This window comes from Stenella coeruleoalba (assembly GCF_951394435.1).
Source record: "Stenella coeruleoalba genome assembly, chromosome: 10".
In the NCBI taxonomy this organism is placed as follows: domain Eukaryota; kingdom Metazoa; phylum Chordata; class Mammalia; order Artiodactyla; family Delphinidae; genus Stenella; species Stenella coeruleoalba.
The window spans coordinates 21,567,633-21,707,398 of record NC_137156.1 but is presented as its reverse complement, the minus strand read 5'-3'; the positions used below and the strand labels follow the sequence as shown (position 1 = coordinate 21,707,398).

Sequence of the window (139,766 nt, the reverse complement as noted above, 5' to 3'; positions counted from 1 at the left end):
CAAGGGGAAAAATGAATTTAAGGTCAACCCTTGAGTAACAGAGTGCCTAGAAAGTAGCATTAAGTGTTTATGCAAAAAACTCAACTTGTGTAAGAGTTAGACATTAACGTAACTTATAAATATATGCAGTAGGTGAAGAAATGTTTTAACTTAAAATTATTTCAAAGATTCCAGATTTATTGTGTTGTCATTGCTTTACAAATAAGAATGGTATTTTCTTTCCCATCTGACTCCTATTGTATATGCAAATCACCACAATAATGTGAATAGCTATTTACATATTTTATGTGACAATGAAATACTAAAATTGTTCAAAATATGGAATTATACATTTGCTGGAGGGTTTAGGATTTTAACCTAGTAGATAAGGCACTATTTCCTGATTCTGAAAAAGGATTTCCTTCCAGCTATGTTTTTATACATTGATACATGGAATATATAACTATTTCTGCATTTTTAGATGTCCTCATATTCATGTTTGTATTTTTATATAGATAGTAAAATAGAATTTGTTTATAATTATCTGTTGATTGTTCTTCATAGGTAAGTTATTTTTAAACAAAAAACATCAAAAGCACGTAATCACTTCACGTCTTTGAGATAAAGTTAAGGCTATAGGAGAGTTTTCCAAGACTATCTACTGAGTGGAGTAGAGAAAAACAAAAAGGCACAATAACTGGATTAATGAAATTTCCTTCCTTGTACCCAGTATTACGGTGATATATAATAGGTTAATTCAACATACATGGGAACTTATGGTTCTTACATATAGAAATTGTTCCATTGCTAATTTCCCCAGAGACTTCTGCAGTAAATACTATGAAGTGTGTATTAAAAATAATGCATAAAGCAGGTCTAACCATTAATAAGTCCTCTCATGCAATGGCATATCCAAAGACCTTTAGTCCCTATTGCTGTGCTATTGGACTTGCCAAACAAACCAAACTTAAAATCTTATTAAATTGAAATGAAATTGTAATCCCAAAGTAACAATCTATTTTTCCCCCTTTTCTTTCCTTCCTCCCCACACCTAACCTGAAATGCCCTGCCTTTTTTTTCCTAATAGTCTTCCATCTGAAAGGACAGCATTATACCTTTAATTTTAACATTCACTATTTTTCTCACAGTCTTACATGGAAATATCTTGTTATATCCTGCTCTATCCCCAATACCTAAAATAGAGGCGTGGCACATAGCATGCACTCAGTAAATACCTGTTGGATTAATGAATAAGAAGAAAAAGGTAAAAAGTCCTTGGCAGCACAGAACTTAGCCTCACAGAATTGAGGTGGTTTGGAACATAGTGAATGGGACCTACCCTGAGAGTGAGAAGATCTTGATCATTGTCCAATTAATAGGAATGTAATGTGATCCACCTATGTGGATGTAAGTTTTCTAGTAGCCACATTAAAAATGTAAAAAGATAGGTGAAATTAATTCTTAATGTATTTTATTTAAACCAGTATATCCAAAATATTATTTTAAAATAATATCTTATTAATGAAATATTTTACATTCCTTTTTCATACTAAGCCTTTGTAATCCAGTGTGTTTATACTTACTACACATCTCAATTCAGTTATTAAATTTTCATTGGAAGTACTTGATCTGTATTGAGATTACATAAAATTTTGAATGGAAAAAATAGATTCCTATACCCGAAATACTCCGAACATACTTAAAGGTTTTCCAATAACTGAATTGAGTATCAGTTTTTAAATTTAAATTAAAGTGAAAAAATTTAGTTCCTCAGTTGCGTAGCCACATTTCAAGTGCTCGATAGCCACATGTACCTAGTGGCTAATGTATTGGACAGTGCAGATCAAGGATAAAGTGTCTATTTGTGGTTGGGTCAAGGGGCAAAGGAGAGGGTAGCAGCAGAAGTACGGTATAGAGAGAAGAAGGTCTAGAAAATCATTTTGTGGGGTAGTAAAAGGGTCTAAAAGTGCTGGCCATATATAACATTTCTAAGTTGAATCTTATTGTATATGATGTGGAACGGTCATGGAAATCAGATTATTTTCCTATAGAGCAGTGGTTCTCAACTGGGCTGGCAGGGCGGGGGAGAGATTTTGTCCCTCAGGGAACATTTGTATCTCTTAAGAAATTTTTGCTTGCCACAAGTTGGGGCTGCTGGTATCTAGAGGGTAGAGGCCAGGAATGCTGCTAAACATCCCACACTGCAGAGGACAGCCCCCCACAGCAAGAAATTGTTTGGCTGAAAATGTCAGTAAAACCAAGGTTGAGAAACTGTGCTCTAGAGGATTTGAGTAAGAAAGACTGAGAGATCTATTCTTTTAGAAACTTAGTCTAATTGCCTTGTGATATTACTAAGGGGAGAACAGGTTGTTTTGAAGCATTTCAAAATTTCTAGCAGTTTCACTGTTGATGGACTTTTTGATTAGACTATAAAGAAATAATTTCATGCTCAGAATGAGATTGTAGACACATTCAATAAAGATAACATAAATAATATGTGCTGTGCATGTAAGACTCAACGACCTTGGGATAAGCTGATCTGTTCACCTTCGTATGGCTGTGGCATATGACCACTGTCTCAATTATAATTGATGTCAATATTGGAATTACTTGTCACTCTTTTCTTTCTCTATCACCATCTCTTATTTTATCTTTGTTCCTTTCCCTATACCCTTGCTCCTTTTTTATCACTCTCTTTTTGTTCCATCCCCTTCTCCTCTATCTTGTTTCCCCCCTGTTCACCAAGGCCCGTGCATACCTCCGACATCCTCTCCTACCCCAACTCTCATCTGTTTCCTCCCTTTATAGCTGTTGGCTCCTCATTCAAAATCACCAGTTTAACCACCATTCCCCAACTGTATCTGAAAGAACTGCCCCCGTACTCCCTTTAGATGCCTCTTAAAATCACTGTCTGTTCATGAAAACTACAAACTACAAGTTCTTGCCTCCCTCCAAAAAAAAGAAAAACCCTCCAAAAAATTTGGGAGGAGTGATGCATATGTTTTTGACACAACTATTTAAGAAACTGCCTTCCATGTTTAGGGTTCTTTTCGAGCAGGTGCCATCATTCCAGGATGGCTCTCTGCTAGAACTCAGTGGTTCTCATTACGGCGTCTAACATATTACACCTTCTTTTCGAATAACTGTGGCTGTGATTGAACTCAGAGCTCCTCTTTCTAACTGCTTGCATCCTCACCAATTTTTTGTGCGTTTCTACAGACTTACTAGGACACTGCCTAATCCTTCATAATACTAACAACTACTTAGATCTCCTTCAACCTCATGCCCCCTTTGCCTTATGCCAGCAGTTATCCCAGGTCCCACTGGACTTTCTTCTCTTGCCACTATCACTCCAGGCTGTCTCTGGCCCCAAATCTTTCTGTACCTTCCTGACTCTTATCCTTGCCCCTCTGGTCAAGATCAGATGGTGGACACTGTGGTGGCAATTTGGAATCAACACCAGACTAAAAAGGGTAGCATAGTCTCAGTGCTCCAAACTACTCTTCACTCAGACTTTGAGGGTGTACAACTCTAAGACTAGAACAGTTCTTTATACACAACAGGTATTCAAAACTACTACCTGAATAGAATGTTCAATCATACAGAGTACGTTAGAGGAAAATCAGTCTGTCATCGTTTTTACCCATTTAAGTAAACAATGTTGTGGTAGCCAAGATCATCTTTCTTACCATTGCAGAAGTCTCTAAATTCAAGGATAAGATCAGAAACATGAGTTTCCCCTTTAAAGACTGTGAACAGCTTCTACACATGACAGTTTTTTAGCAAGACTGAAGGTAAAGGGGGAAAAGCTATCATTCATTAAGCATCTAACTTTATTTTTTAGAAAACGATGTTTCTAATACTAAAGATTTAATACTTTACTTTTCATGATCATTAAAAAATCCTTTGTTTCAAATGTTTTGAAATAGTGCTCAGATAAATGAAAAAACAAGTATGAGTGTGAAACTTGATGCCTTAAAATATTTGTATCAGTTGATGTATACATTCAAAGTAAACTTACTTTTATTTTTTTATAAGGAGCATTATGTTCAAAAGATATAAAAACTCAGTTTATCTTTATGGTGTTATGAAGAATGATTTAAGAGTCACCTTCCAATAGTAGTAGACACAAAATGATTCTGGTGCTTTTCCTACTCTCAAAGCAAGTATGTGTAATTAATGTCTTCAGTAAGAGATTAGATCACTTCCTGATCATTTTGGTGATGGCTATTCCTAGAATTAGTGGTTCGTGGCAGTTTGATGGTGTTGTAAATTTGAACGTGTTGGCCTTTGGTCACAATTCCTGTCATGCTATAAAACTCTCAAACTAGTGATGTAAAACTGTCGCAAATACGTTCATGAAATGCTAATACATTCCGAAGCCAAAAAGAAAAAGAAAAACTAAATTGTTCACTGTGTCTTAAAGTATTAGTGTCCTGAGAGTCCCAGTTTCTCATTAGTATAGGGTAACTGACAGGGGATGTTACCTTGTAAAGGTAATTACACTCTTTTTATAGAGATGAGGTAGTAAGTTAAGCTTTCAATTTTGATTATTAGGTTATTGTATTTACTTAATAGTCATCTTTCTCCAATTACAATACACTCTAAGGCTGAAAAAGTACCACAGAGTTATTTTTACTAAATTACTTTGTTTTAAGGTGTTTGTATTTTATCTCCTATTGCTATTACAGCCTCTTCAGCTATCTCTTTTGCTACCTTCCTGAACTCAGAATCACATACCAAAGCTGGAAGTTACCTTACCAATGATTGAACAGCAATGTCCTTGAGAAGTTTCTGCAGTGATAAAAAATGGTCTGGATCTGTGCTGTCCATTATTGTAGCTACCAGCCACACGTGGCTATTGAGCAGAAATGTGGCTAATGTCACCAAGGAACTGAATTTTCCACTTTATTTCAGTTAAGTTTAAATGTATATAGCCATATGTGGGTACTGGCTGCCATATTTGACAGTGCAGTTCTAGACCAACCTCTCCCGATCTCCCTCAGTTTAAATGACCTGAGATTCAGAAGAGAAGTGACTTATCCAAAGTTACAGATCCCTAACACACTCCATCATCCCCCTTCCCAGCAGCTCCCACTGATGACTTATAGCTTTCCTCTCCATTTTAATGTTTTTCTTAGCCTGCTATCTTTCTGGTGGTTTCCTCATTTTTTTATCACTGGCAAAGCAAAATATTCCACAAAATTATTATATTCCCCACTTTAAGATAAGGGATATTTAGGCCATTATATCACTAATGATGGGGAAAAACAGTATGGTTTTAGTTCTTAATTTCAAAAGCAGTTTTCATCTATTTTAACTTAATACAGCATACCCGGTGGGCTTCTGTTATATCATCTGCACTTTGCAGAATGGGAAAATGAAGGCAGAGAAAATATGAATGTCTTGCCTAAAGTCATACACTGAGTGGCCAAGGAAAAAGGAGCCAGAGTTGAGAGGTAGAATTCACATCTTTCAACCAGGACCAGGAAACATGGTTATTTGGGGCTGCAAGTGAGCAATGCTGGCAGTGGACAAGGCTTTCTGAAATAACTCTTAGTTCCTTCCAAGAAACTGAACTACTTCAGAAATAAAAGGAAATTTTACTCAGGTAAATTCTCTGGTGCCAGAGAAATTTTTAATGATGATTGAAGCTTTGCCTACATCAGGATACTCAAGGTCTCCAAGGCAGATTTCTCTGATAACTAATTAGGCCTGAGTGTCTAAAGAACTTTTGTTACTTCCACCATATTAGTAGAGCTTATTTGCTGTATGAATTCTTTGATGTCTAATAAGGGCTGAACTTACACGGAAAGGCCTCCCACACTCATCACATTCATAGGGTTTTTCACCTGTGTGGATTCTCTGATGCTGAATGAGACCTGTGCGCCCGCTGAAATCTTTCCCACATTCTTTACATTTATAGGGTTTCACTCCAGTGTGTACTCTATGATGTCCAATGAGATGTGAGTGTTGAATGAAGGCTTTTCCACATTCGTCACATTTATAGGGCTTCTCTCCAGTGTGAGTTCTCCTGTGTTTACTAAGGTCTGAGCTATGACTGAAACTTTTTCCACAGTCATCACATTTATAGCGTCTTCTTTCCCTCTGTTGCCACTCGAATCTGCCTTCACTTTCAATAGCATCTTTGGACTCAGGATACTGAGGAATAGCTTTGGTAAGTCTGTTGTTTATTTTCCCAAGGAATTCCATGTCTTTGGGTATATCTTCCTTCTGGGACAACTCTTCATTCTTAGTCTTGGTTTTATCACCTGTAACAAATGAACAGTATACAAACAGGTCCTATTCTAGGTTTAAGAAGCAAAAAGCCTATGGAATAAAGAACATGTAAATGTTAAAAATGTATTATAAAAATGAAAAGTCACATGCAATGCAAAAATTAGATATTTGGCACCATCAAAACATATATTGACAATATAGGGAAGAAATTAAAGAAGAGGCCAGTAAGGAAGATAGCAGGATACATTATTTGTGAATAGATTATGAAGAGAGGAAAAGGCAAAAATGTGGATGAGGGGTTACCTGGCAATCCTGTGCAAATGCAGAGTGGCAAATAGGAACTACACACATGCCAAGGATAACTAAGAGGGATAAACAGGGAGATTAGAAAACAGATGGGGAGGGAGGTAAAATTTTGGGAGAAACATGAGGGGTCTGAAACCTAGGTAGTAAGTGGGAGCAAAACCAAGTAAAAGTGACTGGAGAAGGTAATGGGATCAGGGGTCTGAGAGGAATATAGTGAGTTGGAACCATTAAAGGAGAGAAGTATGTATAAATAATAGTTAGCTAAAAGCAGAGAGAGCATGCAGGTCAGGATAAATGGAGGAAGCTAAGCAGGAAGTAACAGTGAATGGTCTGGTGTATGTGCTGGGTGGAATCCTTTTTCTGAAACTGACGTCCTCACTATCATCTCCTCCTGTCTAAACCCTAGCTTGGTGGTTCTCAAACTTTATTGTGCATCAGAATCATCTGGATGGCTTATCAAAACATTGCTGTGCTACCTACCCCCAGAGCTTCTGATTTGATAAGGCTGGAGTAGAACCCTGAAATTTGTTCTTCTTGGTATGACAGACACTGCTGGTCCAGGGACTGCACTTTGAGAGCCACTGGCCTAGCTATTATTCAAGGTCCATCTCAAATGCTGTCTCCTCCAGGAAGTCTTCCCTAACCTCCTAAATCGGATGTGCTCTCTCCCTCTTTCTGATCCCCATATCCTCAACCCCAAGCTAAGCATAGAACTTGGCACATAGCAAGTACTCAATAAATATTTGCTGAGTTGAATTCTATAAGAAAATAGGTGTTTTGATGATTTGGAGGGAATAAACCTATTTGGTCTTAATGCTGGGTGTCACCTATTTGGTTATGATGAAACCTCCATCTCAACAGGCCTAGGAATCCCAACTGTAGAACAATCATTTAATCACATATAGTTATATGTGATTAAATGATTGTTTTCAGTGGTTCACTCGGTATGATGGAAGAAGCAGCAAGAGCTACTAGAACATTTCAGTTCCTGGGCTGGGTATGGAAAACACTGGCTCTGGACTGAGCGCCATGAACCCCATTCTTCATTGTCATCACAGTGTCCCCATCCTACCAAATCTTCCTCAAATCTTACCATCCTCCTTACAATATATTTTTTTTAATCAGGCAATAAATTTCTTGAAGTTTGGTTATTTGCTCTAAAGTGATATTGTTTTGGAATCTAAATACCATATTATCTCAGGCTAGAAATTACAAGGACTGGATTAGAGCCAGAAAGTCCAGATATCAGTCCTGGCTTTGCTTTTAAAATTATTTAAATGTTGGCAGATTATAACCATTTTGGTTTCCTTATCACCTCTGTGCCCTCCTCCTTTCCTATAGTTTGATCAGATGACGAAATGTATGATAAAGCATGTGTAAAAGTATAGCGTGTGGCAGAAGTACTGCTAAGTTAGTAGGTTAATGATCATTAAGCAAATCATAGAAATCAGAGACACCCCCATACCATTAAGAAAAGTGTTTTCAAACATCAACATATTGGCTCAACAGCTTCTTTTACATATTGGAGTCACTGATGGTTGGTTTTCGGTGGCTTACTGATGAAGATGAATATCTTTTAAAAAAGGATACAAAGAGTTGGCACTTATGGTCAGTTTACCACCTTCAGGGGAATCTACCAGTCCTTAGGATGAGTCTCTCTCCTACAACTTCAGGAGAAGTCTGGAGAAAAATCCCTCACCAGGACTTGAAAAGATTTTTTTTTTTTAAATACAGGGTCAGTTTTCCTTGTTCAGCAATTCAAATTACAACCCTCTCCCTTACATCTGCAATTGAACAACATAAAGAAAATTGTATGGAAACTGTCAAATGGGAACTTTTCTCATCTCAGGGACCTGCAGTCTACTTGGCCAACTGGAGTTTCAGGGCTTTATGTATCTCTTCCAAGTGCCAGCTATTCCCAGGCTAATAGGATTCTAGGAGATCTTGTTTCAGAACTGACAAAATTAGGAGTATTTCATTTTAGCATCTTCTGCCAAGGCCATTCTTCCAATTTTATTTTGGCATATCCAAGAGTCCCTATCAGTTACATTCCAGGTAAGCCCAGTCCTGCTCGTCACTGAGATGAGGCTATGTCCATAAAGACCATTTGATTACCATATGTACAACTTGCTTTACAGTCTAGAGGGAAAGAACAAGGTTAAATGCTGACTGAAGTGAAACTGGAACAGAGTTAAGTAGACAATCACTTACTGCTACCACAGAGTCAGAGTTGTGGGTTAACAGAACATCCAAAAATTCCCTTTGAAATACCTGACAATGTGCTACAAAGAACTGCAAAACACTCGGTTCTCCAAGTTCTCTCATATGTGAAGATAATTCTGTATTAAGTGACCACTATTATAATTTCCAGGTATGTTTACAGAGACGAGTCCCATTACCCTAGCCAACGGCTAATACTAATAATCTTGCTGAAAGATACAATGAAAATTTTAAAATGAGATATTGCATAAAAAAGTCTCTCTATTTAACAATAAATTTATTTTAAAAGACACTGGCTTTTTGGTATATTATCATGATGGTTTTAAAAAATTGTTCTACTAGTAGACAGGAGCCCCAGCTTTCCCTCTAACTCCTTATGGAAACTTGGAAAAGTCACAATCACTGTGGGTATATCTGTTTAACTGTAAAATGAGGATTTGGACCAGATGTTACATTCTTTTAATAAAGTTGAGAGGCATTTCTTCAAATGTATTTGTTGTGATTTCTGCAGGGTTTTTTTCTTTTTTTCCTTTGGTTTTGCTTTGATGGTTTTGTTTTTTGTTTGTCTGTTTTTTGGCGGGGAGTATAGTGGTAGTGGGAACACAGATAAAAACTGTGTAAGATTGCCAGGGCTGTACCTAAGAAAAAAGTCATATTAATACTGTTCAATGCAGACAAAGTAGACTTCCCTAAGAAGTCATAGGCCTCAAGGATAGCTAGATTTCATGAGGTATCTTTTGGTAGATTAGCTTAAGAAAATACAATTCACATTTTAACTGTATAGTATTCCCTTGAAAGGTTATTTTGGTAGCAGCACATGTGTAAACCTCTATAATTTCAGGTATAGGAAGTGTGTAATTTTCTGGACTTACATTAACGGGAAGCAGAGTGAAACTGGTCCAGAAGTATTAAAAAAAAACAGAAGGAAAGATATCTAGAATTTAAAGTTTTGCATAGATAAGCCATTAGTCATAATAATAATAATTCTCCGTGTTCTCTGCAATACAATTTAGCACAATAGACACGTTAAATTATTATTGCGACCTATTTTATAAGTGCGTGTCCTATCTTCTCTGAAAGGTGAGGAGAGAAACTTATACGGCTTCTCACAGAAAAGAGGTGAGGATTCCACAGAGTTAAGCTTACTAAAGCTTATTAAAATAGTCTGACTCTTTCAGCTTCTGCCTCCTGATACTCTTGGTAAGACTCATTAACTTCTAAATACCAAACTCGAAGGACTCTTATCAGTCCTCATCTTGTGTTCTATTAGTAGCATTGATTACATTTGGTGAACTCCTCCCCCACCCCTTGGGCCAAATAGCAGCTTTTAAGTGTAATGAAAAACTGAAATACAGTTCTTTCCATGATAGGGCAAGGGTAGGAAGGGAGATAAGATCTTCCACAGTGAGGTGAAGGACAAGCAGGAAAACTTAAAAGGGAGAAGATGAAAGAGAAAGCTCCTCTGTAACCTAAGGAGCAAGCTCTTCCCTCATAAACACAGACTACTGCTCCTTACCAGTCCTTTGGGGCTCCCCAGATTCCTGCTCCTGCTGGGTCTTCTTGGGATGGAGCTGGATAGTCAGTGACTCATGTGGCCTTCTCAAGGGGGCCAACGTGTCCAAAAGTGTGTCCTGTCTTTCTGAATTGGCTGGGACCTGGGAACAATGAAGTATGATTGGGCTTGCAAGGTAGATTTTGTGAAAGAACGGAAAGAACTTCAGAGAAAGATCAAAAGAAGCATGTGCCAGGGACCAAGGCCATGGAAAAGAGGACAAATTCTGATGCAACTGCAAATGGCAATAATGACTAAAAATGAAGAGACACAGTCTAATTTGTACAGTTCAGGACACTGGAGAATAAAATTCGGTGCCTCTAACAGTGATCTGCAGAGGTCCAGAATCAGAGTCTGGGGACTTGAAAGGTACCTTAAAGATCATCGAACCCAACTTCCACCAAATGGGGCATTTCTTCTATAACCATGTGGTCCAATATGATAGCCACTAGCCAGATGTGGTTACTGAGCACTTGAAATGTGGCTAATACAAATTGAGATATGTGAAGTGTAAAATACATTCAAATATTGAAAACTGAAATTAAAAAATGTAAAATACCTCATGTTTAATATTGATTACATATTTTTGGTTAAATGAAATGTATTTAATTTCACAAATGTGGCTACTAAAAATTTAAATCACATATAGGGCTCACATTATATTTAATTACCATATATTAAATGTATATTTAATTACATGTATTAAATGTGAATGGGTCACAATTAGACCATGCTGTTCTGTATTATCCTTATTATCTACTTGAACCAAACCTTGAAGGGGAGTTTTTTATTACAAGGTAGCCTATGTTACGTATAGGTAACCATGAATGTTAGAAAATTGTTTTCCTGATACCTTTATGCCTTCCTACAGCTTCTCACTGATCCTAACCTTCCAAACTGACATAGAATCAGTCTAGTGTCTCTTTTTAATCAGTCACACTTCAGTTATTTGACACTGGCAGTCAGTCCCTAAGCCTTGTTCTTCTCTAGGGTAACATATTAAATACCTTCAGGTGTTCTTTCATATGCTTTTTGCTTTGGCTTGGTCTAAACCCTGCTCTCTCACAGCCAAATGACCGCCCCCTTCCCACCTGCTTTCGAGGTTCATCAAGTTCTCTCTCCAGATCCTCCAGCACAGTCACCGCCTCCTCTCCAGTCTCTGGATGGTGTGCCTGCACCCATGCTTGCAGGTCCCTAGGGAGAATGCTCAGGAACTGTTCAAGCACCAGCAGGTCTAAAATCTGCTCCTTTGTGTGGCATTCTGGCCTCAGCCACTGGTGGCAAAGCTCCCAGAGCTGGGTAAGAGCTTCACGGGGTCCAGGTGCATCCTGATAGCAGAGCTTCCTGAAGTGCTGCCTGAAGAGTTCCCTTCTGTGAGGACTGTACTTTTGTGAGATGGAGTCCTGTCCCCCATAATGGTCTGCCTTAACTATTAAAAGTCCTTTTTGTTCCTCAGGTTCCAGGGATGTGGCCATTCTGGGCTGTTTTTCGGGAGATTAATCCTCTATCTGGAACTGATTCAAGGAGAATCTCTTAGAATCTTGTCTCAGAGAAAAATCTGTTACCATAGAGAAATGACAAAAGCTGCTGTGAACATAAACACTGATAAAGGGAAGCAACCAGAACTGAGTAGAGAAAACAGTCTGACAGGAGGCTGTAAATAAGAACACTGAAGCAGGAGCATGCATTTGAATCTGGGCTGTTGTGTAATTTAGAGCAAGTTACTAGCTCCTCATCTGTAAAAATTCTCGTGTTTCTCATAGGGTCGACGTGTAGATTAAATAAGTATGCGAAGTCCTTGGCCTGAGAGCAAGCACTAAATAAACGCTAAGTGTTAATAGCGTTGTTAAAAGCCTCTTTCATTCCACAACCTGAGATGTACGGGTCCCTAGGATGCAGTGGTTGTGGGGTACATGCGCCAACTCAGAAAGGGGGTTAGGATGAATGCCCTCGCAGAGCAACTCGTAACCAGTGTTCCCTTTCGCTCCGTTCTCCCGGGATGTCGGCCCAAGTCCTCTCTCGTAGCTATGTCTGGAGGGAGGGGACAGCCTGTGAGGGGGAGGTGTGGGGAGACAGTTGCTGCAGACCACGACTATGCCCTGCCCCCTCCTCCACCCAGGAGCCGGGAGAGACTCACCTCGCGCCGAGAGGTACAGGTGCGACAGCTAGCGTCTTTTGGGCGGCCCGAACAAAGGTCAGACTCAAACCGACCAATCGGCGCTGGGTCGCTGTCAGCAGGGCACTTCCGGGCCGCTCTAGGAAGCCTCGCCTCGGTGGCGTCCGCCGGGCTGCCCACCCTCAGCTCTAACCCGCGGGCGGCCCGGTTCCTGTACATTGAACTGATGGGACTTAGGCGCCCGCAAGCTGTTTTTTTTTGCTCTTAAAAAAAAAACTTTTTCCCTCTCAAGATTTTCTTCCCCCACTTAATTATTAAATAAGTAATATGGGTATGTAATGCATTCACATGGTTCAGTGTTTAAAAAGAATTATAAACTATAGTGGAAAAGAATCTAAGAAGAATATAGGTATAACTGAATCACTCTGCTGTACACTCGAAACTAACACAACACTGTAAATTAAGTAAACTTCAATAAAAAAGATTAGAAAAGAAAAGGATAACTGGCCCCCGCATCTAGATTTGACAACCATTTTTCGTGACATATGCTATATCATTCCATAGGTATATTACGCAGGTTTAGATTCCCTCACCCTCACCCCCAAATACACCCATACACAAATGGTAACAGTTCTGCAACTTGATTTTTTTTTTCCCTCCTACTAATTGATTTTGGAGATTGTACATAAAGGGCTTCTTCCATCTTGCTCTTTTTTAAAAAGAATAATCACATAGTATTCAGTTATGCCATAATTTATTAATAATTACACTATTGATGGTCAAGTAGGTTGTTTCCATTCTTTTATTTTTCAAACAATGCTGCAATAAATTACTCTGAACATCATAATTTCTTGTGTGTAAGGATATACCCATAGTATATATTCCTAGAAAAAGATTTACTAGAGCACAGAGTAGGGGCATTTGTACTTTTCTTAGTGCCAAATTACTAATCATAGAACGCATCTGTGACGTTTACCTATACTTGCCAACGCAATGTTATGAAATATTTTGATCTTTGCCAAGCTGATGGGTAAGAAAAGCTTAGTTTTTTTTTCTCCTTTCTCTTTCTTTCACAAATATTGATTATTCACCTACTGTGCCAGGCACTGTTCTAGAAGCTGGAAGTAGTTTAAAGTAGAACAATGCCCGTGCCTTCATAAAACTTCTAAGTGTGTGTGTGTGTGGAGGGTGGGGGTAGGGAGGCAGGCAATAAACAAACAAGAAAAATATATAGTGTATCAGATGGTGGTTGTTAGTGCTCAGGAGAAAATAAAGAAAATATGGAGTTTGGGATGACAATGAAGGAGTAATGCAATTTTTTTTTGCGGTACGCGGGCCTCTCACTGCTGTGGCCTCTCCCATTGAGGGCCACAGGCTCCAGACGGAGAGGCTCAGCGGCCATGGCTCACGGGCCCAGCCACTCCGCGGCATGTGGGATCTTCCCGGACCGGGGCACAGAATTCGTGTCTCCTGCATCGGCAGGCGGACTCTCAACCACCGCGCCACCAGGGAAGCCCAGGAGTAATGCACTTTTAATAGGGTGGTCATTGAGGACCTCACTAGTACATTGACTTGAGCAAAGATTGAGGGAGATGAGTGAGTGGGCCCTTAGGGGTAAAGGGGTTTCTGGGAGAGGGATAGAAAATGCAGAGGCTTGGAATGGAGAGTATTTTAAATAATCAAAGAACAGGAAGAAGACTTATGTGTCTGGAGCTGAAGGAGCAAAGGGTGTTGGGAGTAGAGAGAGAGAGAGATGAGGGTCTTGCATGAGTGCGAGGATATTGTTTTGTACTCCAAGATGAAAAGCCGTTCAGAATTTCTGAGCAGAGGAGTAGCTTAATCAGACTTAGGCATTGAAAAGATTTTTCTGGCTGCTGTGTTAACATAGACTTGTAAATGTGAAGCTATTGCTACCTTGGAGTGGGGAGGGACTTTCTAAGTGTGACATAAAAAACCCTAAAGACATACCTGAAAAGCCATGAAGAGAAAGATAAACGGAACTGGTGATGGAAAAGTTTAGGATTTTTGAATGAAAAAAAAAACCACCTAAAATATAAGCTCAGAGTAAAATATACCACACATCTCAAAGACACAGGGCTGATTTTCCTAATAAGCAAAGACCTCTTGAAAAAAAAAAAGAAAAGAAAAACGTGAACAGGCCAGTAGAAAAATTGGCAAAGGACCTAAGTTGGCATTTATAGAACACAAATATTGATAGACAAAAATGACTGTTAAAAAGTATTCAAATTTACTACTTAAAGAATTTACATTAAAACAATAATGAGATTTAAAAATTCTTTTCCATTACTAAAGACAAAAAAATCGATAATATTCAATATTAGAAAGTGTGTGGAAATAGAGGCACTGTTAGTTGTATATTTTTGGAAGACATCTTAAAATTAATGTCTGTACTCCTTGATCCAGCAACTTAGCTTCTTTGAATTATCCATATAAAATACTTATACAAATGTTTGAAAATGTGTACAAAGAGACATTTTTTATTTAAATGGGGAAACTTGAATATCCAGCATTTGGGAATTTAAATTTCTATATACCCAATCACTTTTTAAAAAATTTTATTTTATTTATTTGGCTGCGTTGGGTCTTCATTGCTGCACGTGGGCTTTTCTCTGCTTGTGGTGAGCCGGGGCTACTCTTCGTTTTGGTGTGCAGGCTTCTCACTGTGGTGGATTCTCTTGTTGGGAGCACAGGTTCTAGGCATGTGGACTTCAGTAGTTGTGGCTCATGGGCTCTAGAGCGCAGGCTCAGTAGTTGTGTCACACGGGCTTAGTTGTCTCGCAGCCTGTGGGATTTTCCTGGACCAGGGCTCGAACCCACGTCTTCTGCATTGGTAGGCAGATTCTTAACCACTGTGCCAGCAGGGAAGCCCTTATACCCTGATCATTTTTAAAACTAAAAACTATAAGATGCCAAAGACATACTGAGTAAAAAAAGTAAGTTACAAAACAGTATGATATGATCATTTTTGTAAAATAATCATCTTAAATGTGTTCTCAGTGATTATCACTTGGGGTAAACTTACAGAGAACTTGCATTTTATACATTATATATTTCTGTTAAGGTTTAATTTTTATAAAAACTTAATACTGGTATAAATAGAAAAAGATAATTGCTTTTAAACCCTATTTATTCTTCACAACTTACAAACAATTTTTCTGTTTGGAGAATGCCATCAATATCTCTTTTCTCTCTCTGAAATTCTTTGCCTGACAAGTCATCCTGCAAAAGAGTATAACTCCTTTAAGATGAAAATCAGATCTAACTTCCCTGTGCTTCAGGCAAATATAAGTGATCAAGTAAACATGGGTGGAACATTTAGAAAGCGTAGAAATGAGTGACTTTCATGTAAGCTTTAGAAAACTCTCCTCTCTGGGGAGAAACATTTAGACAAAGGATACCCCCTGTTCTTCTTTCACTAGAATTACATGATGGAAAGCCAAAGCCCTTTCCCTTGACTGGCATAATATGTCCCTCATAGCCAACTGAGCAAGTAAAACATCTAGAAAATGCTTAACTATTTCCTGTTCCCCCTTTAGTGCACGGTGTACTATTAGCATGTTTCTCCCTCCTTATTTAGTGCCTTGTTGTATCAAATTCTCTTATCAGGTTTTCAAACACAAACCTTGCTAGAGGCCGTGAACATACTGCGTAGCCCAGAGTATTCTTCAGGTACCCCTGGCTTCAGTCACTCGTCAACTTCAGAGAATCAACACACCAGCGCCTTGGAGCACCAGCTGGGTAACTTGAGTGGTTGAACACCAGACAAAATGAGGCTTCCAACCACTGTCACAGATCCTGTTAAAATCCTGGCTCTGCCCTTGGCTTAGGTATGTCCTTCCTCTACTTGGATAAAGCCTCTCTGACCTCTTTACTAAGGCATAAGCAGACAGTCTATGTATGACAAGGAGAGTCCTCCCTTCTCCCCCTCTGGTTATGTCTTCCAAAACTACCAAGAAACAAAGCAAAGCAAAACAAAAACCCAGAAAAAACACTAGTGGACAATTTAAAAAAATATCAGCACTTGGTAGATGTATATACTCACTTGCTTTCATTATTTCAACAGAGAGAAAATAAATGAACTAAGAATTCAACTGAAGAAATCAGAAAAAGAATGAGAAATTCCCAAGGAAAAGGTTAGAAAAGAAAAATAAAAGTAAATGAATTAAAAATAGAAAAAGTCATGTTAATAACTAAATCCAAGAATGAAATCTTTGTAAATGAGCCCATAAAAACAACAAACCTATGGTAAATCCAAGTGAGAGAAGAAAATTAAGTTATCAATGACAAATAATAGCAGATGAGGTAAGTATGCTACCAAAATTTTTAAAAATCTTAATGAAATTGATCGTTTTCTGGGAAAAAACCATTAGTTCCGAAATTCATTCAAGAAGTAGAAAAATCTAAAAAAATCAATCCTAAAGGAAATAATTGAAAAAACTATCAAAGAATCATCTCCAGAAAGGCTCAGAAAATTCTGTAGCATTTTAATTTTTTAAAAGTATTTATTACATGTGTAGGATAAATTCTAAATTTTCCATTTGGAATATAAGACAAGTAGAAAGAAAAGAAGAGAATAGTTCCATTTTCATCACCTAAATACAGTCACTATTGATATTTTGTTGTCATTCCCTTCCAATTTTTGATATTTTTAATCTGTTTTACATAGTTGTGTGATTTTATTCTAAAAGCACTTTAACAGGCTATTTAACATTTTAATATAATAAAAACTTTTCATTTTATTACAAGCTTTTCATAAGAATAAATTATATATAGACATTGAGATATAATAAATAGTGCTTATAGAAGAGGTGGAAAGTTTACATGAGATATATATTGATAATAAGGTGCTTGGTATAGTGTGTGGGACACGGGTTCAACAGACGGTAGCTATTACTGTTATACTTTGCAAAGGGCTTTTCCTTTTGCATATATCATTATTTAATTTATAATGGATATTACTATCTCACAACATCATGCTTTTTCCTCTTTAGTGGAACAGGCAAGCCACATGCCTCGCAGAGAGAGGCCAAGAATATATTATTGCTCCTCAGGAGAATCCTTCTGCTTGTTTGGTTTTGCTAAGAAGGTAGAGTTCAGGCTGAGCAGAGTTCAACAATTTGGGGCTTAGAGTGGTAAAGAGGGGCGTCCTGTGTCTCAACACTCAGAGACCCGTGCAGGACCAGGATCCTGAGTGGTAAATAGAGTAGTGAACTCAGGTTTGGGTTAGGATCTTTCATATGAGGGATTTGGCCTACATGGCATAGAAATAAAGGGTTGATTATTACTCTGAAGTCACTGGGAGGTTAACGATCAAAACATGGGCTCTAGCCTCTACAAACCCTCAACCTCCCCTTCATGTTTCTTTAAAGGTTGCTTTTTCATTTATTATGTTTTCACTAATTTTGCTTCCATTTCCTCTTTGAAGTTTGTTTTTCTGGCATCTCTGGTCTTTCCCTTTTCTCCCTAACTTCTCTTCACTTTCTTCCTCTCGTAGAGTTTATCCCCATCTTTCCATTTCTTAGCTGCTTTTTCTTTTCACTTCTGCCTACTCTCCCATTAAGGCCTCATCCCACTGTTTTCCCACAACTGCTCCTATTACTGAATGTTTCACATTTCAACGGTTCTCTTTCCCAAATGGTCTCTGCTTTTGGCCTTGCATTTTTTCAATTTTTCACTTAATGTTGACTCTCTTCATGTGTTTTTATGTTTTTCATCTCACCTGATTAACTGGTCTCTAAGAATTTGGTTAGAAGCTATTATAATTGACTTTCAATAGATTACCTATACATTCTATCTAAAGAAAATTTTAAAGTGGCTTTCCTCTACCTTCAGGTGCTCAAAAGTTACATTTTAGAATTTATTATTTAATCTAAATCTTCAAACTGTTGCTAGCAGAAAACCCTTTCTTCAGAGAAATCTTATTTAGAGGCCAATATTTAAAACAAATTAAAATGAAGCTGTTTCAGTGGTGAGAGACCTAGAGCCCTGAAGCCTCTCTGAGAAACCCTTAGGGTAGGGGCAGGGTTCACACAGACAAAATGAATTAAGGGGGGGATATAAGACAGTAGGAATCTGTGTGGCAGTGGGGACCATGTCCAACTAGACAACAGTGATAATCAGCTCCAGTCAGTTGTTCCCACATGGGAATGTGGTGCTCAGGGTTGCCACATCATGCATTTTTGTAAGAGAATCTGGAAAGTCAGACTTTATGTGAACTTAAGTAGTTGCAATAATTTTATATCACCAAAAAAACAAAAACACTTTGTGAGAAAAATGCATGTGCAGGCCAACTACAGCCCATTGGCCTGTTTGCCCTCTCTGGTTTAAGATGTGAAAGGTCACTGGGAAATTGCATGGTAAATCTTCTTGCTCTACTGCCACTAACACATCCTACCCGTGCAAATCATAGTTCATTCCAATATTACAAAATGGCTTTTGTATTGCACAATGTTTTAGTGTAGGTAATTGATTGGTTAATGTATTTTATCAAGCTAAGCAAAAATTCATGGTTTTTAGAAAAAATGCAGATCAGATGTTAATTCTAAATTCACACTTTAGACAAGATTATTATTCCAACTCCAAAGAAAACGGGAGAATAAAAAGGGAAAGGGAAAAGAAACAGTAGTAATCTCTAAAATCTTGTTATTTGTCTAACAGACCATTTAGATTGCCTGAGCCACTTGCTTCAGAGAAGAAAAGTTTGAGAATATGGAATGAGCCCTTCCAAAGTCCCAGTACATCACATGATGTGCTTAGTGGCAGAACATCACAATGTCTTGCTTGGTAAGCTGTCAGGTGTCTGCCTATTTCAGCCTCTATAAGTATTTTCAAATGACAGCTGAAATTGCAATAGGATCACAGAGTTCCCTACATCTAGCTGTGCTTTTCTGATGTCCCACAGGAATGAGCATAGACGGAAAATTCTACATCACTCTTGACATCGCCAGGGCTTCTCTCCAGTGTGGATTCGCTGATGTACAATGAAGTGTGAGCTCTGCCGGAAAGCTTTTCCACACACATCGCATTCATAGGCCTTCTCTCCAGTGTGGATTCTTCGGTGTCCCAGAAGATGTGAGCTATAGCTGAAAGCTTTCCCACACACATAACACTCATAGGGCCTCTCTTCACTGTGTATTCGCTGGTGCCCAACAAGAGCTGAACTATGACTGAAAGTCTTTCCACACTCATCACATTCATCTGGTTTCTCCCCACTGTGGATTCTCTGGTGACGGAAGAGGCCTGAACTCTGACTGAAGCTTTTCCCACACTCACTACACTGGTATGGCTTCTCTCCAGTATGGACTCTCTGATGTTGTATCAGATGTGAGCTCAGAGAGAAAGCTTTCCCGCAGTCATTACACTGGAATGGTTTCTCTCCTGTGTGGGTCCTTTGGAGTTGAATAAGGCCTGAGCTGTAATGAAAAGCTTTCACACTCATCACATTGGAAAGGTTTTTCTCCAGTGTGGGTCCTTTGATGCTGAACAAGGTGTAAACTGTGATAAAAGGCTTTTCCACACTCATCACACTGATACGATTTTAATTGGCTATGTATTCTCTGATGGTCAGTAAGTTGTGAGCTCTGAATGAAAGTTTTGCCACATACATTACATGAACAGGGTCTCTCTCCAGTGTGGATTCTTTTATGTCTAATGAGGCTTGAGTTTTGAGAGAATCTTTTTCCACATTCATCACATTTATATCTTCTGTCATTTGAAGTGTTTCTCTGATACCTTTCTGTCCATCCTTCATGTTCTTGGGTTTCTCCACATTCAAGAGCCTCTCCATTGATTTGGTCTGATAACTTTTCTTGGGATTCCATATCTACAGTAAGCTCCTGCTTTTGAACCAATTCTTCTTTCTCAATTCGTATCACATCATCCGAAATAAAAAATACAGTATTCAAATATCACTGAAATATACAGGAAATAAAATGAAACACTTATACTAGAAGTACACAGCTTCAATATACCAACAAAATGGTTTTACAACGTTTAAAGAGGAAATTGGGAGATGACAAAAGAAGAGAGGACTAGCAGTGGCTGGACTGGGAGGGGGCGATTCAAGAAAACAGTGGAGAAAAATCAGGGAGGATTAAGAATGGTCCAATGAACAAGCATCATAAACAACAGAAGAAGACCTAAGATAAGAATGGGTTCAACAGGAAGGCCAAAAGTTGAGTAGAGAGGGATGAAAGAACAGAAACTGTGGGAGGAACAAAATGAAACAGGAAGCTGACAGTGGCAGGTACCAAGTTGGGAGTCATGAAACAGTTCTGTGCAGGTTGCTCTGAAGGCCTCTAGGATCAGCCACAGAGAAGTATCACATTTGTAAACAGGCAGGACAAAGAGATTAGAGTCTAGACACAGGGGGTAAAAGAGGATGTTCTCATGTGGGGACAGACAGAAATTGCTTTAGCTCCCAGAGACATTACTACTCTTCTTGCAAAGAACACTGGAAATCTGTCAAACCTGAAGCTACATTCTGTGGGTCATTCGAGGTTTCCCAGGAAACCAGTACTAGCACAGAGAAGGTTCTTTAGCAGACCCTAGACTCCCATCTGACCTCATCCAAGGAAAGCATGATTCCATAATTCCTCTGCCTTTCTTTCCTACAGAGGTTCCTTTGAGCAGAGTCCCGACACCCCCCACTCTTCCAGGGTGGGAGATGTGGCCACTTCCTCAATGATCAACAGTTTCTGAGAAAAAGTGAGATTGTCCCATTCAAGCCATGTTCTCCCTGAAGTAATCACATTTTTAGGACCCAGAGTAAAGGGCAGAATTTATAACCATGTAGAAATAGTGCAGGGAAAAGTGGTTTGCTTTGTGTTATAAAAGATATTAAATGGGAGAAAAAAGGGAAAGACTACTATGGAGCCAGTTGAAGATCTACGATGTAGTATAAGTCAGACCTAACTCTAAGCAGAAGCACTGGGCTGACTGTGCCAAAATGCGTTGCCTAAAGAGACTCTGGGATGAGGGGTGAGAAGGAGCCATGGTCAAACAGCACATTCCAGACTTCTGAGAGTGTGGATGAGCGAAGAAGCTCACTGGCAGTCTGCCTGAGAAAAGTGACAGCCACTTCTGGGTCCTGGAGCTCCCATTCTGTGAAGGGCAGAAACCCGGAGATAAGGCAGAGCTGAGAAAGAATGTTGCCAAGAGTGAGAGAAGCCTTTCCTCGGGGTTTCCTTTTAGGACAGGAACCTGCAATAATTTCCTCACCAAACCAGCTTGCCACCATGGTAAAAAACCCTCATTGTTAGTGGTTTATATAAGGTTATCTTAAAGTATTTAGGTGCTTTAAAACTTTAATTTATGTTACAGTTACATTAGATATATCTGTGTAGAAGTTAAAGGCAAATTACACAAAGAGATGCATTTATGCAAGAACATAGTCTTTTAGAGCCATTAGCAAATAAAAAATGGCTACTGCAGATGGGTTACAAAGCAGCATTGCACATATAATAGAACTAAAATCCGTATCAGCATGAGAAAAAAATTTATGGATTAATATAATAAAGTACAGCACAGAAACTCAATTTCTAACTGTCTAAAAAAGGTTGGGGGCTTCCCTGGTGGCGCAGTGGTTGAGAAGCTGCCTGCTAATGCAGGGGACACGAGTTCGAGCCCTGGTCTGGGAAGATCCCACATGCCGCGGAGCAACTAGGCCCGTGAGCCACAACTACTGAGCCTGCGCGTCTGGAGCCTGTGCTCCTCAACAAGAGAGGCCGCGACAGTGAGAGGCCCGCGCACCGCGATGAAGAGTGGCCCCCGCTCGCCGCAACTGGAGAAAGCCCTCGCACAGAAACGAAGACCCAAGACAGCCTAAAATAAATAAATAAATAAATTTAAAAAAGGTTGGGGAAAATGGTATACTTCTAGGCAGGATGGTGCCATGAGTTCACACTTCAGCTCTAAATACACTGAGTAAAAAATAAAAATAAATCTAAAAACCCATCTGTGCTAAAAAGTAAGATAAACATCTCTGCAGACCAGAATGGAAACAAAAATACACACGATGGCTACAGTTGAAGCTGTGGGTCTGCTGGGCCCCAGAGAGTGACTGAAATCTTAGTCCCAGAGGAAAATGGGGACCTAAAATTACTTCCTGAAAGGAGTAGCACCAGCTCACTGCTTGATGCCAGAGGCTGGGTGGGACACGCAGGTACACACATACACAAGCACACAGACACATACAGAGAAAGATACAACTCTGACCAAGAACCATGTCAAGCCATCTGGAAGCCTATGACTACACTGGTGATATTTGTGTATGACATGAAACAGGAGCCCTAAAACCTGCTTCCAGGGGGCCAGGTAACAGTAACAACAGAATAGCTAAACATGGAAGCAGACGATGTTAAACAGATCAGAAAGAGCTCAAAGTGAGCCTAGATAAGAAAATTTCAGAATGAATGGAACACTAAGAAAGATGGTTCACAAAGTCAATTGGAACATGAATTCAATCCAGATGAAGTTATTTTCATCAAAAATCCTGAAAAATTAGTAGAATAAAGATACCTAAAAGAGCTAAATGATGACATACCATCCATGGCAAATAAGCATGGAATTATGAAATAAAATAAGCAAAAATGAAACAAAGATATGTGGTATAAAAACTAAATAGAAATTTTAGAAGTTGATAAACTAGAGACAGAATAAACTCAAAGATAACAGAAGAGGAATCCACTAGGATGTACCACAGAGAGACAAAGACATAAAATATGTGAAAAAGTGGCTAAATGAATAGATTGATAAGTAGGTTCTAATCAGTGTATTCTGGGAGTTCCAGAAGAAAATAATATAAGGAATTTTAAAAGCAGCACAATTTAAAGAATTAGTAGCTGAGAATTTTCCGAGAATTGAAGAAAAACATGAGATCTTAGAGCAAAAGAGCATTTTCAGATGAAGCAAGACAAACAAAAATAAAACCCTATCAGGACACACTTTTTAATGAAAATTCAGATCATAAAGGTTAAGAGTAAATCTAAAAGCCACTAATGGATAAAGATGGAATCCCTAAAAAAATTTAAAAGGCAGTAAGACTGATAGTAACCTTTTAATAGCAAATAGAAGCTAGAAGACAGTGAAGTAGTATCTTCAAAATGCTGAGGAAAAAAAATTGTCAATTAGAATTTTACACTAGCTAAACCATGATTAAAAAGGAAGGAGGGCAAAATAAGGGTATTTTCCGACATGCAAAGGCTAAGTCTACTACCCAAAGAATCTTGCTAAAATTATTATTATTTTAATTTTTGAATTTTATTTTATTTTATTTTTTATACAGCAGGTTCTTATTAGTCATCCATTTTATACACATCAGTGTATACATGTCAATCCCAATCTCCCAATTCATCACACACACACACCCCCACCACGGCTTTCCCCCTTTGGTATCCATACATTTGTTCTCTACATCTGCGTCTCTATTTTTGCCCTGCAAACCGGTTCATCTGTACCATTTTTCTAAGTTCCACATACATGCGTTAATATACAATATTTGTTTTTCTCTTTCTGACTTACTTCACTCTGTATGACAGTCTCTAGATCCATCCACGTCTCAACAAATGACTCAATAAAATGATTATTAAAGGATGAACTTCAACAAGAGTGAATCCAGAGGAAAGGTGCTGACATGTAAGAATCGTGCCTCAGAAATTGATAAAACATGTCAGAAAACTTAACTAACATCTTAGTATTAAAGAAAATGTCCATTTCACATTTAAAAAAGAAACTGGTTCCTAAGAATGACCAACTGTAATCAATGGAAGGAGCTTCAGACAAGTGAAGTGGAAATACAATATGCTAACTGCTGTGACAGGTATGCACAAGAGGTATCACATAACTCAAACATGTAGGAAAGTATCAAGAAAGGCTTCCTGAAGGAGGCGACAGCTGAGGTGAGTCTCGAAGAATAGCTCTGAGTCGGTTTGGCAGGCAAGTGGAGAAGGTATGGTCACAGGTGGTGTTTTATGAATCCAACAGGGTGGTGATGTGTGTGGCAGTGCAGTGAGGGTGGCTGGGAGAATGTTGAGCATATTAGCAAAACCCAAATATGTCATGGGCCTGATAGGACAGGGAAGGAAAGAAGCACTGGGAGGAAAAAAATGGGCTAAATAACTAGAAATCTCCACTGAAGAACTGAAGAACAGGGTAGCAGGACAGAGAGAGCTAGAAGAGGAGGAAGTATGAGCAACAGCCTTCCTGATGTTCTCTGCCCAATGAAATGCTACCCGTTTTTTTTATGACCCAGTTCAAATCCCAGCCATTCTGCTACCACCAGGGCCTGAAGAAGTAGATTTCTTCTCCTAAGAACCTGATCTCCAATTTGGCACATAATCATTCACTGTCTCAAATCAACAGCTATCGTTTTATGGATACTCAACCCCTTTAGGGCAGGGATCCTCAGAGAACCCAGAGCTAGGCTTACACACAGTGAAAGGTAAAGATTTACTGACTTCTTAACAGGACCCACAAAGCCCCCATTTTCTGGTTCCTGACCATCTTCTCTCTGCTACTCTGCCTGTCTCTCCACGTTCCAGTCACACTGGCCATCTTTCAAACCCACCAATTTCTTTCACACTTGTTTTTGCACATGCTCTTTTGGCATGGAATGCTTTCCCCTCTATTATTCACTTGGTTAATTCCTACTCTACTTTTAGGATTCAGTTACCATGTTATTTCCTCAAAGACACCTTCTCTGTCATCCCTCTCCCCCCATGTACAATCTATCATGGCACATTTATTTGTTTAGTTGTTTGTTTAATGCCTCTGTCATCAGATTATTATAAGCTCCATGAAAACAAAGATCATGTCCACTTTGCTTACTACACCTAGTGCCTTTCACAGTGCCTGGCATATAATAAGTACTCAATATACATCTGCTGAATGATGAATGATTCTAAGGTCTCCAGGCGAGCCATATGACCTAAGTGTCAATACTAACCACAATCCTGTTGCTGTAGAGCGTCCTGAGATTCACCCTTAAGCTGGATCTCCATGGGTTGAGGCTGGAGATATGTTGCTTTCTTAGCTGGGTCCAGAGGTACTGATGTCTCAGAAAGAACTTCCTGTGCACAGGCCTGGGTTGAAACCTGAGGACAAGCAAGCTCATTTAGGCATCTGAAGGGCCAACAGAGTAAATGATACCCAGAGACCCCACAAAGGACCAGCCTGGAAGCTCACTCCCAACTATCTCTCTGCTGAGCATAGGGCCCTTTCCTACCTGTTGGCCTGATTCATCCAGCTCCCTCTCCAGATCTTCCAGCATAGCTACTGCCTCCTCCCCACTCTCTGGTTGAGGCTCCTGTACCCAGTCCTGGAGCTCCTCAGGCAGGATGGTCAGGAACTGCTCCAGCACCAGCAAGTCCAACATCTGCTCCTTGGTGTGCATCTCAGGCCTTAACCACTCACAGCAGAACACCCAGAGCTGGCTCAAGGCCTCATGGGACCCAGGAGTCTCCTTGTAGCAGAAATGTTGGAAGAGCTGGCAGAATAACTCCTGGTTGTTTTGGCTGCTCCCTTTTGTGCCAGATCTCTGACTCACAGCAAGCCTTTTCTTTTTTTTTTCTTGCGGTACACGGGCCTCTCACTGTTGTGGCCTCTCCCGTTGCGGAGCACAGGCTCCGGACGCGCAGGCTCAGCGGCCATGGCCCACGGGCCCAGCTGCTCCGCGGCATGTGGGATCCTCCCGGACGGGGGCACAAACCCGTGTCTCCCGCATCGGCAGGCGGATCCTCAACCACTGCGCCACCAGGGAAGCCGAGCAGGCCCTTTTTTATTAGTTACTTCGAAGAGCCCTTTTGGGCTGGAAGGAAAACAGCAGCTATTGCCACTCCAATGGGCCAAGAGGAGGATTGCTGATACGTGTTATCCTTTAGGGCACACTCCTAAGGTTACAGAAACCATAGTTAAAAAGATATGTATATGCAGGCTGCTTCAATATTTGAGCTCACACACTAAGTCTAATCTTTCTGTTTTAGAAGAAAAAGGAGGCTCAATCCCAAATTAAAGAGAATTCAATAAAGAAAATTAAAAAAAATAAGTTTAAGGCAATTCAAACCTTTTTCCAAGTAGGAGAAGGGAAGTTTGTCAGGAGACTGCATTTTTGACAATACTGGGAATATTGTTGGATGCTTGCTTCCTCCAAATAACACCAAAACAATCAGTTGATAAGGCCAGCCCAAGTTTATTCTTAGAGAGTACTACTTGACAGAGTCTTAGTAGTGTCTCCCAGGGAAGAAGGCAAAGTCAGGATATTTATGAGGTTTTGGGGGCTTAAGGCAGATCTTTCAAAGCAGGATAAGGATTGGGCAAGGATCATGATACAATAGTTTAGGATTGATGGGCACAGCAAGGTGCAGAATTTGAGTTGACGGTTACAAAATGTCTAGATCCTATCCATTGAAAGTTGAACAGTTTGATGTTCACATAAATGGATTGAGGGGCAAGTTCTTGAAACAAATATAATTATCGGCAACTTTTACTTTCTAGGGCAAGAATTTCCTGGAATGGTAAAGGTATGTTGCTAAAGAAGTGGAATAGTGGAGTTACATTTAGGGAAGACAGTTGAACAGTCAAATTATGTTAGTGTAGGTAGTAGGCTGTGTGGGGGTAGGTGGTTTCAGTTTTCCATGTAGCAACAGACTTAAGCAGGGCCTATGGGTTTGCAGAAATGTGGATTACCAACTAATTAGCATGGCAGGCAGTGGTTAAGGGCACGGGCTGTGAATTCCAAAAGACCTGGGCTTGAATCCTCTTTTCTTATGTGTGGTGGCTTAACATCTCTAAACTTCTGTTTTCCCCTCTCTAAAAATATCGTAGAGGTTTTTAAACGTCTTATTTTGAAATAATTTTAAACTTATAGAAAATTGCCTGAAAAAAGGTACAGAACAATCCCTATAACCTTCACCCAGCTTCCCCTAGTTAACATCTTATATAACCACAGCACAATTACAAAACCAGGAAAATAATGTTACAGTGCGATTAACTAAACGGCAGACCTTATTACATAGTGTTATTTTGAGAATCAATTAAATTCAGTGCCTGGCACTTAGTAAGACCTCAGTTAGAGGGATGCAGTTACCACTGTGAATTGGTCATCCAGGTGCTGGCTCCAGGGATCACGCCTCGAGCTCAGGTACACTTCTAGGTTTCCGGGGACAGAATATAGGACGATGCAAGGAGGCCCTCTAGTGCCTTCTCTGTGCCTGGCATCTGTTACTCAATGGGCAACTTTCCAAAACACCTTCACCTTCCCGGCCCTAAAGGTTAATTTAGGGGATTCTAGACTGGGCTTGGAGAAAGATTGTTTTAGGAATCATTCAAGATAAAGGACATGGAGCCGCTTATACATGTCTTCCACTGGTTTGGATCTTCGAAAGAGTAAGACAATATAGTGAGTTAACCGTCTAGACTACAAACCCCGTTCTCATTTACCGCACTGGCACATCATTGTGACCAATCACTAGCCCAAGGCTCAGGAGGTGTCGGCTGTCTGTGTCCTTCAAGCCACAAGGACCTGGCAGACCACAAAAGGCTTCCGGGAGTAGGCGGCCACGTTGGACAAACGGGTGGTCAGAATAGAACTACTCGTGTTAGCGCCAGTAACCCAGGAGTGCGAGTCTTAGAAACGCCGGCGGCTGCGGGGTCTCCGAGGGCACTTCCAGCGCCGACTAACCAAGGAGGTGGCTCCTCCCACCCGCGCCCAGCCGACCTCGGGGTCCCGGGCCCCGACGGGGGGCCGTCTTCCCGCCAGTCTTACCAGCGCCCGGGGAAGGCGGCCACCCAGACCTACCCAGCCTCTCGGAGCCCCAGACCTACAGGCGACGGAAGTGCGTCCGCGAACCCGGCCCAGCCCTGCGCCTGCGCTTCCGCCGGCTTCGGGAAGGTCCGAGCCGTTTGGCTTGGCCGAGCGCCCCGTGCCTGCAGCGAGGTCTGCACATCAGGACGCCTAGGCCTGTGGGGTTTTGATTTGTAACTCGCCTCATCTTGAAAAGAGGGTCCGAGCGCCAGCTCCGCGTCGTTGAGTCCCTCCGCCCTACCCCGCGCGGGGCAGCGGGCGGGGACTTTCCTAGGCGCGCTTCCCCTCCGAGCATCACTTCTCTAATTCCAGTTCACCGACCCCGAGTCCTCTTCCCCTCCCTGCCAACCTGCCTCCCTGGACAGCATCCCCCACTCCATCCCGACCCCCGTCAACCTGAATGTATTTACCAGGCAGGCACATCGCGCAACCAGAATGTGTCCGCAGTGTTCCCATCAGTACAGTCACTCCGTCTGGATCATAAATGCGCCGCAAAGAGAGGAAAGGAAAGGAGGAGGCTTAAGGCACGCTGTGATGGGTGCGGTGCTGTGTGTTCTACTTACAACTCGGAAACACGCAAAAAGCTTAAGTGACCTGCCCAGGTTTGCACAGCCCAGGGACAGGATGCACCCCATGCATGTGTGACCAAGACCTGTCCTGGGATCCCTACAGCGTGGCCACAGTGAGAGAGACCACCACTGCTCAAGGTAAAATGACAATTTCCAGGCTTATCGTGTGTATTGACATTAAAATATGAGACTGCTGCAGGGCTCGGACACTATAAAAGTTTTCTTTAGGAAAATTAGAACCCCAGGTAGAGAATAGAGTCTTCTGGAAAAATTTAACAACTGATGGTCTGTAGCTTGTAAAGGACACTTCTACTCTGTAGGCTTTTTAAGTTGGTAAGTGGAGTGGGAAGCAGGTGTTGGGGAAGAAAAATTTTCCTTCTACCTTTCTAGGTTCTTTGGTTGGTCTTATAATTAAATTGACATAAAACAGATTATCAGAAGAAAAACAAATTTAATTTTTTATGTCTAGGAGCCCTGAAGATAAGAGAGGCTTACATGCCATCCTGAGCTAATGAATGGGATAGGGGTCTGGGGCTTCAAAGGGGAGGAGGGTAATTAACAGGATGATAAGAAGAGCAGATGTTTGGTAATTAGATGTTTGCCCTGCCATGCAGATACGTCTTTTAAATGAAAAAAATTATCTCTGTTAATAGCTCGTTTTCCAGCACAGGCCCCCAGTCTAAATTATTTCCGGTAGTTAAGGGAGAGGTAAAAGTTTTCCTGAGTCTGCTGGGTCTTGGTAGTTTTCAACTCAAAATAATCCACATTCCAAAGTGGCACATTTTTGGGTAGCCTATTCTGCTCCACTTCATACTCACTTTGCATCTTGCTGAACTCTTCATGAATTGTGGGTCCACTGGAATTTTGTGCTCATGAGGATTACAAATGCTACACGTGAACGGGAGCATATCCTCTGCTCAGCCATATGCTCTATTGTCCTGTTTTACTTCACTTACAAAACACAGTTTGAACGATAAAGTTAAGAATTTCAGGACTGTGACAACAGGGCATTAAACCAAGCTCTTGACCTTCTAAAAGCAGGACACTTCTGAGTGCGAAGGCACTGTGTGACTGCGTAAGTCACACATATTTGAAGCTAGCACTACCCATCTAGCAGACTCAGTGGGGAACCTTACAAGGGATGCAACTGTGGAGAAGCCTTCAAACAAACAGGTGATAAATGTGGGAAAATTTTCAGCTGGAATTCAAATCTTATCAAGCACAGGAGAAACCATACTGGAGAAAAAAAAACCTTCTAACTGTGGTGAGTAAGGATATTATGAGGTTAAAACAAGGTATCATGTGGAAGGTATCTTGAATACATGCATTCCTGTGCTGGTCTAAGAATGTTGTAGTACAGGTGAGTATTGGCTCTGCCAAAGCAAAATGGACGAACAGAAAAAGTATGACATATTAAAGAAATAAACAAAAATAAAATATATATTAAAACCTTACAGGGACCTCCCTGGTGGTCCCGTGGTTAAGACTCTGTGCTCCCAGTGCAGGGGGCCCGGGTTCCATCCCTGGTCAGGGAACCAGATCTCACATGCCACAACTAAAGATCCTGCATGTGACAATGAAGATCCTGCGGGCCGCAACTAAGACCCGGCACATCCAAATAAATAAATAAATATTAAAAAAAAAAAAACCCTTACAAATACCACTTAAGAAACAGGTTACAATTGTGTTTCCAGAATATAAACCAAAATTTTTTCCTAAGGTATATATTGCAGAGCATTTGTTATTATGCCTTTATAAAAATTTCACATTCAGAAGACATAAAGGTTGCTGTCTTTCCAACCAAATATTCGTTCTTTAAAAAATATGGAGAGCAGTGCCTTCAGATGGGAAAGATGGGCTCTAATATTTTAAGACTTTTTTTAAATTTCAGGAAACAAAACAAAACTTGGGTCTATAAGAAGAAGTTACGTTTGAGACTGAGAAATTTTGGTTTAAAATGAAAAGAATAAAGGAAGAGTCATTTTTAAATCCAATTTTTTGGTATAGCATGAATTTAAAATTTCATTTATGGGAATTCTCTGGCAGTCCAGTGGTTAGGACTCAGCGTTTTCACTGCAGTGGGCCTGGGTTTGATCCCTGGTAGCGGAACTAAGATCCCACAAGCTGCATGGTGCAGCCAAAAAATAAATAAATAAAATAAAATTTCATTTATTTATTATTAATCTAAAAGCTAATAATCATGACATATGAATAGTGGGATTTGGGAAAACATGGTTTCATGTCAGAGTGAATCCATTTCAAGATACTGACATTTAAAAATACTTTTGTGTTTGTCTTTTTAAAAATTCAGATATAATTGACAACATTGTGTGAGTTTAAGGCATACATTTGGATTTGATACACATATATTGCAATGTGATTACTACCTTAGTGTTAGCTAATACCTCCATCACTTCACATAATTATCTCATCTTTTTTTGTGATGAGCACAAAGATCTAGCCTCTTAGCAACTTTCAGGTATATAATACAGTATTGCTAACTATAATCACAATGCTGTGCATTAGATCCCTAGAACTTATTAACCTTCTAACTACAAGTTTGTATCCTCTGACAAACATCTCCCCAGTTCCCCCACCTGCAGCCCCTGGTAACAACCATTCTACTCTGTTTCTATGAGTTCAGTTTTTTTAGATTCCAACTATAAATGATGTCATGCAGTGTTTTTCTTTCTCTGTCTGATATATCTCGCTTAGCATAATGCCCTCAAGGTCCATCCATATTGTTGTAAATGGCAGGACTTCCAGGTAACTGGTAAATTGAAGAAGGGCCCTTCTTCAGTTGAGGAGGTAATACTGAAGAGGACAGATCTAGGAGATATTTTAGAATCATTTCTTACCCTTTAAGACTACAGGGACTAAAGGAAAAAACTCAAACAAACAAGGCTTAGGTGAGTCTGAAAGATCAGGTAGATGATGTGGCTTCTATTATAAGGGAATAGGAAAGAGGGTACAAAATGGCTTTAGGTGATACAGGGGAGTCAGAAAAGGTAATTTTAAGACAAAAGAGTACGTTTACTTTACAGAGCAAGCACTAAATGTACAGTAGAGGTTAGACTATGAAATTACACATGATGAAAATACAAATAGGTTTAAATAAAGATAATTTTTATTTTATGAGATCAGTCAGGAATAGTTTTTTTTTCTTTTTTGCGGTACGCGGGCCTCTTACTGTTGTGGCCTCTCCCACTGCGGAGCACAGCCTCCGGACGCGCAGGCTCAGCGGCCATGGCTCACGGGCCCAGCCCCTCCGCGGCATGTGGGATCCTCCCGGACCGGGGCATAAACCCGTGTCCCCTGCATCGGCAGGTGGACTCTCAACCACTGTGCCACAAGGGAAGCCCCAGGAATAGGTTTTAAATGAATTTAGGAAAGCAGTTGCATAGCTTCCTGCTGATGCTGATAACAGGGAGGACAGCACTGTGTTATTCTGCATCATGTCCTTTGTTGATGCAACCCAAGCTGGAATGCAGTACCTGAGAGGATGGATATTCAGTCTGATTCAGCATGGTGTTTCCTATGTCTAAGTGTTCCTGATGCTGTTCAACCTGGATAACTGTCAGAGCTTTCAACCACTCCCTTCTTCTCAAGATGGATTCTGATGTTCACCTTGCTCGTGAATGGCCTGGAATTCTGGATATTCCCATTTAAGCTGTCTTTTTCATAGTCTGGAAAGGAATAGTTGGTGGCTTCTGTGTCGCTTGATGATGAAATTCGGAATGCACTCCCATTCCACAGGCACTGGCTACAGCCTGGAAACAAGATATGGTTGGGGTGTGAAAGACTCAATGACTGAACAAGAGTTAATACCTTAGAAAGACATCTTAGGGAACAGTTCTCAGGGCGTACAATAGACAAAGAATGTGCACAGTCTTATTCCATCCTCAAGAGGAAGTAGAAACACGGAGACTAATATATCTAGTCAGGGTGAGTAGAGACTGAAGGTTTGCAGCCTTGCTCCCACAGTAGTGTTGTCCTCCTCTTTTACTGTCAGGAGACTATTCTGTTCCTTTTGGTATTTAATAGCCAAAGCTGCAGCCAGTATGGCCTATGACAGTTTGAGTAAACTCTTACTCCAAGGGTTGGGGGTATATGGCAGTCTCTGCTTCAAGGGGATTGTCCCTGGGGCTGATGTGTTGGGGTCATTCCTAAGGCAAAATAAATCATTACTAACGTAGAGAAATGCCAAGGGTTACTGAAATCTTTAACTGAGGTTAAAAGAAGACTAGTCATCTTGAAACTCATTGAATGAACCAATAAAATATTAATTCAAAAGGAAAACTGACAATTCTGGTGAATTTTGTCACATGTGACAGAAAGCACAAACTTGGCAAGACAAACAATACAATTTATAATTTGGAAACAATGTGAAGCTTGGCCACAAAGGGATGAAATCAGAAATACCAAACCAAGCATGCTGGTGTTTTCTACTACAAATAAATCTACAGATAAGACTTCTGATCATGATCAGTAAATGATCAAATGGTGTGCAGATGTTCACTAACAACATAAACAGGTGTGTGAGTGTGCATGTGTGTGGCGTGGTGTGAGGGGGGGCAATCTGAAGTCGCAGCCCCTTCCTGTAGCTGCCGCCTTCACCTCTGGAATCCTGTTCCTGAAACTCAACAGAAGCCCTGAAACCCTGGGCAACAGCCCCCGGGCCACACAAGCCCAAATGCCCGCTAACCAGGCGGGCGGTAGTCTTCGTGGTAGTCTCTCGGGGCCTTCAGGGCAAAGTCGCTGCCTAGCCTACCAGGTCCCTGCTGCCGCCTTGATTTTAAAATGTATGGTGAATTAGTGTTCTAAAAGGGTGATATACAAACCCCTTCCCCCTAACTTTAAAATTGTGTTGCTGTGCCGAGCACCTTGCGGGATCTTGTTTCCCGGACCAGGGATTGAATCCCGGCCCCCCTGCAGTGAAAGCACCAAGTCCTAACCATTGGGCAACCAGGGAATTCCCCAGTACTATCTTTTCTAATTTTATATCCCGTTGTCATACTGTCAGTGACATAGTGAAGGTTAAGGTTAAGAACTAGGGCACTGGAATAGTATGTGTGTTTATATCCCGCTTCCACCATTTACTATGTGTTCTTGTGCCAGATACTTTACAGCTCAGTTTTCTCAACTATAAAATGGGAAATGAAATAAAATAAAATGGTAAAAATAACAGCATTTGTACAATCATGAGACAGGTTTTATCAGCACAGTGCCTGTAAATAGAAACTATAGGTTCAACATTACCTTAAAACAAATATTGGGTTATTTAGATCCTATCAGGACATTTCTAGTTCAAGGTCATTGAAAAATAAATGCTAAGACTTTTTTTTATAAAGCCTCTTAGTGGAAAATTTTGTTCATTAGATTATACTTCTCATATGGGAGTTCTGTTTCTAGCCAGAGTTTTCATATAAAAGCATTATATACTATAGAATATTTAGACCTTAAATATGTTTTTATTTCTCATATTAGTTCAAATGAGCCTCATCTAAAAGGTAAAACAAGTAGAGCAGGATTCACCTTTATATCCTGAAATCATTGGTAGAGTTCCAACTTGTTGCAGATTCCTCCCCACTCTTCTCTCAGATACCTACCCTTTCTACACTCTCCTCTAGGTCTTTTTTTGGAGAGAATAGCAGCCAGCAGCGATGAAATAAAGTTTCGGGACCTATATTTTTAGTACTAATTCCTTCAGCCCTCTTCCACAATTGTCAGTAGCCAGAGAACCCTATTTCTGTCAAGAGAGCTCCCCAGAACTACACTCTCTATCCACCTACCCAGGAAGGTGCCAAAAACCCCACGGCGTACGTGGCAGTAAAATCCCAGTTATACTACTGTGTATCTCCTCCAAATTCTAAGGTTTAGTTCAATTTGAACACCTTTCCTTACCTCTAACCCTAGCTCTTGCCTAATTTGCTTCTATTCCCCTCCTGTCTTATTTGAATCTCTGGATTATGGTCTCTTGCTTTAAATGCTCTTCCAGTTGTTCACTTCCTGGCATGACCTCTGAACACAGATTTTGGCTTACATATTGGAATGCCACCACTGCATATGTCCTCTTGTTTGACATGACTATCTAATTTAGTTGTGCTGTGTCTTCATTCTTTAAAGGGATCTTCCAAAAGAACTGTTCTGCAGTACGTTGCTCAAGCTATTCCACTCCTGGGCTTAGCCTACCTCCTCTTGTGGAGAATCATTAACTAGAGTTGATGATCAGTCTCTTTACCTGAATCTTCTTCCCCCCACACTGTAATCATGGTTATTTCCCAAGAGCGTTCTCTTTTTTATTTTCATTGCCATAGACTAACCCATTTATTAGCCTCCCCCAAATTCTGCTATTTTGGTTTGATTTTAGCAGTCAACGGAAGAGGTACATCCACTGTCTCACAGAAAGCAGACACACAGAGGTGAAGATCATATGCAGAACAGAAAACTGAGAATGAGAGAGAGAATAAAGAGACATTGGTCTTACAGTCATTCATCTCACCCAGTATTTATCTTTTATTCAATGTTTTTCACGTTTTTCTATTTCCTTATGAATTTAAGTTCTTTACATTAATAGGTTTTCCCTCTTGTGAATTCTCTGATGTTGACTAAGGTGTGAGCTCTGACTGAAGGCTCTCCCACACTCACTGCATTCATAGGGTTTCTCTCCAGTGTGGATTCTCAGGTGTCGAATAAGGTGTGAGCTCACTCTGAAGGTTTTCCCACATTCACTACATTCATAGGGTTTCTCTCTGGTGTGAATTCTCTGATGCAGGATAAGATGTGAGTTCAGGCTGAATGCTCTCCCACATTCTTTGCATTCAAAGGGTCTTTCCCCAGTGTGAATCCTCTGGTGTCTAATAAGATCTGAGCTCCCCCCAAAGCCTTTCCCACACTCATTACATTCATAAGGTCTCTCTCCAGTGTGGATTCTCTGATGCCTAATAAGTTTTGAGCTGTGTCTGAAAGCTTTCCCACATTCATTACACTGATGGGTTTTCTCTCCACTGAAAATTGCTGCATGTTTAATAAGGTTTGGGCTCTTGAGAGATTTTCCATAGTGGTGGATTTTTTCTCCAGCATAAATTCTTTGATGCTTAATAAAATCTGAATTCCATTTGAAACTTTGGTCATAGGTACTGTGTTTACAAGATTTCTGTTGTGAAAATTCATTTGAGTTCAGATTTAAGCTTCTCTCACAACAATCATGGCTTATTATTTCACCTGTAAGTGTATTTTTGTGGGTGAGGATTTTACTAAAACCTCCATCCTGAGCTGATGATGGTTTTTGAGACTCCCCTGATTCTTTTTCCTGTTGTCTCTTTAACCTGCCTTTAGACTTACAGATGTCTTGAGGCTCAGCAGATCCTTCTGACACAAATCCTGAAATTCTTCCTGATATAATTCTCTGCGATTCCATTCTCTCATAAATTTCCAGCTTTGGCACGGATCCACTGTTTTCACTCTCATTATCTAAAATAATGATGAAAAAATAAAGGGGTAAATACCTGTTTGCTGAGCTGATAGAAAATAAAACTTTGAGGTACACGCAAGATGGTTACCTATTAGTACTTCATTTGGCCACTCTAAAAATGTGTGGCCTTTGGAATTAGAGGACTGATGGATGAGGATATAAAAGAAAGAAAAATTGGTAAAAGCAAGTTATTTATGCAGTGGTTGGCAGAGAGAGGAAACAGACATCCGAGGATGAGCAGATACAACAGAAAAGATTAGGAAGAGGATCACCACCAGCAAGAATGGGGGTGGGGAACAAAGTAAGGAGAAAGAACTACGCAATGTGACTGAGAGGGCTCTTGAGGAACTTTGGGTCTATGATATTTCTAGTGTTAGGCTTAGAGGATGAAAGGGAGGCACAATCTCAAAGAGAGCAGATGAGGACATAGATGCATTGAGAAAAGTAAAGTTATAATGACTCTGAGGTATATATGTGGTGGGAGAAACCTCCATCCATCTATCCATCCAATCCACCCTTCCATTTCTTCTTCATCATTCATGGATAATCAAATTCTGTCACTTCTGCTAAATGTCCCCTATATACTTCCCTTTCTTTACATTTCTGTTACTATAGAACCTCACCGCTTCCTGTTTAGATAACTGTAACAGCCTCCTTGCTGTTCTGACTCTGAGCTATTCTTCTTCCCAGTCATCCTAAATACCCTTACCAGACTAATTGTCATTAAACCCAGTCATCCTGGGACTTCCCTAGTGGTGCAGTGGTTAAAAATCTGCCTGCCAATGCAGGGGACATGGGTTCCAGCCCTGGTCTGGGAAGATCCCACATGCTGCGGAGCAACTGTCCGTGCACCACAACTACTGAGCCTGTGCTCTAGAGCCCGCGAGCCACAACTACTGAGCCCATGTGCCACAGCTACTGAAGCCTGTGCACCACAACTACTGAGCCTGTGCTCTAGAGCCCGTGAGCCACAACTACTGAGCCCATATGCCACAGCTACTGAAGCCCACGCACCTAGAGTCCATGCTCCGCAACAAGAGAAGCCACCGCAATGAGAAGCCCATGCACCGCAACGAAGAGTAGCCCCAGCTCGCTGCAACTAGAGAAAGCCCGCGCACAGCAACAAAGACCCAATGCAGCCAAAAATAAAACAACAACAACAACAAACCCTGTCATCCTCTTACACCCTACTCAGAAACCCTTAATCTCTTCTACGACACACCTGAGCTCTTCAGACTGGTTTCCAGGACTATGATCTAGTCCTCAAAATTCCTACCTTCTAGCTCATCAACCATATACTGTGCTCATGACTCTATATTATGCTGGAATCAAGCAGCCCCTCTTTGTTATAGGGTGTCCTTTGTGTAGAATAAGCTAGGCAGTAAAGGGGGTTAGGCAGTGCTGGTCTTAGGGTGGGAAAATTTACAATTTTAGGTGGGGTGAACGGAAATGTTTCCAGAGCAAACTTGAAAGCAGAATTTGGGTAATTTAAAAAAAATTACTGTAATTTACTCTTGGGTTTATTTTTGGGACCCTATACACCTAAAGTGATATTAAGTCCATGAACTTTTTAAACAATGAGTTTTTGAATAGCAATGAGGATTCTGTGGAGGTAGTCAGTGCAAGTATGGCCAACTTTCTATAAAAACATAAAAGAGCTTTGTAAAACCAAAAGTAAAATAAACAAAGGCAACAATATGGATCTTGTTCTATGTATCTGTGAATTATATTCTATTTCTGAGTATATCATCACATATTTGCCTCTCTTTTTCTCTATCATTGTACGTGCTTCTCTATGAACATGTTTTGTTTCTGTGAATGTGTTTCTTTCCCTTTTGCTTCTTTTCTCATTCCCTGACATCTCAACTCATTCATTTTCTTTCCTTTAACTTGCTCATAACATGAAAACATCTCATGTTTTGGAAATATTATGGATAAAGAACAAATGAAAAAAAGGAGACATTTTGGATAAGAAACAAAGTTTTCTCTCTCTTTTTCTGGTTGGCCAATGACACACAAGAAAAAACTTCTCAATTTCTCATGAAGTAATAAAGGAAGGGACCATCTACAGTTATGAAGACTAACATGAGAAGGGAGGTTCACTGTCCCAGTTCTTCAGGGACGTGCACCACAGAGAGTATTGTCCCTTACCACGGTCCAGTAGGAGTTGGGGTTCTGAAGCACCATGAAGGACCTTGGTGTTCACTGGCTGGAACTGGACACTAAGTGGTGGTCCAGGGGGTGCCACTTTTCTCCTGAATAGTTCTTGTCCATGTCCACAGACTGGAATCTGAGAAAAACAAAGTACATTTGAGCTTACGAGAGAATCCCTGTTGGTATTAAACATCTTCCAAAACCAAAGAGAACCTCCTGTAGTATTGGGTTGGCCAAAAAGTTTGTTCGGATTGAACAAACTTTTTGGTCAACTCAATAATATAAAACTGGGGAAGGAAGAATTAAGTCTGACTCAATTATAAAAGGTAGTATGGTACCAAACAGAGATGGAAGGAGACATAACTGCATACTGAACTACGAGTTCCTACAAAGCTCACTAGATATCAATCTCAGGCCCTTTTCTCCCTTTGTGGGACTCCACCCATCCTGGAGGTCTTAGATCTCCCATCCCCTTTGTACCTGGAGTACTGCTTCATCAGTGCCTCTCTCTAAATCTTCCAGTATGGTCACTGCCTCCTCTCCAGTCTCTGGGTAACGTTCATGCACCCAAGCCTGTAGATCCCCTGGCAGGATGGTCAGGAACTGCTCTAGCACCAGTAGCTCCAGGATCTGCTCCTTGGTGTGGGTTTCTGGCTTCAGCCACTGACAGCAGAGCTCTCGCAGCCGGTTCAGTGCCTCGCGGGGTCCTGGGGAATCCTGGTAGCAGAACTGCCTGAACAGCTGCCGGCAGAGCTCCTGCCTGAAGGTATCACTTCTCTGTAAGCAAGTGTCCTGCTTCCAGACAAAATCTTCCTCTTCAATCTTCACTATCAGAAGTTCTTCATCCTCTTGAAGGTTCTGAGCTGCAGCTTTCTTTGATTCTGTTGTCATCCTGAGATAAAATGTATGATCAGAATCCCACTTCTGCTCTGTGAAAGGCCTTTTTTAGTTTAAAGAGCTCTCCTGAGGGATAAAAAAATTGTTATTACTGTCTAGGAAGACAAAATATCACATCATAGAAATAGTTATTCTTCATTATACACTTAAAAGCACTAAAATACCTGTTTTGTGGAATACAACTGTTGCATAATCTCTACCTAAAAGCAGCTTAAATTTTTATTTTAAAAATAAGATAATTTAAATTACAAATATTAAATATAAGACAATATAAATATAAGGCAATATTGAATGGTAACTTGTCACATGCAATTAAATTATTTATTAGTCATAAAGAAAATAACCATCAAAACAGAAAAATGACAGAAGTGCTTCATAAAGTTGGAGATGGAAAAGAGCACAGTAGGTTACAATGGTCAGAAGCTTAATTAAAAAACTACCTTCTGATGAATGGATAGGATTTGACTAGGATGTGGGAGAAAGAAATAGGAAATTACAAGCAAGGAACAGCTTGAACAACTGGTTAATGGTAGGAACACAGAATTGGGAAAGCAAATGTCAGTAAGTTTGTATAAGGAAATTATAAAGACAAAGGCCCTATTGAAGAAAGCTTCAAATGTCAAGTTCATGAATTCAGAGTTTATCTTTTAGGCACTGGGGAGCCAACAAAAGCTTCTGAGCAGAATGGCCTGACAAATACTGTTTGTGGAGATATATTGTTTATTTCTAGGATGGACCAATATGAAAAGATAGAAACATAAAGAGGCTACTATACTCATAAAAGTGTGGGGGAAATACAAGCTTAGAATGTTATAATTATCTATTCAGAATGTGGAACTAGGATTACTTATAAATCTCTTAAATAATAAAATAGGGCAACTTTTCTTGACAGCCAGAGGTTAACAATTTCAGTCAGTGTAACTAGCTTCTTCCCCAAAAGTCTCAGGTAGGTTTCCTTTTGTCCCAACAATTCCTTCTCTGCCTTTCTGGTTTCATGGCTCAGTCTATGTCCTGGACATTGAGGCCTATCGTATCACCAGTAAATTATAATAAACCAGCGCCAAGACTTGCTTATCAGTCTTTTGTTAGTCTTTTTGTAAGATGTGAGTTCCTCAAGTCTTATCAGCACTTTGGAATGGTCAGTCTGGTGTCTGGACTGAAAACTGAATAAAGGAATTGAGAGGTGAAGCCCCAGAGTACAATAGCAAAATACAAGTACCAATCTTTCATGTTCTTCTACTCAACATTTCACCAAGCTGACTACTGACTCTTGCACAGACATGTATGTTATTAAGAATCTTAACACAGCAAAGCATTGGGCTAGAAGTTATATGGCAGTGGTTTCCAAGAAAGTCTGAATTCAGAGCTGAGCTCACTGCCTAACTGTCATGTGGGAACTTTGTTAGAAACAGATTCCTTGGCCCTGCCCCTGGATATGCTGACCTGGTTAGTATGGGGTATGCCTAGATATTCTCTATTCTGATGTACATATATAAGGAATTTAAAAAATAGTATTTGAGTTTGCAAAATAGTTGGAAAGAAATGACATAAAACACACATGGATACAAAACATTTAAATAACAAAACAAGTTTCACGTGACACACACATTGAAAATGTTTGATAAATGTTGAAAGCCGAAGTACTAAACAAATTGCATGGTAGAGACACTGAATATCTTAAGAGCTCTGAGGTAAGGAAGGAATGTGTGTGTATGTGTGCAAATATTTCCTACAGGTGGTGGGGCTTAAACTGGACAATAAAGGATGAGAAAGATCCAGAAAGGCAAAAAGGAAGGGAGAGCAAAGAGTTGAGGAAGTGGGAAAGAACAGCAGATTGATAATGAGACCAGCTTGCAGAGTGTAATTGGAGTGACTAAGAATTGCACTACCTCTTATAAGGAATTCACCAACTCTACTGAGTTCCTACAGTTCCTAAAACAACATCTGTGGATGCAACACATATTAACCTGTATTATTTTTAGTTGTTTGTTTTCTTTTTCTTTTTTTTTCATCAGTTGACTGGAGCTCCATGAGGTTAAGGAGCATTATTAATATTTATTAATATTTATTCTTAAGTTCCCACATTTGTTGATTTATTAGATAAAAATGTAAATTAGGAAATTTGAGTTTCCTAATTGCTTTGTCTTTTGGATATTCTGTATTTTAGATGATGAGACGTCCACTTAGAAAAACATTTCCAACAGATATTAAGAGATTTTAATGGAAAGGAGTTAGGAATGGAAACACAAATTTAGATAAGATCCATGGAAAGGGCAGTTAAAGATAAATATTGAGGATAATTGTCCAAGAGTATGAAATGAAGATCACAGGCTCAGATTGAATCTTGGAAAACAGAGTTTGAGGGGGTGAAAGTAAGAACAAAATTTAGCAATGATAGAGGAGGAAAATGGGGGGTTAGAGCTATGGTATATATATCAGTCTCAATCTTTCATAATTTATTGGGACATTCTTTTGATATAGAGACCTAAGTTCACTTCTTGTTATGTTTCCTAGACGTGTTAAATGTTTACCAGGTAGTGTCTTAAATCTTTACGGGCATTACCTCATTTAGCGTAGGAAGATGAACAGTAAAGTAGGCCTACAGAATCCACAATTCCTAGCTTAAACTTAAATTATCATGCTAAGCAGCTGATTCTACAACATATGTTATCTCCTCACATAGCTGAAAGTTCTGTCTTCAGATGTTTAATCACTTCTCATCCACTTAAAACAGTCCACAACTGTAGATAAAATCATCTAGTTCTCAAGGATTTGATATATACCCCCTAAAGCTGGGTTTCAAATGTCTTACTAATCTCAAGCTAATAAACATTTATTGAGCATCTAGTGCTTTACAATCATTGTGTTGGAGCAGAGTTACAAAAATAGCTAAGCAGATATGTAAACAAATGCCGTTAGGACAGAGAGTAGGGAGTAATTAGTTACGTTGGGAAAGGTGGAAGTTTCGTAAAGTGCAGGCTTCCTGTTGGATGAGTAGGTTCCTGGTGAATGGGTAGGCTCTGGGTGTGTATGTTGGGGTAGGAGGAGGACGGGGGTGGGGGGGTAGTTTTGTTGGCGGAGGGATGGCAGTTAGGGGAAATCCAGAGAGCAGGGGATTCACAGCTCTCACAGCACCTTGTGTTTCTCAAATTGAGGCACTTTACAGTCTTACAACTGCCTGATTTGCTGTCTTCTCTCATTCTAGAACGAGATATTGGTTTCAATATTGGCTTCGCGGCCTCCCCGCTACACAGGAAACACTTACTAAATATTTATTGCGTGAGTAAATTTCATGAGGATGCCGGGATGTCCCCACTTTTCCTGCGAAAAGGCAGATTACTCCTCCCATGAGAAGCAGGAGTCAGGGGCGGACCGTGGGGCAGTTTTCTTCTGGCAGAACGCAGCCGATCCAAGACAGATGCCACCCTTCCTCGCCTTGCCCGACTGGGTCAGGCCACTCCTCTTACCAGTGACCCTATAATCTCCGCAAGCAGGAATGCCCGAGCCCCCCCCAACCACGCCCTCTTAGCCCTCAACGATGACATCACGCGCGGCGGAGGTAACTATGAAAACCCATATTCTTTCCCGAAATAGGAGGGCGCGAACGCTCTGCCCACGCCAAACCTAGTTCCACCTTTCCTCGGGATTCCCCTGAGGTCCCGGTCCAGAGCGCCACAGGGCTGCTGCAATCCCGAAGGTAACATGATAGGGACTGGGTGTTTAAAGGGGACAAAGGGCCGGACATCTGAGGCCCCAGAGCCGGACTCACCTCTCCCACAGGGCTGGTTCCGATCGGACACTTCCGGTGGAAGGACGGAGCTGCAATACGCCCCCAGGCGTCCTTCCACAGAGACTTTTGAGGCTGCGCAGAAGGAGACAGGCCGGCTTTGGACTGCGCTTCCCAGAAGCCTTCGGATCTCCTCAGGAGCCGGGACTCCATTTCCCAGGCGTCTTCGCTACGGTCTTGAAGTCCTCAGACTTTGAAGGAGAAGGCGTCTTTTCTTCTCTTTGTAGTAATAAGCTTGCCTCTATAGCTCCCATGCGGGCCTCATCCTTGACTTCATCCCATTTCAGTATGGGGCCGTGAAATGGAAGCCCACGCAGCAGGGACGCGGCTCAAACTTCACCTTTGGACTTATGGGAAACTTTTCCCAAATCCTTGGTTTGTCCCTAACCCGGGTGGACCGCAGATATGCAAAACGGGGTTAATCATAACGCCTGGTTTAAGACTTTGCGTTACCCTAAATTGTGAACATTCTTTAATCCATTACCAAATCTATAAGAACCAGAACGTTGACAATAACCTAACCTTTCCTACAACTCCTTCTCTTGTCTCCCTCTGTATTTTGTGTCCCCTTACTTATTGAAAAGATAGTTCTGCTTGATACATACACATGGCCAAACAATATAGGCTTTTAATTTTAGTTGTTTTTGTCTGAAAGGCATCATGTCATAGGTAATCTGAATTTGCTTCTTTTCACTCAATAAGTTAAGATATACCCATATTGTTGAGTTAAAATTCATTTTCATTACTGTATAATATTCCATTTGTGAACATAGCATTGTGTTCATCCTTTCTCCTAATATGGGTTGATAACACTATTATCTCTCTTTTGGATTACCGCAGTAAACTTTTTTTAACATCTTTATTGGGGTATAATTGCTTTACAATGGTGTGTTAGTTTCTGCTTTATAACAAAGTGAATCAGTTATACATATGTTACCATATCTCTTCCCTCTTGCGTCTCCCTCCCTCCCACCCCTCCAGGCGGTCACAAAGCACCGAGCTGATATCCCTGTGCTATGCGGCTGCTTCCCACTACCTATCTATTTTACGTTTGTTAGTGTATATATGTCCATGCCTCTCTCTTGCTTTGTCACAGCTTTTGTTCAGCTCACAGGGAAACATTCTGACTCTGCTCACCTGTGAATGGCTGCAAGAAAGAAGAAATTAACACATCCCCTACCCGAGGCTGGTCAAACCAGGGGATATTTTGCAGGACTTATGGCCTTTTAACTTTATTTCCTAACCTCCGCCTCCCCACCCCCTTCTATAAAAGAAACTAGCATCCAGACCCTAATGAGATGGTTCTCTAGGACATTAGTCTGCCATCTTCTCAGACGCCCAGCTTTCCGAGTAAAGTTGCTATTCCTTGCCTCAACACCTCGTCTCCCGATTTATTGCCCTGTCTTGCAGTGAGCAGAGCGATCTTGGACTCGGTAACAAAAAGGAGACAATCAAAGTTTAATAACATGTATACATGCAAGAACCCAGGAAAACTGAGTAACTTGCCAAAATGGCCAAAGTTCCCACCTTAAATACCGTCTTCAGCTAAAGATAAAATAGGATGTTGAGGGTGAGGAGAGTCTGTTATGGGAGATTACCAGGAAAAGCATAGTAAACAAAGGTGATTGTGATAGAGATTTGTCATTGTCTTCTCCATTGATAAAAGTTTCTAGAGATTTGGTCATTCTCCTTTTTCAGGTACAGGCAGGGAGACACACTTACAAATAAAGATTTCCCTTAAAAATGTAAATGTTCCATATGAAAGGGCAGCTTCTACTTGATTTTCAGAGCCCTTCTCTGTTAACACAAGTTCGTGTGCCCGATGCACGGTGAGGCCAAACAAACTGAAACGTCAGAGTTTGAGCAGAGAAAGGTTTATTGCAAGGCCATGCAAGGAGAGAGGTGGCTCATGCCCTAAAAAGCCCCAAGCTCCCTGAAGGAAGTGGTGCGGGGGGGGGGGGAGAGGGGGGAAGGGTTTGCAGGGTCTGTGATCAGCTTGTGCACAGTTCTCTGATTGGCTGATGATGAGGTAGCAGGGTGGTGTCACAGGGGTTCACTTTATCAGTCCTTAGGCTCCAGGAGGCCTGGGGCTATGTGTTTATGGTCCTCAAGTGGTTAACATCTTCCATTTGTTTGAGAGGGGGAGGTTTTTTACATCTGTAAAACAACCCAGGAAATGCTATTATCTAGGTACTTCAGAGAGGAACTAAAGCAGAGGATATGGAGGAAGGCCTGTCCTGGGAAGGCTCCATGGGGTCCTGCTCAATTACATCCCTTGTCTGCTGTTTCTCAGAAAATAACCGGCTTAAAACAATTCATATGCCAAAGACATTTTAGGGTGGCAAATTCTGCTCCCCTACACTGCAACAAATATGGGCTAGGCGTGGAGTGGAAACTCGGCAGGTGTTACAGATCAGCGACCACTGTCTCTGCGTGACCTAGCAAATATTTTTTTAATTAAATTTATTTCTTATACAGCAAGTTCTTATTAGTTATCTATTTTATACATATTAATGTATATGACCTAGCAAATATTTGTTTATCAAATAGTACCAAACTGCAGACACAGGAGAAGATCTGAAAACTGAGTCAAAGTTCCGCTTTTGTAAGAGACATTTATATTTATAAGGGAAACCTCTATTTGCAAGGGTGTCTCCCTCTCTGTATCAGGAATAGCAAGATAACCAAATCTCTAGAAACTTATCAATGGAGAAGGCCCTGACTTAAATATTCATAACAACCATACCCTGGTTTACCCTGCTTTGCCTGAAAACGGCCCATAACTGATCTAAACCTGGTCACGATCCTTGTCCTTGAACAGGTCTCAGTAATTAATGATCTAAAGGGAACAAAAGAATGCAGGAACAAAGGACTGTTATCAGGCAAGAGAAGTAACAATAGCAAAGATAGTAAATCAGTGGGAAAGACTCCCAGTTCTGTTTCTGTGGTAAAGATTAGCCTGAAGCACATTCTCTAGCTGGCTTGCAGAATTTAAATTCAAGTGCTCAACCACCAGATCAACCGGAGCCTAAGGGATGATAATGTTGACCCTTTATGACCCTTGTGACTTTGACTAAAGCTTGAACCCTGCTGACCTTTGCCGCAATTCTATGCTGAATTCTCCTCTGTTCAAGCCCCTTCATGAATATGCATGTACTCTTAGCTTAAAATTTCCCCAGTTTTGCTGCTCTGGGAGACACTGCTTTGGGAAAGAGCCCTGGTGTTCTCCGGACTTGCTGCAAGTAGTAAAGCAGAAAATTCTGAGAAATGAGGACTGCCATAAATTCCTTCTCCAGGGGAATTTTATGGCCATGAAGAAGATGGAAAGTCAGAACCAAGATGAGTCTGCACAAAGATACTTCACTAAAATAACCCTTGTGTTTTATTAATTTCCCCGTGTATTTTCTTCCCACAATTTACATATCTGAAGCAAGGTCCTGGTGCGACACGCCAGCGGCAGATGGCAGGCAGGACATGCCAATAGTCTTCGCTCCCAGGGGAAGAGGGAGGTTACAGGTTATGGGGGGAATTGACATCCGATTGGCTCATCGGTTGCCAGGGAAACCAGAGGGCCGTGCCCCTCACCGCTCCTTTGATAAGCTATCATAGTGGAGATAGTTCCGATCTAAAGATTAGAACAGTCACTAGATGGGGCCGGGGCAAGTACACAGGTATTTACTGATTAGGATGTATGATTAAGAGGGAAGGTCAGTCAGGTGAGTAGGGTGTAGGTGAAGCAGGCACTGGTCGAGCAGGGGATGAAGGTACAGAGAGCAAGAGAACAGCCATCTTGGGTGGCCTAATCATACAACGTGTGTGTACATGGGGGTAAGGCAGGCATGTAGGGCATTGGGCATGATTTTAAGGAATGTAGGTTAATCTACACCTAGTTATACATTAGCTCCCATCCATCCCACCCCTAAACTATGCTGAGCCCCCAAGTGGGGCCTTCATAAAAGAGAGGCTGCAGTTCCTGAAGTGGGTGATGGCAGGAATGAATGAATGAGAAGTATGGAGAGGATGGTACTTAATGAAGGCCACCTTCCAGGTTAAAAGAGGGAGAGCAGAGACCCTGGAACTACTGGATCACGGACTGTTATCCTAGGCCCCAAACCTGAACTCGAATGCAAATATGTGTATGTGTACAGGTTTCTAAGGAGTTTATCCAGATCTTTCATCCGTTCTTACAAGGATCTGTGAACCCACCTGTTAAGAATCCCCCACCCTAGACTTTAAGGGGAGATGGTCAGAAACAGCAGACCAGCGCCCTTGGCTTTGAACTATGGTGAGCTTTTAAACGGTGTGTTTAATTTGTGAGTTTAGCCCTTCTGTCAGTGCTGAGTCTGCAGAATTTTCCTGAGAAAGAAAGGGACTGTCAGGGAAATTTGTGCTTCAAAGGAAAATTATAGCACACCCTTTTGTGTCATCTGATTCTGTGAGAGCTATTTTACAATTCTCTAGATTGTAGATATGATAGCAATAGAAAATAACTCCTGTCTATAGACATGCAAATTAATTGTCTACTGGTGGGACATTTTCTCCCTCCCTAGTCCACCCTCCCCACCAATCCCTAACCGTGTAAAAGCCAGTTTGGGCCCTATTTACACTTTAATTTCAATATTCCTGATCTATAAATGGCCTCCATTCTTCGAATTCTCCTTTGAATTGTAGTAACACCTCACCAGTTACCTCGTTAGTGAGTTAAATAAAATCTTTTCAAAGGGGTTCATTTTTATACTTGTATGAGAGTCACGATTGTATATTTTTGGGGAAAATTACCCTTTAATAAGACCTTTGTTCTTTATTTGACTGGAAGGAATTTCTAGTGCCACCTCCATAACCATGGCAACCGAAGCATAAGGCAAACAAACCCACAGAATTCCTAAATCTCCCACAGCCTACCCTTTGGGGTGACCAGAGGGGAACAGCACTAGGCTCCTTCCCCTTCCCTCTCGTTCCTCCCCTTCTTCCTCCTTTTGCTCCCCACCCTCTTCCCTTCCTCTCTTCGATTCTCTTCCTCCTCAAGGGCGCCCGCGACCCAGGGGCTAGAATAGTGGCGGGGGCGCGGGGGCGGCTACGGGCCGCTGAGACGCGCCCGAGACCGGGCCGCCCACACCCGGGCCAGCCTCCGGTGTCGCAGGGGGACGCTCTGAGCTTGCAGTGGAAGGGAGGGTTTCCTGAAAAGAAGGAACATTACAAGTTTCTAGTCAGTAAGAGCAAAAAACTAAACATTTTTTTCGGCAAGAAAATTCGGGTTGTTTCAATGTAGCGATAAAAATAACAGGCAAAAACCATGTGGAAAGTGTGCAGGAAGCTGCCGTGTAGGCATTGGTGGTTCAGTGGTAGAATTCTCGCCTGCCACGCGGGAGGCCCGGGTTCGATTCCCGGCCAATGCAGAGAGCCTTTTGTTTTCAAAAAATCCTTCCAATTTTCAAAATGCTCTCGTTTTGAACTCGGATACTTTATACATTCGAATTTTGACCTACTCGTATATTTTGTGACCATAAGACCCGGAGTCACTTCTGCAAGGTGAAAGGGGCAGGCTGGCTGGAGACGGGCTGTTTTCCTAAAAGAAACATCCAATTTTCTGTGTTCAGAATATATGGAGTCAATCTGCTCTGGATTCATTCTTCTGTTTGAAGCATGAGTAAAGCCAGCGAATGGGCTCTGATGGAAAGAAAACTTTATCCAACTTATAAAAACAGCTCTCTTTAAATAAAAATATAATAAAGGAATTACTGCGAACCTTAGCCGTCGCGTTTAGCAGAGTGGCGCAGCGGAAGCGTGCTGGGCCCATAACCCAGAGGTCGATGGATCGAAACCATCCTCTGCTAGGTGCTTCTTTTTTTTTTTTTTCGGGGTGGGGGGGGGGGAGGAAACGAGGTACCGTAGTCTTAGCAACCCTGTTTCCCTTCTTTCTGTACCTCATGAAAATGTGGGTAATTCAGGGGTAGATTTTTATCCCAAGAAAATTTTGTGACGAAAATAATTCACAAATCAGAAAGTCTCTAATGTCAGGTGCCCCATCTCAGGGAGCAGAGAATTAATATTCATCCATCCGCTGAAAGGTGCCCATCTTTACCTACTACTGTATTGTAAAAGAGAATTTAAATTTAGAGTTAAAAAGAACCATATATAGCTGATTTCAGTTTCAGAGATTTGGTTAAAGGGAGCTGGGGTTTATTTAAAATGACAGTTTTCAACAGTCTCTCCCCCCTGCTCTGTTTTCCTCCTTAGCACTTATCACTATGTAATATATAGTATATTTTATTTATTCATTCAGTATTTAGTCCCCCTGTGGTTCCTGTAGTATCTACAACATGGCCTGTCACATCTTGGGCGTTGCTCGTTTGTTAAATACGTTAAAAGCTACGATTTCTAATACACCAAAGATGACTATTCTTCGTTATTCTTCACCTTCTTCTTTCACCTTCTAAAAAAGTACAAAAGAGTACAAAAATTACCACACAGAATCTATCTACTACTTAACATTATGGTATATAAACTACAAATTTCTTTTATATTTAAGGAAAACAACAACAACATAAAATTGAAGTACTCTTCAGCTGCAAACCCAGTCCTAATATCCCCTTTCTCAGGGCAACTCTACTATGAATTCGATGTGCATATCTCCCATTCCTTTTTTTTTTTAATGAATAATTTTTATTTGCAAAGAGCCTGAGAACAACTCATATTACAGTTTTCATTTAAATAACACAAAGCTTATTTTCAAAAGCATTGACAAAGTGCCCACATAAAAGGCTTTCCTTTATGATACCATTGACAGTAAGTCTATTTCTATGTAATAATCTATAACTAAACATATGAGTATACCTAATGTCTACATAAATGTCTGGACTGAGAGGCCAAAGGGCCATATTTAATTTTCAGTTGGTTCTAAAGTGAAGGCAACATCTTTATGAACCTGGCGATAGAGGTTTTAGAAATCCAGTCATTAAAGTTCTTTTATCAACTGTATTTAATTTTTTTTTTTTTTTGTATTTAAAGTTTTTTCCACATGAAAATCCTATCACAGTAAAGAATCACTTTAGGTACCAGGCGAGATCTCATTTCATTTTCAGTCTTGCTTACATGGATGCCCATGGCAGACACAATTTCCATCTGAGGTGTTTCAGTAACAAGCTTTCTAATCTCACAGATCACCAGAGGAACATGTGATTAATCAAAAGGAAAAAATTGCCCAGAAAGATGAAACATTATTCACTATTTTCTTCTGGGTTCTATTTAAGAAATAAATTTTCAGTCGGTTCTTGGATATTGTAACCATAGACTGAGCATCTTCTCACAGTGGCAAATTCATGCTTACCTGGAATTTCTTATTGACATGCATAAAAATGAAAAGAGAAGAGCTCTATTATGATAGTGTCGACGAAAAATTAAATCAGCCGATCTCAGAAAGAAATGGAAAACTTTCTTCAAGCCAAATTGAGGATTATAACCAGGGAACAGCCTCTCAGAAAGCTCCAAGAACTGTTCCGCCCATTAGAAGTCAAAACACAGTTATATAAGTTTTTTGAGACAGAGGGCTGTACATCAAACGACGTATTATTGACAGTTTACACAATTCAGATCTGCAAGTACAAAGTTGTGGGTTATCATGGCTCCTTACAAGATCAAGAAGGAAGGTTTTCTTTTAAGGAGTTGTCTTGTTGGTGATAGGAGAATGTTGTTCTTTACGGTTGAGGCCAGTATTTCTGCTGATGGGAGTGGTTTGGTGGATGCATCATGCAGACACACAATGCACAGTGGAGGGGGGAGGGGGAGGGGAGGGAGGTGGGGGCGGGGGCGCGGGGAGCGGAGCCCAAACGGCAGAGAAAATTTTTTATGTTTAAATTTTTCTTGTCTTGCCATAAAACGTGAATTTTATTTCACAATAGTCATTTTATTGTGGGGCCGGGCCTCCAAGCACACTCTCTGTGTATAGCACATCTCCCACAAAAAGCATTTTGCGAGATTGAAACAAAGTTTGTCATCTGTTACATTTGTTAGCAGTAGCTTCAAGTGACCTGGAAGAAGGAGACTTATTTTTAGAAACAGATTATTTCTGCTGGAAGAGAGACTTCAGAGATCACTTTTAGTTCAGGAACAGACCAGGAAGATGAGACCGTCCAGTAAATTACACAGAATGTGGTAGCAGTGGCAGCAGGGCTGGGTGGTGGATAAAACCCAAGCCTTCTGATTCCGTAAAGTGTTATTCTTCAATTACAGTCTTCACTTCATAGCTTTGGATGCCGACTATAGAGATTTCCAAATCTCAGAATTTCCTAGAGAGGCCTAGAAACTGCTTGTGTGAGGCAATAATCTGCTGGCTGAGAGTTGAGTGTCTATTCAATAAGGTTTGGAGGAAGAAAATGGGACTGGGACCAGTTTACCTTTGTCCCCCTCCTTCCTGTCCACACCCATCACCTGGAATCATTTGCATTTTATTAATTATCTACAACTTACATTCTATCTCTGAGTTGTAAAATAGCCTAATCACTCAAAGGCGATCAAAGATGCACACCTCCATAGATCATATAATCCTGGAGGCTCAGCCACGTGGCCCCACCCCACCGGGCACCACTGAAAGGACTCCCTGGGAGCTGTCGACTGAAAAAAAAATGCACAACCTAAAAGTTGAGAATTATGTTTTATTCCGTGGACCTTCTGAGGACTTAAGCCCAGGTTGCAGCCTCTCAGATAGCTTTGAGGGACTGCTGTGAAGAGGTAAGGGAGTAGCCAAGATATATAGGAGTTCAAACAAACAAACAAACACCGGGTGGTCTAGCATCAAAATATCACTGCTAATTAAAGAAAACCAGACATCACAAGTTAATGAATTTAGCGCGTTTTTATGTGTGGGAAGATGCAAGAGTCTGGGCTCATTGAAATCGTTCCTTTGATATGTATCTTAACTACCTAGAGCCAGTATCCTGCTTTTCTCCATCCTGAAGCCCCTCAGGGTGCACAGTCAGTGCGTGGCAGTGGCTGATGGCTTGATGGCTGCGGTAAAATCCTTCGTTTACTGATATGGCAGGTGACAGTTTTTGTCCACAGATCCCATTCACACACTTCCAAGTTTGGTAACTTATTCTGACAACTCATACACATTCTGTTAATAATCTTCCTTTCCCCTTATACTTCTTCAATGCCAAGTTTTCATTCTCAGGCCTGCTTTTATTGCTATACTGACCAGTGGAATTCCAGGATCTAGCCTTGAAAACACAGACAGTTTTTAGTGCTGCAGAGAGGAACAGATCCTGTAGGGCTTCCTAAAATGGCTATTTCTGATGATGTTCAAAGACATTGACCTCAGAGATTGTTACTATGACCCATGTTACTACGAAGTAACATTTAAATTGTAAAAGTCTGTAAGTGATCGTCTTTCGCAAAGAAAATGTCTTGCCCTAGTAATAAGCTGCTAATTGGCAGCTCCTTTTTTCCTCAAGATCTTTATTTTTGTGATATTTGTTAATCAGAAGAAGACAATTGGTTTTTCCTACTTCTCCCATATGCGTGGAAATAAAGTAAAAAAATATTAAAAGAAATCAGTGATTCACTAGAGAGCTGATTTCAACAGAATTTGAGTCTGTGCCTCATGTAAATAGAGGAAACAAGGAGCTAAAGGAGAGAGAGGGGCAAGCTGGGTTCAGGGAACAAGGGTGGGCCATTTGCAGAAGGCAGTGGAACCAGGAAGGGAAGAGGTGGAGCTTCCGCTAAGATCGTTACCGCCTCTACCTTCCCCTTTCATTTTATTCATTGTAAGATAGGAGAAATAAGAACAGTTACTAAAAAAAATTTAAAAAAGGAGAAAAATTTGAAAGGAACAAAGAAAAGTAGGTAGAGGAGAATACATCACAGTAAGACAAATATAACATAATTAGAAAAGAATAAGTTTATTTATTAACTATTTAATCTACAATAAACTATTCCAAACAACTTTCACCACTTTTACCTCATTGTTGGTAGGGAGCTGAAATTTTTTTCTTATTTGTTTAGTTCACTTTTTTATCCATTTACTTAAATTGCCAAAAAAAAAAAAAAAAAAGCTGTTGAATGCCTGCTGTGTGTGTGACCCTCTGCTCTGTCTAGAGCTGCCAAGTGCGAAACAGATTCTTTTCAGTTGAGGATTTAGGAGGATAGGGAGATCCAGGCATTTGATCTGGGTTTTGGTGGTATGGACAGTATACTGGACAGCTTGACATGGACACAGAAATCTCTGTTAATGTCCAGAGTTCTCCAGCTGTGGGATTAAGGTTTTCAGGAAGCTTTCAGGTATTTTTTGTTTAGTCCACACTATTATACATTTTTTATTAGTTGTGATGAAATAAAATTCATATTTTATGGCAAGACAAGAAAATTTTAAACATAAAATTTTTCTTTGCCTATTTGGGCCTCCTCCCTCCCCTTTAGTGTGTGTTGTACATCTGTATTAACCAGATCTCCCTAGGAGATAACATTCCTTATTAATCTCATCAGGGTCACTATTCCTTAGGAGATAACCTTCCGTCGTAATCTCATAAGGGGCCATGATGGCCCTGACCCACTACTTGATTTGTATGCATAGATCTGGATTGTGTAAACTGTCAATAACATGTCATTGTATGTACAGGTCTCAGTCTCAAAAACTTAACTGTGCTTTGATCTTTAACGGGTGGAACAGTCTCTCAGAACTTTCTGAGAGACTGTTCCTGGGTTATCAGCCGCAATTTGGCTTGAATAAAAGTTTCCATTTCTTTCTTAGATTGACCGATTAATTTTTTTGTTGACAACTGCCAATTTGGAAAATTTGAAGTATTCCTTATTAAAATGCAAATCCTCTTGAAAAAATTGAAAGACTCACTGACCCTGAGCCTGCAGCCCCACGAGGCAACAGTCAAGTGAAATCATAGTGTATAGGCTCTGCAGCCTTCAGTTTTCTGCAGTTCCCACTGGTCCCCTTAGTTTCCAAGTGTGAGTTGGCATTTATCAACATCCTTGTGCTGTGGTTGTTCGTAGGGTAGTATTAAGAGAACAGTGAAATATGCTACTAAAACTGGGAAGGTGAAATACAGTGTCAGAAGTCTTTGTACTTCAAGAAAAATAGCAAAGAGCACCTTGTAGCCAGTTTTGCTTTTACCTGCTAGGCCCCCATGAGCATTTGACTTTTAACCTCTGGTTTAGGGTATATCACAACTGTCTCTTTAGCTGCAGTTAAAGCTAAATGTAAACATTTTATGAAAGACAATTTGGAATAGAAAGTTGGGATCAAAGCATGGAAAAAATGGCCTAAATGCCAAAATGGACTCAATCGTGTTCCCTCAAAATTCCTTTGTTTTGAGCCCTAACCCCAAAGTAACTATATTTGGAGATAGGGCCTTTAAAGAGGTAATTAAGGTTAAATGAGATCATTAGGGTAGGGTCCTAATCCGAAAGCCCTGGTATCTTTATAAGAAAAGGAAAAGACTCCAGGGGTGCAGACACACAGAAAAAAGAGTATGTGAGGACACAGCAAGACAGCCAGCTGCAAGCCAAGGAGGGAAACCAGTCCTGCCGACACCTTAACCTTGGACTTCTAGCCTCCAGAACTGTGAGAAAATAAATTTTTGTTGTTTAAGACACCCAGTGTGTGGTATTTTGTTGTGGCAGTGCTAGCAAACTAATACAAGCATTTTAATAGGATGTTTGTTTGGACTTAGGCAGTAGAAACTGTCAAAGCAGGACTAAGAGACAGAAACGTTTGGAAAGGAAAAAAAAAGTCTACCTGCAAAGAGGTCAAGAGTCAGACTTTGAGGAAAACACACACACACACACACAAGTATTTAAAATGGTGTGTGTTGGAGGGGGGAGCTGCAAAATGACTGAGGTTACCACGTGCACGTTGGCCTGTTCATGGTGGAAAAATTGCAACTCACATGGTAATTATTATCCTGACAAGTCCTGACACATCTTCAAAGAGCAGTCTAGCAAAAATCAGGGTATCATTGTTCTGTCAGGTGTTTAGGTTTACAGAAAACATTCAAGTATTTATTACTTTGAGGACCAGAACTAGGGTGAGCAGGACCCTATTATTTTTTATTTATTTTAGGGTGCATAATATTTTGATTTCTTTTTTAAAATTTTATTCCTTTTTATTTCCACAGCTCTGACCAGAGCACAAAACAATACCTCTCTCTCTCTCTCACATGCGCACAAGTGACTCTTGAAGTGACTAACAAATCCGGCGGTTAAAGGGAGACAGAAATGATCACTCTACTCATCCTAACTCACTGTTAGTAAAAAGTTGAAGTTAGGAAGCATTTCAGCTGGATCTGGAAAACACGACGCCTTGGATCGGTCCTTCTGTTTTCTTGCCACAAGATGGCAGAAGAGGGCAATACTTCTTATTTCACCCACTCTGAAGGTAATTATCCCTCTGATCTCTTAACAGTGGAAGAAAAAAATCTCGGAAGAAGCAAATAATAGAAAGAGGGGATGAATATGATGCTGATGAGTTCAGGATGAAATTAGGGGACTGCTCTCCACCAAGTAGGGTAGCTTGTCGGTGGGTTTTGTCGCCAACTCCCAAGACCTAATGACAGGGGCGCAGGGACTGGAAAAAGAATCTCATCTTAGAGGAGTGAATGACAAACCCGTATATTTTGCAGACCCATTGACCTGTTGGCATGAATTCCTGGAGGCTTGTTGTCTGTGACAGGGACAAGACTGTTCGTCTGACATAGGGTCTATACCTACAACTTTAAGGAAAGTGACAATAGGGAAAGAGAGGAAATGTTACAGCCTGGAGGGGGGATGTGGTAGTAGGGGCTTATTTTGCTGTTAATGGGGGAAAAAAAGATTTACAATAGCAGTCATTTACTGGTGAGAGGGGATGACAGGGTAGAGGAAAATGTTAATGCTTCCAACTGCAAAAAAAAAGAATTTAGGCGTTGTTGAAAGGTGAAGGGGAGGGGGGAATTGAAGGACTTTCGATCATGCCTTGAGACTCCATTCCCTAATATTCCTAGTTAGCCCATGCGTTAAGTAAGTACGCCCTTCTCTTAAGTACTGAGTTCTCTGACTTCTATCGCGGGATTTTAAATCGTGGACTCTAAAGTCACTGCCAGATAACTACTCCCCCAGCCTAGCGAGTCCTGGCATATCTCCTTCCGGCACATCGATTAAACATTGGAAGAACGCGGCTTTCCCAAATTGCTGGGTTCCTTGTTCAAACTTTTCTCCTTAAGGAACGTCCCTGACCTTTAGTATTCCCGTTGCACTTTGACATAAATCACTTCAACTCACCCTAAGATCTCCGTAGGATAGGCAAGTCTAATGTTACCGTACCCATTCTGTAGTGGATGAGAGATAGACACCGAGAGGTTAATTTCGCCCAGGATTCGACTGCAGAACACAGTACCGTTAATTGTCAGCTTTATGGCTCTTGGCTCCAGAGCCCGGTGCATTTCCGCAGATAAAGCAAGTCATCCTTTTACTTTCGAGAAAATCTCTTCAAAACGCACAACCCTGATGGCAGACTATCTGGCCAATTGCAGCCCACGGCGGGCTTTTCAAATAGTGCTTCTGCCCAATCAGAGACGGGGAGCGTTCCTTGCGTTGAAAAAGTGTAAACAAAAGCGAAATTTTGGCTATTGCAGCTGAGGGCAAAACTGAAAATCTTTTTCAAAGGACACCAAAGAATCCACACTAAATTTGCATGACACTGCATAAATGCGTATACTAGAATATTTACGGAGGGCTTTTTAAGTTTTTACCCCGTTTTCCGCTCCCAAACCAACCCCCTACTCTCCCGAGAGAAACTAGACTACAGGCAAGTGCACCAGCTATTTCTCTGAAAGTGTAGGTGGCTCTGAAAAGAGCCTTTGGGTCATGTGTGGCAGCGGGCTGGCTCACTTGGAGCTGGTGTACTTGGTGACGGCCTTAGTGCCCTCGGACACGGCGTGCTTGGCCAGCTCCCCGGGCAGCAGCAGGCGCACGGCCGTCTGGATCTCCCTGGAGGTGATGGTCGAACGCTTGTTGTAATGCGCCAGGCGCGACGACTCACCCGCGATGCGCTCGAAAATGTCGTTGACAAACGAGTTCATAATGCCCATGGCTTTGGACGAGATGCCGGTGTCCGGGTGGACCTGCTTCAGCACTTTGTACACGTAGATAGAGTAGCTCTCCTTGCGGCTGCGCTTGCGCTTCTTCCCATCTTTCTTCTGGGCCTTGGTCACCGCTTTCTTGGACCCCTTCTTCGGAGCCGGGGCAGATTTAGCCGACTCAGGCATGATGAAAAAAATTACAAGATTCCCGAGAAGCAAAGAGAGAATAGTGAGTCGGTCGAGTCCTTTTTATTTACAAATCCATATGCAAATAAGGTTTGGTAAAGTTCTTCGTCGGATTGGCGAATATTAGTGATGACGTTTTTCAATATTGTCCAATCAGAACGCGCATTATTAGGAACTACATTTGTCTTGTTTAAAATGGGACAGCAACTCTGGCCAATGGAATAGCTTCTTTTTCGCGCGCAGATGCGGTTATAAATTGTGGGTTTTTCTTTCTCTTTAGTCTTTTTTGGCGTAGGTGCGTAAGCTTTGCACTATGTCTGGACGTGGCAAGCAAGGCGGCAAAGCTCGCGCCAAGGCCAAGACTCGCTCCTCGCGGGCCGGGCTCCAGTTTCCCGTAGGCCGAGTGCACCGCCTGCTCCGCAAAGGCAACTACGCCGAGCGGGTCGGGGCCGGCGCACCGGTGTATCTGGCCGCGGTGCTGGAGTACCTGACGGCCGAGATCCTGGAGCTGGCGGGCAACGCGGCCCGCGACAATAAGAAGACGCGCATCATCCCGCGCCACCTGCAGCTGGCCATCCGCAACGACGAGGAGCTCAACAAGCTGCTAGGCAAAGTCACCATCGCTCAGGGCGGCGTCCTGCCCAATATCCAGGCCGTGCTGCTGCCCAAGAAGACTGAGAGCCACCACAAGGCCAAGGGCAAGTAAGATCTGAATTAATACTCCAATCTCTAAGAACAAAGGCTCTTTTCAGAGCCACCCACAACTTATGTGGAAGAACTGAACACTGTCCTGAAACCTATCACGAATCCCTGGCTAAGTTTACAGTACTGTACGTTGAAATATGTAGTCCTATTGATTTGACCGAGCATGCGTTAACTCATCTGGTAAAAACTAGTTTGCAGTTTACTCTTGTAAAACCATGAAAGCGGCCGCATTTATTGTCCCCTCCCCAGGAACACATTTCCGGTGATTATTTGTTCCAGCAAATGTTAAATATTAAACCAATTTTGTCTTGTTTCTGGGTCTTTATCGTTAAAACCCGATGGTCCATTAGTTAACTAAAACTGCCCCTACTCGAAAGCTCCTTTCAGAGCTACTCCTATTTACAGGAAAACACCTAATCACTGATCAATGTAAATGTATCATTACTCCAGGCCTGCTTAAGTACACAGTTTACATATTAAAGTCCAATCAGCCATTTGATTGCATCAAAATCAATTAATGAAGTCACAGTCATTTACTAGTATTTAGTCAAGCACACATCAAGCTCCTCCTTCCCCACACCACGCTGGGCAAAGTTGTGTTCAGGAGGCCGGTGTGCCAGTCTGTTCCGAAACTTTATTTTAGGTCTTGGTACACTCATTAAAAATAGATCCTGATGCAATTATGAAATGTAACTACTATTTAGAGAGACTAACAAATACATTATTTTGCTGTAATTTCCCCCTACATTATCTGAAAAGGAAAAAAGACTCCAATGAAAAACTGCATTTCTTTTAGGACAGTTTAGGCGCTGACTTCCACAAATTCTGAACCAGACTCCTTTTTTGCTGGAGTCTTAACGTTTTGGTCGAAAACCATAAACTCAGGATGGAGTACGACCATAATTCTTTCCTGCGAAAATAGAAATCACAAAATAGTATGGACGACAAAACTTTTCAGAGGCGGTAAAAACCAAATGAGGATTGAATTAAAAGCCAATCAGGTTACTCCCGCAAAGTTCTGGCCAATCAGGATCGGATCATCTGTATAAAGTCTGGTCCTGGGAGCGCTCAGTTGTTTCTCTCGCGGCATTAGCACAGGAGCATGGCTAGGACCAAGCAGACAGCTCGCAAGTCCACCGGCGGCAAGGCGCCACGTAAGCAGCTGGCAACTAAGGCGGCTCGCAAGAGCGCGCCGGCCACGGGCGGCGTGAAGAAGCCGCACCGCTACCGGCCTGGCACGGTGGCCCTGCGCGAGATCCGCCGCTACCAGAAGTCCACGGAGCTGCTGATTCGCAAGCTGCCGTTCCAGCGCCTGGTGCGCGAGATCGCGCAGGACTTCAAGACCGACCTGCGCTTCCAGAGCTCGGCCGTGATGGCGCTGCAGGAGGCGTGCGAGGCCTACCTGGTGGGGCTCTTCGAGGACACCAACTTGTGTGCTATCCACGCCAAGCGTGTCACTATTATGCCCAAGGACATCCAGCTTGCGCGCCGCATCCGCGGGGAGAGGGCATAAACTGTCTTTTCTAATCCGCCTTGGGCGCATTTGCTTTCTTCCAAAGGCTCTTTTAAGAGCCACTTCTGTTCTCATTGAGAGTAGCTGTTATACTAGGGTGGGTATTTAGAAAATGCGGGAGAAGGGTTTCTTTCAGGAACTACATATTTGTCATGCAAAATGGGTATACAGAATACTTGCCAAGGCTACACGTGCCGTGTTCGTTTTGTTAGCTATCTAAAAGGACTTGCTGAACAGCAGCTTATAAGGGCAACAGTGTCTCCAGCAACAAGGTCACCTGGACCCTGAGTAATCAAAGATTTCACTAGAAGGAATCAGTCAACAAAAGAACTCTCAACCAAGTAAACTGGGATTCAGAGCATAAATACTAGCCAGTCCCTCCCCCACTTCGGATATAGTCGGGGTGCGGAGTTCTGGCTGACTGTTCTGTGATGTATTGGCAGTGCATGGAAGGACAAGCACTTTGCATGCCCTAATCAATTATTGATTTGAACTGTTCAGGGTCCCAGGAGGAGCAGAGTACATCTCGATTAAGCCAGACAATGTTGGTGGTTTGCCCGGGATCTAACAATAGTGGGCAGACTTCTAATGTACTAATTCAGTTTCTTTTATACAACTCCAAAAGGAAAGAATGAATCTGGCTGAAGCTACAGGGTGTTCAAACTAAGCATTTTTGTTCTCATGAGAACTGCATTTCTAGCTGTTTAGTAGTACCATCTGGTAACCCTACGGGATAAAGCTCTGAACTGTTTACTCTCCTTCACACCCATTCCAAGATTTGATACTGTAAAATTAACAAATTAACTTTTTTATTTGATAGCTTTCAGGAGCCTCCTAATGCAGATGTGCACGAGGAGCAATCCACAGGTACCGTGCATGCCATCAACATCTGGTGACTTCCCTGAGGCAGAAGCCACAGTGAGCCCGTTTGGGACAGTAATACCCCCCACACCACGTGTGGACTTCCCCGTGTCTCCTTATCCCTTACATGAGGTCACACTTACAAGTATGAAATACTAGCTCCAGGAGCTAGTCTCCCAACTCTGTGTGGACCTGTTTTAAAAGTCGAATTTTGCCCCTTTTTTCTCACCATATACATATAAGTCCAAAGATTTTTTCGTGTTCACTGTTGTTCCTCCAGAATAGAAAAAGCCTGACACGGGCAGGTGCTCATTAAACTCTAGTTGAATGAATGTATTGCTGATAAGCAACCTTGTAGACACAAGATAGCCTCAGTCGCTGAGTGCTTCCCACCTTCTGCATTACACATTTCATCACAGATTCTTTTTGAATTCTATGGGGAGTAGATATAATACTGATGACAACAATTATATAAAGCTTTATAGTTTCCAAAGTATTTTCACATGTCTTTTCATATGTGAACTTGGTAATAGCTCCCCAGGTTTAGATGAGGCACATATTAATCCTTCACTAGCTCTAGAAAAGTCTATCTTTTCTAAAGGTAGCCAAGTATTGGGAGGACAAAGCCAGGAAATCTGTTTGGGATTCTTTCAACAAACCCTGAAAGGGGATGAGATCTGGGTAAGCCTCCAATGACTAGGAAAATAAAGGAGGAGAAATCGTTTAAAAAAAAAAGAAAGAAAGAAAGAACTGGGCAGAAAAGCCTGATTTCTTTTAAGTGGAAAAGCAGAAGTTCTCCTCAGCAAGGACATCTGCTGGGATTTAGGAGTCTTTTGAGATCTGAACTTAAGATCTCAGAAGTGTACTATGGGTCAATGAGGACATGTTCTATTTGACGCCTAAATTTGATTGTAGAAAAGGTGGTTTTAGGAAATATCCAAAAATTCTTTGATAATCTTCCCTTCAAAAAATGGAAACTAGGGAATTCCCTGGCGGTCCAGCGATTAGGAGTCCACACTTTCACTGATGAGGGTGTGGGTTCGATCCCTGGTTGGGGAAATAAGATCCCGCAAGCCGCCCAGCGCGGCCAAGAAAAAAAAAAAAGGCATCTAATTCTTCTCCCCTTGAATGTGAGCTGGATTTAGAGACTAGTGTGGCATAAAGCCAAAGTGACAATAAGTACTTTGGAGACTAAGTCATAAAAGGTGCTGTGTTTCCTGCTTGCTCTGTCTCAGGTCACTTGCTGGGGATGGGGTGGGGGAGCCCCAGCCGCCATGTTGAGAAGATATTCAGGCAGCCCTGTGGAGACGCCGGCACGATAAGAAGCTGATGCATTCTCCAACAGTCAGTGGGCAACTACCAACAGCCGTGTGAGTGAGCCATCTCAGGCCCAGTCAAACCTCATGTAACTGCAGCCTCTGCTGACAGCTTGATTTTTCACTTCTTGGGAGACCCTGAACCTGAACCACCCAACTAAACTACTCTCTGATTCCTGACCTTCAGAAACTGTGTGAGAAAATACATTTGTTGTTTTAAGCTACTAACTTTTCTGGTAATTCACTACACAATAATAAATAACAGATGCAAGAGAAAAAACAAGAAGAGTTAGGAGTTATCTGACAGACTTCACTGGTCTAATACAAGGGAATAAATAAAATATAGTGGGCACATAAAAAGAGATTCTCTCTTTCTTCTGAGATCAAGAAACAAATAAATGGCAAAAATAAAAGCTGAACCCAAGAATCAGTCCATACCTGGGCACACCTGTGCCAGGATCTCCAACAGCATTTTCTAGCTTTATTTTAAAAAACAAACAACAACAACAAACAAACAAGCAAATCCAGAATAACCACCAAAACCAAAGGCAAAAAATCTGAGTACTATTTTAAAGCATGACTTGCAGAGTACCAGTGTCTTAGTCTGCTCAGGCTGCTGTAACAGAATACCATAGACTAGGTGTCTTATAAACAATAGAAATGTATTTCTCACAGTTCCGGAGACTGGGAAGTCGAAGATCAAGGTGCTGTCAGATTCAGTGTCTGGTAAGAGCCTACTTCCTAATTCATAGATGGCTATTTTCTCAGTGTGGAAGAGACAATGGGGTCTCTTTTATAGAGGCACTAATCGCATTCATGAGGGCCCTCCACTTATGACCTAAGCACCTCCCAATAACCCTACCTCCAAATACCCAATACCCTCACATTAGAGATTAGGTTTCAATATATGAATTCTGGGGGAACAGAAACATTCAGTCTATTGAAACCAGTCTGTTTTTAAAGATTAGAAGCTTAGGAACTGTGTTCTTAGCCTCTGTCCCTGTTGTAAACCCAAGAGGGCGAGGCAGTAGAGGACCCCTACCCCAAAGGACCCACACCTTCATTTTGATTCTTGTTTTTTCAGTATCCAACCCTGCAGATGCTAGTAAGTTGAAGTGAATGAAAGGGAATCAGAGTTTCCGGCAGCTATTGTCTGATATATTTCAGGCATGATAACTAGCTACATTAGGAGACACTTAGAAGGGACTATAAAGACCATGGTATTATAAAATTTTGGAAACAAGGTAGGACATTATACAAAACAAGGAGGGAGTGTTAGGCATGAAAAGCTGTGTATATTAGAGAATACATTTAGGTTTTGAGAGAGTTTCAGGAGAAAGTAAGGGGTTTCTTAAAGGTTTTTGCAAATTAAGGTTCTGACTTGGTAAAAGGCCAATCTATGTGGAGAAATAAGACTGTATGGAATGGAAGGAAAGATTTGAGAGGTTAAGTTCATGGAGTTGAAAAGACTCCAAATGGCTAGTGGTGTTTTGGATTAGTGTGTGTGTGTGTTTGGGGACAGGAGAAATGAGAATTAGGAAAGGTACTAGTTACTAGTCAGTAAACTAATTTTGAACGAAGAACAATTAAAGAACAATAAAAGAGAAAAAAATTAAAAACAAAAAGAAAAGTAAGAGATATAAACACAATCTACCAGCTAATTCCAAAGGTTTAATCAAAACAGAGAAAACAAAATCAAGTGTCAAGAAAATAAACGTGTGGCACATCAAATTGAAAATACAGTAATAATGAAAAGGATTGAGCCCAACACTGGGAACTAAGAACATTAAGAATTGTCAACCAGACAAGTGTGAATCAGTAGCAACCCTCAGAACATTGGAAAGGCAAGTATACCTACCTCATTTATTCATCTGATTGAAGGGGAAAGGAATTCTATGGACTGTAAAGCATTGCCAACATTTCTCTCAGAAAAGAATAGCTCTCCTAATGTGAGAAACAAACAAACAACTCCTAAATATTTATCCCAATTATTCAACAAGAATTTATCAGGCAATATCATTATTATTTGCTGAGAAAGACAAAAAGGAAGCCTTTGAACAGTACTTAATTTAAATAATTCTCAAACTCAATTTTTTAATTGAATTATATTTGATTTACAATTTTATGTAAGTTTCAGGTGTACAACAAGGTGATTCAAATATACCTATATATCTATGTACATACAGATATCTATCTTTTTCAGATTCTTTTCCATTATAGGTTATTAAAAGACTCAAACTTTTTAAGCTGAGAAATCTGCAGTTTGTTTCCTCCATGAAGGTCGGAGAAGAGACTTAACAAATTATTTTAACAAAGAGAATCACACCTTTGGGACACATAGATATGAATATAAATATTTCCAGGGCAAAGCATTGGCAAGGCAACTGTATTTGTAAATTAAAGGCATGGAGTTTTTGGGTGCACTTGATTTCTCAGTTCAACAAAGGAGAGAAACGAGGGGGGGAGGGGGCAGGGTGGTAATCCCTGAGAGGCATTTTTACTTGTTCATGGACTCACCAAAGGAAATTACAGGTAAAAGATTACCTTCCTTAAACAGCTTCCTGAAGTGTTTCTAAGTGAGATGAAGAAAATTTGAAAAAGCCAGTACTACCCCGCAAAATGTGGCAGCCAGTGAGGGAAGGGAAAGTAAGGTGATAGGATGAGTAAGGAAAAGGGGAGAGCACCGACGCTGAGAACGACAAAAAACCCCACCTGGAAGCTATCTATAATCAGGCGGCCAGCCACGAGGTTTCACAAAAGCTCCCAAATGCCTACAATCATCGCTCTTGAGATGCGCCATTCATTCCAGCAGCCACAAGTCGCTAAGAGATGGCAGAAAACAAAACAAAACAAAACAAAACGGACAGCAAGGCCTGACCAAACCAAAAGAAAGCTCTTCCAGGGGCGGGCGAGCGCAACATGATGTAGAAATTAGGCTGAGGGATTTTCATTAGGCGCCGGTTCTGACCAAGTAGTTTAAGCACCGCCCTTTCCAGTTTGCTGAAAACGTGGGCGGGGCTTCGGGTCTGGAACCTCCCTGAAGAGACGCAGCTGGCTTGAGCGGTTCCCAACCAGGTCCGATATACCACTATATAAAACACCGCCTTTGCGAATTGGAGCGTCGTGTTCGATTAGAATTGGTGAAGATGTCTGGTCGCGGTAAGGGTGGGAAGGGCCTGGGGAAAGGAGGTGCTAAGCGCCACCGCAAGGTTCTGCGTGATAACATCCAGGGCATTACCAAGCCGGCCATCCGACGCCTAGCTCGGCGTGGTGGGGTGAAGCGCATCTCCGGCCTCATCTATGAGGAGACCCGTGGGGTGCTAAAGGTGTTTCTGGAGAACGTGATCCGGGATGCCGTTACGTACACTGAGCACGCCAAGCGCAAGACTGTCACTGCTATGGACGTGGTCTACGCGCTCAAGCGCCAGGGACGCACTCTGTATGGCTTTGGCGGTTAGAGTTCCAAAGGCATCATAACGTCGCTTAAAGGCCCTTTTTAGGGCCACCCACGAAATCTGTTAAAGAGCTGTAGGCATTAATGTGCATTTTAAGTATTTTGGGGTAGTTGGGGGGGCTAAAAATTTGAAGTTGAGCTTAAGTTGCGTGTTGTCACAGTCCCCAAGCCCTCGTCAGCCTTTCCACCTACAGTGGCAAATTCTCTGATAACTCAGCTGCGTTGCCAGTTTTTACAGAGGTTTCGTGTAAGCTCGGGCTCATCTAACCTATGTCGACTGCGCTCGCACTCCCACGTCAAGGGCAAAGTAATGATACAGTATGGCGAGTAATGCCTAAAATACTATCATACCTTTTTTGCAGAAAAAGTTGGCCGACCCTCGTTTTAATAAGCTGAGAGGTTCTTAAGCACGCTGAAGTTTGAGACCACTGACATAGAACATGGCTGGATTTCGACTTTCAATGCCTCCGTTTATCATAAGCTGGTTGGTTCCCTTTTATGTTATTCAGTAAACTATTTTTGTCAAGAACCCAATCATGACATCTTGTACTGTATTTAAAATAGTGCAAGGCACTTTGAGATTCTCTAGATAGCACCTTAAGAATTTTGATGCATCCTGCAATCTTTTTTTTTTTTTTTGGCGGTACGCGGGCCTCTCAACGCCGCGGCCTCTCCCACCGCGGAGCACAGGCTCAGGAAGCGCAGGCCCAGCGGCCACGGTCCGCGGGACCCTCCCGGACCGGGGCACGAACCCGCGCCCCCCGCATCGGCAGGCGGACCACCAACCACCGCGCCACCAGGGAAGCCCATCTCGCAGTCTTTTAAAGCCAATAAGATACCTCCTCTGTACATTATCCTAATGACCGAAGTAGAAGCGGGAAAACGCTTCCTTTTCTTTGAGGAATAAGCCTAGAACCAATTCTGTGGGCGGGGAAGGGCGGGGCAGGCGAGGGAGGCAGCAGTCTATTGTCCAATCAAGACGCGAGGGTCCCTATATATATTGGGACGACTGGGTCCTGTTACTACTGTTAAAGTAATTGGCGTTGCTTGTGCATGGCTCGCACGAAGCAGACCGCTCGCAAGTCCACCGGCGGCAAGGCGCCACGTAAGCAGCTGGCCACCAAGGCGGCCCGCAAGAGCGCGCCGGCCACGGGCGGCGTGAAGAAGCCGCACCGCTACCGGCCCGGCACGGTGGCCCTGCGCGAGATCCGCCGCTATCAGAAGTCCACGGAGCTGCTGATCCGCAAGCTACCGTTCCAGCGCCTGGTGCGCGAGATCGCGCAGGACTTCAAGACCGACCTGCGCTTCCAGAGCTCGGCCGTGATGGCGCTGCAGGAGGCGTGCGAGGCCTACCTGGTGGGGCTCTTCGAGGACACCAACTTGTGTGCTATCCATGCTAAGCGCGTCACCATCATGCCCAAGGACATCCAGCTCGCCCGTCGCATCCGCGGGGAAAGAGCTTAAGTCTTACACCGCCTCCTATTATATATACCTCATCCGAAAAGGCTCTTTTCAGAGCCCCTCAACTGTCACCAAAAAGGAACTGTTCATTCTAGAGGATACATGTTATCCCCAAAAGAAAAATGACAGGAGAGTTTTGATGAAATAGCTGTTGTGGGCTCAATTGTTGCTGTGTCACTTCAGTGCTGCATATTTAGAGATTAAGCTGCAGACGGAGGTTACTGTATTCTGTGATCCTAGTCAGCCTATTGAGCTGTTTCTGGGGAAGCATACTTACAGTGATACAACCATTAAGCCTTTGGCTACACGAAGGGACTGAAGAAAAACTGGCCCATACCTTGCGAAAGTTTATTGGTTTCTGTGGATAATTGTGTAAATGGCAAATGAAGGGTTTTTTTGTTTGTTTTTGCCCGGTACCCTAGCTCCTTGACTTCCTGTTGCAGAAAGAAATACTGGTCGAGGTTCAAGCCTCACAGCTGCCATTTACTACTAGCTGTATAATCTTTGCCAAATTACTCATCTCTCTGGGACTCACCTAGAACAGCTGTAAAATGTAGCAGACGAATTGGTTTGTAGGTCATGCTTAGATTCGTTCCTGGCAGTTAAATGCTCAATGTTAGCTCTCTTTAGTATGCTTCTCTCCTGTAAAGCATGACTTCCCCGAACCTCTTCCCAAATTTTCTGAAAGTTTTGTGATTGAAAAAGTGGGAAATACTTGGTTGGAACATTTTCTTGTTAAGATCTCCTTTTTAGATCTCGATTTGCATAGTTCTGAAAGGCAGGCCTGTAGCAACACACCATGAACTGTGTCTGTGAGAAGGAATACAAAACAGCAAAAGAGCCAAATAGTAAATATTTTAGGTTTTGCAGGCAACATATAGTCTGTCACAGTTTTTTAAAAATACAATTTAAAAATAGAAAAACTCAGCTCGACGGCCATACAAAAATAGGCCACTGTCTAGATTTGGCCATAGTAGGCTATAGTTTCAACTCCAGGAGCTCCTGAAGAGATGAAGTGTATTGGCCTACAGTTTTTCACAGGGGAGAACTGTTGATTGCATGAGAGATCCTAATCATCACTCCATCCAGGCACAAAATCCTGTCCATGCCTCCCCCTCCCACCTCCCAATAAATAGCAAACTTCATCCTCCATTCCACTTCCTGGTTATTGCCTCAGTTCCCTTGGATGTTAATGTTTTCCTGAATTCTCTTAAACTTCTATAACCTCCAGTCCCTTAAGAGCCAGGCCACACTTATAGTCAGTGGCCAATTATTTCACTGGAAGATACAGGTCTATCTTCACTTAAACACACAAAAATATCCACACTGATGTCCTACAAAAGAGGGTGTTTTGACCGTGTAATTTGTTAAATGTTGATGGAGGTAAGGAGTTTGAGAGCATTGGGAAAAGCACCGTGAAAGAGGGACAAAGTCCCATGCCATCTAAACAGTTTGCACTTTCGAGGGCTACTGGAAGCCCTTGAATAATTTTTAGCAGGTTTCAGGGGTTTTTTCTAAAATACATTATCGGGGTTAAGCATTTTTCTTTGTTCTTATTTTATTGGTTTCGCTTAGGAATTAAAGAGAGAAAGCATCTCAATCAAAAACAAACCAAATTTGTTTGAATGAAGGTCATTGGATCCTGTAGCCAAAGCTATTTCTATTCCTCCTGGAAGAAGTCACTTTGGCAACAGAACTTTTCCTAGCGGCAAAATCCCATTCTCTAAAGACAGTGGCACGTGGAAACTCCTTGGGAGGCAGAACCGGTTTTTAAAGTAAGATCTATATGGTTAATTTGGGGCTGTAGGCAACCAGCTGTCCTGCGCCTGTGTTACTTGCCGCAGTTTGAAACAAAGTTTATGGCAAAACCACGGAACCTAGTGTCTTTCCTCTTGCAAAAATCAAAGGCCGAACTTAGGGACAAAACCTTTTAAAAAACGTTCACTTGGTACTTAGTAAAAATTTATTGCAACAATGCAACTAACTAGCTCGATGCCTCACGCCTGATGGACACATATGAAAAGCTGAAGGGATTTTTAAAAATATCTTTCATTAATTGCGCGTGATTCATAAAAACACAAACAAGTATGTGAACATGGAGGCTGTTTTCCTCCTTTGGAGCTTCAAAGAGTCAAATTCTGTACCACTGTTTTTAGCATTTAATCAAATTTTGGGACTAACAAACACAATTTGGGAGTCCAACCACGAGAGCCGGCTGCCTGAGGGCGGTGGATCGGACGCTCCACCAATCACAGGGCAGCACCGGCTTATATAAGCCCCGGGCCCGAGCAAGGTAGCATTGCAAAACTTGCTCTTTGGGTTTTGAATCTCTCTTCTTCTAGCAGTTTCTTCTGTCGCCATGTCGGAAACCGCTCCTGCTGAGACGGCTGCCCCGGCGCCGGTGGAGAAATCTCCTGCCAAGAAGAAGTCTACTAAGAAGTCCGCGAGCGGTGGCGCGGCTAAGCGCAAGGCGACCGGGCCCCCAGTTTCTGAGCTGATCACTAAGGCTGTGGCCGCCTCCAAAGAGCGCAATGGCCTTTCTTTGGCAGCGCTCAAGAAGACCCTGGCAGCTGGCGGCTACGACGTGGAGAAGAACAACAGTCGAATCAAGCTGGGTCTCAAGAGCCTGGTGAGCAAGGGTACCCTTGTGCAGACCAAGGGCACGGGTGCTTCCGGTTCCTTTAAGCTCAATAGGAAGGCGCCCACCGGGGAAGCCAAGCCGAAGGCCAAGAAGGCGGGGGCTGCTAAAGCGAAAAAACCCGCAGGGGCCACCCCTAAGAAGCCCAAAAAGGCTGCGGGAGCAAAGAAAGCAGTGAAGAAGACTCCCAAGAAGGCGAAGAAGCCCGCAGCCGCTGGCGTCAAAAAGGTGGCCAAGAGTCCCAAGAAAACCAAAGCCGCGGCAAAGCCGAAGAAGGCTGCCAAAAGCCCCGCTAAGCCTAAGGCAGTGAAGCCAAAAGCGGCGAAACCCAAAGCTGCCAAGCCTAAGGCAGCAAAACCCAAAGCTGCAAAGGCAAAGAAGGCGGCTCCAAAAAAGAAGTAGGAAGTTGGCGCTTAAGACGCAAACCCCAAAGGCTCTTTTCAGAGCCACCTAGAGATCTCTGAAAACAGCTGTGCACTGAGTAACATTATTCTCAGCCGCCCGCCAAGAAAAAATTGCTTGCCCTCTACTTCCACTAAACGTTTTCACCTTTGCTCCTGCTTGGAACTCAAAGCGAAAAACATACTCTTTTTAAAACACAACAAAGTTAGAAAATTTGACCTGCATCCAGGAACCTGCAAAATTGTCCACAAACATGTTAAATGTGAGTTGACCATTTTAAGACATTTTGGTTCCTGGGTGTTTAGCTACAAAGAACTTTTTAAAGTTAAAAAGCCCGCGTCACGTTCAGATAGGTCAACTGTTTCTGTTCAAATGGTAGACGTTTTTATTCCGGTTTATGCGCCACCTAATTCACTGCACACACATCTATTTTTAATATTGCAGGAATCAAGGCACAGAGCATAACTTCAGCACTGGCAGAGGTCGAGTTATATACTGCAAATAAGCCGAGAAAGTGTTTTGATTGTCCTCAGGGGCCCTTAAAGATACTTTGATTTTGCATCTTGACACTGCACTCACTTCCTTACCAAAGCTCTTGATATCTTCCTGACATTCCGAGGACATGACTAGGAGTCCGAAAAGTGGCTCAAACTGCTTGCCAAATTAATTACATGAAGTAACTTCTTTTCCCCAGGCAATAATGACAATGGAATTAAATGAAACTACTGTCCCAGCTCCTCCGCAGAAAAAGTAGGTGGCTCTGAAAAGAGCCTTTGGTTTCGAAGGCGTTGCTCTTGAGGCCTTACTTGCCCTTGGCCTTGTGGTGGCTCTCGGTCTTCTTGGGCAGCAGCACCGCCTGGATGTTGGGCAGGACGCCGCCCTGAGCGATGGTGACTTTGCCTAGCAGCTTGTTGAGCTCCTCGTCGTTGCGGATGGCCAGCTGCAGGTGGCGCGGGATGATGCGCGTCTTCTTGTTGTCGCGGGCCGCGTTGCCCGCCAGCTCCAGGATCTCGGCCGTCAGGTACTCCAACACCGCCGCCAAGTACACCGGAGCGCCGGCCCCGACACGCTCAGCGTAATTGCCCTTGCGGAGCAGGCGGTGCACTCGGCCCACGGGAAACTGGAGCCCGGCGCGAGAAGAGCGAGTCTTAGCCTTGGCGCGAACTTTGCCGCCTTGCTTGCCACGTCCAGACATAATGCAGTATTTTAAAGCCTACACCAGAAGCAACTAAGGTGAAAGAAGAAAATCGCACATTTTATAGCTGCAGCTGGGCGCGAAAAAGAAGCTATTCCATTGGGTAAAGTAGTAATTCCGTTTTAAAAGAGACGTGTCGGTCCTTTAAATGCGCGTTCTGATTGGACAAAGTTGTAATGACGTCATAAGCAGTGTTCGCCAATCAGACATAGGACTTTACTAAGTATCATTTGAATATACAGTTGTAAGTGAAACGGACTCGCCTCGCCCATTGCTCACTCTTTGTTTCTCGAGGATTTTGTTAACGCCACTTCACCATGCCTGAGCTTGCCAAGTCCGCTCCTGCCCCGAAGAAAGGCTCCAAGAAGGCGGTGACCAAGGCTCAGAAGAAAGACGGCAAGAAGCGCAAGCGCAGCCGCAAGGAGAGCTACTCCGTATACGTGTACAAAGTGCTGAAGCAGGTCCACCCGGACACCGGCATCTCGTCCAAGGCCATGGGCATCATGAACTCGTTCGTTAACGACATCTTCGAGCGCATCGCGGGCGAGGCGTCGCGCCTGGCGCATTACAACAAGCGCTCGACTATCACCTCCAGGGAGATCCAGACGGCCGTGCGCTTGCTGCTGCCCGGCGAGCTGGCCAAGCACGCCGTGTCTGAGGGCACCAAGGCTGTCACCAAGTACACCAGCTCCAAGTGAGCCACTGGCTGCAAAGCAGTTGATCAGGTTCCATCATATCCAAAGGCTCTTTTCAGAGCCATCCACGCTTTCCAAAGAGAACTGGCACTTAGTTTAAACAGCTTTAGAGGTAGACAAAAGCAATATTAATCTGAAGCCTTTAGTAAATGCTGCTTAATTTGTGCAACAAATTAGATTTTGGGTTTGTGGCATTTCAAATAAGATGATCTTGATAACAAGTTGTACATGTTACAGCCATCACCCAAAAAGAATTTTATTGTGCTTATTTCACTTACTGTCCAGCTCAGCTTTACTCTGAGGATCAATCTTAAAGTTAGTGGCTAGCAAATTTCAAATGCTCTTTAACTGAACGTTAACTTACCTTACATCATTTTTCAGCAGTCGTACACTTGCCATTCCATGCCCTGACCCTCACCATGCTTTATAAATATCACCCCAAAAAATGAATTAAAGGAAAACAAGCAGGTAGTATCCCCTTTAGATTTTTCATGTAATTTGATCCTACTGCATTCTTAAGTTTTAATGTTTCACCCCTTTTGGGAATGACATTTCTGTTTACTATTATTTTTACATCGTCAAATTTTTTAATTGGGAAAAAGAATTTAGAGTATCAGTTTCTTTTCTGAGTCAGTTCCACATTTCTTCTCACTCTGTTTCCTCTTTACCTTTTTTCCCCTTGTAATAAGGGAGAAACTCTAAATGAAAAGGCAATCTTTGAGACCTGAAGGATGGCATTTTTCTCCAAGGGGGAAGCGCAATCTCCCGGTGTTTAGGCCCGTATTTCAGAGCTAATTAGGCATTCTCAAGAATCAGTGTGGAAATATAAGTCCCAAGCATGCTACAGACTATCAGATATTAAGATGGTAAAACCCAACATCTTTACTGTTTTTCTAGATATTATTCAATCTTTTCCCATTAAAGGACAGGAGGCCTTGGGCTTCTGGGAATAGAAAGCACAAAATTGGGGCTGAACTTATGAGCTCAGGAACAAAGGAGAGTTAAGCCAAAACTGTAGACAAAAGCCAGTGATTGCCTTCCCTGTAGCCTCAAAAAGGTCACTAGAAATATGCAGAATATTTATGGAGTTTAATATTAGTTCATTTCTTTACTACATCAATTAACAGTGAATATGAAATTAGAATTGTTATTGATGTAGTGAAGACATGACTAATATCAGGCCTAGAAAGATACAGTTATTTCCTGAAATGTACCATATAGTCCTTCTCCATTCTGTTTCTGTTAAGCCCCAGTTCCTCTACCATCTAAATCCTGTCTGTCCTGCAAAGCCAATCTCAAATCTAATCGCCTCTCTGATTATTCCAACTTGCATTGTTTTACCTTCTTGAAGTTTCTCCAGAGTGTTTTTCCTTTTTATTTCAACCTCTCCCACACACATACACCCTGTCTATATGCAAACCAGGACCTCCCAGTCTTTCCTATATCTTTATGCCTTTATCTCCATTAGACCTAGGAAGTGTGATTTATTTCTAGAGTATTCTTTAGGTATTTAGCATTTTATTTTACAATTTTTTGGGGGGGGGTGCGTGCCATGGCCTGTGGGATCTAGATATCCGACCACTGCATTGGAAGCACAGAGTCTTAACCACTGGACCACCAGAGAATTCCCTTATAATTCATTTTTAATCAACATTACCTGTGTCCACTGTTATGATTGGCCTATGGGACCTACACTTGAAATTAGGAGACCAATTCCTAAAACATTTGCCACTTACTTTAAGAGGCCAAGATTTTGGCTTCTCTGAAACACAGTTTCCCTATCTGTAAACTGGGCATAACAGCAATTCCTAGTCACATGACTATTGTGAGGATCAGTGAGACTGCTTTGTGAATGTCTAAGAATTATTATGCACATATTTTGTATATATTAAAAAGGAATCTTATACATCTATTTGGCATTTGAAAGGCTTAAGGTCATCTTCATTTATCAAACTGAATCTCAAAGTTCAGCCCGTACAGTGTTTTCTAGTTCATTTTTTCTTTCAATAAATATTTGTTGAGCACATATTATGTCCCATAAACTCTTCTAGGTGCCAGAAATATATCAAGGAACTAAACAGAAAGGAAGTCACGCACAGATACAGTTTATTTTCTAATGTGGGAACAGACATGCACATAACAAAAACAACAACAAAAAAAGAGTGTCAGAAGATAATGAACATTAAACATTTGGGAGGAAAACAAAGCAGAAAAGGAAGATAAAGAATGGTTTTGTTATCTTTCATTTTAAATAACATAATCACAGAATGCTGATCAAGAAGGTGCAATTTTAACAAAGATGAAGAGACGAGGGAGTGGGCCACTGGGGAAGATTCTTCTAGGCAGAAGGAAGCAGGAACAATAGACCCCGAATGTATATGTGGGGGTAAGGGGTAAATACCTGGTGTTAGACAAGGGACAGCAGGTGGCCAATGTGACTGGGACTGAAGTAGCAAAATAGCTGGAGGTGGGAAACGGTGCTGGGAATGGGGCCTTCCAGAATGTGTAGGACCTTATATGACAGTATAATGGCTTTGGTTTCATTCTTATGTGTTTCAAATTCTTAGTAGCTGCAGAAAGCTGTAGGTTTTGGGTGATCAGCTGTGACTCTTTTTTTTTTTTTTTTTGCGGTACGCGGGCCTCTCACTGTTGTGGCCTCTCCCGTTGCGGAGCACAGGCTCCGGACGCACAGGCTCAGCGGCCATGGCTCACGGGCCCAGCCGCTCCGCGGCATGTGGATCTTCCCAGACCGGGGCACGGACCCGCGTCCCCTGCATCGGCAGGCGGACTTTCAACCACTGCGCCACCAGGGAAGCCCAGCTGTGACTCATCTTGACCCCTGATCCTGGACTTCAAAAGGACAACGGGCATGGTGCTCTGTGTGGAAGTGTCATTTTACTTCTTTGCTGAAAACTCTCAGAGAGGTCAGAGAGAAGGACTACCAGGCCAAGTCAGGGCATCAGGGACCCCAGAGAAGTACCAGACCCTTCCTTACAGATATAGGAACTCCAGGCCTTTTACTCCCAACAGTTACTTTTTGTTCCAGAATAGTCCTCTTCTCCAAAGCCTCCTGAACTGAGCAAATTCCTGTGGAAGAATCACTGATTTTGAATCTGTTTCCAGTTGGGGGTCACCAGGGACCACACAAACAAGAGCCACTGACAAATAATGTTCTTTCAAACATCAAACCCATACCCACCATTTAATACATGTGTCCACTCCTGAATCTTAACCTTTCTCCAACTTCTTTTGTTTTTTCTGGCCTTATTTCCACCCTTGTCTCAAGCCACGAGAGTGAAATCTCGCATATTTCTTCTCATGGTACATTATCCATGTAACTAGGTAATAATCAAAGGGCCACTCTCACTTTTACGTTCCTAGTTTCTCACTCCTCTTGTGTCCAGTGGTTCCCAATTTCAATCATGCATCAAACTTGCTGGTAGAACTTTGAAAAAATATATTACTGCAGAGCTTTGCCCCTAGAGATTCTGATTCAATTTATCAGAGGAGGGGCCTGGACATCTCGGGTATTTGAAATTCCCCAGCTAATGCTGATGGCTGTGAGGATTGAGAGGCACACTCTTCTGTGCCCACTCTGGGAAGTAGCCCCTAAGATGGCACCCAGTGACCCCTACCTTCTAGTACTGGTGCCCTTCCCACATTGCTCCAGCATTATGGTCAACAGGATATGACAGAGGTAATGGTATGTCACTTTCAAGATTCGATAAGAGACTTCCATCTTGATAACTCCCACTCTCTTGGATCACTTGTTCCAGAGGAAGGAAGCCAGCCCTTGTCATGAGTAACCTTATAGAGATATCCACATGGTGACGTACTGAGGCCTCCAGCCAACAGCATTATAAACAAGCTTTTTCTTGGACTTTAGAAGCTCCAGTCCCAGTCAAGTCTTTAGAATCTAAAGTTTAGATGACCTGACTGCAGCTTTGTGAGAGATCTTGAATCGGACTACCACCTAAGCTGCTCCCAGGTTCCTGATCCTAAGAAAATCTATGAGGTAATAAATGTTTGCTGTTTTAAGCTGTTCAATTTTGGAACCATGTGTTACTCAACATATTTAGTTGATAATATACCAACTGAAACCTTAGCGATCCTTTCTTTCAAGATCAAATCTTGTTATACCTCTTCCAAGAAACTTTCCCAGATTGCCACATTCTAGAATAATATTACTCCCTCCAAATTCCTACAGCAGTTAATATTAAATACAGTTTGATGTAATAATAATAAATATTAATTATATTACATTTTATATATACAATTATATATAAGTAGTGTTATATTAATGCTATAATATATAATTTATATATTTATATAACATATATAGATCTATAATTTATATAGAAGTATAAAATATAATAGTGCCATTTTGCCATTTACTGGTTTATGACATTGCTTATTTTATTCAGTATTGTTCAAACTTCAGTTAGTTATTTGAGTTCCACTTTTATGATTTTTTCTGTATCAGGGTGCAATCTATACTATTGTTTACTTAATATTTAAAAAAATATATATTCTTTAGGGGAATTCCCTGGCAGTCCAGTGGTTAGGACTCTGCACTTTCACTGCTGTGGGCCCAGGTTTGATCCCAGGTCGGGGAACTAAGATCCTGCAAGCAGGGCTGCTCAGCCTAAAAAGAAAAAAAAAAAAAAAATGAAATCAATGTATTTTAAAAGACAACCATAGTGGAAAATTCCTGCCTCTGACCATGAACAGAATACAACTATAAAACAATATGTAAATATGTAAATATATGTATATATTATTCAATTTCAGTTATATGCTATTTGCTGTCTACTACTTTGAGTCTGAAACTTGTTCTTTGTTATAAAGTTGAAAGACTGGGGAAGGGGGCAAGGATTAACAAGTGTTTGCAAGGCCTTAAAGATCTGCTAGCACCAAATTAATGTTTTCCCAGTTACTTAATCAGAAAGATTTAGAGAGAGAAGAAAGAGAATGATATTTTCACTCTCTGTTTCAACATTTTAAACACCAAAGTCCACATACTACTTATGATAATTTTCCATGCCCCCAGTAATACTTAGTACAGATCTGAGAAAATACTGGTTAATTAATGTACTATTTAATTGAGCCACTATTATATGTCTAACTCAGGAAATATAAAGTTATATGACCCAGGGAAGCTCACTTTGTGGTGGAACATTTATTAAGTTATACTTATTTTTGTTTCTCATATTATTTAATCATTATTTTGTTGAAAGAAAAAAGATCTATGTAATGTCTTTTTCATAGTAACTTTTATTTGTGCACCTCACCTGGGTCCCAAGAACACACTTGGAAGCAGGGTACATCATCTCATAAAATCCTTCTAAGAAAACTGGGGCCTTATTATTATCTCCATTTTACAGGTAATCAGAAGAATCACAGTGTTAGGCTGCACCCTGTAGGCCTGCAAGTCCTGTAATTACCCAGCCTTGAGACCAAAAAAAATGCCTGGAGACAGCAACAGAGACATCAATGGTTTATTGAACAGGGGATCTTACACGTCTGAAGCAAAGTTCTAGAGTGACTCCCCACTCCGTACCAACAGCAGACAGGACATGGCAGCAGTCTTCATGGTGGGGGTTGGGTGGGGGGTGTACCAGTGTACCAATTATAGGGGGAACTGATGTCAGGTGGGCTTATCATTAACTGGGGAAACCAGCAGAGGAGGACATCCCTCACCGTCCCTTTGGTTAACAGCCATCAAGGGGGCAGATATTTCCCTTTAATAACCCAGCATGCTGGAGCCGTTCTGTTCTAAGAATCAGAAAAATTTCTGGTTGGAGCAGGGGCAAGCACTTAAGCAGATACGGATAAGCTCTATGATTAAGAGGAAAGGTCAGTCCTGTGAGTAGGGTGAGGTGAAGCAGGGACTGTTCGATCAGGGGATGTACAGAGAGCAAGAGAACAGCCATCTTGTGTGGCCTGATCATACACACAGGCTCACTGAAGTAGTATCCAAGATAACCAGCTAACAAGCATTGGGCAGAACTTCAGTCACAAAAGGTTTTCCAGGGCCTATGTTCCTTCCACCTGTTTAGGCTGCTTTAGAGTAGGTTCTTTATTAATTCAGATTATCAGAATGACCTTCCTTTGGTGCTCTATTTGGTTTTGCTATTTTCAGCATTTTATTCCCGTTCATGTATTTCTCTTGCTTATCTCCAGTACATCTGGAAGTTCTTCATTTCGTTTGCTCTAATATTTTGTCATTGAGGGATTATTGAATGTCAGAGTTTACGTCATGGCTCTTCACTCAAGGATCTGCCCTTAAGCAGTAAACTGTATGGCACTTACATCTTGCTTTTGGCATATGGGGAAAAAATCCCAGTAGTTATTGGCTGTCATTTATTAAGTGTGTACTATCTTTGGATATCGTGCATTATCTAATTTATTTTTCCAATCTAATGAGGTAAGTGCTAGTGGTATCTTTGGTCTACAGCTAAAGAGACAGAGGATTGGGATTGTAACATTATCGTAACATATTGGCTGCTTTATTAGTTTGCTAAAGCTGTCATAATAAGGTACCTCAGTCTGAGTGGCTGAAAAAACAGAAATTTGTTTTCTCACTGTTCTGGAGTCTAGAAGTCTGAGATCAAGGTGCCAGCAGGGCTGTTTACTTCTGAGGGCTGTGAGAGAAAGTTGGGTTCTAGGCCTCTCTCCTTAGCTTGTAGACGGCCATCTTTCCCCCTCTATCTTCACATGTGTTCCCTCTGTACTTGCCTATGTCCAAATTTCCTCTTCTTAAAAGGACACTAGTCATATTGGAGTAGGACCTAACCACTTTCCAAGGACCTCATTTTAATTTAATTACCTCTTTAAAGACTCTATCCCTAAATATGGTTACATTCTGAGGGTTTAGCGAGGCGGGAGGAGGCAGATAAAATTCTCCCCATAATAGCTGTCTTACTTTAAATAGAACAGCCAATAGAAATCAGGGGTGTATGACTACCTTCCCCGGACTAGGCCTAGTTTTGGTTCTTTGGAATGAGGAGGAAAAAAGAAACTAAGAATAAGGATAGGTTAATGTTTAAATGTCTACTTTAAAAATAACTACATTGTATCTATTGCAAATAATTAAGCAGCATTCAGGTCTCATCCACAGTGATACTTGCCTTTTACTTGGGCAAACCTGGATTGCTGACCCTCTGGGAGAATGAGTATAAAGGGTCTTCCCAGGGGGGGCTGCTGCTTCAGGGAGAGGCCTCTTCTTGTCTATTTCATTACTGCTTTCAAGGCAGAAATAATGGTCAGATAAGAGATATAACAACAAGTCCATGTCTCACGTGGTGCGATTTCAGGGGGCAGGTTTCTCTCTGCTCCTTGGTGGTACATATTTCCAACAATTGAAATACAGGGTGTCTGCAAGCATTGTGAGTATAAGTTGCAATTTTCAAACACTGTCTTCTGGAAAAGTTACAGACAGAGCTTAGTTCGTCTTAATTTCAGTACTATAATCAACAGGCAGACTTTGCTATACATGCTTGTTTCCCACAGGAAAGGCAAAAGTTATTAATTGTATGATGATGATAGGGTAGAGCTATAGGATCCTCCAAAGAGAATTTGACCAGTATTCTCCAAGAAAAAAAAAGAAAAAATTGACATTTTTTTTCTTTCTTGTTCTTGGGAACAAGAGGGAGAATCTTTTTTTTTTTTTCAAATAAAGAATGGCATCTTTTTCACTATTAAAACAAATATGAATGAGTCATCTCCATTTGTTTTGAAAGAATTTAGTTTGATGATAACAAAAGACCACAAAATCTATCATTTGTATACTGATGGCCACTACCACGAGGCTTATAAACTGATTCTGTCATTGATCCTCTAGCTATTTAGACAAAATACTCCCCTTCTCTGCATCAGTTTGTTCATCTAGAAAATAGGTATGGAATGAGAGTGGCCTTAAAGTTCTATTGCAGGCTATCATCTTCCTACATAGGAAGGACTGAGGTCCGGGACACTGGAGCAGCAGGGCACGGTGCAGATTAATGGTATATATTCTTCTATATTTCTTAACTCCATCAAATTACAACTGAAAAATTATTGAAAGTCATGGTTTGTGGTTTGTAGAGGTCTATGTTCCACGGTGTGGCCACTGTGAAAATTTAACACTAGGCTTGAAGTAAGCAACAACTACAGTCTGATGTAGCCTAAGGAGATAAGCATCCCACCTTAAGAAGTCAGGATGTTGTTCAGGGATTTCCCTCCACCAAGATTTTGGTTCCGACAAAAATATATCAGAGGATTGTCAGGATGGCAGAAGCGGAGAATCCATAGTAGATGTTATTCTGAGCGCTCTGATGAGGTTAATTGTTCTGATGACTTCAGAAGGATCCCTTCTCAAGCACGAAGTGATGGATGTAGCTCTGGAAAACAAGGCATAAGCGAAAGTTCAAGGAAAAAAAGATGTGACTGAAGAGATGGTAGCTTTGATAAAAATGTCCTTGACAGTGAGGTGAAGGTGTTTGAATGTTAAGCTCTTTGGTGTGGACACTGCAAAAAAATGGAGCCAGAATGAAATGTCTAAACTTCAAGAGATTTGACTCAAATATAACCTATACTTTTTAAGGTATATCCTATTACCATTTACTGATAAGGTATTGCAGTTAATCTCTGTATGTTTAAATTTTGGGCTTCACAGACACTGCATAAAAGTTATTGATTTCTTCAAATTTATAAACCTGATTTCTTGAACCAACAATACAGTGTTTAGTCTCTTCCTCTAGTCCTGTGACTAGTATTTATTTACATTCAATTTACCATCTCACTTCTTTGATCATGAACAACTAACCCACTATGGCAACTGATGTGCTAACTTGAGCATCGTTAGCAAGAACTTGAGTTATCGCTGGACCAGAGTGTATGCCTGCAGTGACCCGTATCCATTTTACACAACTGCATTTTAAAGATTTTAAGGATTGGAAGTCCTAGAGTAATTTATGGGTTGACATTTAAAAAAACATTTTAACAAATACTATACCTTGATCCTATGTCCAGTAATAGTAGACTAGGCAACTCAGATAAACCCTGATGCTTAGAACAACTAGAAAACATCTGATTGAAGGGTCAGGCAGCTAGCAAGAAAATGAATTACAGAGCCAAGAATCAGAAAAAGAAGAAAGCCCAGAGTACTAGGCAGCTAGAAAATAAGAAAGGAAGAAAATCTCCATATACTATTGTGGAATGATCTTCAGGATATATATTTTATTTTATTTTATTTTTTTTTTGCGGTACGCGGGCCTCTCACTGTTGTGGCCTCTCCCATTGCGGAGCACAGGCTCCGGACGCGCAGGCTCAGCAGCCATGGCTCACGGGCCCAGCCGCTCCGCGGCATGTGGGATCCTCCCGGACCGGGGCACGAACCCGTGTCCCCTGCATCGGCAGGCGGACTCTCAACCACTGCGCCACCAGGGAAGCCCCAGGATATATATTTTAAAGGAAAAAAAAAACAAAACCAAAAACAAACCCAAGGTAGAGAAAATTATGTGTAAGATGTTACTGTTTATCTAGTAGAGAGGTACTGGGACTTCCCTGGTGTTCTAGTGGTAAAGAATCTGCCTTCTAATGCAGAGGAAGCTGGTTCCGTCCCTGGTCAAGGAACTAAAGATCCCACATGCCAAGGGGCAACTAAGCTGGCGCGCCACAACTACTGAGCTCGCACGCTTCAACTAGAGAGCCCGCGTGCCGCAAACTACAGAGCCCACGCACTCTGGAACCCGCACCACAACTACAGAGCCCACGCGCCCTGGAGCCTGTGCGCCACAACTAGAGAGAGAAAACCCGCACGCCACAACTAGATAGAAGCCTGCACGCCACAATGAAAGATCCCGCATGCCTCAACGACGATCCCGCATGCCACAACTAAAACCGGAGGCGGCCAAATAAATAAATAAATATAAAATAAATATTAAAAAATATAATAGAGGGGAACTAAGAATACACAAATGCATGTTTATAATTAACAAACAAATAATTGGAAGTTAAATCACAACATTAAAAATTGTTACTTATGAGAGAGGCTATAGGCTAAAAGAGAAAGACCTCTTTGAACATAGCTTGAGTTGACCTTGGAACTATGTAAAAATATTTTATGTAAGGATAAGGTTAAATTTTAAAAAGCCAAATCCCTAAACATAACAGCAAAATGAAGCAAATGGATCTGTGTATTCAGATAGTAGCATAAGCACACAGGAAATTATTTCCAAATAATTTGAAAAACAGTAAATCAAACAGTTCTAGTGTGACATAATTTATTAAGGCAGCAGTTCTCAAAGTTTTCGACCCATGCACGTTTTAAAAGTATTGAGGATCCAACGAATTTGTGTTTCTGTAGGTTACTACTATTGATATTTACCTTACTAGAAGTTAAAACTGAAAGAATATTTGTTTTATTAATTCATTTAAAAATTACAATAAACCCTTTTCAACATACATATTTTATGAAGATAGCTATATTTTTCAAAATTAAAAAATTAGTAAGAAGATTAGCACTGTTCTATATTTTGCAAGTATCTTTTAAATAAGTTTCAGGATAATTGTGAAAATAATTTTAGCTTCACAGACCCATTAAAAGGATCTCAGGGACCCCCAGGGGTCCCCAGACCACATTTTGAGAATCACTGCCTTTAGGACAAAGAGAAAGCTAACATTTTATTTATTTATTTAGTAACCACATTGTTGGTGGTAGTGTTGGGGATGGCTGTGGCAGAAGCTGGTACACAGGACAATTTCAGAATGCCTTGGTTATTAGCGTTTGGATTGATTTCTAACAATGGCAATCATTAAAATACAATTTGCTCTCCTGAAATTTTATTGAACAAAGCATCAGCAAGTTTCTCAGGGAGCTCTTTTTTGAGACTTGATCCTATAGCATTGCAGGAGGTGGAGTTTCCCCTAATATAAGTACAACAGAACCTTAAGACTGTAAAGCCAGGCACTTTCTGGAGAAGAAGATGCTCATCTCAGTGACACAGGGCACAAAGACTTTGGAAAAGATGAATAGTGAGACACACCAGGTAAACTTCTTATTCAGCTCATCATAGTATTTGTTCCAATTGCTTATTATGGATTCATGGCTTTTACATGCTGAATCTATTCCAGTAAACTACAACTGTTCTGTTTGTTTAGTTTTAATTCTCAAGTTAGCACTACTTACACCGTGGGGATTCTTTCAGGCTTTCTTGCCACTCTCATCTTAACTCTCTTTATTGTTACTCCAAACATGGAAGATCATCCTTGCTTTCAGTGAGCATGGTGTTCTAGACCCATCAGATTTTCCCTTGTCTCAAAACTTGTAATCAGTTCCTCTTCAAGGAATTTAGTTTCTTGAATAGAGGTGGAAATCTCCATACCAGGGTTTTGCGTCATGCACCTGGCTGCATCAGATGACTTTGAGAACACTATGATGACAGATTAAAAGCCCTGTTTTTAAAGGCTAAGTGCCTGTTACTCTTTTCACAGAAAGCGCTTTATCTTGTCCCCAAATAAATTATTTTTTTCAATCAAACTCACTTTTCTTCTTGAGCTGATAGCTTCACTCTTCTCTGCCATATAAAACGTCACCTCACCAAGGTTAATTTACTAGTTTGGGCTGCTTATCTAAACAATGTGTTTATAAAACAGTATTATTAAAAATTTTATAAAACATACAATGGACTTTTATCCAGATATATATTTCTAAGATACACATAATACATTAGTAATTTTAATATTTCACTTTGAGCTTTTGGAAGAATTAATATAGTCCACAGCTCATAAACATGAGGATGATCTTACTATGTTTTCTTTTTGCAATGCATTGTCCCAAATGATTCTCCCAGTCATTATCATCTGTACACCAGTTATTTTAAAAGAAAATGAAATTTTAATTTTTCCAACACTTTCCACTTTCTGATTATTCTATTAATTCCATTAAATATAATTAAAATATAATAGAAATTAAAACTTAATATATATGTATGCATGTATAAAGTGTATCCTGGCTAATGGAATGGTATAGCTAAAAATCTCAAAGGTTTGGCTCTATACTCTCCATCTCACTGCTGTTCTGTACCAAGAGCCTAAAATAATCAGACACTAGACAGTCAATGCTTTTATATTTTTTGTCACCCTCTTGGAGTAAGAGTGTTGGAAAAATTAAAATACAACATATTTTAGTAATGTGTGTACAAATAAAACATATTTTATGTGTATATTATATGTATATGCATAAATATATGTACATATACATACATGCACACACTCATATTATGGTGTAATTATTTTAATTGCAGGCAGCACTGAATTTCAATTTCTTGAGATTTTTGGTCAAATACAGCTATTTGGCCAAATACAAATACATTAAAACATAGAGAGTTATCTTAATATTTCACTAGTTTATTTTCAAGATATCAGTTTAAAATGTTGGGGAAGAAAGAGTAAATTAAAACAAGCTACAATCAAATTAATATCAATAATTATTTTTTAGGGGCTTCCCTGGTGGCGCAGTGATTATCCGCCTGCCAGTGCAGGGCACAGTAGGTCCAGCCCTGGTCCGGGGAAGATCCCACACGCTGCGGAGCAACTAATCCCATGCACCACTACTACTGAGCCTGCGCTCTAGAGCCTGCGAGCCACAACTACTGAGCCCGCGTACCACAACTACTGAAGCCCGCGCGCCTAGAGCCCATGCTCCGCAGAAGAGGCCACCGCAGTGATAGGACGGTGCAGCGCAGCAAGGAGTGGCCCCCTCTGGCCGCAACTAGAGAAAGACCATGGCACAGCAACAAAGACCCAAATCAGCCAAAAATAAATAAATACAATGAGCATCTGAGGTAGTATTTGTTGGTCTCATTCCACACATGAGGAAAATAAGGCAAAAAATAAACTTAGCAATGTTATGCACATAAAATTTCTTTAAAAAAATTATTTTTTAAAAGTCCAGTGTTACATTTATACAATGTCACGTACCAAATTTGAGTGGGATATTTTTATACAGTTCATATTCTCAAAACACTGTTCCACAAGAACCAACTAGTAAAAGACACTGATATATTTGAGCTATATTTTAGGTGCAACTCCAGAGTCACATCACATATACATATTCCTAGTATTAAATGAGGTGTAACTTTATAGTTTTCTTTTCTTTTTTCTTGGACATGTGCAAGGACGTTAGAAATTAAAGCAGACATGATATAAAAAGTCATTGTTTTAAGAATTAAAACATATTTTAAAAAACCCTTAATTTATTAATGGATATTTTTCTTTATTCTAAGCACATGAGGAAATCCTCTGGGAAATATTTTGTCTCTATGCTTTATTATAACCTACATTAAAATTATTCTTTTTAATATGCCTAATATAAAAAGTCAGAAATTTGAAATTATAAATCACCTAGAAAAAATAATATAATACACTTTGCAAAGATGTAGGTCATACTTATTAATTCTGAATGTAAGCCCTTAAGCAAAGATTCAAAGTAGTTTCTCCATCGTAAGACTTTAGTCCTTAAGAGACTTTTCATGGCTAGTCACTCATTTGTCTTGGCATACTGCAAATTAAACATATTAGGTCACCTATGTATTTTCATATGCAATATGAACAAATGGTAATTTTTGCATCAAGTGGTCACTTTGTAGAATAACATAATTTTCTGGGGAAGCATTTCCATGCTGATTCCCTGTAAAGACTAAAATAGTTTTAAATATGCCATTCATTCCTAAGGGCCTAAAATGAAGAGATGGATTTTGGTTTCCCGAACTGAGGACAGGGAAACAGCCCTTCTCTATTTAAAAAAAAAATTTATTCCGATTAATAGAGAAACAGTAAATGCAAGTGACATGCAGAAAGAAAGAAAACATGGAGAGGATCCTCACAGTAAAGGCAGGAATAGGACCTAATCCCTCCCATACAGAGAAATTTCACTCAGAGAAATTAGGGAGTGGAGAAAATGGCAGAGTTCTTCCAACAAAGCCGCGTGGCCCAGAAATCTCCCAATTAGGATAGACTCATGAGGGACACCGTTGGTAAACTTCAAACTGCGCGCGCAGCGTCTGGATTGGCTATCGATAAACGTGGCACCTGGTTGAAGTGTGCGATAATTTGAATTGGATTCTCACTTCCATTTGTTTTTCTTCTGCCTTTCTAACTTAATATTTGGCAAACCCAAACCCAGGGAAAGGGGAGGAGAGCCAGCACCTCTCCCCAAAGAAAACATAAGTGAATAAAACGATTGGTACCTTTCTTACTGTGTGCCAAGAAATTCATTAGTCAGGTATGTACACGTTAAAATTAAGGATGGAAGACTTCCCTGGTGACGCAGTGGTTGAGAGTCCGCCTGCCGACTCAGGGGACACGGGTTCGTGCCCCGGTCCGGGAAGATCCCACATGAAGCGGAGCGGCTGAGTCCGTGAGCCATGGCCGCTGAGCCTGCGCGTCCGGAGCCTGTGCTCCGCAACGGGGGAGGCCGCAACAGTGAGAGGCCCGCGTACCACTAAATAAATAAATAAGTAAATAAAGTTAAGGATGGAGCGCTCAAGCCATTGTTAGCAAAAACTTCTGCCGGGTTCAGACTTAAAGGCGAGCGGATTTTCCTTTGGGACAAAGTGCATTTTGCCTTCTTCACTACGTGTGTCTGATAGTGAACCTCCCCCTTCTCGACATAAAAACATATAAAAATATCTCGAGTATTGCTGCAGCACCACCTACATTGTAGTGGAAGTAATTTCTAACAAGATGAAAATGAGGAAACGCGAACAGAAGGAAGACCAGATGAAGACATAAAAGATGACCATCTGCAAACCAAAGAGAGAAGCCTCAGAATAAACCACCCCTGCTGACAGCAAATCTTGGCCCTCTAGCTTCCAGAACTGCGAGAAAATAAACCTGTTTAAAGACCAAAAAAAAAAAGGAATCGCGGAACTTGTTATACTTTGAACCAAATAACAAACACCTGCTGCATAAAGTGAGTGCCACTTCTCTTCAGAAGATTGAGTGGCTCTGAAAAGAGCCTTTGGGGTGTGGGCCTAGCCTTACCGCTCGCTCCGCTGCGGCCTGGCTCATTTGGAGCTGGTGTACTTGGTGACGGCCTTGGTGCCCTCGGACACGGCGTGCTTGGCCAGTTCGCCGGGCAGCAGCAAGCGCACGGCCGTCTGGATCTCCCTGGAGGTGATAGTCGAGCGCTTGTTGTAATGCGCCAGGCGCGACGCCTCGCCCGCGATGCGCTCGAAGATGTCGTTAACGAACGAGTTCATGATGCCCATGGCCTTGGACGAGATGCCGGTGTCCGGGTGGACCTGCTTTAGCACCTTGTACACGTACACGGAGTAGCTCTCCTTGCGGCTGCGCTTGCGCTTCTTGCCGTCCTTCTTCTGAGCCTTGGTCACCGCCTTCTTGGAGCCTTTCTTCGGGGCCGGAGCAGACTTGGAGGGTTCAGGCATGGCGCGGAGTTAACTGCCAAGCAGTTCAAAAATAACAGGAAGAACAAGAACCAGGCTGAGTCCTCTTCCTTCACAGCTTCTTAAACAAAGGAGGCAGTGAGTAAAGTCGAGCGTCTGATTGGTGGTGAATCCTGGAAACAGCACGTAACAGTTTTGTCCAATCAAAATAAGTGTATTTCAAAATCCGATTTCATTGGGTTAAATAAAACTAGTTTTAGCCAATGGTACACCTTCATTTTCGCGCCCAGTGAAAACTATAAATAGAGTAGCTCTCTCTGTATCTATTCAGATATAACTCATATTGGTGGGTTTCTACTTTCAGTATGTCTGGACGTGGCAAGCAAGGAGGCAAAGCTCGCGCCAAGGCCAAGACTCGCTCCTCGCGGGCCGGGCTCCAGTTCCCCGTGGGCCGAGTGCACCGCTTGCTCCGCAAGGGCAACTACTCCGAGCGGGTCGGGGCTGGCGCGCCGGTGTACCTTGCGGCGGTGCTGGAGTACCTGACGGCCGAGATCTTGGAGCTGGCGGGTAACGCGGCCCGCGACAACAAGAAGACGCGCATCATCCCGCGCCACCTGCAGCTGGCCATCCGCAACGACGAGGAGCTCAACAAGTTGCTGGGTAAAGTCACTATTGCTCAGGGCGGCGTTCTGCCCAACATCCAGGCGGTGCTGCTGCCCAAAAAGACCGAGAGCCACCACAAGGCCAAGGGCAAGTAGAAGTACGTCGTTCTTTGCAACTCAAATCTTTCCAAACCAAAAGGCTCTTTTCAGAGCCACCCACCTTATCAACAAAAGGAGCTGCGCTTTCAAAGTCACATTGTTTTGGAAAGCAAGATGCTGTTGGAAATTAATCCTAGAACAAAGTTTGACTAAGTCATTTGCATCTAGGTTATTTTCCTTAATAACCTTAAATGCCTTCCAAAAAGCAAAACATTTGCTTACATAATTTAGGTTAAACTTATGAGCAAAATTAACATCCCTGTGATTCCTCTACAGGGGCAAGTGTCCATCTATCTGAGATAAAAAAACTTAGCACCATCCGACTTTGGCCTACCTTCCCTTCTAATTCAATTCAGTCTTACTGTGCACCACACACCCTCCTAAATGGGAATGGGGTAGTAATCCAGACAGGTAAACTACTTGTTTAAAAGTAACTTCAGGCAGAGGACACATTTCATAATGGACTGTTTACATCAATGATGGTGAAGTAAAGGCGGTTTGGAACTGCATTAGGAAGAGTGTGTTAACAAATAGGAAAGGTCGACATTGTAAATCACTTATCAGTTTCTTATAGTCCTAGTGCTGTCAATGATTTTTGCTTCCCCTTTACCCCACCATCATCCCTCTCACCTTCTGTCAGATCACCAAGTCACCCTAGCTAGAGAGGGCCTTCAATTCCTCTCCACATCAGCTCATGAATACATTTTGAATACATTTTAATGAAAATGAATTTCTTATGAATACATTTTCTTATGAATACATACAATTTCTTATGAATACATTTTAATGAAAATGAATTTCTATGGCATTCCTAGTCCATTAGAATAGGTTTTCTGAGTCTCCTGAAATATTTGTTTTATACACACACACACACACACACACACACACACACACACACACACACACAGGCCGTCTGCAGTGGAAGCGCCTAGTTCTAACCACTGGACTGCCAGGGAATTCCCAGTATATCCTATATTTAAATCTGAACCTCAATCACATGTAAATAATATTCATTGGAATAAAAGTGACCTCAGCAATCACAAACAGGACGTAAATGTTACCTTTTTTCCCTTTTCTTTTTGGCTTCATTATTTGATGTTGGAAGACCCGAATCCTGATTTCAGTGAATCTAATTATTCAATTTTTCCCTCTTAAAAACTCATCTGCGGGACTTCCCAGGTGGTCCAGTTGTAAAGAATCCGCCTTCCAATTCAGGGGACACGGGTTCGATCCCTGGTCAGGGAAATAAGATCCTACATGCCACATGCTGCTGGACAACTAAGCCCACGCTCTGCAACTAGAGAGAGAAAACCGGCACGCCACAACTAGAGAGAAGCCCGCGCGCCGCAACGAAAGATCCCGAGCACCGCAACTAAGACCCGACGCAGCCAAAAAATAAAAATAAATAAATTAAGAAAAGAAAGTCATCTGCATTACTTGAGTTTGTATATTTTAAACAACTATATCTCAGAAGTAGAACGGTCAAGTAGAGTCAGTGATACAGCTCCAAGGAAGGCCTATGAGTTCTTTCAATTTTTAATAATAAAATATGCTGTTGTTATCGTTATTGATATTGATCATGCAATTACTAACACTTGCTTATTGCATCATTCTATTCCCCATGGCAAGAACCACCACATTGTTAAAATAACGCCTTTACAATTATTGATGTGGTTTTGATTGATAAAATCAATGAACCTATAATCAAATAGTTGATAAATGACTATAAATTTTTGTTTTAAATAAAATAAAATATTCAAGTGTGATATGTCATTGCTTATAATTTCACGTGTTAACTGAGTTTTTTAAATTAATGGAGTATTAACCCAATTTCATTGGATAAAGCACTTACTGTTCTTTACTATCTACATAATCAGAAAAAAAGTAAAACTTGTATTTAAAAATGGAGATAACAAAACTTTCAAAAAATCTTGCCAAAATAATTTAGATATTTCTAATTTCAATTAGATCCTGAAGAACTTTTCAGGACTCCATAGTTTATACTGTAAAGTTGTTTTCATAAGAGGTACAGTTCAATTTTAGCAGCACAAGATTTATGAAAGTATTATTTAAACTTTATTCCTGGAGTTGGTCTTCCCATTAATTTCCCTTTCTGCAGACTCTGGACTACCATGAAAGAACCTAACAGTATCTTCCCATATTAGATTTGTTTTATATTGTCGGGGAACAAGGATTTTCCTCTACCCTTCTAAGGTTCTTTTAGCTGGTCTAATCATCAAATTGACATGAGATAGATTAACAGGAGAAAGTCAAGTTTAATTTCATACATACGGAAACCCCACATACATGAGAAGTTCAAAAACAGAAAGGTAAATATGCCTTCCTGAGCTAAGGAATGGCTTAGTGGCTTCCAAGCACAAGAGGATAATTCACATGGACAATAAGAGGAAAATCAAATATTGGGTAATTAGTTTGCCCTGCCATGCAGCTGGCTCACTCAGATAAAATTTTTCTCCGGTAATAATTCTCATAGTGGGAAAGACCCCCAATTCAAATCCTTCTAAGTAGTTAAGGGTGGGGCAGAAGTTTATCTTGAGATTGCAGGATCTCAATTGCCTTTACCTCAAAATAATCAATGTGCAAATGTGGCACATTTTGGGGAGCTCATTCTGAACACTTTTGGTATCTTATCCATTAGTGTACAAATTCCTTTAGAGTGGAGACTGGGTTTTATTCATATTTGCATATCCCCAGACCCTATTTCAATGACAAGCTCATAAAATATAGTCCAAAAATTCTGTTAATTCTATAATAATAAAAATCCTTATAAACTAAATAAGTGATATAAATAAAGGCAAAAAAGAAGTTGAAAGTTAAACAAGGATGAGATCACATGGAGGAAAATGTAGGGATTTTCAAATGAATAACTTCAAAGTAGCTAAACTGGAGGAAGGAGCCTAAAGATCAGAGGGGTCCAACGAGCAAAGACCAGTTGTAAAGAGTTACCCTGCCTTTTCACTTCATGATATTAATTTATCTGTAAAAAAATTGATCTGCATGACCTTATTAATTTGGTGTACCTCCTACTTCCTTCTCCAGTCTAGCAACAGTCTCACATTTAAATAAATGCTACTGATGTTAATGAATATTAATTACCTGGTGGAATAATGAAGACACTGAATGATTTTGGGGACCAGTAACTTGGAAGAAGGCAGGGACTCTGGACAAGGGGCAGACAGTAAGTACAGAGAATTAGGGAGCCTTCAACAATACGAATCTGTGAGGCTCCCAAACAATGCCTTTCCCCTAAGGTTGTTTTTTGTGGTTTTTATAAATTTCTCCTCTTCCAGACCTTTGTCTATGCTTACTATTTCAATTGTTTATACGAAAACATTAGTTTCACTGGTTCTGTGGCTGACACCCTGCTGTAATTAAAAAAAAAAAAAAAACAGACTAACAAGAGAAAAACAAAGTGTAATACTGTGTACGTCTCATGTATACATGGAATGAACAGAGAGGAACTGAGTAAAACTCCCAGAAGTGGCCCGAACCGCCACTTTAAATATCATCTTCAGCTAAAGACAAAAGACATGGCTGTGTGTGTGTGGGGGGGGGGGGGGGCTGTTGGAGGTGACCCGGAAGAGCACAGTAAACAAGGGGAGGCCGATTAAATCCTGCACCTTCTCCATTGGTAAGTTTCTTGTGAGTTATCTTTCTCTTCCTGGCACATTGAGTGAGATACCCTTACAAATGGAGATTTCTCATATAAATGTAAATTTCCCTTAAAAAGGGGTAAATTCTATTCTGTTTTTAGAGCTTCTGTATCTGCTTTTTCTCAGAAACAATCCGCTCAAAATAATCCTTATGCTAAAGGATATTTGGGAGTGGTGTATTCTGCTATCCTTCATTAGAAACGTCAGTATAGTATATACCCAAGTAGAGTGAAGAAGTAAATTTTTCTTAAATGGAAAAAAAAATGATTTATTAAAAAAAATTGGGCTGCTAGGGAGTTGGTTAAAACTGTATTAAAGAGCATTCATAAGAATAACAAGCAGACATAAAAAATGTATTTTCTCTTTAAATAAGGGAAATTGGTTAAAATGTAATCAAAGAGGTTCCAAAATGCCATTTGCGGCATTGCATACATTTTCTTTGAAAGACTATGTGCTTTTATCTGTTCACCAAAATATTGATACGAAATTAGCTACCAGCAATGATCTATGTGTGGTGAGATAACGAGTTTTACCCTTTTCCACAATATTTATGTTTTGCGTTCGCATTCAAAAGCAATTGTTAAAGCCTTAAACACGGTAACAAAATAGTTACCACCGTATGAAACACAGTACAAAGGAACAAAAAAGGCTTTTTTTTTTTTTTTTTGGTCAAATGCCCCTCCCCCCCTCCCGGGGCGGGACTTCCCGCTACCTTTCTTCAGGTTCTCAGTTTGGTCCGCCAACGGACGTATAAAGGCCTGCATCTGGGAGGCCTGGAAGTTAACCTTTGTTAATCTTACAGGTTTTCGGTATGTCTGGTCGCGGCAAAGGTGGTAAGGGCCTTGGAAAAGGGGGCGCTAAGCGTCATCGCAAAGTTTTGCGCGATAACATCCAGGGCATCACGAAGCCCGCTATTCGCCGTCTGGCCCGGCGTGGAGGTGTGAAGCGCATTTCTGGTCTCATCTACGAGGAGACGCGCGGGGTGCTGAAGGTGTTTCTGGAAAACGTAATCCGGGACGCAGTCACCTACACAGAGCACGCCAAGCGCAAGACTGTTACCGCCATGGACGTGGTCTACGCGCTCAAGCGCCAGGGACGCACTCTCTACGGCTTCGGCGGCTGAGTGTTCGCGCTCTTTGTTCAACAAAAGGCCCTTTTCAGGGCCCCCATCTTTTCATCTGAGGAGCCGTGATGCTGGTTTGTTTTGAGCTTGCTTTTTCACGCTTCACATTCTCTACACCCTGAAGCTCTTAGCTTTGCTCTTTACCCTTAACTGTTTAGAAGCACTACTTACATCCTTTACTGTGAAAGTTTCTTTGCTCGAGCACAGAAAGCTTAGATGGTCATAAGCTGGAAGCAAACGGGCCACCCAAATACATATGACTTGAGAGTTTTACCAGAGTGGCATTTCTCTTTGTAGATGGAGTGCAAGCGATTGTTTAGAAAGGGATGGAAAAGAAGTGCACCTGTCTCCTCACTAATTCGTAGCATATTTAGTATACATAAATGATTCGATCACAATAACCTATTCTAGCTCCAGGTGTCCTCTGCTCAGGAAACAAACCCGTGGCTGTTAAATAGGCTTTAACACTCCAGTATGGAAGGCTGATAAAGGACAGGCTCACTGTAAAATCTCAGAATAGTTGATGAGGGTGGGATGTGATTAAAAGACATTTCAACTAAATTATAAAAGAAACAAGGTCACATTACAGAAATGTTCTCTAGGGTGAAAAAATACAGGCAGCCCTGTAAGCCCTCTAAGTTCTCCCTCTAGGAGAACTAATTAAAATAAGATCCTTGGTAGAGTTTTTCCTAACAGATTAGGAAATCCAGACCTAATCTCAAAGGAGGCCTTAGTATCTTCCCACAGGTCTTAGAAGCTATAGGAAAAAACCCAAAGCCAAAGGTGAAAGCTTGACTAATGCAGAGACACAGACTAAAAGACAATTGCCCACATGTACAAAAAATGAGAAAACAATGACCAGATTTACATATTTTATAGCTGAAGTTAAAAATTCCCTTGCCTCACCAGTAAATCTTCATAATGTCAAGTGCTAAATACTCATCTAGCCAGTCTCCCAACTCAGTAATGTTTCCTCTTTGAAATACAATCAAGGAAGATAACACATCTGTTCTGGAAAGAGGCCTAACTTCCCTTATCACAAGATTCCAAATTGCTAAGCCTACATAATGTTTGAATGGGTTGTACCCATTTAGCTGTATAAAAGAGATTTCTCTCTTTGTTTTGCAATCCCTTTAGCAAATTGCCTGTGTTGTGCTTCACGTTCTGGTTTAATGCTTATGCAATAGTAAAACTTTTCTGTTCCTACTCCCTTTTTGGAGAGTTTTCTGAATTGGGAGATTTTGCTTTTAATTATATTTCCCCAACATTTTCTGAGTGTCTATTACTATTTGTGGCTTTCCACTGATTTCTCGAATAATTTTGACAAAAGTCTCTCAGTTCTTTAAAAAAGAAAAAAAAAACCCAACAGTCAAAAAAAATCCCTAAGCATTCTGTGTATAGTTTAAATGCTATCTTATACCCAATATTTTAGTATTTGGTTGTAGAAATCTGTTATTACATTCATAGCCTGATTTCTTTTTGATATTACTTTTTCTAAATCCAGACCCCCAAATTTTGAATAATGAAGCCATTAAGGTATTATCTATTTATATCTAAGTTATTTTTGTAGTTGTGGCCACTAGACCACAGGTAAGGTTTGTTCTCTCATTTATATTTGTAATGAAGCATATACAGTTGTGAGAATTGTTCTCTATATATTGTGCAATATTTGAAAAAAGAGGGCAAATCAAAAGAGGACACTATACATCCCTAAGTTAACCAGATAAAATGCTATTGATATAAATGTTTAACGGTTATACTTCTTAAGTTGGGTAGACCATAATTATATGCATATAAAAGACACAAAAAACTGCCAACAGATTTTGTTCCTAGGTATAAATACCTTCTCATTTGGTGACAATAATAGCAAATACTTTATGACATATATCAAAGGGCACTCGGAGGTATGTCAATGTCCTCACTATTCATAATACATATCTAAATCGGGGATTCTATCCTACTCCATACTGATAACGTTGATTAATATAATACATTGACCAGACGTTTTCTCTTTTATCATCAACAGATAGTTGCTGGTTTTCCATACAGTTATCTCTAAAGGCCCCTGCTACACACCAGATCTGAAATTGAGTTTTCCAGAAGAAACATCAAAAGAACTTTAATAAATAACTGTACCTGATACTGTCAGGCTCTACCACAGGTCTGATCTAAGATTTTGCAAGCCATATTAGAAGCAGGCTGCTTAACCCAAGATCAACAAAGCAATGATTAATCACTTTTCTTTTTTTTTTGGCCACGTGGCATGAGGGAATTTTAGTTCCCCCACCAGGGATCGAACCTGTGTCTCCTTCAGTGGAAGTGCGGAGCCCTAACCACTGGACCGCCAGGGAATTCCCAAGAATTAATCACTTTGGACTGAATGAACTGATTTGATTGCCGCTAAAGGTCCTTTACTGAAACTTTTTTATACTTTCAGTTGCTATATTTTTCAAACTGACTCCTCAAATTTTAGAAAAATATTCCATTAAAAGAACTTTTGATAAACAGTAATACTTAACAATGACTTTTGAAAATATAAAATATAGATTGATTGGCCCTGTCTACAAAACAATACAGAAGAGTGATTGGATTTTATACAGAATCCTTTTTCATAGGAATTGGTTATTAATATAGGTTTAGAACTAACCACTCCTCTTAAACAAGTAAGCCTTTATCCCTTTTTCACAACTATGTCATATTAATAAAAAACAGACCAAGTTAAACAAAAGATAAAAATTTAAATACTCTATTATAAAATACCTATCTAAAGGTCTGAGCATACTTAATCAAATTCTTGGCTTCCTAAATATTATGAAATATGTATTTCTTATACTATTTGCATAGATTTAATTCTGCTACAGAGAAACAAATGTGATGGGTGAAACTCATAAGATGTATTAAGTACTGTATAGATAAGTAGTTAGAAAGTAGAGCACATGTGTGTTAAGTATAAGGAGAAAGGACCAGGAGATCTGCACGATCCTTGAGGCACTAGTTATACCTGATACACCTGGACACTAAATATGCCTGGGATATATGAGGCACTAAATATTCCTGATACACTAAATATATTTGGGATATGGGTTATCCATTCTGGCCCCCAAGCATTCTTTGCCCAAGATAACACAAATAAAACCCATGGCTATTTGGCAGGCAAATTGGTGAGCAAGCAACAGATGTGGTCAGGGGTAATAATCTCTCTTTGATAGGTACTGGCCAGGGTCTATCTGTGGACCTTCTTGCCCAAACCTGGACTCTGGGCTTCATAACCAAACCATCAGTAAGGAAGTTTGATGCAGCAGAAAGATATCTGAACATTGTGTAACCCATGATTCAGCTACTGTGGCCCATCTCCTTGAAACCTTATTTTAAGTCTTAACTTACCTCAATCTTTCCCCTTGTCTCAGGTTATGTGTTTAAATTAATTTAAAAAATCATGCATCCCCGACATTTTGATTTAATTTGAGTCTTTTTATGCCATGGGAGAGCTTGCCTGGTAGTGTGTTTGGAGGCTACCAGGGCATCAAGGTACCTTCCCACAGGACAGTGGGGAGTCAAATGTGGAAGTAGGAAAAATATTAAGGAAACTGAAGCCAGTAACCTAGGGGAGAGAAGACGGTCCTCAAGCCAGGGTGGTAGCATAGTGGTACAGAGAATTGATGTTTCCATATATATTTTGAAGGCAAAATCAAGAGGATTTCTAGAAGAATTGAATGGACAAGAATGAAATAATTATCAACTAAATGGGGGAGTGTTTTAATGAAAGATTGGGAGGGGGAATACTAAGGATTCTATTTTGGACATGTTAACTTTAAGATGTCAAACATCGATGTGAAGAAAAAATATAGGGAACTGTGTGGAATTCTCTGGCTGTCCAGTTGTTCAGACTCTGTGCTTTCACTGCTGAGGCCTGGGTTCAATCCCTAGTGGGGGAACTAAGGTACTGCAATCCACTCGCCCCCAACCTCCACGCAAAAAAAAAAAAAAAAAAGAAAAGAGAAAGAAATTGGGTGTATGTCTGTCTGGAGTTTAGGAGAGAAGACTGGGTTCGCAATATAAAATTGGAAGTCATTAATGTACAGATGGCATTGAAAGTCTGAACTTGGTGAGATCTTCAAGCGAGTGAGTACAGAAAAAGAAGTAGTAAAAACTTAGCCCTGTATCCCCCAACATTAAGGGTCTGGGGAGAAGAGATGAGCTAACAATAGATACAGAGCCTCTGGTAAGAGAGAACCAAGTGAAGAAAGTATATCAAAGAGAAATTGTAGGGTCAATTATGTCAGTGTTTCCAATAGGTCAAAAAAAAATGAAGACTAATAATTGGTCACTGGATGTAGAAAAATGATTGTATATTAGTTTATTTTCTGTCTTTCCCTAGTAAAAAGAGACTTTTTTTCCCTTGCTGTATCACTAGTGCCAAGTACAATGCCTGAAGCACAGCAGTCATTCAGTAATATTAATGAATAAATGAATTAATGAACTAACATTCCTGATGCTATCGACTGAGAGCTTTCCTGTATACTCACTAGGTTAGAGTCCTGAACAAGCAATGAAACTGTGTTAAGTAATACATGCTGATTCTCAGGGTATTTAGTCAGGATACTTTTTTCTATTTGTTAAGGTTTTAGTGTAGACTATGTTGTGTTTTTTGTTTTTTGTTTTGTCTGCATTGGGTCTTTGTCGCTGTGCGTGGGGTTTCTTCAGTTGTGGCAAGCAGGGGAGCGGGGGCTACTCTCTGTTGCAGTAAGTGGGCCTCCCGTTGCGGCGCCTCCTGTTGTGGAGTATGGGTTCCAGGAGCATGGGCCTCAGTAGTTGCAGCATGCGGGTTCAGCAGTTGCAGCACGTGGGCCCTAAAGCGTGTGGGCTTCAGTAGTTGTGGTGCACGGGCTCAGCGGTTGTGGCTCTCGGGCTCCAGAGTGCAGGGTCAGCAGCTGTGGCACACGGGCTTAGCCGCTCTGCAGTATGTGGGATCCTCCCCGACCAGGGATGGAACGCATGTCCCCTGCATTGGCAGGCAGATCACCAACTACTGCGCCACCAGGGAACTCCTACTGTTTCTTTTTTAAGGGTAATTTTCCCAGTACAGCTGGAAACGAAAGCCAAGAAGTTGTCCTTGGTTTCTGATGTCTCGATTCTATAACCGCTGAACCTAGCAGATGTTTATAGCAAGAACTTTTTATGCAACAAACTTTAATCCATAACCACAGATAAAATAAACCCATGAATTTTGAACTAAATCCTCTCTTGGGAGAAAGGTAAGGACTTGAACTCCTGGACAGGCCCTCTCATTGCAACAAAGGATGATTGATCCTTTGTCCATTAATTTGGGTCTGAGCTTTGGGTCTGAGAGTTCCACAGCCTTTGAGAGCATTCTCTTAAAGTTGAAACTGATGAAAAGATGGTATTAAAACACCGAGATTTCCCCTTAGATTTGAAAAGGCCTGTGGGACCAGTAGAAGTGGGAAGTGCTAATGAGTTGTATTTGAGGTGACCCAGTCCTACAGATTCTGATTAACTGGTCTAGGGAAAGACCAGTTATTATTTAAACAAACAACTTTTTCATAGTAATTCTTATGTGCCTTCACATAAGAGACAGATCTTTTGTCCACATGATGTCTGGGTTTCTCTTTGGAAGTTAAATTCTATGGCTATTCAGAAAAAATGAGATGAGGTTGATAGAAAGTGAGAAAGAGAAAGACAAAAATCACAGCACACCTATCCAGTTATGCTGTGACCATCCTCAGAAGGCTAAGGAAGGCTCCTCCTGCCTTTTATTTACCACCCAGAATGTGAGTACAAACGAACAGGTGTGACACTTAGGAATAATCAAGATAATATCTCCAAGTGCAAAAACTGGTTCCAAAAACATATTGACTTTAGGGTATTTCCCATGGCCCCATAACAGACTAGAGAATCTCAGCTGGAATGTGGTTGTGATGCAATTAGGGATGAGGCATAGATGAGTAATAACTGCTACACTTTGCACTTACTATTTGTCAGGCACTGGTACTTAAGCACTTTTCATTTATCAACTCATGAATCCTCAAAACAATCCTTTGAGTGAGGTATCAATATCATTATCACACAGTTGTATAAATGGAGAAACTAAGGCCCAGAAAAGATGTGTAACTTAACCCGTTCTCACCACAAGAGAATGGTGGTATAGGTTTAATCCCAAGCCATCTGCTTCTAATGATTATGCTTAAACGTTTCACCATCTTGCATTCCTTTGGTAGTGAAGTCACAAAACAGGACATTTACATCTCCTAAAATATTTATTTTTATCTTTTACATCCTAAACAGAGAGATTATTTTTTATGTCCAAAATATATGTGGGTCTGCTTAGCGGTGCCAAGTCGGACGATTTTTCACAAGTAGAAAACAAGTACATTTTTCATTAACATGCTTACATTAATGACAAAAAATTAAGAAAAATATGTCTAAAGAAAACATGTGCTCTCCATACGTGGACCAGGAATTTTGTACTTTTGCTTTATCTGAATCCATTACTATAACTGTCCCTCCCCAGTTCTTGTCACCAGTGACATTCACTTCACCAAATACATAAATTAAGACTTAATGAGCGCTAATTATGAGCCTCGCCTTTTAAAATCAACCAAAAAACCCTTTACTCACTTGACTCTATGAATGGACTAATTTAAGTTTAAAATGTTCTCCCTATCCTTTGTGGTAAATAAGTGATCCAGACCAGTAATAGGCTACTGACTATCCCTCCAGGGACATAGAACATGCCTGCGAGCTTGATTTGACAAGATAGTTATTACCTTTAGAGAGGCAGACATGTCACTAACTAATCTTAAAGACGAATTCTTTTTCTATAAAACTTTCCCACTTTGGGATCTGAATACACTTTTTCCAAGTAACACTGCCAGACTCCAGATTGTGTGTGACTTCTTGCCAGTGGTACAGTGTATTAACTGATACAAAGTTACCCCACTTTTAATAGGTGGTTCAACTATAAGTTACTTTGTAAAAGAAAAAGTTACACAGTAGCGAACGTAGGCATCTGCAAGGCCTTTCCCCACTACCTCCTTTAGCAAATTACACAACTAAAGATTCCATACCAACTCAGCGTGGATATATCCTTAGGTAAAGAATTGACTGGACAGCGATCCTAACGACCCCTGCTGTACCTAGGCGGGATTGGGAACACACGCGTCCCAGAATGAGCACAAAATTTCGCAGGCTAAAGTACAATAATTAAATACTCTTTTTAACATCTCCAAGCAATGAAAAAATTAGAGAATCACAGCTCCTTACAAGCGAAAAGTAGGAAGCCCTGAAAAGGGCCTTTTGTTAACAGAACAGACACAAAACTGAACATTCTAGCCGCCAAAGCCGTAAAGGGTGCGTCCCTGGCGCTTGAGCGCGTAGACCACGTCCATGGCGGTGACGGTCTTGCGCTTGGCGTGCTCAGTGTAAGTGACAGCGTCCCGAATCACGTTCTCCAGGAACACCTTCAGCACCCCGCGAGTCTCCTCGTAGATGAGGCCAGAGATGCGCTTGACACCACCACGCCTAGCCAAACGCCGAATAGCGGGCTTAGTGATGCCCTGAATATTATCGCGCAGCACTTTGCGGTGGCGCTTGGCGCCCCCCTTTCCGAGACCCTTCCCGCCCTTCCCACGACCCGACATAACAAACACTTACTGAAGCTCAACAAACCTTTGCTTCCACGGATCGCGGATGCAAGCTTTTATACGTCCGGTAGCGGACCGAACTGAGAACCTGAAGGCGGGAAGTCCCTCCCTAAGCGGGAGAGGGGAATTTGACCAAAAAAAAAAAAGAAAAAGAGGCCTTCTCTGTTCCTTTGTACTGTTTCTCGCTGTGGTAACTTATTTTGTTACCATGTTTTAAGGCTTTAACAATTGCTTTTGAATGCGCACGCAAAACATTAGTGTTGTGGAAAAGGGCAAAACTCGTTATCTCACCACACAGAGATCACTGCTGGTAGCTAATTTGGTATTTTGTTGAATAGATAAAAGCACATATTCTTTCAAAGAAAATGTATGCAATGCTGCATATGCCCTTTTAAAACCTCTTTACACTGGTGTATTTAACTCAATTTCCCTTGAGTTTTTAATAACAAGTTATTAATGTCTGCTTATTATTCCTTCCCATTAATTCTCCATAGCACAGTTTTAAACAATTCCCTAGCGATTCCTTAATCAGCCAGATTTTTAAAATAATTCTTTTCTCCACCAATGAAATGCCTTTAACATCATACTTGGAGCTGTTACTAAAATTCTATTCTGTTCTATATACTATGGTTTCCCAAATCTATTTGTTACATTCAGAATTAATTTGGGGATAGATGATTTTTTTTTTGTCTGGTTGATCAAGTGGTCAGCAAGCAAGATTTATGGATTTATTTGCCAGTGATAAAGTACCCTTTTTAATTTCTGTAATGTACTGGGGACACTAGTTCTTCCTATTGTGTTTCCATTAAAATGTTTTAAACATTGTAACTTGTTTCAAGAAAAAAAGAAAACGCCTTTGGGTTTTTCAGAGGCACCAGGCTTTCCTACCAACATAGGAAAGGTATAATTTCAAAGAGAACTGAAGAGGTGAAGGAAAAAATTTTAAATTTCCAACCTTTTCTCTTACAAGAGAAAGGACTCAGGTTTATATTTCAAACTGCTCTTGTTTACTCCATGACTAAAAGCCATCTAATCCCTTTAGCAATGCTTATCATTTTACAGTTACGTATGGGAGGTGGTGGAGCGAGGTGGGGTACATTGAAAGGAGAGGGAACTAGGTGAGAAACTAGAAAATGAAACAATCTACATTATGCTGTCTCGTAACTCTTAAGTCATCAAGTCCTGTCAGCACTCGATCTTAAAATTACCCCAGCTTCCAACTATTAAGGTTGAGATTTTAATAATGCATAAGGTTGTGGGCCCGTTGCAGCTTAGGGAGGAAGCACTCAGACACACTGGCTGCGAATTCGGCCTCCTTGTCAACTAATACCTTCGACTTCTGAATCCTCCAGGAGTAATTCCTTACTTCAATTTCATAGGCAGTAAGTAGCTAAGTAGCTTATTGGATAGGACCCAGAAACTAGGTAGCTTATCGGGATAGGATCCAGAAAACCTAGGATAGGATAAAGAAAACCCCAGGAGTTATTGCGATGCTCTGGCTACTTGCAGTGCAATGAGTTATCTTCAAATACTTCTGCAAACTGAAGGATACATGCATTATTAGTTCTTCACTAAGTACACGAAATCTACTTATAATAGTGAAAGGTAACTGTAACGAACATGCAAAAATGCATGAGAACCAAGGCTCCCCAAAAAACGTACAAACTTTTAATCTAAAGCTATACTTACACATTCAAGAAAACATGAAACATTTCAAAACAGACCTAACAACGGACAAGCTCTTTTTCGGAAAGTGTAGGTGGCTCTGAAAAGAGCCATTGGGTGTGAGAAAGTCTGATCAATCGCTCTGCAATCAGTGACTCACTTGGAGCTGGTGTACTTGGTGACAGCCTTGGTGCCCTCAGACACGGCGTGCTTGGCCAGCTCGCCGGGCAGCAGCAGGCGCACGGCCGTCTGGATCTCCCTGGAGGTGATGGTCGAGCGCTTGTTGTAATGCGCCAAGCGCGACGCCTCGCCCGCGATGCGCTCGAAAATGTCGTTAACGAACGAATTCATGATGCCCATGGCTTTAGACGAGATACCGGTGTCCGGGTGGACCTGCTTCAGCACCTTGTAGACGTACACCGAGTAACTTTCCTTGCGGCTGCGCTTGCGCTTCTTACCATCTTTTTTCTGGGCCTTGGTCACCGCCTTCTTGGAACCCTTCTTCGGGGCAGGAGTGGACTTGGCAAACTCAGGCATGGCGAAAAACTGCGATGCAAGGGATAAACGAAGATCAGGACACCAACAGGTACCTCTTTAACAACAAGGCTTTATGCAAATGAGGTGCAGTAAAGGTTTCTAGTGATTGGTGATTCTTCTCCAGTGAAGTCATAGCTCAGTTTTGCCCAATCAAGGTAAGCATTCTGCATAGTCGCGTTTCCATTGGTCTAAATGAAAGTAAAATGTTAGCCAATCGTATAGCTTCCTTTTCGCGCCCAGCAGGGGCTATAAAAGGTGCGCTTTAAAGCTTTTGCGTCAGTTATCTTTGGAAGCGTCGGTTGGTGTCGAGTTATGTCTGGGCGAGGCAAACAAGGCGGCAAGGCTCGTGCCAAGGCTAAGACCCGGTCTTCGCGGGCTGGGCTTCAGTTCCCCGTGGGCCGAGTGCACCGTCTGCTCCGCAAAGGCAATTACGCTGAGCGGGTTGGGGCTGGCGCTCCGGTGTACTTGGCGGCGGTGCTGGAGTACCTGACGGCCGAGATCCTGGAGCTGGCGGGTAACGCGGCCCGCGACAACAAGAAGACGCGTATCATCCCGCGTCACCTACAGCTGGCTATCCGCAACGACGAGGAGCTCAACAAGCTGCTGGGTAAAGTCACTATCGCGCAGGGCGGCGTCCTGCCTAACATCCAGGCCGTGCTGCTGCCCAAGAAGACCGAGAGCCACCACAAGGCCAAGTAGGGATCAAGTTTGGAAGCAACAAAAGGCTCTTTTCAGAGCCACTTCTATCATCATAAAAAAGGTGACACGACTTGGTACACTTTTAATTTGTTCTGTGAAGTACAGTGCTGATACTCTCTAATTAGGCTTCAGTCCTAGGATATCCTCATCTTTCCTGTTCATATTTCACAGTTGTTATTTAGAAGTCAACAAAATTGACATTTGTGTTAGACTAATTTCAAAGTCACTGAAGCTACAAGGTTATTGGCTCATATCTATCTAGGTCCATATGTGGGAGTTAGGCAAGTGGCATAAGTGAGTTTTTATGAAGCCAAAATATCTGTTGGAGGGGCCCTGAGGTGGTTTTTTTGTGAATGATACACAAACTCATTTGGGGTGTCAGAAAGATAGTAAATCCTGCATCTTAAAATTTGCTTTTAAAGAGTTGTTTTAAAACACGATACGCAGTCGTTACTTAGGCTTATTTTCAACAAATATCACACGCTTGGATACCAGGCATTAAGGATACAATGTTAACGAGACGCCGCCGGTCCTAAAGAAAGTCTAATGGGGAGAAACAAAAGTAAATAAAGAACAATTTAGCAAGATAAGTAAGCTCAGAATATAAGGGGAGCATAGAGGAATAAGATCTGTGAGAGGTAACACTTGGTCTGAGGATTAAAGGAAGTCGGGAAATAGAGGAAAGTGTAGGGATTCCAGCAGAAAATGAGCGTCACCAAATTCATGGCTTGTGGTGTGTGCAGGCAAATGAGAAAAAGTTCGATACTGGCAAGTAAGGCAGAGTGATCGCAAGAGAGGAAGAGCCAGAGGGATTTCTAGGCCAGTCCTTTGGTTTCAATGCTTTATATATACTAATGACTTCCAAATCTTATGTCCATCCCAGACTTATCTCAAGTTCAGACATACACATACATCTACTTTCTGATATTCTTGTAGATCTCCGGCGAATTCAAAATGTATATCCCAGACTGAACATCATCACTACTTTCCCAGTGAATCTTATCTTAGTACTTGGCATCACCATCTACCCATTAGCATGAGCCAAAATAGTCTGGCGTCTTGAGTATTCATTTTTGTGAGCCATTACTATAGCAAAAATCCAAGTTCCTTGTATGGAATGATGAAATTATGTTGAAATTCCAGAAAAGCTTAGGTAGAAGGATAACACTACCGGAGTTCAGCACTTAGTTTAGAGACATGGAATATTTGTATCCACATAATTAGAAATGTACACATAACTAGGACTGCTCATTTCCCCTGAATAAATCTTCTAATAATGAGGACTGAAAGATTACTTGGGGAAGCAATATACTGACTGCATATATTCAGGGGAGGGTGCCCTACCCAGCCAGCAGAAAGGGCCATCTCTGTTGTGGGCCTCTCTTGACTTAATATCTCAGTTCCCCAAGCTAGAAGGCCCTGTTTACACACTCAAGAATACCAATCTGATTAGAAATTGGCCTTAGATGTGCCCGGGGAGGGGGTGGGGGACGACTGCTTCCCATGAAATCTTTTTTCCCATAGGAAGGCTGATTCCTGGGAGGGGACACTCAATTATTTTTTGCTTAAGGTGTTAATCCAAGTAGAAAGCATTAAATCATTTTAACTTGGTAAAATATTAGCATCACCCTAAATCCCATGTGGAAATCATAGGTCCTACATTTCACAAGCCCCCTCAGAAAAGGAATGGGCATGATTACATCTGACAGTCTAATCGTAGCAGTAGTGTTTTCTAACTAAAAGAGAAATTAGGAATGTAAGAAAGATCTAACCACTTGTTTTACTACATTGGGAGACGGAAATAACACATACACCTGGTACTTAGAAAATCATAATGTATAAAGTTCACCTGTCTCCCACAAGCAAAGCTAGTAGCAGTAATTAGCAGGGAAACAGTCCTTTTTCAGTGTGCATGTAGGCGGCTCTGAAAAGAGCCTTTTGGGGTGGATGGGAGACCTTCAGGCTCACGCCCTCTCCCCGCGGATGCGGCGGGCAAGCTGGATGTCCTTAGGCATGATGGTGACGCGCTTGGCGTGGATGGCACACAGGTTGGTGTCCTCGAAGAGTCCCACCAGATAGGCCTCGCACGCCTCCTGCAGCGCCATCACGGCAGAACTCTGGAAGCGCAGGTCGGTCTTGAAGTCCTGCGCGATCTCGCGCACCAGGCGCTGGAACGGCAGCTTGCGGATCAGCAGCTCCGTGGACTTCTGGTAGCGGCGGATCTCGCGCAGGGCCACCGTGCCAGGCCGGTAGCGGTGCGGCTTCTTCACGCCGCCCGTGGCCGGCGCGCTCTTGCGGGCCGCCTTGGTGGCCAGCTGCTTACGTGGCGCCTTGCCGCCGGTGGACTTGCGAGCGGTCTGCTTAGTGCGAGCCATGACTAGATGGTTCAGCTAGCATAAAGGCGCGCTCTAGCCACCTATTTATAGCGAGAGTCACAAGCTGATTGGACAAAAGGAGAACAGGACTATCCAACCGGTAACCGGACTGGTTAGGACTCGAAAATTTTATTTGTTGTTCCCCCAATCCTCCGACAGTGTTAGTTATCTGTGACCTCAATTTTTTTTCATTTTTCCTGTAAAGTTGTTTGCTCTGTAACAGCAACTTCCAGTAGAAATAAATACAAGCTACATAAGAAACAAACTTTTCTAGCAACATTAGAACAAAATAAAAACAGAAGAAATTGTTTTTAATAGTATTCTGTTTAACCTCATATATCTAAAATATTCATTTCAACATGTAATCAATATAATTGTTAGATATTTCACATTAATTTTTTTTATTTTGCAGTTTGAAATCCAGTGTGTATATTACATGTCTACTGCTTTGTTCAAACGAGCCACATATCCAGTGATCAGTGGCCACAATTGGTTAATAGTAGCACTGTACCATCACCCCTCAGCTTTCCTTCAAACACGAATTTTAAGAACTTAAAAATTTTTTTCAGTAAGTACAATCTGATTTGCATGTGAGGAATTAAAGGGTTAATAACTTCATAGGGAAACTCATCCTTACATGAACTTCTTTTCATTGTTAGTTAATATAAAACAATTCCATTGCAGCACAATTTATTTTTCTATTTTAGGAATGTAATTCCTTTGTTTTTAAAGAATCTAATTCCCCACCAGTAACCTATGTTTACCGCAAGCTACACACCCCTTGGGTTTGCATCTACATCCAATAGTTCCTTAGCAACTGGCAGAACCTTAGGAGAGCCTCCTTGCCTGGCATCTGATACATCTGATCCTCCCCCTCCCCCCAGGGCCTAGAAATTACCAAGGCAAGCTTTTTTTTTTTTAAGGAAAAAATGATCTAATCCCATCAGTACAAGGTCTTTTAACAATAAAAAGACTAAGAAAACGGCATTTTAAACTAGAATTTAGCATTTTTATCCTGAAACGAATGATCATCGACTTATATAGACATCTGTTTGTATGGATGGGTGCGAGGGAGCTTGGAAAATACTTGAGAACCCAATAATAAACAATGAGTATAATTGTCAGGCACCTCAGCTAACTTTTCCAATAAGAAGCCTGAGTATTTAAATATTCCTTAATCAGCAATATAAAAGGTAATGTACACTGATGTGAAATTAGGTCTTTCTCAGATATCTTACGGCTCCAAAAATGACCTTTGACCTAAGATACAGGTTTGGTTTGATCCCTGAACATTCAGGATGTCTAGAACCCAGAAAACAAAGATGTCTTAAAACTGCCACAAAAAGGCACATTGACCTTCCACCAGAAGTTTGTGCTTTCCAGAGGTTCATGATGCGTAGAGGTGAAGGTGACAATACTTAAGAATGACTCACTCCACATAACCCCTCAAATCTGCCAATGGTGTTGAATCAAAGTTTATAGGTTATTTCACACACTTTAACATGGAGTGGAAATCACTTCCTAACACAAGTTTTGAGGTTGGTATAATTCACCTATAATGATCCTAAGTATTATCTAGAGTATAAGCTTTATAAACCTAGTGCTCAGTTCTTCCCAGAAAACTGTAGGTGGCTCTGAAAAGAGCCTTTGGTTTGATTGCGAAACTTGAGCTGCATTAAACTAATCCAGACTTCTATTTGCCTTTGGCCTTGTGGTGGCTCTCAGTCTTCTTGGGCAGCAGCACGGCCTGGATGTTGGGCAGGACCCCACCCTGCGCGATGGTGACTTTACCCAGCAGCTTGTTGAGCTCCTCGTCGTTGCGGATGGCCAGCTGCAGGTGGCGCGGGATGATGCGCGTCTTCTTGTTGTCGCGGGCCGCGTTACCCGCCAGCTCCAGGATCTCGGCCGTCAGGTACTCCAGCACCGCCGCCAGGTACACCGGCGCGCCGGCCCCGACCCGCTCGGCGTAGTTGCCCTTACGGAGCAGGCGGTGCACTCGGCCCACGGGAAACTGGAGCCCGGCCCGCGAAGAGCGAGTCTTAGCCTTGGCGCGAGCCTTGCCCCCTTGTTTGCCTCGTCCGGACATGGCTCAGGATCAACAACGGCTATCAAAGATAAGAAGCAAAAACTTAAAAACGCATATTTTATAGGCCCTGCTAGGCGCGAAAAGGAAGCGGTACGATTGGCTAACATTTTACTTTCATTTAGGCCAATGGAAACGCCACTATGCAGGATGCCTACCTTGACTGGGCAAAAATTGAGCTATGACGTCACTGGAGAAAATCACCAATCACCAGCCACCTTTATCCCACCTCATTTGCATAAACCCTTGTTGTTAAAGAAGCGCCTTTTACTTTCCTGGTCCTTTGTTTCATTTCGATCGCAGTACTTTAGCATGCCTTAGCCTGCGACGTCCACTCCTGCCCCAAAGAAGGGCTCCAAGAAGGCGGTGACTAAGGCACAGAAGGATGGCAAGAAGCGCAAACTCAGCCGCAAGGACAGCTACTCCGTGTACGTGTACAAGGTGCTGAAGCAGGTCCATCCGGACAATGGCATCTCGTCCAAGGACATGGGCATCATGAATTCGTTCGTTAACGACATCTTCGAGCGCATCGCGGGCGAGGCGTCGCGCCTGGCGCATTGCGCTCGACCATTACATCCAGGGAGATCCAGACGGCCGTTCGCCTGCTGCTGCCTGGAAAGCTGGCCAAGCATGCAGTGTCTGAGGGCACCAAGGCTGTCACCAAGTATACCAGCTCCAAGTAAATGTGTTTATAGGCGTTACCAAACCCAAAGGCTCTTTTCAGAGCTACTTAACACTTCTCAAGAAAGCTGGGGCTCCTTGCCTGTCATTTCCGTGCGGGGGGTGGGGGAAGGTGGCGGGGAGAGAGAAGGAGGAGGTGTCTTTGCTGGATTTGGGTAATATTTGAAGAGGTGACGTTTAACCCAAATTTGGTGTTAATCTGACAAATGTTCAGACAAGGAAGTGCATTTTGGCGAGCACTTCTGGTGTCAACACTATGTTCTTTGATTCATCTAGCCCGTCTCCCCAGGTTTTGACTGGACAGACAATACCTGAAAACCTCGAGAACAACAATGACAACGCCAGGGAAATCCAGGAAGTCACTGGACTGGTTCCCTTTAGATACTAGTTTAATTTCACAGTTAGGAAGCCCCAGGTTAAAATGTTTGCAGTTTAGCCCATTCTATAAGTGCGCCTGGGAGCCTGTAAGCATTGTGAATGGAAGCCATTTTTACGTGTACAGGAACTCCACACCCATTCACTGCATAGTATCACTTTGCAGCAGACCACGATGCCGTACACTAGTGCAGGAACAAAGGAACAAGACTTCAGCTGCAATACGTGATCTGAACAGATAACTCCTTAAAAGAAAAGATAGGTACCCCTGAAAAGAGCTTTTACAATTGAAAACAGCAATACTGCAATCAGCCGCCAAAGCCATAGTGGGTGTGTCCCTGGAGGTTGAGAGAACAAAGTCTACAGCGGTGACCGTCTTGCGCTTGGCACGCTGGTTATGGCGTCATGGTCACATTTCATAGTAAGACCTTCAGCACCCCGCGTCTCTGTAGATGAGACCGGAGATGTACTTGACTCCACCGCGGCAGGCCAGGCGCCGGATGGCGGGCCTGGTGATACCCTGGATGTTGGCGCACAGGACCTTACCGTGGCTCTTAGCACCACCATTAACCCTAGCCCCTCCCCGCCTTGCCGTGGCCTTGCCATGTTGAGAGTACAGATAAATCGAAACTCTAAATACAACAGTGGAAAAAGGGTGTACTCCAGGCGGGGGGTGGGGTGGGGTGGGGGTGGGGGGGCAGCCGTTTATTTGAATTCTTCGGACCAAATTCAAAACTAGAGAAACTCGAGAGGGAAAGACTCGCATTTCTCGTTCCGCCCCCTTCCTTGTTCCAAACAAAGGCGGAACTCCCGAAGTAGCTGAGTTCATCTTGGATAAGGTGAGGCCTAAGGTGCGGTGCCCTTGGAGGGAAGAAAAGGTGCTGTGGACTCAGAGATGTATTTTAGGCACGAAAAAGAGATTAACCAGAGAATGCGGAATGTGCTGGATGGCCTAGGGGCAGGGATGGATGGAGGCTCTTTTTAATTGTGCCCGTTTTAAGCACTTTGAATCATATGTACACATTGTCCATAAATAAACAAACAAAACACAGGTAAGATAATAAATGCTTCAGTAGAGATGTGCGTGGAAAGCCCAAAGAGCCCAGAATAAATAATATTACCAATAAAGGAGCGTGGTGTACAAAACAGCATTCTGGATACTTGAAGTAAGAAAGTGGATACACATTCAAGGCATTGGAAATGGTCAGTGGGACTAAAGTCTACAGGAGTGGGCTTCTCAAAACGATGACAGGATTTCAGTATAAAACCACTAGGTATGAACCATGAAACGTTTATCAAGTAAGATTCTGAAGTATTCACGATTCAAGATGCCAATTTAGTGTTGTACGGTTATTTAAATGAAGCAGACTCTCACATTACTTGTTAAATTAATCTAGCAGTCATACGAGTTTCTTTGTTCCCCTGAGCATGAAGGAGAAAAAGAAAGTACCATTGGTCCGTTTTGGAACTAGTAGTCCTCTTTTTAACAAGCTAAAAAGAGATGTCAAATACAACATTGTTACCTTTGCAGCCAGCCAGGGATCAGAATTGCAAACTGCATAGATCTATATCTAAGGAATATGCAACAATGTCTAATGTTTGGACTTCCTAGGAGATGTCTTACAAATCAAATGAGACTCCCACATTTTTATTAACTGAGAACAGACAACTTGGTGGTAGTTTTGAACACCGGCAGAGAATTCCATATTAGACAGGAGAAAGAGAATCTGACAACTCTTTAGATCACATTCTTTTGACTAGTTTTATGAAGGAGGATTGGAACTGTAATTTCAGGGTAGAGGAACATCTTACTTTTTTGAGAATCATTAATTATAGACTTTCATTTTTAAGGTTAGGTTCTGAAATTTAAGTAGTTAATATTATAAGAAAGAGCAGGCCTGAGTTCATATTTTACATGAAAAACAGAAAAAAGACTGCAGAGGATTTTATCCTTCAAAAGGGCTTTATCTTCCACCATCCAGGAAGTCCTCTCTACTGTACAGATTGGCTTATTGTCAATAATAAGGGTATTCTTTGTTTTTTGTTATTTTCATATGTTTAGTAGGTACATTCCTCACCTTCGTTCATGCAAGTTTTTTAATAAATTTGTTTTCTATAACCTCATATTCTTCTATGAGAACCTACTATTTAATCTGTCTCAGCAGGTTTATAAGACAGAAGTTGTAACAGAGATGCGAGAATCCATAGACCGTAAGGAGGGCCTGCTTTCCTTTCCAGTGTTTCTATGAGCCTTAGTTGTTATAAACTGGAAGTAACAATGGAATGCTTCAAGCTGGGACTTTATTAGGATTCTTACATCTGAGGAATATATTCACGATAACAAAACTCACAAGAGATGCTCATCAAACTAGAATTCACTATATTAGTTGCAATGAGAAGTATGCCTGGCTTGACTGACCAATTTGTTGGTCACAAATTGCTTTAGTAAGTCAAGAAAGTAAATGAAGTAGCCTGATTCCTAAGGAACATTTTCATAAATCTTTAATAGTACTATAACTTCTCTCTCTTTATTCTTGGTACAATTGTATCTTAAACAGTCACACTTGCAATCTAGCATGAATTGATTGTCTTCCTGGAGGATTTTGAGGTAGAGGTCACCAACAATCCTCACACCTCACCTTTCCTTTGCTCAGATCCTAGCATTCCATCTCAACTCCCGTGCACATATCTGTCATTAAATTGTTGGAATTTCACTTTTATATCATTTTACATTTGAATGCATGATTTCTTAATATCTGAGAAACATTAGAGATTTGGAAGTGCTTTCAAAGAACCTCATCCATCTATTCCTGCTCCTGTTATGACCAGTTTCTATTTCTGTACCCTTTCTTCAACTTCTGGGAAAGAACCCCATGTAAGGTTTATAAAACTGAATTCCCAGATGAGAGCCCCCAAAGATGCACTTACATATGGGAGAGGTTAGCACCCTTCAGGCTCTCAAATGTGTTGATTTAGAAACTCAATATCTGTGTGTACAAAAAAAGACTAAAGACTTAGAATTTTAAAACAAAACTTTGTCATTTATAAAACTGTGCTGCAGGAAGAAAGGGAAAGGGGTGAGAAGGAGACCTGCAAGCTTAACCAAGCAGAGGTCCAACCAACCTCTCATTTAGTGGCCCCCAGGTTTTCCTCTCCCTCTCCATGCAATGAAGGTAGGAGTTAGAACTCTTAGATACCAAGACCATGTTTCCTTGGCAAAACAAGACAAAACAAAACAAAATACCAGAAAATGGATGATCTGAGGTCACCGAGGGGTGACTTCAATACCACAAAGAGGCAAATGCCATTCTGGTCACTGTGCGGATCACAGACAAGTCAGTGAAACTCGTACCAGTTTCCTTATCCGCGAAACAGGGGTAGAAAGCCAGCCCAGTTTCATCAAAAAGTTGTTTGGATCGAATAAAACAATATATGTATCAGCGAAATAATTAAGCATCATACAATAAGGGAAGAAGAATTATATAGAAAGTATTGCCAATTCCAGTTATAAATCAGGCATATCATTGTAGAGCCAATGATTTTATGTGACCCAATCAGCCAGCCAAAGGGAAATTAATTTATTTCATCGTCAAGTATTTGTTAAGCACCTATGATTATGTGACAAGCACTATGCTAGTATGGAGGATACACAGTGAAAAAAAGCCTGTGAAAGTTTCTTGGGAAAAAAAAGCCTGTGAAAGGGGGAAAAAAAAGCCTGTGAAAGTTCCTGCTCATGTGACACTTTGAGGGGAGGGGTAAGCTAGGCAATAAAAAAATAAATTAATAAAATTCTTAATATATCAGCTCCTTAGTAAGTGATTTGGATAAAAATAAAGCAGGAAAGGGGATAGGAAGTTGGGGATCTCAATTTTAAGGAGGGTATGCAGACAAGGCATTGTGGAGGAGTCATTGGCATAAAGTGCTGAGTCACTACCTGGGGAAATCTGTTCCAGGCAAAAGGAACAAGTAACCAAGTCAGGTACTTAGTGTGTTCTGGGAACTGCAAGAGGCCGTTGTGGCTGGGGAAAGGGAGCTATGGGGTGAGCAGTTTTGAGCTTCTTGTGTCTTTTTCTCTTAGTCCAACTTAATTTCTGCACAGAGCCTTGGCAGCCTGCATGTTTTCTAAATAGCTGCTGAAAAAAATGCCCTGCAAAGCAAGACGAGATGGTGCCACCTCTGCAAGGCTCTAGATCCAGGAAAGCAAACAGTATTATTGCAAAACCATCCCGAAAGAGGTGAATTCCAACAAAGGAGTCTTGTTCTCAGCCATACCCCAGCACCAAGTGCAGAGCCTGGAATGTACACTCAGTGAATGACACCTCAACAAATGTTTTTTTACAGCTTAATATAATAACCATACATAGCACTTAGATGGTGTCTTTAGGGGAGTTTTCTTATCTCTAATCATCCCACTCTCACAAAACTCCACGCAAGCCCAACAATTTTGTAAACAATCATCATTTTTGAAAACATATGACAAACTTAAATAGCCCCATAAGAAGACACTGACGTTCACTAAAACATTACTTATAGTGGCAAAAAATTGGGGACACTCCTACTGAGTAAAACTAAGGGAGATCAGGAAAATTCCTGTTTCTAGAGTTGTTCAGGTTACTGTTACTGCATAATAAGCAGCCCAAGCTCGGTGGCACAAAACATTTTATTATGTGCATGGATTCTGTGATCAGGAATTAGGGCAGAGCACAGCAGGAATGGCTGTCTGCTCCAAAATGTCTGGGGCCCCAGGTGGAGGGTCACTGACTTGTGATTCTTGGGACAGCCGCTGAGGGCTGGAATCGTCTGGAAGCATCTTCACCCACATGTCTGGCAACTGACACTGGCTGTGGGCTGGGACTGTCTGCGAGAGCACTTTTATGTGGTCTGGCTTCGTAACTGTGTGGTGGCCCAGAATGTTCAGACTTCTCATATATTCCAAAAGTGAGTCTCCCAGGACACTTAACCAGAAGCTGTGACTTCCCATCTCAGGATAAAAGTCAAAATCTTAACCAGGTCCCACACAGCATTGCCAGTTGTATATAAGATGATTAAGTGGGAGGTACAAAGCTGGAAGCAGGGATTTCACCCTTAGAAAAGGTCCCTGAAAACCCAGATGAAAATGTCGTTTTACAAAAGTTGAGGAGTCCTAACGATAATTCTTGGGTATAGGACTGTCCTGAGCACAGCTGGACTTCCAGCATCTCTGGCCCTGTTCTGTCAACGCCAGTTGTGCCCTGAGCCATTGAGACAACCAAAACACCCACACGTTTTCAAAATGCCCCTCCAGGAGGCGGTACAGTTTTGTTGGTGGGGTGGGGGGAACACGTTGTTTAAAATTTACTAGTTGGGATCTGGTGCCTAAAAGATGGATATTTGTCACAAGAGATACCTTTCCAAAATTATTCCTTGTGGGCCCCATGGTGTAATGGTTAGCACTCTGGACTTTGAATCCAGCGATCCGAGTTCAAATCTCGGTGGGACCTTACTGAGTGTTCTCGTTTTCATTTTTATTTCTGCAATCTCGTCCCTTAAAACCAGCATTTCCCCCTGTAATCCAGCCCACCACACGTCAGTTATAATGAGCAATAGTATCTTGGTCAAGCTTCGGAAATCGGAGCCCACCGGCTGCTGGAGCGAAGCTGTATGCAGAAACCAGCGCCGCGGGGAGCAGCCGCCAATCCTGTTACCTGTGCCCAGGTCCGGGCGCGGAGGGGCTGTCTCTCGACTGTCTCCCCTCGCTTTATTCCTAGAAAGGAATCTATGTACGCATGCAAACGGACTTTCTGTTTTTAAAAGAATGGCCACATTACCCTAAAACTGGAAAAGGAAGTCTAAACCGAGACGTGATAAATATCTGATTAGCAGCTGCTTTCCCTCGCGGCTTTGCTCTTCACTGAGCTTTCTCAGAGGGTGGCATCCGAGCCCACACAGGCAGAGCACGATGCATTAGCAGTCCCGGGCCTTAACCACTTTCACGCCACCTCGACCCATCTTAGCTGCAAATTCCTTAGATTCTTCCTTAGTAATACTTCTGCACTTCGATTACGTTGATCCGTGTGGTACAGTTCTTCAAACTGCAGGTAGCAACCCATGAATGAGCAGCCCTTGTTGTCACCTTTGAGAATCCTAAGACAGGACAAGTTCTTTTCACTTTGCTCGGGCAGCTTTCCACATTTTAATGATTGCTGACCTAACCTGCCCACATCTCCAACCTCATTTGTCACCGTTCCTGTCACACACTTACCTCCAAATTAGCTTCTAGCCACAAGCCACGATAAAATTATTTCTATTCTTCCTTTTTTTTTCCTCTCCACATTTTCTACCAGCAAAACTTTTTTGCCCTCCCATTTCCCCTCATGTTATGAGGTCTGATTCTCTACTCATTCCTCAAATATTAACTTAGCCCTTTCAGCCCTTCTTACTGAGGACTTCATTGACTCCCTTCCTCTAGGCTTTCGTGCCCCATCTGTTTCCTCAGCACCGGAATGTCCCCTTCTCCTACCACCTCACGTTTTAATTGCTTGTTTGATAAGCCCTCCCTCCTGCTCTAGACAGCAAGGTCTCCTAGGGGAGAGACCAGTACTGTGGCCTTGTTCACCTTTCAGTTCTCAGTCCCACAGTCCCTGTTTCCTGTTAGGAGTTCAAAAATACTTGCTGAGTGCAGGGAGTTCCCTGGTTCCTAGTGGTTAGGATTCCGGGCTTTCCCTGTTTGAGGAACTGAGATCCCACAAGATGCATGGCCAACAAAACAAAACAAACAAACAAAAAACAAGTTGCTAAGTGCATAAAGTTTTCACCTAATCTGGTTTGATCATCCCAGAACCCAGGACAGTTCATGTCCACGCTTGGTTCCAAATCTGTCTGCTCCACTTCTTCCCAGATTTCTTCTCACTCTTTTCCTTCAATGATCCCAAGTCTACAGTGACTCTAAGAACAAGTCTTTGCCCAAGACTGGAGCAGAAGCCTCCCTGAAGGTGAATGTCAACCATGACTCTGTCTTAATGAGACCACAGCGGTAGCTAAAGTTGGGTGGGGGGGATGTGTAATTGGAGCACTGAATTTTGCACTTTTGAATGAGAGTTTGAAAAGAAAGTCTCCTTTGACTACATTCTTGCCCTGTCTTCCTGAAGTCTGTATGTGCCTAGTTTCGGTTACCTATTGGTTGTAGGGAGGCCAGTGCCTGCCATGGGCTTAACCTCTGGAAAGCACAAATTACACATTTGTCCTTCAGCTGAAGATTTTTGAGCGCTGCACAGAAAGCTAGGATTTAGGCTGAAGGTGTTCTTTTTCCCTTTCTGAGGGTGCAGGAAAGAGACAGACCTTAACCTCTGAACGCTGCACTTGTTTGTCCCCTACTCAGAAGGGTTTCACTTGCTGCTCTCATCACAGTTTGCCTGGGGGCAAGAGTCTGGGAAAGCTGTAGGATGTGGCCCTGGAGAAGCACAGATGCTTTTCTCTGCTAGACGGGGAGTCACTGCTGCACAAGTCACAGGCACCTTCCTGCACGTGGTGCACTTTTGTTAACATATCGGGAACCGCGCAGGGTCAAGGCCATTGGGACTATTCTTCCCTGTGGCGTTGGAAAATGTAATTGAACTGGTGTATTCGTCGCTGACCGGTTATGCCGAGGGAAGAGGAATCTACTGCTTTCCCCGCACAGGTTTAAAAGCATCTCCTTTGTAAGGACATTTTTCTTGAATCTGCCAGGTTTCGACAGTTTAGAATCTCCAGTGGAGGATGTTTACCCGCTCTCCTGAGGGTTTCCTACCCACTGTATGCAAAAAATGAACCGTCCTTGGCCATTCTCCATCTGTTCTAAGCTTGAGGAAAACTCCCAACCCAGCTTTCCAGAAAAGAACCAATTTAAGATTTTTCCAGTAAAAGCCACCCTGAAAAAATCCTTCTGCAAGGGAATCCTGCAAGAAGCCTGGTGTTTACAGGGATACTTACAGGGTTGTGGAGTTTTTTGTTGGTTTGTTTAGGGTATTTGGTGGGGTTTTGTTTGGGGCGGGGAGGGAGGGCTTGCGCTTTATAGTCTGTGTCCACAAGAGGGCGCGCCGTCCTCGAAGCCCGCCTCCAGCGTATCTTCGCTTAAAATCTGAAATCCTGGAAATATATTTGGAGCAAAACTGGACTCCCCTATACCACTAAAGAATTTGCTAGGCACTCACTCCTAAACTTGCGCAGGATATCGTCGCGCTCTGAGCCAGCGAAAAGCCAGCGCAAGGAGTTTGTGAAGATACAGGATTAGGATGCGACTCAGAACATTCACCAAGACCCATCACAGAAAATGATTTGTCTTGTGGGTTTTCACAAAGTGTGGGCGCCTATGTGTGTGCGGGAAATAGATGTGACTGGCGGGGCGGGAATTTTCTTTGTGCCCTTTTGGGAGTCTCCTCTGCTCATATTTCCCGTTGGTGAAAGGGGAGCAGGAGGGCCGTGGGGCTGGACTCGGTCCTAGGAAAACTCCCGAGCGCTTCTCCTTTCTGCTTCCCCCCCCACCGCCCCCCAACTCTGAGTTGTGTTCCCAGGACTGCAGGGATCCTTCCTCCAGCCGCGTCTTCCAAGCATGTTTATTTCAGTTTTTTCTTAAACACCAATGTCTCCTCTGCTACTTTGGTAAATCTTTCCATAACACGTCCGTAAAAGATTATCATCCTAAAAAAAGACGAATTTTCGTGAAAGCAACAGGATCCAATAAAGTAGGGTGAAAGACACCAGGTCTCTGCCTCAGTTTCTTCACCTGTAAAATAGCGATAATGCCTCCCATCTCACAGGGCGATTGCGAGCCTTGGGTGAAGTAATAGTACAGTCACAAAACCGAGCACTCTGTGGGATGGATGCAGGCATGTGACAGGTAAGCGTCCATGAATTAATCCTAGAGGAAGAAAAGCAAAATGTGCTTATACCTTTCAGATAACCAGATAAAGGGACTTAGGGAGGAAGAACTATATCATCAAAGAATTTAGCAAACACTAAGCGAAAATAGGCCCCACGGTGTAATGGTTAGCACTCTGGACTCTAAATCCAGCGATCCAAGTTCAAATCTCGCTGTGGACCTGAGGTTTACCTGGTTATCCATCTCTCTGCAAATTTCTGATAATTCTGCTATTTCTACGGAAGCTTTCCCATTCCAGCTCCTAGAAATTTTCATCCGCAGGCACATGAGCTAACTTGGGGGAAAAAGTCCTGTCCCTTTCATTAGGTTCAAATACAATTTTACTCTTCATATACTAAATACTTCTCAAAAATACTTTGAGATACTTTTTATTGATCACATGTTACTATTAAACTTGAAAACAACTCAAACTGGGGGGGCGGGGGGAGATTCTTAAAATACGAAGACACTCATTGGAAATAACTAAATATCATATCTCATTTTTAATATATTTTTCTGTTTCGGAGTAGTATAATAATCAGTCACAGCCTTTAAGCATAAAAAATGCAATATATGGGGATAAAATTCCATGACAGCTATAGAACAGAAATGCCTTTGAAAGAGAAAAATAACTCATGAACATTTTTCGACTGTTAAATAAAGGTATACCAAGTACATTTTTAAAGGATGCTAGGGTATATCAAATTGCTCTTAGGTTCCAAAGGAAAAAAATCAATGATGGATTGGGCTCTTTTAATGTTCAAATCTTACCATATACTGGCAATTACATTCTTTAGAATGATTTAAATTTATTAAGAAACATTTTAGAAGACCACTGGAAAGCAGTGTGTAAGAGCATCAAAATATTTGGCAATTCATAGACTAAGGAATTAAGATAGCATGAAGACACTGTCCTTGGTTAAAACAATGAAGTGATGGACCAAAGCAGCCCCCTCACCATCATCTCATTCTCAGACTCATTCATTTCTAATTTTCAGGTGGATTTTTTTCTTCTGTGAATTTCCCATTTGTGTACATCTGATTTAAGATAGCTTATTATGATTTTGTAGGCTTTCATCGAAGCATATTTTTATTAAGCCTTTGTTGCTCAAACTTTTCCTATGCAATAGTTTCCAAGTAAATATTTTTCTTCTGAGTTCTTTTATTATTTGCAACTACATGTTTTATTATTTTATATTTTGTATTTAAGTGACTAATCTATCTGGAACTTGGTTTATTACTGGCTGAGAGGTAAATGTCCATCTTTGTTTTCTCCAATAGGCAAAGTTAGTTATAGCATCACAATTTATTTTAAAATCAATTCTGCCTACCTACTGAATTGAAATATCAACTTTGTCATTTACTAATTTCTACATATCCTTGTATCAATTTTTAAATTTATCTGTTTCCCTCTATGTATATACTTATGACAGTGCTAGGATCTTCTGATTAGATTTTCTTTTAATACATTTTACTGCCCATAGAGCATTCTTCCCCTAGGCTATGTGACATTTTCAGCTGCAGGGGAATAAGAAGATAAAGAGGGGGAGGTTGGAGATTTAAATAATGTTTCAGTTTGTCATTTCAAGCTCCTAGTAAAGAATTGAGAACAAATTGAGATAAGCTGACATATGAACCAGTTAGCCTGGGGTAGAGCACAACAGAGTAGATCAAAAACAGCCATGTTACAATAGAATGTATTTTTGTGGGGTAGGGGAATGAAAATACGAGTTCATAAAAAGAGAAGATGTAAAATTTCAAATGTTAGAGAAAACATTTTTTTAAATAGATGATAGTCCATTTAAAAAATAATCACTATGGTATTTAGATTCATTTAGAAGAGTGATGGAACACATTTTGAAATGGCACAATTTACAATGTACTGGAAATCAGATTCTTTACAACTGTCTGAACTTATGTGAAATTTTTAGATATTGATCTAAAATTGTACAGGGGGGTACATAATTTTTCAGAGGAGCATGCTTTCAAATTTTGAAGACTACTACTTTAGAGCAGGAGTTCTTAACATGTGTAACACAGTGGCTACAAACAGACTTAGGAGTCAAGTCTTGCTGGTTGTGTGACATTGGGCAAGTGACTTAAATTCAGCTCAGTCTACTTATCTGTAAAATGGGGACAACAACAATACCCTATCTACAGAGATAAAGTTGTCAAACTTCAGCATACATCAGAATCGCCTGGAGGGTTTGCTAAAACAGACTGCTGGGCCCCACTCCCAGAGATTCTGCTTTAGGAGGTCTGGGGTCAGGCCCCCAAATCTGCATTTCTAACAAGTTTCCAGGTGATGCTAATGCTGCTGGCTCAGGGACCACACTTTGAGAACCTTTGGTCTATCTCATAAAGTCATTCATTGTGAGGATTAAAAACGTTAGTACATTAACATTCTTAGAACTCCACTGGCCCACAACAGGTGCTAATACATATTAGCCTATCAGTCAGGATTGGATTCACTGCAAAAGAAACTTCTACTCCAGTGGGTTAAACAGAAAAGAGTTAGTATATGTCATTTAGCAAGAGGTCCTGAGGTCAATCGTCCAGGGCTGGTGCCACTGTTCAAGAATGTCATGAAGTTCTGAGGCTCCCTCTGTCTTCTTTGCTCAATTGTCTTTGTTCCGTGGCTTTTATCATCACACTTATAATAGTTGCTGTTCCTCCAGGAATCTTGTCTGAATTCCAGACAGGGGGAGAGAAGAGCAAAGGATATAGGGTAAAGAGTTGATGGAGCACGCCAGCCAAGTCACAGCCCCTCCCTTTATATTTTATTTTTTTAGAGAAGTCATTCGCATTTTAAAAATGTTTCCAGAAGTCCCCCACGAGCGACTTTCACTTGAATCTCAGTGGTCAGACCCAGCTCACATCCCACCCCAACTACAAGAGAGAAGAAAGGGAAGGATTTTGGCTTTCTAGCTACCATGGTGGAGGAAATCAAAGGAGAAAGGAGTTTAGGATAAATAATATACAGCATCTGCCTAAAGGGTATCCATGAACACACAGAAACTCATGCAAAATATCAAATGTATGTGTATTTTTTTGAAGAGTCAGTCCACAGCTTTCATTAGATATTTAAAGATCAAAAAAATATGGCTCTCAAGCCCACATTTCTTGACTCAAGCATCCAAATATTTTAACAAAAAGGATGTCTACTCTGCATGCTCCATCTCTCAGCCATCACATGATATCAAAAAACCTGAGAGCATGGAAGCCTCTTAATTGCTGTCTCTCTTCCTTTTTTAAAACATTCTACTGAACTTGTAAATGCCACTTATGTTATTTAAATACCTGTTTATAAGTAGTCCTACAGGGTAGTTCTTGCTGTGTGCCTGTGTTTTAATGTGACTTCCCAAATAGATCATATACTTCTTTAAAAAAGGCTTCTTCGTGTATTTTCTTCCTGTTTCATTTATATAAAGTTGCGGAACAAGGAGCATTAACTTAAGAATTAAGTTCTTCTGTCCTGAGTTTCAGGCTGGCATTAATAACTGGAGATTTAGGTTCCCTGACAGAAGAAACTGGATGACTATTTAAAGAAGACAGGCAGGACTGGATTTATTTCTTTTCTAACTGTTTAAAACACTGAAGTCTGTACTTTGGGCACCTCTGCTTTAACTATCAAAACAGAGCAGCAGTTGACAAACTTATTTGGGGTTGCCATAAAACCATGTTAAATGTTATTATGAATGGTTTCCTTAAGGAATATGGATTCCTGGTGTCAGGAGATGTGAACTCTGGTCGGATATTTATTAGGTATTATGGGTTGAGTTGTATTCCCCCCAAATTCAAACATTTAGGTTCTAGCCCTCAGTACCTCAGAATGTGACCCTTATTTGGAGACAGGGTTTTTAAAGAGATAAAATGAGGAAAAGTTAAAGTGAGGTCATTAGGGTGGGCCCTAATCTAATATGACTGGTGTCTTTATAAAAAGAGGAAAGATGAACACAGTGACACAGAGGGAAGACAATGTGAAGAGACATAGAGAAAGGATGGCCATCTACAAGCGTAGAAAGGCCTGAAACAGATCTTTCCCTCACTGCCCTTCAGAGGGAATCAACCCTGCTGACACTTTGATTTTGGACTTCCAGACTCCAGAATTGTGAGACAATATATTTCTGTTGGTTAAGCCATCCAGGTGTGGTACTTTGTTACCACAGCCCTAGCAGACTAGTACAGCAAGGATTCTCTGATGTTGTACAAAAGTTTCCTCTTATTCCTCACATTCAAAGACCACTTCCTTCTTTCTCCATGCAAGGACACGATTATATAAAGGCTGAGCTGTGGCCGAAAATTTGCCCATGCTTTTCATACTTACAAACACTTTCCTAAATATATGGCCCCTCTGATGTCAGAAAGAATGTCCCAAGTTTTAGCTTAACACAGAGTGTGAGCAAAAGTGTTGTGGGCAACTTTCATTCTGTCATGTTGCTTAAAAGGAAGTTGCTTGGTCACAATATTTTCCTTCCCTTTCCTATAGGCTGTGATTTGGTTTTGCCCATGTGGACAAGGATAGTACTCTGGAGATCGCAGAGCAGCAAGAAAAGCACAGGCCACTGGAGAACTTTTTGGAGAAGAGCTTCCAGAAATTTCTGACTTGCCTTTCAGCAGGACATTCACATGATAAATAAATTTTCTATCCTACTTAAACCACTGTTACTTGTTCTTTGGGGTTCTAATCATATAAACAACCTAACAAATACATGGAAAAAAAAGAGAATAAAGGGCTGTTAACTGCGGAGGTGGCTAAAGTTCATACACACTTCCCTAGATTATTTCAAGAATCTCTTAACTGATTTTACTGCTTGGGGTCTTGTGCCTGTCCAACACATTCTCCACATTCTGACTATAAAGTAATCTTTCTAAGATATAAATCTGGCTATGCTACTTCTCATTTAAAACCACTGCCTAGAATTGTACTGTCCAATATGGTGGCCACTAGCCATATGGAGCTAATAAAATTAATAAACATTCAATAAAATAAATTCAATAGTACTAGCCACATTTCAAGCGTCCAATAGCCACAGGTAGCCAGTGACTACCATGGTGGACAACACCAATGTAGGACATTTCCACCATTATGCAAAGTTCTACTGGACAGCACTGGGCTACAAGATGCATGTCTAAGTCTCCTACATGATCTATAAAGTTCTTTCTCTCCAGACTTACCTGCTGTTGCTATACATGTTACCAGAGGTCAGCAGGCTGTTTCTCAGATCTGCACTGTTTACCATCCTGCTGCCTGGGAATTCTGTCTTCACCTTGCCCATCTGGAAAACAAGAATTCATTTTTTAAGTGTTACCTTCTCTACACACATATACTAACAAAAAAAAGCCAGAAGAATTGAACATGATTCAAGACTTATTTCTGAGCCCATCTTCTCTTTTATCTACCATCCCTGCAAAGAATAGCAGATGAAGGAGGTTCTTCAATTAAAAAAAAAAAAAATCACAACTTAACAAAATAAACAACTTGATTAGAAAATGGAAAAAGAACTTGAACATTTCACCAAGGAAGATATACAAATGGCCAATAAGCACAGGAAAAGATGCTTAACATCGCTAATCATTAGGCATATGCAAATCAAACCCACAATGATACTACCACCTCACACCCAGGAGGATGGCTACTATCAAAAAACTCAGAAAATAACAAGTGTCGGCAAGGAGGAGAAGAAACTGGAATCCTTACATACTGTTGGTGGAATTGTAAAATGGAGCAGCCGCTATGGAAAACAGTATGAAGGTTTCTCAAAAAATTAAAAATAGAATTATATGATCTAGCCATTCCACTTGTGGGTACATACCCCAAAGAATTGAAAGCAGGGTCTCGTAGAAATATTTGTACACCCATGTGCAATAGCAGAATTATTCACAATCCAAAAGGTGGAAGCAATCCAAGTGCCCATCAGTGAACAAATGGATATACAAAATGTGGTATATACATACAATAGAATAATATTCAGTCTTAAAAAGAAAAGAAATTCTGACACATGCCACCACAAGGGTGAAACCTGAGGGCAAATACATCCTCAACCATATATTCAAACATCCCGGATTCTTATACTAAACAATGATCTTGCTTTTCTTTCTTTTTGTTGAAGAAATATCTGCTTAAACATAGAAAAATATTGCTGAGTGCCTCAGATTAGACAGCATAAAATGAGAACTGTCTTCTTCTACTCTGTATTATCCAAGTGTTGGACCCTGCTGATAAATTTCATTCGGAGAACCTCTACACACAAATTAAGTGCTAGTTAGGCCCCAATGCTTCGACTAGACAGTGTCAGAAGAATGGTTTCTGCCCAGAAGAGTAAAGAGTGAGATGCACTTCTTGAATCTGACAGCACCTCAGTGGTTATTATCACCCGCTGCACACTAGCACTACCTAGGAAATTTAAAAGCTCTCCAGATGGTTCTAAAGTGAAGGCAGGCTGGCTGTGGAGACGTACTGTCTGATGACGAACACCCCCCCCCCTTTACCATTACACAGCTCATATTTACTTGATACCCAGAATCATCAAACTGCACTCAACACAGTCGCAACATTTCTGCCTTGCGGGTAACAGTTTTCCACCAAGTATTATTACCCAGAGCATGCGGACTCTCCAGCACCTGTCGCTCAAGAGCCTGAATGCCTCCCTGCATGCGTCCGCCCCTCATAACCACACCCATAAATAGTGACTCGTTACCTATTACCATCCGCTAGGCCGCTTCCAGATGGACCGTACTGATGGCGAGTGTGCAGGCCTGTGCCATCTGCTCTCTGGCCAGAGGCGTCTCTGCAGAGTCGTCGACTCCGTTCCGCTCCCAAATCCGCGGAGGCTGTGTTGGGGTCCGGAGGCGAAGCGCCGGAGCTTACTTGCCTTCATCCCCCGCCCGCCCCGACACCTCCTGATTTTTGAAATCTGCTGCTTCTGACCAAGAATGTGCGCCATGGGGGCCAACTTTAGTCCCAGACTTAGGCCTCTCGACATTTGCCCAAGTCCCACCTTTGTCAGGTTGGAGGCTCCGAAGCCTAGCCCTTCTCAAGCCGCCTGGAAGAACCAGGCGGTGCTGCCTGCGCACGAGATTCAGGGTGTTTGTTCCAGAGTCCGCGGAGGCCCACTGACCGGAACACAAAACGACGAACTCTTCCGCCCTGGGGTTGAATAAAGGATGGTTTACCTCCACTGACGTCATTTCCAGGTCCGCTCTAGGAACCTGGGAGGTTTCTGCGTCTCTGTGGTTATTTCTAGCTGTTAAAGCTTCATGTACCTTTAACTCGGTCCTAGACCTTGCCTTCTAAATGTGCTGGGAAGGTTTCACAGAGAAATTATTTGGGAAAAACTTCAAAAGTATATATGCAGGGCTTCCCTGGTGGCGCAGTGGTTGAGAGTCCGCCTGCCGATGCAGGGGACACGGGTTAGTGCCCCGGTCCGGGAAGATCCCCTATGCCGCGGAGCGGCTGGGCCCGTGAACCATGGCCGCTGAGCCTGCGCGTCCGGAGCCTGTGCTGCGCAACGGGAGAGGCCACAACAGTGAGAGGCCCGCGAACAGCAAAAAAAAAAGTATATATGCAAAGATAGAATAGTACAATGAATTCGATGTTCATATCTCACACCGTCAACAATTATCAACTCACGGCAATCTTACTAACATATAACCCAATCCTCATTCCTCCAGACACATTGTTTGAAGTAAATCTCAGACACGTGTCATTGGTAAATTTAACACAGCCTAGACTAAGATGAAACGAGTTAGACACTTGCCTCGGACACAAAATTTAAGAGGCTGCCAAAAAGCTTAGCAATAGACACAAATAATATTTTAAAGCAATATTTTTAAATGAAAATTAATGCAAAAACTCCGTAATGAGTACAGTATGTTAAATAGAAAATCAGTATTACTGATTTTTCCTTCTGCTTAGCTCCTATATGACTGACACAATACTGAAACTAAAGTATCTCTAAAAGATAAGGATGCTTTTGAAAAACATCACAATATCCTTATCACATCTAAAAATAATAACAAAAATAAGATCAATTATCAAATCATTGTTCAAATTTCACCAGTTTTATATATTTTGTAAATATATTCTATAATATATATTATAAAAATCATACATATATACAAGATATATATATCATATCTATGTGTTTTACAAACAATTCATTGGACATATATGTCTCAAGTTTTTTGAAACTATAGTTTCTCTCTTTCTCCTTTTCATGTGTTTGTAGAAGAAACCTGAGATTTTGTTTCCCAGGGACTTTTAAGAATGCACACATCAGAAAACTCAAGTCACTCACTCCAGTGTAGGGGAGGGAAAATAATCTTTCCCTCTACCCTTCGAAATTCTCAGCTAGGTCCCCTGTAACAAAAGACAGATTAAGAGGAGAAAAATATACAAATGTATTTAAGTTTTTGTGATATGGGAGCCCTCATAAGGAAATGAAGACCCAAAGAAGCAGTTAAGAGTTGATGCATATATACTGAATCAGAAAAAGAGTAGTAACATTATGAAACCATGACAAGGCAAAGGGGCTTGGGCTAGGATAGTTAATTGGGTGAACTGACTAGGGAGATAAGGGTTAATTTGTAAAGATTTCCCTCAGCCTCAGCTTTCCATCCTTAATAATAGGAATGTTACTTTTCTCAGAGTATAAGGAAGACATCTTTCACATGGAAATTTTATCTCCTACTTTAAAGAAAAAGAAGGAAAATTAGAGTGTTCTTCTTATAGCTGCTATTTTTCAACTGCCTTTAGCTCAAAATAATCCTTATGCCAAAATGGCATATTTGGGGCCAACTCTTCCACCCTTCACCAGCTTCAGTCTATTTCCTAATGGCAAAGCCCACAGATCAGCAAACCTACCTCACAACAGCAGACTTTGCAGCTGGACCACCTGAAACTAGAGATTGTTCCAAGATTTATATGAGCAGGGAAAGCCAGAGTACTAGATCCTTTCCCTTACCAGCTTTCTTCAGCCACACTGGCCATCTGTCCCTACAGCATTGCAAGGTCACTTGGTTTTAGGGCCTTTGGAGTTGCTGTGCCTTCTCTTCCAGTGCTTTGCCTCAAATCATTCATGGCTGACTTTTTCCACATTCCCTTATCAGCTTGAAAGTGACCTCTGCAGAATGCCCTTCCCTGGCCACCCCATCTAAGATAGTTTTCCACCCAGTCTTCTCCATCATACCACCCTGTCTTATTTTCTCATAAGTATAATACACCTACCACTACTCAGAATTATCTTGATCCTTCATTTGTTTACTTGTTTGTCTCTCCCACTAGAATGAAAGCTCCATAAAGGCAAACTCTTTGCCTATTTTTGTGCACAGATTGGAAACCTGTTGAGGTCACAGGTGAGTAACAAGGAGGGGCTTGAGGGAGAACTCTCTTAGCTAAAAGATATCTCTTAGATAAAAGATATCCCTTAGATATCTCTTAGATAAAAGTATCTAAGGTCCATATGTTACCAATTCCATAGACATAGATCATCTGAAGCATTATGTTATCATCAAAGGTTTGGCGACAAACTTCCAACAGGCCCGGTCTGGGAAAGCTGTCTTGGGAAAGCTGATATCTGGGTATGAAGTTTATGTGAATGAAAGAGTAGGACAGTAGGAAAGAGGTAAGAATGCGAAGGTATCTCAGATAGTGGTAACGGTGGGTAATGGTACTAGGATGGAGTAGTGGGGCAAAAAGAAAATCAAGGAATGTTGACAAGCATAGAGATATAAAAAGAGAAACAAGGATCGTAATCAGTGGAATGGGTAAAGAGAAAAGATTATCATGGCTGTGGGACAGCACAGGAAAGAAAAGAGAGAAATCTGGTGTCTGTCAATCAGATAGATGAGTAAAACGATCAAGGTCCATGAAGGAGTAGGATCTGTAGGCTGATCTATGATGGGTAAGCCTCACTGTGCAAAAGCCAGCTAAAAAGTCAGAAGTCATTCACAGTGTTCCCAACGTCAAGGCCTTCTCTTATACTCCATCAATTGCCTAAACTCCTTTAAGTTTTACTTGACCTCAAATATGGACCACAGCTTTTTTAACTGGATTTTTTTTGGCCTTTATTTCCCACCATTTATCTTTACCACAACTGCAGCAGACAATGTCGATAGCTAATCAGTGTTCTCAGTTTCAGAAAATAGAATCCACTCTAATTAAGTAAAATTAAAAGGGATTTCTTATGAGTTTACAGAGTTTCTTGGAGACCAGAATCAAGTGTGGATACTACACTGTCAGAAGCACCCAGCCATGAAAATGCTTCGGTAGAAATCTTACTGCTGCCACTTCTGGTTCCACAAAATCCTAGACAGTAGCTGCAGGTAAACTAAAATATCCCAACAACCACGCATGTGTGAAAGGATTTCAATCTAAAATTGAACCAGAGGATATGAAATAGAGAATCTCACACATGCACCCTCAGAAGAATGGAAGATAAGAACTGAGGGACTGATTTCCCCTAAATGCCTGATTTACAGAAGACAGAGACTTATCTCCTGATCCATGGATAGCTGCTAATCTGGCTAGACTTCCCCCCCTTTACACTCCTTGCCCGTAAATACAGCCACCCCAAGCCCTCAACAGACCCACCCGTGGCTTGCTACATGTTGCGTTTCTTGAATTGCAATTCCTCTGCTATTCCCAAATAAACTCAATTTCTGTCCTTTTAACTTGCCTCAGTTTACCTCTTTATTTAGACTGACATATGCCAGAAGAGCTATCCAGGTTTTATCTCACAATATTCATTTCTCCAAAGTCTCGCACGAGTACGTCTGCTCAGCCAAAGCTACGTGACACAGGGAATCCTAGTGACAAGGAGGTCTGAGAAATGTAGCTTTTAGTGCTGCAGGCCCAGTGTATTGAAGGCACACTACAACGGGGTGGCAGAGGTGTAGAGGAAGCCCGTCTATACTACTGGTCACAGTTGCTACCTTGTATCCATTTCACCCTTTTTCCTTCTTAATATAATTCTGATTTTGTTCAGATATGCACTACTCATGCACATAAACTGGATAACTCAGGAGATTCTACCCCCATTTTAAGTTCCAGGGGCAATTCATGATTAGTCTATGATAAATATCTATGTCCTGAACCTTTATAGGCGATTAATTTACAAATTTAGGTTTAAACCAGTGAGCAAAGGCGTTCCCTTGCTGGCTATTATCAGTTCAGAGGTAGGGAAGGGATCTAAGTGGTCATAATCAAGCTTTCATGATTGTAAGAAGTTATGATTTCCTTTTGAATCATGAGCAAAGAAAACTGTCGGAGGTTGCCGCGGGGGCATCAAAGGCATGGCCCGTATGGGGATCGAACCCACGACCTTGGCGTTATTAGCACCACGCTCTAACCGACTGAGCTAACAGGCCTGCGTGCCCATTAAGGCTCTTCGTTAATATTTTTAACAGCGTTGACTTCGTGGAATTTCTTTACCATTAACAGGAATTTCATCAGTCGTATTTCCACCAGGCCCACTTTTCGTTAAAAGAGAAAGTAAAGAAGAAAGCTCTGTGTTGGTAAAGAATGAACCTTGTCTTTCAGGACATCCTTTCTTGGAACCAATGCAAATTCTTTTGTAACAAGTACAAAAACCACTTGTAATGAAAATGGCAAATTGAAACATTCGATTGTAAGGACTTTGATGTATTTGCATCTTTGAGACCACAGTAAAGGATGATAAGAGATGGGAAAAGAGTCTTCCAACCTGCAGACTCTTTGGGAATGAGAAGAATGTGTGGTTGGAAGGAATAAGAGCAGTATTTTTAAAGAACAACTAATTTAAAGCAATCCATCCATCCATCCCTGAGCAAAAATTAAAAGCTTCCTTCCACAAGGAAATAATGGAAATGTCATGCTTGTGATAAACAAAAGGCATATGACCTTGATAATAAGGCTGAGCTAGGAAAAAAACTCATCGTGAAAAAGCTCTAAAATGAACCCAGGAAATAGTAATGAACAAAACTTTGCATGAACAAAAGAGGAACTAGATCTGAGGTGAGAAAAGTCAGCTGATTCTTAGGACAGGTGGAAAAGAGTATACATTGAATTTGGGAATGAATGTAGTGTTGTGAGAATAAAATAGACCTGCTTTTTAAGGTTGATCCCAGAATTGCTATGCTATACTGCAGTTCTGGTTTTTCAACATTTACTATTTAGACATATGCACCATATGTCTAAATAAAATACACTATTTATGTATTTTAAATGAATTAACATATTTAAACATAACAACTAACTTATGAGGTGGGTATTATAACCATGCTCATTTTACAAATAACCAAGGACAGAATTTAGAATCAGCATTCTCATCATTTAGCTCTAGAGAACTTCCTTTTAACTAAGTCACTAAACTGCTTCTTAAAATCATGTTCATCATTTTGTTGCTGGATTACTACATTCTGAGGACGCTCCTATTCAAATATCCAAATTCATAGCATCTTGATTTATACCCCAGGGTATTAATTGCTTCAATTTTCAATTAATATTAATCTCACCACTAATATTGAATATGTAACATAGACCTGAAAACTCCTATCCCAGATAAGGAACTCTGAGCATCAGCCATATGCACTGCATTATTATGGCAGGGTAATTCCTTCTAGGAATTTTACTCTATTATTTAGTAATTCACTTTCTCTTCTTGGTTCCCCAATAAGGAAAGGAGGTACATTGAGAGCAAACACCCTAGAGATTGATTTTTTTCTCCCTCTTTGTTTTACTCTGAAGTTTTTTTTCTTTTTATATTATACAATTATTTATAAAGGTTCATTGTAGAAAATTTAGAAGGTGTGGCTAAACAAAAAGAAGAAAATAAATATGGTCCATAAATTCCACCATCTGCAGGGAATTACTAGTCAGCACATTTGTTGAATGTCCTTTAATATATGTGTGTACACATTCTGGTTGAGTTTACACTTTTAAGGTTTTATATATATATATATATATATATATATATATATATATATATATATATATATATATATATAATGTCAGACTTACAGAAGAAGTGCAAAAATAATACAAAGAACTCCTGTATACTCTATATCCATTTTCAGCAATTGTTAACACATTTTCTACATTTGTTTGGTTTTTTGTTCTCTCTTCATATGTACTCATTTTTTTCCCCCTGAATCATTTGAGAGTTAGTTGCAGTGTATTTTTCTTAAAAGAGATCATATTCACGCGCACACAGTTTTTTGTACTCTAATTTGTCGATTAGCTATATTTCCTTCATATCTTTTCATGAAGGACAATAATACTGAAAAGTGAGAGAGAGAGATCAATAAATATTTGTTGAAATTATACCTAATTTTATTTGATTATTGAGCAGCTTGGGAGCCCATATTCAAACCTCTTTGAACATTATATGGCTTAAGAAAATGCTTTATTTCACATTATAAGAGAAAAGTATGGATATCATCTCCACCACCTCCTTCCTTGGGTTGGAAAAGCCTACACTTTGTACAATGGTTAAGAAGTTTGCAGAGTCAGTCAACTTCTGGCTGGCAGGACCAACTCATTTTAAAATAAACTCTGATTTGACAGTGTACAAAGGTGAAAGTGCAATTTGGGACATCCAATATATACTAAGAGAAAAATGCAAAACAGTGAATAAATAATTATGCTATCTTTCGTGTGGAAAAACAAGAAAAAATAACAATCAATATACATGTTTACTTGTATATGCATAAAGAAAACCAATAAGGATAAACGAAAAATTAAGGACAGAATTTACCTGTGCGAGGTGACGGAGAAAAGTGGGCTGGTGGAGGATAAGAATGGAAGCGAAACTTTCCAATGTATCTATTTTTAGTTTCTCCTTTTTTAAACATGTGATTGTCTTATTTATGCAAGAAAAACAAAATTAAAAATCTTTAAAGTTATGTATACCTTTCATGTTGGTATAAATGTGCAGAGTGTATAAAACAAAGATCTTTTGTCATTTTTTCTACTTAAGTTTTGGACAATTTTTCTTTCTATTTTTAAATCTTGTTTTCTTTAGACGGAACTGGGGAGTACAGAATGACCCAGAGGGAGCAATATGAAGAATGGGTGGTTTTACAATTTGTTTTCGGAGGAAGCAATCAAATAACCCAGTTTTTTCTCCAAGAAATAGTTTCCTTACAGGAAAACAAAACAAAATGAAATAAACAAAGAATGGCCCTCTGTTGTACCTTTCACCTGCAGGTTTCCGCTACTGTTGAGCTTTGTGAGTTGCAGAAGCGCCTGGAGCCTAGAAAAGGTACCAGGCCTTGTGGGGGGCGGGGTGGGGGTCTGTTTGCTCCACCCGAACAAGAACCCCCTAGCAAGGAAGTTAGAAGGAAATGTGATAGTCACTACGTTCAGAGACTCTTCCTTCCTCTTTGCAGTTTGCACGCCAGGTACAGAACTCTAGCATTCTAGGGTAGGTTTACTCTTTTGGGGGACAGAAAAGGTCAACCGGATTGGCCCGTGTGGGGATCGAACCCACGACCTTGGCGTTATTAGCACCACGCTCTAACCATCTGAGCTAACCGGCCGGATTTCTTCGCATTACTAATGATACTTAAACAGCATTGTCTTGCAGTTTACACAGGGAAGAGAGAGTTGCTTCTTTGGCCGGGGAAATGGATGAGGAGGGAAGAAAAAGCTTCTTATTCTGTCTCAAGGAAGTGTCCTTCTTCCGGGAAAACTTAATCTTTCTCAAACATCGGATTCTGGCCCGAGAAGACTCAGGCCAACGTCCCCAGTCAGGGCTTCCTGAGACCGCGACGTGTGGATCACGGAACTGACCATTGAGCCGCCACAGACCTCTAAGGACTCGGCTCCTGCGCGCGGGATCCAGATTCCTCTCTGCTCCTGGAGACCATTTCAGGCAGGTCAGCTCCTCTTGGAAGCCTCGGGACGCGGGAACCTGCACCCTGTGGCCGCCTGGCCCCGGGGTCCTTCCGCGGTCACCGCGACCCTGAGTCCTCCGCTGTGCTTTCGGGCCTCCCTCTCCGCGCGGGGGAGTCACGGCCTTTGTGCTGCAGTGCTGGTCATCGAACACTTGAGTGGCTGGGGTCCGCGGGAGGGAAAGAACCTTGCGGAGGGCTTCTCAAGAGCATCTGACCGGCCGTGTCCTTGGGTAGAACCAAAGACAAGGGATGTCGAAGCCAGGACGTGTCAGCGGTCAGGTCAGTTATCTGGACCTGAGAGGAACGTTGGGATCTGAAAGGGAAGGAGAAGCCGAGGCCCCAGTTGGGCAACTCAGTGGAAAGAGGCGGGAAACCTCCTTCGAGAGGCATAACTGAGAAATGCACCCTTTCCAGGCCGAAGTGCACCCTGATCCACCTGCGGGCAGGTGTCAACCCAGGGAGGGGCCAGTAGAGCAGCTAATTCCTGAGTCACCCTCTGCTCTCTTTGCTGGGTTCTACTTCTTCCCTCCTTCCCACCACGACTGTTTCTGTTAAGTTAGGGGTAGTAGTATTTTTCAGAAGTTAATTGACCTGTGTACATTGTAAAAAGCCTTCTTTATGCTCTCTCCCGCCATTTATAAGTACATGTGTGCATGTATATCTATATATATTACATAGTTTCCTTTCGGATATGCACTGCTAGTATATAAAGTGTTTAGTATTTGGTATTCACAGGCTTTTTTCCCCCTAGAAATGAGAATCATATCCTTTGACTAGCTAAATTTGCCATTTATTTTCTAACTTTCCATTTCAATCCTTTGCTTTTAATATCATAAATGTAAATGATTCTTCTGGTTCTTTAGCACCTTTCACTAAATTTGTACATCTTCCAAATCAACTTGCAGGTGTCTTCATTTGTTTTGTTCCATGGTGAAAATTTTGAAAGTTTGTAGAGCAGAATATTATTAGTACTATCATCATTCCTGTTTTACTAGGGTACTTGGTATGGTTAAGTGATTTTTGAAAATCTGGCCACATTCAGACTTACTTTGATAGTCAGCCACAGTCACTTGCTTTTGGTCATAGGTCAGTTCCCTGGAAAATAGACATTGAGATGGAGATTTGTGTGCAGGAGTTTTACTGGGAACACTCTTAGAATCAACAGCAGCGAGAGGGTGAGGGAAGTAGGATTGGGAGGAGGCAGAAGTTGAACTTGCTGTTGTAACAGTGGCCTCAGCTGATCTCACTGGGATATCTGAACCTGAAATGGCCCTTCAGTAATGTTCTGAACTGAGGCTGGATTTGAGCTGCACCCAGGGGCAGGTATAACTTTGAGCAAGGTGCCTCTTTTCCCTTGAGGACAGGGCACAGAGACCAACCCAGTAGTAAGCCATCAGAAGTCAACATTCCTGGAGTGGAGAGATAAGTGCTGCCATCCCGAGAATGATTTGACAGGTGCAACAAACACAGTTCTTCCAGCAACCATGTGTCAGACATGTGCTAATCTTTAACCAGTAACGCCTCAACACACTAACAGAGAAGAGAGCAGGTGTGGTTTGAACAAAATGCTGGTTAGTAGAAAGCCATTTCATTTTTTCTCTTGGGACAAAAGTCTTTGACCCCTGCTGCCAGAGTTTACAGTCTAGTGAATCTAGTGGTGTCCACGCTGGAACAATTTCCCAGGAGGAGATAGTCATCTTAATCTAGTCCCTGTATTTATTCTTCCAAAAGAACATTTTTTCCTTGGTTTTGACTGAGACAAGGTGTCTTTTTTAAAATATATATATATTTTTTAATCACCTGGTAAACCAGTTACTAGACTCATTAGAGCAGAGGTGTGTAAAATTGTGTTCGAATGATATGTAACCAACTACCACAGCGAGTGAGGCTCCGTGGCTTAGTTGGTTAAAGCGCCTGTCTAGTAAACAGGAAATCCTGGGTTCGAATCCCAGCGGGGTCTACTCCTACCCTGCTGAGTGATTTAATGTGGTAAAAAAGTATTTTTCTCTGGGTGATTCCAACGTGAATTGACACCCGATGAATCTTCCAATACTCAGGACTTAAGCTTTGCTTGGGAAAAATGGGTTACTTGTAGAAGAGGACAGAGGTAGAAGGTCGAATAATAACCGGAGAAGCATTCCCAGTATACATACCAAGAGTAATTTAAGGACTCTGAATATTTGTCCGAATCATGATATTAGCAGTGGATAGGTAGCCTAGCCTAGCAGAGGTTTGCCCCTTTATCCAACTGTTTGATCAAGTGATGGGGATTCAACAGCTTTAAATACATGCCCTTTCAGATATCCTTTGGATTTTCCTGATTACTGAGAGGTTTAATTATTTTTTCAACCTCAGACACACTTCGAATAGAGTTGGCACTCAATTTTTTCTTTTACAATGAACTATTAAATGGCTAATGGCTTTTCTAATTTCAAGATCATAAGTAGAAGTATTTATCAAGTACCTTTGAGGGACAATGGATAGTGCACTGAAGACAGAGACCCATGGTCAATGGGGGTGAGTTTAAATACTCTACCATTGAATCATTCTTGCTACTCACCATTTCTCCTAGTAAACCTGCAATTTTCCCTTGCATTTTTGCTCTTACCTCTATTCTAAAGGAAGAATAGAGGAAGGTAAGGGGGGAAAATTAAAGAGCTAAAAACCCCTAATTTAAACTTTAAATTGAGTATTGTAATAGCTGTTTCTACTTTTTAAGTGATTCTGGACTCTAGGACATCACTGAAATTTTTGAAAAGAGAAGAATATGATGCCATCTTAAGAGAAAAATGGTTAGTGACAAAACATATAAAGCATCTAACAAGAGTTTCGAGACAGATATAAAAAGCATTTTGAGGTCTGAAGTCTTAGCCTCTTTTCTAGACAGATTTTTACATAAAAGTTCTGAAAAACACATCAAATCCTAAAAACAAATGTGTTTCTGTTTTATCTGCAGTTTCTTTTGGCATTCTAAGATATATCTTAAAATAATTTGTCAGACTCTACAAATGCCCACTCCCCCATACTTAGAAATGTGCACGGAATTCTACAAGCAATGATTGCACCCTAAGTACCTTCTTGCTTCTCACTGTCATGGGCCAACAGATTAATTACACCTTTGTTGAGCATCAGGTATGCAAATGTGTCAGAAGACTGACATTTTAAAGAACCCCTTAAAATGGAATTGAATCTAATCAGTAATATTCTGTACCTCCAGAAATGTTGACTACTTAATAGTACTAAATGATAAAACTATCGTTATTCTATAAAACGGCTTTAAACAAATCATGGACATTCACAATCGTGTCTTTGTTAAAGGGACTTCTCTCTAACTGAAATGCTATTTCATTCTTGACCTAAACAATTCTTCATTCAAACTTCCTCCCCCATTAGATGTGTCCTGGCTTGGGATCCTCAAACGGACAGCTCCTCTTTTGTGCTCTCAGTGTAGGCCTGACGTTGTCTTAGGCCAGCTGTGTGGTTCTTTCTTCTTCATGGCCAGCTATTCATTTCTCGTGTTGGGCACTGGATAAAGTTTGGTGAACCGATTCGAATGGAAAGTCCCTTAAAAAGGTGGAAGGTAAGGCACGGTGATGATGGAAAATGTTGGGGGGAGAGAAATGATTAAGAAGTGTTTCCACTTGGTGCCCACACACTTAGGTGTGTGAAGTGAATATGATAACGACTACACTATGGAAAACTACTTCCAAACATTGTTACTCTGCAGACTCAACTGAGATCTTCTGGATTCAACTGTCCTTGTTTCCTGTTACCATACTTTCTTCTCTGTGTCTACAATTCCCCATAAGCAGCACACCAAACTTAGGAGTCTTGAACATCCACAGATTGCTAAGTTTAAAGTTCTCTGAGCCTTGCACCTAAACCACGATCACACATGGAAAACTTGAAAGCACTCAGCACTCTCCAGGGCTGACATTTACATCTTGTCTCTGTTGTGGAGTCTCTGGAGCTGACCCTTCCTTGGCTGCCTGCCTAGAGCTGATCTTTCAAAATATCCATGTCTGAAAGAGGTGTCTCCCTAATATCAAACTCATATTTCCATTGCCACCTGCATTTCACATGAGTACCACTTGCACAGTACACCATGATCTCAACTGATCATCAATCCCACTGGAAATCTGTGGTAAAACTTGACTCCTCCCACTGCCTTACCCGACCAATCAAATTATCTCAAAGTCTTCCTGATTTTACCTTCAGCATATGTGAGATGACCTTCCCTTCTGTTCATCTGTTGGTTCCTATTTGGATCTTCAACATCTCTTCTTCACCACAATCTACAACAGCCTCTTCCTGTTCTCCCTGTCTCCAAGACTGGCCATCTGAAGCCATTCTCAACACAGCAGACAAAAATCTCTGGCTTAAAATACAAAACATAATTTCCTCCTTAAAATTTCCCAATCTTAAACCTTTCTTCTTTTTCTAATATATGCATTTAAACCTATATATCTCCCTCTAAGCACTGCTTAGTTGCATGTTGTATTTTCATTCTTTCAGTTCAAAGTATTTTCTAGTTTCCATTGTACTTATTCTTCATTCAGAAGTGTAATGCTTGTTTCCCAGTATTAGAATTTTCTAATTATCTTTTTGTTATTGACTTCTAGTTTACTTCTGTTATTGTCAGAAAACATTTAAAAATTGTTTTATTCCTTTAAAATTTATTGAGACTTGTTTGAAGGCACTTGTTTGTTTTGGTGAATTTTTAATACGCACTTGAGAATAATGTGAATTCTGCAGTAGTTGCGTGTAGTCTGAATGTCTGTTAGGTCAAGTTGATTGGTTACTAGCTATGGTTCGTCTTCTCTATCCCGACTTATTTCCCCTTTTCTGTCAGTTTCTCATCAGCTGCTCAAAGTGGTCTTTAAAATCACCAACAATGATTGTGCTTATTGTAGTTCTTGTTTTAGTTTTCTCAGTTTTGCTTCATATAAGAATTGATATGTCTTCTTGCTGAATTGATCATTTTATCATTATGAAATGTTCCTCTTTATCTTTAGTATGACTTTTTACTTTGATGTCTACTCTGTCTCATATTGTATACCCACACCAGCTTTCTAATGGTTGATGTTTTCATGGTTTATCTTTCCCTGTCACTTTACTTTCAATCTTTTGTCTTATTTTTCAAGTGTATGTCTTGTAAGCAGGACACAGAGGGCTCCTGTTTTTCTTTGTTTTATTTTACTATTTAGCCTGCCAATTTCTGCCTTTTAATTGTTTATTCCATTTACATTAAATGCAATTATTTATATTTGGGTTTAAGTTGGTCATCATAATTTTTTTCCATTTGTCCTACTTGTTCTTTGTTTCTCTTTTTCTACCTTTCTTTGAATTAATATTTGTTATTCCATTTAATCTTTGTTTAACCTAACATGTAGTATCGTTTCTCTTCAGCTTCTTTTAAGATGTTTTTATCTTTGTTTTTCAAGAATTTCAACATAATTTGGCTAGTTATAGTTTTCTTTATGTTTATCCTGGTTGTTATTTGCTGAACTTATTGAATCAATGAGTTGTTGTCACATTTTTTTCCCCATTGAGCTATAAGTACCCTTAAGATTAGAGCATTTTAATGTATGTAAACTACGCTTTGATTTAAAAAAAAAAACCCTTCAATGATAACGTCTATACTCCAAGAATTATAGGTTAGTCTCCAATCTCTCATCGTATTCAGATTGAAATCTACCTTCCCCTCTTTGGAAGGCACATCCCTCTTCCCTCTGATCTGGCTCATGTATTTCCATTTAAGTCTCATTTCTTTCCATGCCTTGCTTCAAATTCTTGGATTCCCACCCCCGCTCCACTCCACGAACTATTCCCACTTCATTCAGTTCCCAGTAACAAAATTCCCTTTCTACCTCTCTACAACCATCATACTTCTTTTCATCTATGAAGTCTTAGATTTGGTGTCATTTTCTCTGGGAAGCCTTCAGGGGCATGCCAGTTTTTTGGCTGTTAGAACAGATTTCTTCTGAACATTGTGGCAGATATATTTGGTAAACGCATTTCTATTCATGTATAATATTGTTAATTTCAAAAAAGTGGAAAAATTTCAGAGACCTAGAGCATCAAGGAATACCTTCACATGTTCGTTATGTGTGTCCACTTTCCGTAGTGTAGCGGTTATCACGTTCGCCTAACTACGCGGTAGGTCTCCGGTTCGAAACCAGGCGGAGACAGGTCTGGCTTCTCCTACCGTTACTTCTGAATTGTTTCCCGTTTCGGCACGAAACCTGTGCTTCCTTTTTGTGGTGCCAGACTTCAAAACATACACAGACATTTGCGCTTCTTTTGAGGTCCAGGGGTTTAAAATGAAAAGCCGTCCCGACGCCACCTGCGCTGAAGCCCGGGTCTCCCCGCCGCCCCTCCCGCGCAGGTCGCGGGCCGCTCTTTCTCCTCCTGCACTCGGCGTCCTCCCGCTGGAAGGGCCGAGAGGCCCGAATGGTGTCAACCCGAGGAGACACCCGCTGCACAAGACCCGGCCTGCGCTGCGCGGGAGACACTGGCTCCCTTGGACGTGTGGGTTTTCTGCAAAGTGACTTTCTCCTGAACTTCAGAGGAAGAAAAGCGCTCCACTTCGAAACTGAGCAGCGACCGCACAACTGTCCAGTTATGCTTATTCCTATTGATACCATCCAGTAGTTCCAAAACTCATCAGGCGTAGATGGGGAAGAAGAGTTGTGGGGAGGAGTAGGGGCGGGGGGTTTGAGTAAGAGAAGACCCCTGCCCTCAAAAACACCCTGGGTATCTACACTGGAGAAAGGCGACTCTTCCCTGCATTTTCGGGACCGCCCCTTCCCCTCCGTTCCCACCACCCCAGGAAGATCCTCTGGGTCTGCTTCTCGGCGGGGCTTGATGTTAGGCTATTCAACTCCAGTGGGTGTCCCCCCGCAGGGGGAAATGCCGGATCCGCCCCCTCCCCCCACGCCACCCCCAGGCTCAGGGCGGACTCGGGGCCCTCGCTTATCGTTGATTCCTTTTCTTCAGCGAAATCAACGCAACTTTTTCCTAAAACTCGGCATCTGGCATCCAGCTCAGGCGGAGACCGTCCCGGATGAAAGGAAGGATCCTTACCATTTCTGAAATCAGGTATTCGGGCAGTTTGAGGGATTTCCCGGAAATAAGAAAGGGTTGAGAAGTTTGGTGACTTGTTTGTGTATATTTTATGATATATTTTGCTAAAAACCATTAAGGAGGACAGTTTTTTCTTTTGGAATGGACATAACACAGGAAGGAGGGTGCTTCCGCTTTCCAGACCCACCTTCAGGGAAATTATTTCGTCTTGCAAGCGTTCAACTCAGTTAACATCCGTGCCTGCACGAAGTGACCACACAAGGGCGACAGAGATTGAGATCTCCGAATGGGAAGCAGGGGCT

The 139,766-nt window shown here is 41.4% G+C and overlaps 19 protein-coding genes, 1 long non-coding RNA gene and 1 pseudogene across 30 annotated transcripts in view; 10 read left to right on the top strand and 11 right to left on the bottom strand.

The window, feature by feature from the left end:
- Positions 1-12,491, bottom strand: part of ZSCAN16 (zinc finger and SCAN domain containing 16) — a 16,973-nt gene extending 4,482 nt beyond the window's left edge. For 2 of the 5 annotated variants that reach the window (XM_079932743.1, XM_079932744.1), the window contains exons 1-4: positions 12,435-12,481; positions 11,389-11,855; positions 10,262-10,400; positions 5,832-6,251 (exon numbers count right to left, since the gene is read on the bottom strand). In XM_079932743.1, the coding sequence (XP_079788869.1) occupies positions 5,832-6,251; positions 10,262-10,400; positions 11,389-11,772 (943 nt within the window). In that variant the 5' untranslated portion in view covers positions 11,773-11,855; positions 12,435-12,481. The other 3 variants (XM_079932742.1, XM_079932741.1, XM_079932745.1) reach the window with 3 other exon arrangements.
- A 7,492-nt stretch (positions 12,492-19,983) lies between these two features.
- Positions 19,984-25,858, bottom strand: LOC307192992 (zinc finger and SCAN domain-containing protein 12-like). Its single transcript, XM_079934366.1, has 3 exons — positions 25,657-25,858; positions 25,378-25,525; positions 19,984-20,344 (listed from the first exon to the last, which is right to left on the bottom strand). Exons 1-3 carry the CDS (start codon positions 25,822-25,824, stop codon positions 20,310-20,312), a joined length of 351 nt encoding a protein of 116 aa, XP_079790492.1. The 5' UTR covers positions 25,825-25,858; the 3' UTR covers positions 19,984-20,309.
- Positions 25,859-31,912: 6,054 nt separating this feature from the next.
- ZNF165 (zinc finger protein 165) lies at positions 31,913-43,661 on the bottom strand. 4 transcript variants are annotated; one of them, XM_079934364.1, is made up of 5 exons: positions 43,097-43,661; positions 38,911-39,393; positions 38,428-38,566; positions 36,147-36,275; positions 31,913-32,572 (listed from the first exon to the last, which is right to left on the bottom strand). In XM_079934364.1, exons 2-5 carry the CDS (start codon positions 39,319-39,321, stop codon positions 32,364-32,366), a joined length of 888 nt encoding a protein of 295 aa, XP_079790490.1. In that variant the 5' UTR covers positions 39,322-39,393; positions 43,097-43,661; the 3' UTR covers positions 31,913-32,363. The 4 variants fall into 4 exon arrangements, with proteins under 4 accessions (XP_079790490.1, XP_079790487.1, XP_079790489.1 ...); XM_079934361.1 differs by lacking the exon at positions 31,913-32,572 and having other exon boundaries at positions 35,311-36,275; XM_079934363.1 differs by lacking the exon at positions 31,913-32,572 and having other exon boundaries at positions 35,311-36,275; positions 38,911-39,322.
- A 13,298-nt stretch (positions 43,662-56,959) lies between these two features.
- Positions 56,960-57,419, bottom strand: LOC307192813 (histone H2B type 2-E-like). Its single transcript, XM_079934123.1, has one exon. It carries the CDS (start codon positions 57,361-57,363, stop codon positions 56,983-56,985), a length of 381 nt encoding a protein of 126 aa, XP_079790249.1. The 5' UTR covers positions 57,364-57,419; the 3' UTR covers positions 56,960-56,982.
- A 151-nt stretch (positions 57,420-57,570) lies between these two features.
- On the top strand, positions 57,571-58,100 carry LOC307192745 (histone H2A type 1). Its single transcript, XM_079934028.1, has one exon. The coding sequence runs from the start codon at positions 57,677-57,679 to the stop codon at positions 58,067-58,069; it is 393 nt and encodes a 130-aa protein (XP_079790154.1). The 5' UTR covers positions 57,571-57,676; the 3' UTR covers positions 58,070-58,100.
- Positions 58,101-59,136: 1,036 nt separating this feature from the next.
- On the top strand, positions 59,137-59,683 carry LOC307192529 (histone H3.1). The gene has a single exon (XM_079933508.1). It carries the CDS (start codon positions 59,171-59,173, stop codon positions 59,579-59,581), a length of 411 nt encoding a protein of 136 aa, XP_079789634.1. The 5' UTR covers positions 59,137-59,170; the 3' UTR covers positions 59,582-59,683.
- Positions 59,684-64,898: 5,215 nt separating this feature from the next.
- Positions 64,899-65,244, top strand: LOC307193383 (histone H4). Its single transcript, XM_079935286.1, has one exon. The coding sequence runs from the start codon at positions 64,905-64,907 to the stop codon at positions 65,214-65,216; it is 312 nt and encodes a 103-aa protein (XP_079791412.1). The 5' UTR covers positions 64,899-64,904; the 3' UTR covers positions 65,217-65,244.
- Positions 65,245-66,249: 1,005 nt separating this feature from the next.
- On the top strand, positions 66,250-66,712 carry LOC307193326 (histone H3.1). Its single transcript, XM_079935151.1, has one exon. It carries the CDS (start codon positions 66,266-66,268, stop codon positions 66,674-66,676), a length of 411 nt encoding a protein of 136 aa, XP_079791277.1. The 5' UTR covers positions 66,250-66,265; the 3' UTR covers positions 66,677-66,712.
- Positions 66,713-68,997: 2,285 nt separating this feature from the next.
- H1-5 (H1.5 linker histone, cluster member) lies at positions 68,998-69,738 on the top strand. The gene has a single exon (XM_079934831.1). The coding sequence runs from the start codon at positions 69,033-69,035 to the stop codon at positions 69,711-69,713; it is 681 nt and encodes a 226-aa protein (XP_079790957.1). The 5' UTR covers positions 68,998-69,032; the 3' UTR covers positions 69,714-69,738.
- A 756-nt stretch (positions 69,739-70,494) lies between these two features.
- On the bottom strand, positions 70,495-70,988 carry LOC307192286 (histone H2A type 1-like). The gene has a single exon (XM_079933048.1). It carries the CDS (start codon positions 70,906-70,908, stop codon positions 70,516-70,518), a length of 393 nt encoding a protein of 130 aa, XP_079789174.1. The 5' UTR covers positions 70,909-70,988; the 3' UTR covers positions 70,495-70,515.
- A 3-nt stretch (positions 70,989-70,991) lies between these two features.
- LOC307192287 (histone H2B type 1-L) lies at positions 70,992-71,629 on the top strand. Its single transcript, XM_079933049.1, has one exon. The coding sequence runs from the start codon at positions 71,226-71,228 to the stop codon at positions 71,604-71,606; it is 381 nt and encodes a 126-aa protein (XP_079789175.1). The 5' UTR covers positions 70,992-71,225; the 3' UTR covers positions 71,607-71,629.
- A 4,496-nt stretch (positions 71,630-76,125) lies between these two features.
- Positions 76,126-87,171, bottom strand: LOC307193557 (histone H2B type 1-N). 2 transcript variants are annotated; one of them, XR_013830353.1, is made up of 3 exons: positions 86,631-87,171; positions 79,790-79,984; positions 76,126-76,248 (listed from the first exon to the last, which is right to left on the bottom strand). XR_013830353.1 is itself a non-coding variant. In XM_079935699.1 (2 exons), the coding sequence occupies exon 1, from the start codon at positions 87,032-87,034 to the stop codon at positions 86,654-86,656; it is 381 nt and encodes a 126-aa protein (XP_079791825.1). In that variant the 5' UTR covers positions 87,035-87,171; the 3' UTR covers positions 76,866-79,984; positions 86,631-86,653. The 2 variants fall into 2 exon arrangements, 1 of the variants encoding a protein (XP_079791825.1); XM_079935699.1 differs by lacking the exon at positions 76,126-76,248 and having other exon boundaries at positions 76,866-79,984.
- Positions 87,172-87,303: 132 nt separating this feature from the next.
- LOC307193556 (histone H2A type 1-D) lies at positions 87,304-87,782 on the top strand. The gene has a single exon (XM_079935698.1). The coding sequence runs from the start codon at positions 87,358-87,360 to the stop codon at positions 87,748-87,750; it is 393 nt and encodes a 130-aa protein (XP_079791824.1). The 5' UTR covers positions 87,304-87,357; the 3' UTR covers positions 87,751-87,782.
- Positions 87,783-92,176: 4,394 nt separating this feature from the next.
- LOC307193325 (histone H4) lies at positions 92,177-92,571 on the top strand. The gene has a single exon (XM_079935150.1). The coding sequence runs from the start codon at positions 92,239-92,241 to the stop codon at positions 92,548-92,550; it is 312 nt and encodes a 103-aa protein (XP_079791276.1). The 5' UTR covers positions 92,177-92,238; the 3' UTR covers positions 92,551-92,571.
- A 7,129-nt stretch (positions 92,572-99,700) lies between these two features.
- On the bottom strand, positions 99,701-100,345 carry LOC307192812 (histone H4). Its single transcript, XM_079934122.1, has one exon. It carries the CDS (start codon positions 100,206-100,208, stop codon positions 99,897-99,899), a length of 312 nt encoding a protein of 103 aa, XP_079790248.1. The 5' UTR covers positions 100,209-100,345; the 3' UTR covers positions 99,701-99,896.
- Positions 100,346-101,796: 1,451 nt separating this feature from the next.
- LOC307193246 (histone H2B type 1-L-like) lies at positions 101,797-102,453 on the bottom strand. Its single transcript, XM_079934893.1, has one exon. The coding sequence runs from the start codon at positions 102,411-102,413 to the stop codon at positions 102,033-102,035; it is 381 nt and encodes a 126-aa protein (XP_079791019.1). The 5' UTR covers positions 102,414-102,453; the 3' UTR covers positions 101,797-102,032.
- A 231-nt stretch (positions 102,454-102,684) lies between these two features.
- On the top strand, positions 102,685-103,158 carry LOC307193245 (histone H2A type 1-H). The gene has a single exon (XM_079934892.1). The coding sequence runs from the start codon at positions 102,726-102,728 to the stop codon at positions 103,110-103,112; it is 387 nt and encodes a 128-aa protein (XP_079791018.1). The 5' UTR covers positions 102,685-102,725; the 3' UTR covers positions 103,113-103,158.
- A 1,899-nt stretch (positions 103,159-105,057) lies between these two features.
- Positions 105,058-105,494, bottom strand: H3C10 (H3 clustered histone 10). The gene has a single exon (XM_079933507.1). It carries the CDS (start codon positions 105,485-105,487, stop codon positions 105,077-105,079), a length of 411 nt encoding a protein of 136 aa, XP_079789633.1. The 5' UTR covers positions 105,488-105,494; the 3' UTR covers positions 105,058-105,076.
- Positions 105,495-107,138: 1,644 nt separating this feature from the next.
- On the bottom strand, positions 107,139-107,781 carry LOC307192194 (histone H2A type 1). The gene has a single exon (XM_079932854.1). The coding sequence runs from the start codon at positions 107,571-107,573 to the stop codon at positions 107,181-107,183; it is 393 nt and encodes a 130-aa protein (XP_079788980.1). The 5' UTR covers positions 107,574-107,781; the 3' UTR covers positions 107,139-107,180.
- LOC307192379 (histone H2B type 1-C/E/F/G/I-like) lies at positions 107,714-108,253 on the top strand (annotated as a pseudogene). Its single transcript has 2 exons — positions 107,714-107,737; positions 107,892-108,253. The product of its transcript is annotated as a histone H2B type 1-C/E/F/G/I-like (transcript).
- A 6,347-nt stretch (positions 108,254-114,600) lies between these two features.
- Positions 114,601-124,665, bottom strand: LOC307192137. Of its 2 annotated transcripts, none has more exons than XR_013829985.1 (3): positions 124,203-124,665; positions 122,680-122,780; positions 114,601-117,501 (listed from the first exon to the last, which is right to left on the bottom strand). It is a non-coding gene; the product is annotated as an uncharacterized lncRNA (long non-coding RNA). The 2 variants fall into 2 exon arrangements; XR_013829986.1 differs by lacking the exon at positions 114,601-117,501 and adding an exon at positions 117,975-120,188.
- Positions 124,666-139,766: the final 15,101 nt, after the last annotated feature.

Coding starts and splice junctions, on each gene's coding strand:
- LOC307193556 (XM_079935698.1), top strand. CDS start 87,358: ATGTCTGGACGTGGCAAGCAAGGAGGCAAAGCTCGCGCCAAGGCCAAG.
- LOC307192992 (XM_079934366.1), bottom strand. CDS start 25,824: ATGCACACCAAGGAGCAGATGTTGGACTTGCTGGTGCTGGAGCAGTTC. Junction 25,526..25,656: donor TGGATGAATCAGGCCAACAG/GTAGGAAAGGGC, acceptor GCTTGTCCTCAG/GTTTCAACCCAGGCCTGTGC. Junction 20,345..25,377: donor TCTACAGCAACAGGATTGTG/GTTAGTATTGAC, acceptor TGTATATTTCAG/TGATATTTGAATACTGTATT.
- LOC307192529 (XM_079933508.1), top strand. CDS start 59,171: ATGGCTAGGACCAAGCAGACAGCTCGCAAGTCCACCGGCGGCAAGGCG.
- ZNF165 (XM_079934361.1), bottom strand. CDS start 39,321: ATGACAACAGAATCAAAGAAAGCTGCAGCTCAGAACCTTCAAGAGGAT. Junction 38,567..38,910: donor CTGATGAAGCAGTACTCCAG/GTACAAAGGGGA, acceptor TGTTTTTCTCAG/ATTCCAGTCTGTGGACATGG. Junction 36,276..38,427: donor CCAACTCCTACTGGACCGTG/GTAAGGGACAAT, acceptor TCATTATTTTAG/ATAATGAGAGTGAAAACAGT.
- LOC307192745 (XM_079934028.1), top strand. CDS start 57,677: ATGTCTGGACGTGGCAAGCAAGGCGGCAAAGCTCGCGCCAAGGCCAAG.
- H1-5 (XM_079934831.1), top strand. CDS start 69,033: ATGTCGGAAACCGCTCCTGCTGAGACGGCTGCCCCGGCGCCGGTGGAG.
- LOC307192812 (XM_079934122.1), bottom strand. CDS start 100,208: ATGTCGGGTCGTGGGAAGGGCGGGAAGGGTCTCGGAAAGGGGGGCGCC.
- LOC307193557 (XM_079935699.1), bottom strand. CDS start 87,034: ATGCCTGAACCCTCCAAGTCTGCTCCGGCCCCGAAGAAAGGCTCCAAG.
- LOC307193245 (XM_079934892.1), top strand. CDS start 102,726: ATGTCTGGGCGAGGCAAACAAGGCGGCAAGGCTCGTGCCAAGGCTAAG.
- LOC307193246 (XM_079934893.1), bottom strand. CDS start 102,413: ATGCCTGAGTTTGCCAAGTCCACTCCTGCCCCGAAGAAGGGTTCCAAG.
- LOC307193326 (XM_079935151.1), top strand. CDS start 66,266: ATGGCTCGCACGAAGCAGACCGCTCGCAAGTCCACCGGCGGCAAGGCG.
- LOC307192194 (XM_079932854.1), bottom strand. CDS start 107,573: ATGTCCGGACGAGGCAAACAAGGGGGCAAGGCTCGCGCCAAGGCTAAG.
- LOC307193383 (XM_079935286.1), top strand. CDS start 64,905: ATGTCTGGTCGCGGTAAGGGTGGGAAGGGCCTGGGGAAAGGAGGTGCT.
- LOC307192813 (XM_079934123.1), bottom strand. CDS start 57,363: ATGCCTGAGTCGGCTAAATCTGCCCCGGCTCCGAAGAAGGGGTCCAAG.
- H3C10 (XM_079933507.1), bottom strand. CDS start 105,487: ATGGCTCGCACTAAGCAGACCGCTCGCAAGTCCACCGGCGGCAAGGCG.
- LOC307192286 (XM_079933048.1), bottom strand. CDS start 70,908: ATGTCTGGACGTGGCAAGCAAGGCGGCAAAGTTCGCGCCAAGGCTAAG.
- LOC307193325 (XM_079935150.1), top strand. CDS start 92,239: ATGTCTGGTCGCGGCAAAGGTGGTAAGGGCCTTGGAAAAGGGGGCGCT.
- LOC307192287 (XM_079933049.1), top strand. CDS start 71,226: ATGCCTGAGCTTGCCAAGTCCGCTCCTGCCCCGAAGAAAGGCTCCAAG.